This window comes from Camelus dromedarius, chromosome 14 (genome assembly GCF_036321535.1).
Source record: "Camelus dromedarius isolate mCamDro1 chromosome 14, mCamDro1.pat, whole genome shotgun sequence".
Taxonomy (NCBI): Eukaryota; Metazoa; Chordata; class Mammalia; order Artiodactyla; family Camelidae; genus Camelus; species Camelus dromedarius.
This window is the reverse complement of record NC_087449.1, coordinates 3595452-3713424: the sequence shown is the minus strand read 5'-3', so window position 1 is coordinate 3713424 and position 117973 is coordinate 3595452. Positions and strand designations below refer to the sequence as shown.

At 38.5% G+C, this 117973-nt stretch overlaps 1 protein-coding gene across 11 annotated transcripts; it reads left to right on the top strand.

Annotated features, from left to right (window-relative positions):
* Positions 1 to 4651: 4651 nt before the first annotated feature.
* LOC105105215 (ankyrin repeat domain-containing protein 26) lies at positions 4652 to 79952 on the top strand. 11 transcript variants are annotated; one of them, XM_064493356.1, is made up of 36 exons: positions 4654 to 4798; positions 19416 to 19505; positions 21054 to 21149; positions 22350 to 22486; positions 26921 to 27207; positions 27873 to 27987; positions 28150 to 28323; positions 34523 to 34629; positions 35932 to 36069; positions 37516 to 37598; positions 39673 to 39825; positions 40448 to 40499; positions 40872 to 40941; positions 43599 to 43659; positions 43747 to 43934; positions 45216 to 45345; positions 45749 to 45810; positions 48332 to 48425; positions 50852 to 50880; positions 51066 to 51138; positions 52900 to 53154; positions 54751 to 54824; positions 55967 to 56698; positions 58774 to 58928; positions 59421 to 59585; positions 61945 to 61978; positions 62255 to 62396; positions 64547 to 64757; positions 65933 to 66116; positions 66953 to 67090; positions 68540 to 69052; positions 70485 to 70664; positions 76972 to 77261; positions 77843 to 78046; positions 78474 to 78519; positions 79669 to 79952. In XM_064493356.1, exons 5-33 carry the CDS (start codon positions 26993 to 26995, stop codon positions 77065 to 77067), a joined length of 4623 nt encoding a protein of 1540 aa, XP_064349426.1. In that variant the 5' UTR covers positions 4654 to 4798; positions 19416 to 19505; positions 21054 to 21149; positions 22350 to 22486; positions 26921 to 26992; the 3' UTR covers positions 77068 to 77261; positions 77843 to 78046; positions 78474 to 78519; positions 79669 to 79952. The 11 variants fall into 11 exon arrangements, with proteins under 11 accessions (XP_064349431.1, XP_064349432.1, XP_064349426.1 ...); XM_064493355.1 differs by having other exon boundaries at positions 4656 to 4798; positions 54754 to 54824; positions 59418 to 59585; XM_064493354.1 differs by having other exon boundaries at positions 4656 to 4798; positions 59418 to 59585; positions 76972 to 77206.
* The last annotated feature ends 38021 nt before the right edge of the window (positions 79953 to 117973 follow it).

Genomic DNA, 117973 nt, shown 5'->3' with positions numbered 1-117973 from the left:
ATAGATATATGTATGCCACATTTTCTTTATCCATTTGCTTATCAATGGACATTTAGGTTGGTTCCATATTTGGCTAATGTGAGTAATGCTGCAGTGAACCTGAGAGTGCAGATATCTGTTAGGGATTCAGATTTGAGTTCCTTTGCCCATATACCCAGAAGTGGGATTGCCAGATTATACAATAGTTCTACTTTTAATTTTTTGAGGAATCTCCGTATTGTTTTCCGTAATAGATATAAACAGTTTACATTCCCACCAACAGTGTTCAAGGGTTCCATTTCCTCCACATCCTTACAAACGGTAGTATCTTGTTCTGTTTCTTCATTTTGTTTGTTTGTTTGCTTGTTTGCTTATAATAGCCATCCTTATAAATATGAGGTGATAGCACATTGGGTTTTTTCCACATTGTGATTTGATTTGCATTTCCTTATTGACGAAGGATGTTGAGCACCTTTTCATATACCCATTGGCCAGTTGTTTGTCTTTTTTGGAGAAATGTCTATTCAGTTCCTTTTCTCATTTTTTGAAATCAGATTGGTGCTTTGCTATTGAGTTTTAGGAGTTTTATATGTATTTTGGTTATTAACACACTATCAGGTATATGGTTTGCAAATATGCTTCTTTCCATTCCAGAGGTTGTTGGCCTTTCACTTTGATGATCATTTGCTTTGCTGTGCAAAGACCTTTTAGTTCAATGGAATCAAATTTATCTATTTTTGCTTTTTTGCCTGTGCTTTCGGTGTCATAGTAGGGAACGCATGACAAGTTTTTTTTCTGTTTTTTTTTTTGGTCAAGGAATTTTATCCTATGTTTTCTTCTATGAGTTCTATGGTTTCTGGTCTTACATTTAAGTTTTTAATCTATTTTGAGTTAAATTTTTGTATATAGTGTAAGATAAGAGTCTACTTTCGTTCTTTTGTATGTGGATATCTGGTTTTCCCCAAACTATTAAAGAGACTATTGTTTCCCCATTTGTGTATTTTTGGTGTTCCTGTCAAAGGTTAGTTGGCCTCATATGTGTAGATTTATTTTGAGCTCTCTATTCTGTTCTACTGGTCCATGTATTGGTTTTTATGCCAATTCCATACTGTTTTGATTAATATAGCTTTATGATATAGGTTAAGATTAGGAAGTGTGATACCTTAGGCTTTGTTCTCTTTCAAGAGCGTATTTGGGATGTTTGTGGTTCCATTTGGATTTTAGAATTGTTTTTCCATATCTGAAAAAGGCCACTGGAAGTTTAAAAGAGATATCATTGACTCTATAGATCACTTTAGATAGTACACACATTTCAACAGTATTGTACCAATCTATAAACATGAATGTCTTTCCATTTATTTATGTCTGTTTAATTTTTGTCATCAGTGATTTACAGTTTTCAGTGTAAAAGTATTTTGCCTTCTTGGTTAAGTTTTCTCTAAATATTTTATTCTTTTTGATGCTGTAATAAATTAGGTTGTTTCTGTAATTTCATTTTTGCATAGTTTGGTGTATAGAAACTCAACTGATTTATAAATACGGATTTTGTATCATGGAATTTTACTGAATTTGTTTATTAGTCCCAATAGGTTTTTGTGTGTTGGTGTGTGTGTGTGTGTAGTCATTAGAGTCTTCTACATATAAGGTCTTGTCATTTGCAAACAGAGGTAATTTTACTTATTTTCTAACTTAGAGGCCTTTTATTTTTTTCTTGCCTAATTGTTCTGGCTGTGACTTCCAGTACTATGTTGGATAGTAAAAATGGACATCCTTGCCTTCTTCCAGCTCTTGGAGGCAAACCTTTCAGTTTTTCAACATTGAGCATAATGTTAGCTGTTAACTTGTCATATACAACTTTTATTTTGTTGAGGTACTTTTCTTCTATACCTAATTTGTTGAGAGTTATCATCAAAGGGTTTTACATTTTGTTAAACACTTTTTCTGCATCTATTGAGATTATTGTATAGTTTTTAGCCTTCATTTTTTTAATATGGCACATCACATTGATTGATTTGCATATGTTGAACTATCCTTGAAACCCAGGGACAGATTTTACTTGATTATGGTACACTATCTTTTTAATATGCCATTGAATTTTGTTTGCTAGTATTTTGCTTATATAAATATATTATTAAAAGGTATTATTTAATGGTATAATATAAATCATGAATAATCATACATAAACTTAATGTAAATTATATCTGAATTCATCCCCAAAGTGTAGAAGATCAGAAAGGGGGTGGAGTAGGAAAATAAATGTACAAAACATCATTGACCACGTATTTACTGAAAATACAGAGTAATGACATATAAAATACACAAAGGAAAAATCAGGAAGATATTGCCAAAAAAAGAAGATACCCTTATTCATGTCCCAGAAACAGAGGAGAAATCATGAGCGAGGCTAAGGACACTGGCCAGCAGCGTTCCAGGGTTGTGAGCAGACATCACTCTCCACATGTGGGAAAGGTGACTTGGAGGACTATCCTGAAGAAAAGAAGTTAGAACCAACCTCATTCTGTGAGCCAGAGCAAGAGAAGGCTAAAACTGTTAAGACTAATGGCCAATTACAGCTATGGCCCAGAAAAATAAGAAGACACAATCTTACCCTTGCAACCAGGAGGCTATATCCCTGGAGTAGGAAAAGTATAAAAATGGACCAGTCTTGACTGGATCAGAAGATCTGTCTGCCGTTATCTTCCTGACAAAAGAAAATTAAATCCTCTGTGGAGCAGTATGATGTTTTCCAGTTCCTCTGCATGTATTTTTAAAAGCAGTATCCAACATTAAATAAGAAATTATCAGGCATGCCTGGAGCCAGGCCAAAATATTAGGAAATTATGAAAAAAAAGACAATAGAAACAGATCCAAATATGTCTTATATGTTGGAGTTATCAGTCACTGACTTCAAGTGAAATATGATTACAATGCTTCATGTACAAAATTGTTAAATTAGAAATTTGTAAAAATACAATAAGTAAAACTACAGACAATGCATAAAAGAGAATTAGTGATCTGAAAGATAAACCAATATAAAATAATTATTGAAACAAAGAAAAATGGAAAATATATAAGAACATAAACGGAACATAAGTAACACATAAGCATGCAATGAAGTCACTAACGTATATGTATACTATTGAAGTAACATGCAAAGAGAGAGTGAGAGATAGATAAGAAGGAGAAGGGGAGAGGTGGAGGAGAAGCAGGAGGGAGGAAGAGTGAGAGAAAAGTGGGATAGAGATAGAGCTAATATTTGAAGAAACAATATCTGAGAGTTTTCTTACCTCAGAGAAGTGGTCAAGCAAAACATTCAGAATCTCTATAAATCTCAAGGACAAAAAATAAAAGAAAAAAACATAAATGCATCATAGACAAGATGCTAAAATCAAAATCAAGGAGAAATTTTTAATAGTACCCAGAGGAGGAGAAAACACATCATTTTCAAGTGAACAATCATAAAACTCAAGGGAAAGATTTAATCTATTTTATATACAGTAGTTACTATTTGCACATCTCACACTTCTGTTCTTTAAGCCACCCAGTTTGCAGTGCTTTTTCTGGCAGCCCTAACAAAGTTGTAGAGACACTGAAAACTGTCTTGCGCTGTTTGAAGTGAACTAGGCCTTGGTGCTGCAGAAATAGCTCCACTTACATGAACTAATAAGTATGTGGGAAGAGGAGGCTGACAAGATCCAAAATCTAGGTGTAGAGCCTCAGCTGAGAGAGGCAGTCCAGACACGTTCTTTCAGGCTCATCCAGCTTCTCCATTTCTCATTCACTCACCTTCTCAGCCTCAGGACTCATCTTCGTTCTGCTTGCTTTCTTGTTTGCTTGCTCGCTTTCTCTCTCTCTCTCTTCCTTCCTTCTCTTCTTCTTCTCTCTCTTCCTTCCTTCTTCTTCTTCTTCTTCTTTTTTTTTCTCATTAAGCCATGGAACACACCCGCCTCCCCGGACAGTTCAGGTGAGGTTTTCCATGGCCTTTCCCGGTTTTGGCCCCTCTATAACCTCATCTGCCATTTCCCCCTCCCCCATTTGCTATCTCTTGGAGTGCATCCATGGTTGTCTTTCCATTCTGTACACCTGCAATTCTCTGTCCCTTACACCCCACACTTGGCTGGTTCCTTCTGACCCTTCAGATCTGGGCTTAAATGTCTCCACCTCAGAGAGTCCTCCTCTGATCATGCTACAGAGAGTTGTGAACTGCTTGCCTCCTTCTCCTCCACTTGCACTGGGCTATGACATCAGGAAAGAAGGAAGGGGCAGGCAGGAGATGATGTTGAGAGCGAAGGAAGAAAAAAGGGTGGGAAGAAAGAGGTTTCTCTGTAGCACAGGGAACTATATTCAATATTCTGTAATGGACCCACTCTTTCTCAAATCTCAGGGGACACTAGTTTACACACACGTGTCTCCTCCCTTAGCACGCAGACCCGCCCCCGGGGCCACGGGAGCCAATCCGCGCGCACTCTGCGGCTCCGGCCCCGCCCCAGCGCCCTCCTCAGCGGCGCCCCTCCCTCCGCCCGCCCAACGGGCAGTTCGTCAGGCAGGCAGGCAGGCGGAGGTTGGTCGAGCTGACGGCGGCTCGTCAGGTCTCTCGAGCGCTGCTGGTCCTGCTCCCTTCCACAGCGGCGGCGGCTGCAGCGGCGGCGGCGCGGTGTCTCCGGGAAGCGCGGCGCTGGCCGAGCGGCGGCCGCGGAGCTCAGTGCCCGGCGCGGCGGCGGCGGGCGCGCGCCCCGAGGCGGTCCGCGGGCAGGTGTGCGACGGGGGGCCGCGCTCCAGCAACCTGCTACCTCGGCGAGGGCTCCCACGGCGTCGTGTGGTGAGTGTCTGCGCCCCGGGTGCCGGCCGCACCCGCCCGCGCGGGCCCCCGCCCGGCCTCGGCGGGCGCAGCTGCGGCGTCGGCCCCGGCCGCGCGACCCCAACCCCAACCCCGAGCCCGGCCCCGACCCCGGAGGGGCTGCCCCGCCTTCCGCGCGCCGGGGGTGTCGGGCGGGGCCGGGCCGCTCGGACTGGGGCGTTGCTCGCGGCGCTTCGCGGGAGGGCCTGTCCTGGGCGGCCGTCGCTGGGCGCGGGGAGTGGGGGAGGGGCCCGTGCGGGGAGGGTGGAGGCCGGGAACCCGGCACTCAGGGACCCCTAGGACGGGAACGGGCTCTCCTCACCTCCTTGTGCTGGCCGAGCGACCTTCCCTTGACGTCGAATTGTGTGAAGCCGCGAATTCCTTAAGATGCTCATGGCGGCGGCTCTGTTCTGGAAAGCGTTTCACAGCGGCATGTGTGCCCATCCCCTAAATCATCATCTTGTTTGCCCCCCTCGTGTGCGTTTACCGCAAACAGCTTTGGTTCAGCACCTTCCCTGCTGCCAGGGGTGCTCTCCTGCACAGGCTTTCTAAACCGCATGAAGCGGCACCAGTGTTGGTGTGTAATGTTTCAATCTTGAAGTTTTTAAATGGATTTTGGGGTGGTACTGTTGGCATTTCAGGAAAGGTAAGTCAGCATTACTGTGTTGATTTCTTAAGGAGTCGTTTGGGGTTGGGCCTAATTTGACTTTCCCCCCTTTTACCCCGCATGAGCTCCAGTACTAGCATAAAGGCAGTCATGCATTTTCGCACAATGGCTGTGGACTGTCCCTGTTACTGCTTTAGTGCTCAGTGTGTATGCAGCCCTGATGGAGTTCTTGCAGAACCACGTGCGGGCTCCCTTGTCTGGCTCCAGATCCCTTAGAAGCGCTCGTGGAATGGGGGTGACGGTGTTGTTGTTTTATTAGAACAAACTACACGTCGTATTTAGTGCTGGCAGAGTTGTGGAAGTGTAGGCTCCCTTACACCTAAACTTCTCCATGTGAGTGTGTCCTTTGTGTTAAATGAAGGAAGCAAACTATTTCTGAACACTTCGTGTCAGGTACTGTGCTAGGTACTGTTACCTCATGTTACCTGAACAGCCACCTTTCAGGGAGGGAAGGGCAGTGCTCTCTCTCTTTCAGAAGAGAAAGTGTTTCCAGGTGAAGCCAGTTCCTAAGGTCTCACAACTAAAGAGTCAGACTTGAGACTATAGACTGAGATCTGGTTTCTGAGGCTGGAGCCCTTTTCATTACTTCCTATTTTCCTTAATTAGTGTTATCAGTAAATTTGGAATTTTAGCGTATTTTACTCTTCCAAGCAAATTTATATCAGTAACGTCATTATTTCAGAAGTAGTCATAAGTTTAGAAATGTATGGAGGGAATGTTTTACCAAGTATGCTGGCTAGGTACACAGTATAGTTAAAATTCATTAAAAAAATAAAAGACTTGAATGTTTTCATTCTCTTAAGGAACAGAGGGCCTCACAGTATACAGTTGTGTAAATTCACTTTAACTCAGAGGCTTAGGAGCCATAGGAGATATTAAATTAGGTCAGACCTAAAGGAAATAAGGTCCTAGAAGGTAACGGAGAGATGTTACTGCCCACAGCATCTCGTCTCTGCCATAGCTCAGATTCCTGTTCACGTGTTGGTAAGTGTGCAAGTCACCAGGTCTCATGGTGAGAGGCTGGGTATTGCCCATCCCGTCCTTGGGCCATTTGACGAATGAACACTTTTGAGAAGAGGCAGGCACATGAATAGTTTTGAAATTCTGGGAGAATCTAGATCACAGATGCTCTCAGTGACCGGAGAAAACTGAGATGGGGAATCAGGCTACGTGACCTTCTAGAGGTGAAGTGATGTAGTGGCGTGGAAGATGGAGCTGTTAGAGTCAGTAACGGGCTCTTGTCAGAGGAGTGGTGGACTTTTGATCATGGCAGGTATGGGATGAAGCAAAGGATAATGAGGTGTTACAGGGTAAGAGGCTGAAGAGGAATTTGGATTGGGAGAGATTCTGAGCCAGGACCTGGTGATGTGGTATGGGGAAGGTTGTTAATTCCAAGGCTTCTAGCTTAGGTGCATGGTGGTGCCATTATTTGAGGAGGAATACTGTATGCAGAAGAAGTTTGTAAGGAGAAATAATGAGTTCTGGTTTGGACTCATTAAGTTTAGGATGCTGTTGACCCTTTAGGCTATATCCAGAAGGCATCCTGAAAATAAGAGGGACGTAGAATCTGGAGATGAAAATTTGTGTAAGTGGTAGTCTGGTGTGGATGAACAGAGATTCTTATTTGAGATCACTGGTTAGGTGAAATTGCATGCATATATTCTGCGTGTTTATCTTCTTAGTAGAGAATCTGTAGCTTTTAGGACATTTTCAAAGTGTTCATTATCCCAGAGAGATTAAGAAGCAGAGAGACAGAACAAAAGAGCAAAGAAGGAACCTTGGCAAGCAAGTAGTTTTAAGAGGTGGGAAAAGGAAGAGAAAGCTGAGGACTGGTGAGTTGTGTAAGACGGGAAAAAAGGAAAAAATGGTCTGAAAGAGAGAAGTGAAGCTGTATGTTTCATCATCTAATTAAGTATCTATGTTGGATAAATTCAGCTTGAAACATGTTCTGAATGTGATTGAGAGGTTGTGAGGTCATCTCCATAGTGATCCTAACTGAAGCCTTGAGAGGGGACAAGATGAGAAAAAAATGTGTGAGCTGAGCTGAAGGAATGCTTGACTTTAGGTGTCCATAGCAGGCAAGCTAGAGGAGGAGTAGGTGTGGTCGGAGACCAGAGACCTGGGAGTCCACATTGTCAGCGGAGCCGGGGGTCATAGTGGTCACTGGGGATTGGTACTGAGGACTGTAGAGAGCACAGCGCAGCGAGAGGGCAAGCTGTTGGGTTTGTTGACGTTCAGCTCTCCTAAAAACATTGTTTTAACCAAAATTCCGTTGTGCTCACATTCCTGATGGTACTGTATCTGATCCTGTTAAGATGTCTGTGATGACGGCAGGCCAGTCAGAATGACTGTTTAGTCAGCGCTTTCCGTCACTTTTTTTTTTTAAACAGATATCAATTAGTCCTCTTACCCACACTGCAGGGGTGTTTCCTTTCAGTAAGTGGAAATTTGAGACACAGCGAGGTTACTTAATTTGCCCACAGATACGCAGCGAAGAAGTGGTAGAGCATCTCTGCCTGGTTCCTAAGTGATGCTCAACCAAAAATCAGTTGAGAAAATACATGCTTTCAATAGTAGAATATATCTATTGTCTGCTTTCTGTGTGATTTGCTTTGTTAGCCTTTTACAGAAACCTTTCATGCCAGGTCATTTACTTAGAATTCATTGAGCTCCAATTCCCTGCGAGGACTCAAGGGGCACCTAGCCCTTCAGTAGTTCCTGCTGCAGACAGCAGGGTGCAGTTGGGCGGGAGCATGGAAGGGCGGGGTGGCGTGGGGCCACCTGTGTCTGGCTTCACAAAACTTGGCACTGGGTGTGGAAGTATGACTGGGAGTTTGCCTTGAGACGTGCTGTCCAGGTAGAGCAGAATGCACATGCCAGGGCACAGAGGTCTAAGCGCGGCACATCCGGTCAGGGAAACCAGGAGTTGTCTGGGAAGTGGGGGTGTGGGTGGGCGCCTTGGGGAGAGGGCTGGAGGGGAGGCAGCTGGGATGGGCGGGATCAAGTTCTGAAGGTCTTTGTTTTCTAAGGACCTGGGACTTGAGTTGGTAGGTGAAAGCCACTGAAGGATGCCCTTTTTCTGCTGGCTCCTCATCAAATTTTGTTTCCCTCATTGTCTCTCTTTGACTTCCTACCCTCTGTGCTTGTTCTCTCTTCTTTCTGGTTACGTAAGGGTACTCAGTGGGTGTGATTTTCCCCCCGTCTCCAGGGGCATTTTGACATGTATGTGGATTTTGGTTTGCTTTTTGTTGTTACATTGATTAGAGGTGTTAATGGCCTTCGGAGTGTATGTGGTGGAGGTGGACGTGCCCAATGACCCGCACGCAGTGCGCACACGGCAGTCAGCCCCTGCACTGGAGGAGCATCCTGTTCAAATGCCAGTGGTGTTTCCCTCCAGCCCATCTCCAAGAACAGCTGGGCCCTGGGCAGGTCCTGCCTCCCTCCGAGATTCATCTCCTCCATGACCTTGTCCTTAATACCCTCCATTCCTCCCTGGAATTTTGCTGGGTGTTGGTACCACCTATTTGAAAGAGAGGACCAGCAGTACTATAAATCATCTACAGATGCTCCAGACCAGATTCCTAGTTGTGCTGGTTTAACTGTTAATGTAACTTTAATAAAGAAGTCTCTTGTATGGTTTTTGGAGCTCAAAGATGTGAGGAGACCATCTCACATGAGCAACGGAACATCCAGAGTTTCTGAACAGTTTTGAGTGCAAGTAAAATGCAAACAGAAGTCATTTTGATATTAGTAACATCGCTAATAATGTGCTTCTGGTGGTTGGCTATAATTGATAAGCCATTCTGCTCAATTTAATTTGTATGTTCTCAGTTCTCAGGCATTAATACAAAGGTTGTTTTGAAAAACATCGAAGTTGAGTTTTCCGGGAACTCTGTATAGTTTATTCCTCACCTTGCTTGCGGTAATGTACCTGCTAAGTAGAAAACAACCAAATTCCTCAACAGACGTCTCGAGGTACCCGACCCCAAGTCCAGCCTGCTCTGCCCGCCCCCCTGACTGACCCTGAGATGCTCTTTCTTCCTTTTTGCTTCTCTTTTCTCTTTCACTTCTTAGGGTTCCCATAGATTGAAAAGCCAACAGCATAGATGTTCTCCAAGTTCTCTCTCAGGTGCACAGTCTTAGGGCAGGCTCTGGGCTCTGAAGCCGGCCGTGGCTGGTGGGAGCTGGGGGGTGGGGTCTAGGGGTGAGATCTGTGTGGACCTCACTGTGACCAGCTGACTAGCGTTAGCTGCAAGCTTGCCTTAGGTGCTGTGGTTTCAGTCATTTTCATCCTCATCTTTGAGGTATTATTTTTTACTTACAGATAAGGAAACTGGGTCTTAGGTAACTTGTCTAGAGTTGAGAGTCAGTAAATGTACAGCAGAACTGAGATTTGTCTAGACTTAAAACGTGTAATTTTTTGCCCCCGAACTACTGTAGACTTTCCTGTGCTACAGCGAGTTACCTGGAAACGTGCTTCCTGCAGCCTGGGTTCCTGAATGTGTTGGCACCAAAGTATAAAATGATGTTTGTCATGACCAGCTTGGGCCTGTTGTGGCGATGGAGGAGGGAGGAACCAGCAACTTGGAAGGGGTGAGGAAGGTAGGGTCAAAGCAGCTTCATTTTTATCAGAAGGGTGTTCATCATTCTCACTCCTTCTATGTCCTCCACCAGTTTCTTGATTTTGATCCGTTTAGTAACGTTACTGTGTACATGACTTATGTGCTAAGCAATAGGATTGAAGTGGTTTTTACACTTTGGTGTTTACAGTCTAACGGGAAAGCAATCACATTTACGAAATATGGTGAGGTGCAGAGTGCTCCCTTTTATACCCATAAAAAGTGGAGCAAAGTTTTTACGGAGTAGTCCGGGAGGGTTTCCTGGAAGAAGTGCTGTTTAAGCTGGGACCTGGAGAATGACTTGGAGCTAGCTGAGTGAAAGGTGGGGAAGGGTGCTAAAGTATTTCAGGCACAACTTGTAGAAAATGGGCTGTAGAAACTGAGGGGTTTGTGATTAAGATCCAGGGATGTTTCTCATGATGTTGCAGGGACAGGAAGAACAGTTACAGTTTCAGGTGTGGATGTAACCAGGAACTAAAAACGACCAAGGTAGCGACTCCTCTCCCTGTTTACATTTACAAAATCTTGCATCCTGCATCTCTGCACAGCTTTTTTTTTTTTTCTCTCTGTTCACTTTTACCACATCCCCATGCACTTGGCAGAAGAGCGCTGACCCTAGCTGCCCAGAGCACTCTTGACTCCTGGGGTAGAGAATCTGATCCAGCTTGGGCCAGTGTCCAGCACTGGTCTGGGCACCTGAGGCCCAGGTGGAGTCATGTGATAAGGCTGGACCTCTCTAAGGTGGCACAGTGAGGTGGGGGTGGTCATGAGATGTCTCCCGCTGACCTCAGACTTACCCCAGTGCTGCTTCCCCTGCTCTTGTGCTGGGCTGAGGCCTGCTGTTTGGGGCTGGGGGAGGAAGGAGAGGAGGGCAAAGTAGTTTAGGCAGGGGAGGGGCTTTGGGTTGCTTTTAGGGCTCTTCTGCCTTCCTGTGTCTGGCAGTATGGGGGTGGCAGCCAAACTGGGTGGCATTCTTTATAATTTATGTAATATTGGATACACATGTAACATGTGAGTTATGCAGCCTAACAGTAAACACCCAAGAACCCACCACACACTGACTTCAGAACAGATTATCTGGAAATTTTTTGCCGCTGTCCACGTGGGACAGGTCAGGGTGCCCCTGTAAAACCCCCAACAAAACAAAGGTTGTTTCCTCTTCTACAACTTGTTATCTTTATAGGAGTGCAGAAGTGCTAACATCCTTAAAGGTCAGAGCTCCAAGAATAGGCTCTGCTATCTATTTCAGGCTAAAGGCAACATTGTTTTACAAAAGGTGCAGAGCTGGCAAGACTAAGCCTAGAAAACAGGGCACAGGGTTAAAGGAAAAGGAACAGATCTAATATGAAGTCTGGTGTGTTCTTTTCTACTACAGTGCCTTTTGGTGAGAGGTAAGAGGATGTGTGTGGGTGGGTCCTCCTCTGCCCCAGGCTGGGGTTGGGGCAGGAGCCCTGCCAGGTTCACTGTAACTTGGACCTGATCTCCCACAAAGTAACAATTACAGGTGATTAAAATGACCTGTCAAATTCCCTTCAATTGCCTGTAAACTATATGAGGGTGAGGAGGGCAGGGGAAGTCTCATTGGCCAGTCAGCAGTCTCTCAGGATGCAAGGGACCAGTGTCGTAAAAGGTTCCAAGGTGGCCAGGCCAGCACAGCTGCCTGCTTGGCTCTCCAGCTGTGGGCTCCTAACATGGACACTTTTAAATCTCCCGTCCCTCTTCCCTCTGTCCCAGGGTGAATGAACACAGTCCCTGAAGCCACCTGGGCTGAGCCCAGGCCAGGCACACAGCCTCATGCATACAGCCCACTGCCTGCTGTCTATCCCCCGGGCTCAGTTGCACCCCCCACCCCCTGCCACCGCTGCATATCCGTGTGCCCAGTGCTTCCACCCTAGGGGTTCTGATCACCATCTGGGCCATCAACCATCCAAGGCCCACAGGCCAGTGATGGGCAACCAGGGACCACCCTGACCCGCCATCTTAGACAAGCCACAGAGGGCCAGGATCATGGTGCTTGGGAATTGGAACCGCCTTCAGCCAGGCCAGCGGAGCCCTGTAGTGCCTGACACTAGCTGTACCAGATCCCTCACTGGGGGCAGTCCTATAGTGACCTGAGCACGGACTTCCCTGCCCTACCCGGGGGTGAGGGGGGTCAGCTCCAGGTAGGGGTGCACTTGGAGGGGGGGATACCGCCGTGATGGGGGACAGTCTGAGAAGTAGGGGTCTGGTCGGAGTGGAATTGACCAACCTGATGGGGAGACAGTGGCCATTTTGGGATGTTGGGGGTCCTGGTGAGGCATGAGGGGTGAGCTTGGGGTGTGGGGGCCATACCTTAGTATCTACCGGGCTGGGGAGTGGGGACCGGGACCTCAGTGTGAGAAGGAGCTCTGTCTTAGGGGTATGGTGGGAGGCTGGGCCTGGCTGGTGGTGGGGGAGACAGTAACGGGGTGGGAGGGCAGGGCGAGTGGAGCTGGGGGGTGTGGGCTGACCCAGGGCGAGTGGTGGTTCTGGCTGAGTTCCAGGACCTGGTCGATGCCAGAGTGGGGGCTTTGGTGATGGAGACCCGCCCCACCTGGCCCGACTCGCCAGGTCCTATACATCAGGAGCCCCAGCCAGAGGGTGCGGTCTGCCTGCTGGAGGAGGAGGAGCGTGCACGCGCGGATGCGGGAGCCCAGTCACAGCTTGTGGAAGCCAGGTGGGAGCCGAGCACTCCTGGACCAGCTCCCGAGGAGGAAGGCGGCCCGGGGACTGGGCCGCCGCTTGCCGTCGCCTCCGCTGCCACCGCCGGGCAGGTAAAGGGGCGCTGGTGGGGGCGCGCAGGTCCGGGAGCCTGCGGGTGAGGCCTGGGATGCGCAACTGGGGAGGCGCACAGGGAGGCGTGCGTGGGTGAGGCCTGGTCCGCGCGGCCCATTAGGACCCTGAGGTGTGTGCTGGCCGCCGCGTTGGTTCATGGTGCCCCCTCCCCCTGTTAGTAATCTCTGTACCCGCGTCTTCGCCATGGGTTGAACTCGTGTTTGGGAAAGTAGAGCACCTCCGGGAGGTGGGAGGGCGCAGGACGGCCCCGGAGCACCTCCGACTGGCCCTCAATTCGTGGCCTGTTTCCAGGAGGCGGGTGCAGTGCCGTCGTGGGGCCGCGGTGGAGTGTGGGCTGCCCCATGTGAGCCTCTGGATTTGTTCCCTATTCCCCTGCGGCCTGGGGCGGTCTGTGCTTCCCCATGATCGTGGGGTGCTCCTCTCGTGGTCAACCTGTTCCTGGGAGGTGACGGGGTGCTGTCAGGGTGCGGGGGCGGTGGCATCAGCGGCAGGGAGGGAGGTCTGCCTCTTGTATCTTGTTGATATGCTCCCATCTTCCCAGCTTTCTCTCCTGGGGGCGGCCTCTTCCTGAGAGGCAGGTGCAGTGCGGTCAGTGTGCGGGCATGGCGGCAGCGACAGACGTAAATGGGAGCAAATCCCCGCGCTCGCACGAGGCAGCCCAGTGCTGCAGCCTCTGCCTCCGTCCCCCAATCTTCCTGACAGCACAGCGCCCGCCTTCCAGGAGCAGGCCAACCTGTAACCCGAGTCCTGCAAACCCTGGGCAGCAGAGGTGGAGGCCAGGACAGGCCACAGGGGAGTTTGAAGCAAATCCACGGACTCGCATAGACAGACCCCTAAACCCGCCTCTGCCGCTGCTTGCCTGCCCTCCTCGCAGGAGCAGGCTGACCTCAGGACGTACCTGGGGCAGCAGAGGCCGCCCCCACAGGCCCTGCCTCTGGGGAGTTGGGGGCAAATCAACCCACTCTCCATGGGCAGCTCCCCTCTCCCGCCGCTGCCCCAGGTTTGCAGGACACTTGTTTCCAGGACAGTGGGCTCCCGGGAGGCAGGGGCGGTGTGGTTACAGGGCGGCGGCAGGGAGGGGTGCTGTCCTCCCCCAGCAGCTGACTTTCTCCCATCTTTCCCGGGGCCTGTCCTGGGGACGGCCTCTGTGAGCACAGGTTCTCAGGGCGCATGTCTTCATACCAGCTTTCTGGGAGGAGGGCGCAGTGCAGTCAGGAGTCAGGGGGCAGCGTCAGCATTGGGCAAGGACTTTCTGAGGACCCGGCTCTAGCCCAGGATAACTAACTCTACTTTCTTATCTTGCTTCCTCAGTTGGTGGCTGTAGCAGCTTTTCCATTATAGGTTATTTTCAGATACTGAACTTAGGTTTCTCTGCTATACAGAAGAAACTTTCTTTAAAATTGATTTTTATATGTAGTGGCTAACATTTGTAAATCTCAAAATCCCAAATTTATCCCTTCCCACCCCCTTCACATGATAACCATGATTGTTTACTAAGTCTGCAAGCCTGTTTCTGTTTTGTAGATAAGTTCTTATTGTCTTTTTTTTTTTTAGATTGCACATGAGTGATATTATATGGTATTTTTCTTTCTCTTTCTGGCTCACTTCACTTAGAATGATGATCTTTACGTTCATTCATGTTGGTGCAAATGGCGTTATTTTATCCTTTTTATGGCAGAGTAGTATTCCATTGTATAAGTACACCACAAATTCTTCATCCAGTCATCTGTTGCTTTATTGTGTTGGCTATTGTATATAGTGGTGCTATGAACACTGGGGTGCAGGTATTTTTTTCACATTGTAATACCCTTTAGATTTATACCAAGAAGTGGGATTGCTGGATCATAGGGTAAGTCTGTTTTTAGTATTTTGAGGAATTTCCGTAATGGTTACACCAAACTACATTCTGACCAGCAGTGTAAGAGGGTTCCCTTTTCTCCACACCCTCTCCATTTAGTTCATGAACTTTTGAGTGATGGCCATTCTGACTTTGTGAGCTGATACCTCATTGTAGTTTTGATTTGCATTTCTCTCATTAGTGATATTGAGCATTTTTTCATGTACCTATTGGCCGTTTGTAGTCTTCATTGGAGAAATGCTTGTTTAGATCTGCCCATTTTTGGACTGGGTTGTTTTTTGTTATTAAGTTTTATGAGGTGTTTATGTATTCTGGAAATTAAGCCTTCGTCAGTGGAATTATTTACAGATATTTTCTCCCATTCTGTAGGTTGTCATTTTGTTTTGCTGATGGTTTCCTTTGCTGTGCAAAACTTGTAAGTTCAGTTAGGTCCCATGTGTTTAGTTTTGCTTTTACTTCTGTTGCTTGGGTAGACTGCCCTAGGAGAACATTGCTGAGATGTATGTCAGGTAATGTTTTGCCTATGTTATCTTCTAAGGTTTATAGTGTGTTGTCTACATGTTTAAGTCTTAGCCATTTTGAATTTATTTTTGTGTATAGTGTGAAGGAATATTCTAACTTCATTAATTTACATGCAGCTGTCCAGTGTTCCCTACACTATTTTCTGAAGAGACTGTCTTTACTCCGTTGTATTTTCTTGCCTCCTTTGTCAAAGATTAATTGACCAAAAGTTTGTGGGTTTACTTCTGGGCTCTCTATTCTCTTCTGTTGATCGGTTTGTCTGTTTTTGTATCAATACCAGGCTGTTTTGACTGTAGTTCTGTCGTATTGTCTGAAGTCTGGGAGGGTTATTCTGCCATCTTCATTCTTTTTCTTCCGTAATGCTTTGGTAATTCTTGGTCTTTTGTGATTCCATGTAAACTTGAAGATAATTTGTTGTAATTCTGTGAAAAATGTCCTGGGTAATTTGATAAGGGATCACATTAAATCCGTAGATTGGTTTGGGCAGTGTGGCCATTTGAACAGTATTAATTCTTCCAATGCAAGAACATGGGATATCTTTCCATTTCTTTAAGTCCTCTTTAATTTCCTTAGTCAGTGTTTTGTAGGTCTCCGCATATGTCTTTCACTTCCTTGGTCAGATTTATTCCTAAGTATTTTATGTTTTTGGATGTAGTTTTTAAAGGGATTATTACTTTCATGTGAAGGAATGCCACTCATTTCTGCATGTTGATGCTGTGTCCTGCTACCTTGCTGAATTCTTTCATTAGCTCTTACAGTTTTTGTGGGGAACCTTTAGGGTTTTCTGTGTATAGTACCATGTCATCTGCATATAATGACACTTTTACCTCTTCTCTTCCACCTTGGATCAATGACACTTTTACCTCTTCTCTTACACCTTGGATCCCTTTTCTTTCTTTTTGTTGTCTAATTGCTATACTAGGACTTTTGATACTGTATTGAATAGAGCTGGTGAGAGAGGGCATCCTTGTCTTGTTCGAGATTTGAGCAGAAAGGCTTTCAGCTTTTCACTGTAGAGTATTACGCTGGCCATAGGTTTGCTATAAATAGCTTTTACTATGTTGAAATATGTTCCCTCTGTACCCACTTTGGCAGGACCATGGGCTCAGTGCAGTCAGGGGGCTGGGAGGATGGTAGCAGCAGTGGCAGCAGCGGCGGGAGGAGAGGGGCTGCCCCTTTTGAACCAGTCATTTGCTCCCATCTCCCCTGTGCCCTGGCCTGGGGGTGGCCTCTGCTGCCTCAGGTTCGCTGTAGGCATGTCCCCAGGTCAGCAAGCTCCCAGGAGGTGGGCATGGTGCAGTCAGGGAGGAGAGGGCAGCTGAGGGAGGGTGCCTGCCTTGGAGGAGCTGGCCTCTTTGCTCCAGTCTCCCTTGTGGCCTGGCTTGGGGGTGGCCTCTGCTGCCCCAGGTTGCAGGACCACGTGTCCCAGTCTGCCTGCTCCTGGGAGGTGGGCAGGGTGTGGGGGCCACCTGACTGCTACCAGCTGACCACATCTCACCAGCCTCCAGTAAGCAAACTAGGAAATGTGTGTCCCACCACTGGGGGCAGCAAAGGCTGCCCACAAGCCAGGTGTTGGGGGACGGGAGCCTGGGGCAAATCCACCTGCTCAGTAGGGCAGCCCCCCTCCCCCTGCCATTAGCTCTATATTCTTGCTTGATTTAAACATCTTGTCAATCTAGTGTATGTGTAATGATACATTATTTCATTATATTTTAAATTTACATATCCTTAATTACTAATGAGATTGGTGGCCTTGTTATATTTGTTGGCCATTTAAATTTCCTTTCTGTGATGAGCTGATTCAAGTCTCCTGCCCATTTTTCTGGTGGAATGTCTCTTGTCCTCATTGATCTGTAGGAGTTCTTTATGTACCTGGATATTAAGTCTTTCTGTCAGTGATACCTGTTGCAAATATCTTCTCTGTGGCTTTTTTCTATGGTTCTTTTTAATAAAAGCTTTTTTTCCCCCAAGTAGTCAAAATAATTGTTTTGTTTCCATGTCAAAGGAGAAGTCCTCCTTTATTATCTAGAAGTTTTTTTTTTTTTCATCTTTAATTCTTAGATCCATCTGAAAGCAGCTTTTGTATATAGTTTGCGGTGGAGTTCCATCTAATTTTTGGAAATATGGATGCCTGGTTCTCCCAGAAGCAGTTGTGTTGAAAGATTGCCTTTCCCCATGGTCAGCAGTGCGGCCTTACCATGAGTGTATCAAGGGTCTACATGCTCGGTCAGCTTTTCTGGGCCCTGTTATATTTGATTGATCTTCGTCTCTACATTGGTACCACACTGTCCTAAATATTGTTACTTTATTATAAGTCTTGATATCTTTAGGAGAGTATTGGCTATTCTTGACCTTTGATACTTCCAAACACATTTTGGAATCAACTTGTCACGTTCACCCCAAAAACTGTTTTAACCTTACAATTCTGTTAGGGATTGCATTGAATGTGTCATTCAATTTCAATTTAAATTGACATCTTTACATTGTGAGTCTCCTATTCAGTGACCACTTAGCATAACCCTTTATTCAGTTATCTTTCTATAAAGTTTTATAATTTTCTCTGTAAAGATTTTTCATCTCTAGATTGTTAGATTTACTGTCACAACTTTATATTTTTTAGCACAATAGTGCTATTGTTAATATTTAATAAATTTTTATTTCTAATATGTGTGGTATTTACTATAAATTTTATTATGGAAGTCCTCTATTTCTAGTATGCTAACTTTTTCTCAAGAGTAAATTTTATTACCTTTTTCTCACTTATATTTTTGTTTTAAATTTTATGTGTTAAACTCTGGGTAACTGTAACTTGATCTTTTTTTATACATTTTGGATTTTGTTTTTATTTAGGATGTTTGTATCTGTTCACGATTAAGATGGATCTGTAATTTTCCTTTTCTTTCTTACCTTCTGTTGGATTTAGGTATCAGAACTTTGTTAGCCTTATACAGTGAGCTGAAGAAGTTTTTTCTCTTCTATTCTTCGTAAGAGATTTAATGTTGGAAATACTCCTTCCTTACATGATTGCTAGGACTTAACCAGTGAATCTGTTTGGGCCAAGAGTGTTCCATGTGGGAAGATTTTTGACTGTTTATTCAATTTCTTTAGTGGTTAAAAATCAACGCAGGTTTTCCATTTCTTACATCAGTTTAGTAAATTATATTTTTTCTAGGAATTTACCCGTTTTGTTTAAATTTTCAAATTCTGAACACAAATTAATTCATAATAGTTTCTTTTTAATGTCTGAAGATCAGTAGTATCATTTTTTTATTTGTGATATTACCTTCTCTGTTCTGAGGTGTATTGCATAAAAGTGGTGTAAACTACAGTTATTTCTGTCAGCTAATTATTATCCATCTCAGATACTATCACAAAATTACTATTTATGTCAAACATTTTGCTGCCACAGTAACTTATCGTATTCTTATTTGACAATATAATATGTTGATCTGTAGCCAATCTTTGCATTTTAGGAATAGAACATGCAATTGAAAAGGTGCAATAGGGTCACAGAAACCAAGTATGCAGAGAGTTTCAAGAAGAAAAGGAGAGCCAGTGGTATGTAGGAAAGTTCAATGGGAGGGCAGATTGAAAGTCTACGATTAGACAGAAATAGGCCTTACGAAGAGTGGTCAGCCTCTTCGAGTTAGGACCTTTAGTTTCTTAAGACACTTCTGATTTCAAAGTCCACCAGGCATCAGAAGTAAAATTTCAGAATTCTTAGTCAGAGAAATCACAAGTCTATTCTTTCTTTCATTTCTTTGAAGTTACTGCTTTGCTATCAAGGGTGAAATTCCCTGAAGGGGAATTTGGGGAGGTGTGTTTTCCTTTTCATCCTGTAGAAGTCATCGCCTAAATCCTGAATTTTTAGTTCTTTAATTTTCTAAGAATTCTGAATTATGTTTTATATCAAAATCTGATTTTTTTTGAATGGTACTTTTAAAGTTTTGCTTATTTGCAATATGCCTTTCAGTAAAATTGAGGCCCTGTATTGAGGTCTCCTGAAAGGCAGTGTAGAAGCTCATGAAAATTTTGAAGTAGGTGCTCATGTTTCACATCTGTGGAAATTATATTTAAATTTAGCATTAAAGATCATTTTATCTTTGTCTTTCATTCCAGGAACTTGTGTCCCTGAAGCCTGGTAAAGCTGCAGAGCTGGTTTCCACTCACTTTCCTGAACCGATTGAAATAGTCATTAAGGAGCTTCAGGTAAATCTTGCAGAATATATTGGGAAGAAACATCTAGCTGAGAGACAATTATTGAACATCCACTTAAGAACTTTTGATTGTGATCATTTCTTCAGTTGATAGTTCCTTTTAATAGCAATTTCTACACATTGTGTGTGTGTGTGTGTGTGTTTAGATTTGGGAGCAGTTGTGGATCTCTAAGTCTGGACATGAGGGTGCCCGTCTTTGTACATAAGAAGCACTAAGATCACAGAGATATTTCTGGAGCTGTAACCTACACTCACCCTAGACATTATCACCACAGGGGCTCCCCCCGCCTCCCCCCATAACTTCTGCTGTAGTAGATGCAACTGTATTCTCTTTGGGCTTCATGTTATTTGTTCAGACTTCTGTCATCCTCAGAAAGGGTTAATGATGACTAGAGTTTTTCTTGGGAAATCTTCCCTAGAATACAACTATATTAATGTTGAGTAGTGAGATGCTCAGTTGAAAGTACTGTGTCATGTAGCTAGTATTCCACTCGTCACCACCACGGCACTGCTGGGAGAGTGCTTTGCTCACTACCATTATGGCCACAAGTGATAGAGATAGGGAATAGGACAGTGACAGGGACACGTAGCACAACCCAGGATTCCCATGTGGCAGTAATAGTAGTAGGAGACACGTACACAGGATGGAAACCACAGCAGTGAGTGGGAGGCAGCTGGCCTAAGAGACAGAGATACGGAGGTCATTCATTGACACACTTCATTTTCCCACTACTGTGCCCCCCACCCCCCCACCTACCACAGTACGGTAGGCTCTGGGGGGCACAGGTAAGTGTATAATGTTTTCTTTAATTTTCTCATGTGGAGCAAAGAAGCACTTATGTAAGTGCAGTATAGTGTTAAAAGCACTACACCAGACATAGTAAAAAAAAAAGTGCTGCAGGAACAAGAGGAGAGAGAGAGAGACTGAGAGTCAGACAGGAGTTCCCAGGTACATGTGAACTGGGCTTAAATAATTGGTGTCAGTTTTCTAGGCAGGGAATTGGGAAGGGGTTCTAGATGAAGGGTCCTGGGTGTGTAGAGACTTAAAGGCACAAAGCAACATGCATCTTCAGAGGGTGACGTGGTGGGGAGGATAGCAGAAGATTAAGCTATACATGGTGTGTCGGGGGGAGGAGTTAAAAGTATAGAGACTGGAAAATAGGGTTTGGGGGCTTACAGTGAACAATTTAATATGTAAAGCTAAGAAATAATATACTGAATCTTCTGTGTACTGGAGAACTACTAAATTTTTTAAGCAAGGGAACTATACCATTAGACTCATTTTATAGAAAATTAATCCTATAGTGTGAGTATGACTTAGAGGCACCACCACTGAATATTGTTACTGAAGATTGTTTTTCCACATAAAGTGAGAAATACCATGATTTAGAAGATCGCTGATGTTAATTCACAATGTTACCTGGCTAAAAGTTGGTCTTGGTTTTAAGGTAACATACTGTTTACCTGTAGCCTTAATTATAAATGTGATTACATAATGCTGCTTTCTTGTCTTTTTTGTTTCCAATGATGCCGTTCTTAGGAATCTGCAGCCAGATGCCCCAGACACCGTTACAGTGGTTCCCCTTTATCCTGAGGGTGATGGAAGGTGTACACCAGACACTGGAAGAACATGGAAGTTAGAAGGCAGACGAATTTAGCGTCTTCATGATGCATTTTGCTTTTTAGTATAGCGTAAAGTTTAAAGTAGAAAGAAAATTTGGGAGATACATAATGACGGAATAAAAATGTAACAATTACACAGTTTACCTTCCAACCCCCACCAATTTTTAATATTTTAGTGTATGAAATAAAAATGACATTCTTCTGAAGTGATAACTTCAGGATTTCTAAATGTGTTTAGTTATCAGTGTTCTCTGTCACTGACAAAAGTTCATGAGCTTTGCTTTGTGCTCAATAAATTGTACGAAGCAGTGTTTTGTCACTAGCTTTCAGTGTTGGTTGTTGAAATCTGCTGGTTGTGCTACTTGATAGCACATTTCTCTGCTGATGAAGTGCTTTTTGGCATTGGAAATCTCTGTGCTTTCATTTGCTATTAATATGTTAAGAAACCAGTTTATAGTGGTTTTACAATTCTTTGTAGTATTGTTTAAAGGCTTCGGTGCGTACCTCTAAATATTTTTTTTGGCTTAAAAATATACGTGCTGATGGCTCAAAGAAAGCAAGTATGGATGATATCTTTTGGCAAAAGATTAGTGGTCTAGAAAAATGATGTTATTGCTAAAGTGGAGTTTGGAGATAATACATGGATTTAATTTGCATGTTTTTCTAAGTCCCTATTGGGGCAGTTAATTGAGAACTGAGTGTATCTTTGATTTCTCCCTATGTCTGCCTTTTCTTTGAATCACAGAAGACATTCAGTGTCTGTTGAATGAGAAGAAATGAATGATTGAAACCAGCTAATCTAGCTGCCCGGATTAGATGGGCGTCCTCCGTGTTGTCAGTTCTCATTTAGAGTCAGAGATGATAGAATCCTCTTGTGTCTCTCTCCATGACCTGTGCTGGAAAACTGAAGCTGCTTTTCCAGTTTCTCGTTCTTGCCCCTTGTCCCTTGTCCTTTTGTGGCCAACCCAGTATTACTACTTTTACTCCCTTGTTTTTATTGACAACAACTTAGCTTCCATAGAGACCAAGGCCCTAGCTGGCTGAGTTTGACTAAATGTGGATTTGGAGAGTTTTCATATGCTTTTGTGTATAGATAATTCAAAGTTTAAGGAAGTCAGTATTTCTCCTACTACAGAGCAGAAGTTCAGGGTAAGTGATAGCTTGCCATGTGTAAACAGGCGTAAGAAATATGTGTTGCCTTTTCTTTTCTCAGTGGTGAGAGGACTGGCCAGAAATGTCCAAGTGTACAATCCACCGAACAGCGGGGACATTGGCTGGACCATGCCCCTGGCCGGTGCAGCAGCGCCGCGTGTGTGCGCTCCCCTGGCTGACATGAGGCCCCTGGAACCTGTAAGTACTGTTGTCAGCTCAGAGCTGGCAGAAGAATTTCATAGATTTTGCTGGCGCAGGGCAGTAGATGAGTTGGTGTGGCCCTGGGTCACATGCACACTCATTTCCTGATGAACTTAGTCTCATGTTTGTGTCATGCTTGGCAGCCTGTGAGAACGCAGGCCACAAACATGCCTGCGTACAGTGCTTAAGTGATTGCTTTTGATGAATTAAATCGTAAGGGTATCAACTGTAGGGTTAGTAAGCAAAAATGAATTTGGGGAAAATGCAAATTAGCTATATATGAGTTAAAAAACCCCAGTAGTAATGCAAATCATTCATAGACCCTGTCAATATGGGCTTTCATTGTAACAGACACGTCTTTGTTAGGAACCTACCTGAAAGTTTGCTTTCATTGGCTCGTAACAGATTGCCAATCTGTCTTAGTACTATTCCATTTTCTAAGTAGATTAATAATACAGAGAGCAGAAATTACTAATTTGAGTAAGAAGAATATCAACATCTGAGAGAAAGTAAACTTACAAGACTTTACAAAAAGAAGCAGGGGCCATGAACAAAGATAAACACAACTTGAGCCTGTCCGAATGTTGACTTGCATCCTGTGTGTGGCAGGACGTGTTCAGACAACACTGCTCTTATCCACTACCTGGAGTAGCTGTTTTAATAGAGAGATCTCTCCCTGAGAAGTGTATCTTAGGTGTACATGTCTCTAACGTTTGGGAAGATTTGGGGTCACTATCATAAGCCCTGGATGTTGTATGTGAGAACCTTCCCCAGGAACCTAAATGGGAGGTTGTTGAAGTAGCTGAGGGTCAAGTGTGAGCTCACATTTAATGGAGAGGGAATTTATGAGAGTAAATTACATCCAGTGCTGTGGCCTGGGCAGATCTCATGAGGTAGCGCAGAGGTTGACTTCTGCTGTGTCTGGGCTCAGCCCTTTACTATAAACGTTATAATGCTGACTAATAAAAGACTCGGTAAACATTTGGATTGTCATCAGACAGAATTTGTCAGGTCATCCCCTCTAGATTGTGGTGCCAGGAAACACCCACACGGGGCACTTGGAGCAGCTGATTCCAGACACACCCTATTCTGGGGACATCATTGCCCTCCACTCAGATGGAAGGGGAATCCCAGCCCCACCCAGGGCCAAACACATGAGGCTGAAATCCTTTCCACCCAGTTCCCTTGTGACTCAGTGAGGAAGGCTGGACAGGTGGGTGGTGAGGGGGGTGCTGAAAACTGAGTCCACCTTGTGCAGGTGGGGGAAGGGCTCATGCCCACTTCTGCCCGGGTTCTCCACGTTGACATTCAGGCTGAAGGCCCTCTGGGCTGAGTGAGTGTCACTGGGCCGTTTTCCCATCTGGGACCTTTGTTAAGGAGCTTCCTTCCCATCTCCTGCCCTGCAGTGGGTCTTCTCACCAACTGGGCACTTTTGAAATGGGAGGGCTTGGCCTCTCTGTTTCATTCAACAGGAATTGGTCAGAATAGTTGAAATCCCTTTCTCTCCCAGTCTGTACATTTAGGTTCCAACCTAGTCTCTGTCCCTAAAAGATCAGCATGTAACCATAGGTCTGAATGGAGCACTTTTTTTTTTTTTAACATTTTTTTTATTGACTTATAGTCAGTTTACAATGTTGTGTCAATTTCCAGTGTTGAGTACAATTTTTTAGTTATACATGAACATACATATATTCATTGTCACATTTTTTTCTTTGTGAGCTACCATAAGACCTTGTATGCATTTCCCTGTGCTATACAGTATAATCTTGTTTATCTATTCTACATGTGCCTGTCAGTATCTACAAATTTTGAACTCCCAGTCTGTCCTTTCCCACCCCCACCCCCTTGGCAACCACAAGTTTGTATTCTATGTCTATGAGTTACTGTTTTGTATTTATATTTTGGTTTTTTTTTTTTTCAGATTCCATATGTGAGTGATCTCCTATGGTATTTTTCTTTCTCTTTCTGGCTTACTTCCCCAGGAGAGAGAGGGCAAGACCAGGAGAAGGCAGGCCCAGGTGTGGGCAGGCCAGGAGAAGGCAGGCCCAGGTGTGGGCAGGCCAGGAGAGGGCAGGCCCAGGTGAGGGCAGGTCCAGGAGAGGGCAGGCCAGGTGAGTGGACGCCAAGGAGATAGTGGGCAGGACCAGGAGAGGGCTGGCCCAGGTGAGGGCAGGCCCAGAAGAGGGCAGTCCTAGTGGTGGGCAGACAAACCCGAGGGCAGACCCACATGAGAGCAGACTGAAGAGAGGGCAGGCCCAGGAGAGGGAAGCCCCAGGAGATAGTGGGCAGGTCCAGGCAAGGGCAGGCCCAGGACCGTGCAGGCCCAGGTGAGAGCAGGCACAGGAGAGGGCAGTTCAGAGAGGGCAGGACCAGTTGATGGCAGGCAAAGGACAGGGCAGGCCCAGGTGAGGGGAAGCCCAGGAGATAGTGGGAAGGACCAGGAGCGAGCAGGCCAAGGAAAGGGCAGGCCCGGGAGAGGGCAGGACCAGCTTAGGGCAGGAACAGGAGAGGCTAAGCACAGTTGGGGGCAAGCCCAGGAGAAGGCTGGTCCAAGTGAGGGTAGGTCCATGAGAGGGCAGGCCCAGGAGAGGGCAGGAACAGGAGAGGTCAGGCTCAAGTGACAGCATGTCCAGGTAAGGTCAGACCCAGGTCATGGCAGGCCTAGGAGAGGGCAGGTCCAGGAGAGGGTACGATCAGGAAAGGTCAGGCCCAGGAGAGGGCAGGCCCAGGGGAGGGCTGGCCCAGGAGAAGTCCTATTAAACTTCCAAGAGATGACATTGAGAGGCAATGGGTATTTGAGTCTGGAATACAGGAGGGAGGTCTGGATTGGAAATAGCAGTTTGGAAGTTACCAACTTGTAGATAATACATAAAGCCCTAAGGCTGATGTGGGCGGCAGCAGAAAGTAGTAGAGGCCAGAAGACTGAGCCTCAAGGGTGCTGTGTGCCAGCATTCAGGAGCTGGGACTGAAAAGACCAGCCAGGGCCGTGGGAGGCAACCAGAGTAGCCTGAGACCCAGGAAGCCCCGTGAAGAAAGGGCTTCAGGAAGTTGGGGAGAGCAGCGGTGGGAAGTGTGGCTGCTGGGCCATGAGAGGAGAGAACTGAGAGCTGCTCGTGGAGTCAGCACCTGGTGGGTGGTGGGTGACCCTGTCATGAGCAGTTGCAGTGAGTGGACACACTTGGCTTGGATGGAAAATGAGAGGAATCAGAGGCAGCGAATGGGAACAGCTCCTTTGCAGGGGCAGGAGGCATGTGTGCTGGAGAAGAGAGAAATGGGGCCACAGCTGGAGGGTGAATGCATCTTTTTTTAATAAGATGAGGGCAATAACAGTGTATGCTAATAGAAAAGATAGATTAAATGGGGAAGTTTGTAACACCACATTCCCTTAGGTCAGGGGAGTTGCAGGTGGGGGGCACAGAAATGCCCCTGAGAGTCAGCTTCAAAACACTTGCCAGGTCCAGTCCACTCAAGACCAGCTCCCAGGAGTGTCAGCCACTTAGGAACTCTACCGCCCCCTGCAGTTTTGATCGTGGCAGGGCCAGAAGCCATAATTAGCCAGCTGAGGGAGGAAGGATGGAGTTGGGCAGGAAGAAGAGGCCTGCCCTGCCTTCCCCTCCTCCTGCAAGTGCTCAGCCAGCAGCGTGGCCTCGCTGAGTAACTGACGTAGTGTTTTCATAGTTACGTGGTTAAAAAGTTCTCAAATGTTATGCCATGCTCCCACGTAAATCTTGGATTGATTGAAGATTTAATTGGTGGAAATAGAAGCAAAAAATAAAGTGAAGAAAGCATGTAAACACAAGGCTGAGCCACAGAGCAGGGTCAGCAGACATGCGGAAACACATTTTCATTTCATCTGGAGAGCGTGTATTGGTTTCTCAAGTTTGTACTTAATGATACATGTTGCCACAATCTCTGAAACCAGGAAAACAGCTTTCTGCTGTTTGCATCTGCTAAATTCCCTGGAGACTGGCTGGGGCCCAGAGGGATGGGGAAAGGAATAAACTGAGGGATAAGGAGATACAGAGACTTTTGGTGGGGAGCTCTCTGGGGGACTAGGCCTTCAGCATGCTGTGTTTCCACCCCACTCTAACCATAGTCGCACACAAACATGACTTTCTCAGGGGCAAGCCTAACTTCTGGAAATGTCCCAAAACACTCAACCACCTAGCACCAACATTTGAAAGGAATCCAAAATGGCCCACAAGCAATTGCAGAGATTTGAAATGCCTTAGGCTCCCAAGTGCGCACCAGGCACACTGGGCCTCCAGGTCTCTGTGCGCACTCACAGGGACACTGGCTCTGGAGGGACAGTTGAGGGACAGTTGAGGGTCAGTGCTGTTGCTAGGCTACGACTGTTCCGGACCAAACATTCCGAGCCGTTGAGCTTTGCAGCCAAGGTGTGGCAGCGAGACTTCTGTGGCTCTTCTATAGCGCTGGCGCTGAGATCGGGAGGCGGCAAGAGGCCAAGAGGGAAGTGAGCGGTGTCGGAAGGCGATAAGCCAGATGAAGAAGAGACTCACTGAGTTCGCGAGCTGCGTGGGCTTCAGCATCCATCAGAGAGAGCGCAGGAATCGTGAGAACCCCGTGCCTGGGTATCACGTCCGTAAGCGCGAACTAACTCCGTTCCACAAAGCCGCATATTTTGGTCATCTGGACACAGTGGAGGTGTTGCTGTTATGCAACGAAAATGTCGTAGACGGCAGAGACAGGAAGAACAGGTAACAGCGGCGGGACGGGGCGGGGCAGGCCTGGGAGGAGCTGCCAACTATGGTTTTAAGACCTGAATTTTAAATTGCCTTCCCATATCAGAGATGTTGAAGAGTGAGAAAATGAGCATGTTAGAATCATTGAAGTACAGTGTTCTCTCTCATCCTTGCAGCAGCAACTAGATACATTATCACTTTACTTAATTGAAATGTTGTTTTTGTAAAATAGTAATGGTAACAATTATAACATTATCTAACAATTATTGAGCTGTTATTTTGTGCAAGGAACTGCCATACACTTTGCATAGCTTTTCATTTAAGCATCAGAGCGGCGTCTTGTAAGATAACTACTACTTCATGCCCATTTTGTTGATGAGGAAATTGAGGCATAGACAGGCTAAGTGAGAGCTAATAAGGGACAGTGTTAAAGTAGAAGTCAGACCCAAGGTAAGCTGAATCTCAATGGCATGCCCTTTCTATTCAAACAGGTAGTTCTTCCATTAATGTGGTGAGTAATAAGAGCTAATAAATATTCTTTCCCCGTAGAAAGAACTAAGATAAGAAGACTAAATGTTAGTTTTAAAGGGGGTAGGAATAGCATGCTGTTGAATGTGAGTGAGTAATTGTATCTTTTAACTAGTACGCTCTAATTTCCTAAAAAGTCCTCATGTTCGCAGGACTGCCCTACACTTGGCCTGCACCACCGGCCAGTCATCAGTGGTGAGTCTCCTCATACATTGGGATTGTAATCTGAATGCTCGTGACAAGGAAGGCAAGACAGCTCTCATCAAGGTGTGTAGCAGCCAACCATGTCCACGTGAGATGGATTCGATGTAATTACTTAGAATAAAAATGAATTTATCTGTTTTAAATATAACGAACTAATGGAACTTGAGGAATGTTAACTTGGAATGCCTAGCACTTACAGTCTGTTTCTTGGTGTGATACCAACAGGCTGTACAATGCCAGAAAGAAGTATGTGTCACTGTCCTGCTGGAATACAGAGCTGACCCAAATCTTGAGGACAACTGTCAAAACACTGCTCTGCATTATGCCGTCTTGGCTGGAGATACATCAATTGCAGCAAAGCTGCTCCGCTATAATGCAAATATTGAGGCGACAGACAAGGTATAGCTCAACTGACTTTATTTACAAGATATTTGAAATACAGGGTCTTTTCTAGCTACAGGTGTTTTATTTATAGTAATATGTATACTGAATACAATACATCAAGCCCTGTTATCATGGAAACAACTCCAAAGCCAAGGCCAGGGGCTAGAGGTAGTGCCCACGGAAAGGGCAGAGCTCTGTCTCCCAGCCGCACTTCTACCCCAGAAGGAACAACGTCCCATTAGGAAGTGCCTGGGAGTGGGTGGTAGGCTCAGCGCCTAAAGAAGATGAAGGCTTGCGGGGAGTGAAGTGATGACAAGGTCTGGCTGCCTGCCTGGGGGTGGGTGGGAGGAGGAAGGAACCCAGTACCCAGCAGGGGGAGCTGGGTGACTTCACCTGGGCAGGGGAGGCAGTAAGCCACAGGCCCTGAGCACCCCAGGATCCCAGGTTCTAGAATCTGGGCAAGTGAGGTCAGGTCATGTTTGACAGCCAGCCAGCAGGGGCATTCGCTTGTGCTGGTGGCCACATGGCCCTCCACGTACACCTTCATCTTGGGGTCTTCCATGCTCAGCCGGGTGCAGCTCTCCTGCAGGGCTGTGGCTGTAGGTGGGGAGCAAGTGATGGCGCAGCTGGTCCTCCTGCTTTTTCTCCTGGCTCTCCCCTGAAGATTTGGATTGAATAAAGGTACTCAGGTCTAGACACAGTATTTAGAAATACTTCCCTGAGATTCTGATACAACCCTTGGTTAAGGACTATTGAATGGATACATGTAATACATGTAAATTCACAGATCTCAAAAATAAGACATCTCTGGAAGGGCGGGAGTTTGATAGATGCTGCTGCTTTCAGTGCTCTCCTTTCCAGCCGTGTTAGCCTGACTTATCCGTCTCTTCCTCTGTGATTGAGGAGTTTATTGGCAATATTACTGGCAGTATCTATTGCCTTGAAGAATAGCTCCTTTTCCCTTCTAACCACTGATCATTCAGTGGCACTCAGACAGTCTTAGAAACTTGTTTGTGGTGAGTGATTCAGTAAGTAGAGTCGGACCCTTTAAAGATTTTGCACCTTTTGTTCCCGTCCAGGTCATTAGGTCAGTAGGGTTTTGTTTTTTTTTTAACATTTTTTATTGATTTATGATCACTTTACAATGTTGTGTCAAATTCCAGTGTTCAGCACAATTTTTCAGTCATTCATGGACATGTACACACTCACTGTCACATTTTTTTCCCTGTGAGTTATCATAACATTTTGTGTATATTTCCCTGTGCTATACAGTGTAATCTTGTTTATCTATTCTACAATTTTGAAATCCTAGTCTATCCCTTCACACCCTCCACCCCCCTGGCAACCACAAGTCTGTATTCTCTGTCTATGAGTCTATTTCTGTCCTGTATTTATGCTTTATTTTTTGTTTTTGTTTGTTTTTGTTTTTGTTTCTTAGATTCCACATATGAGCGATCTCATATGGTATTTTTCTTTCTCTTTCTGGCTTACTTCACTTAGAATGACATTCTCCAGGAGCATCCAAGTTGCTGTAAATGGCATTATGTTGTCAGTTTTTATGGCTGAGTAGTATTCCATTGTATAAATATACCACATCTTCTTTATCCAGTCACCTGTTGATGGACATTTAGGCTGTTTCCATGTCTTGGCTATTGTAAATAGTGCTGCTATGAACATTGGGGTGCAGGTGTCATCCTGAAGTAGGGTTCTTTCTGGATACAAGCCCAGGAGTGGGATTCCTGGGTCATATGGTAAGTCTATTCCTAGTCTTTTGAGGAATCTCCACACTGTTTTCCATAGTGGCTGCACCAAACTGCATTCCCACCAGCAGTGTAGGAGGGTTCCCCTTTCTCCACAGCCTCTCCAGCATTTGTCATTTGTGGATTTTTGAATGACGGCCATTCTGACTGGTGTGAGGTGATACCTCATTGTAGTTTTGATTGGCATTTCTCTGATAATTAGTGATATTGAGCATTTTTTCATGTGCCTTTTGATCATTTGTATGTCTTCCTTGGAGAATTGCTTGCTTAGGTCTTCTGCCCATTTTTGGATTGGGTTGTTTATTTTTTTCTTATTGAGTTGTATGAGCTGCTTATATATTCTGGAGATCAAGCCTTTGTTGGTTTCATTGGCAAAAATTTTCTCCCATTCCGTAGGTTGTCTTCTTGTTTTACTTCTGGTTTCCTTTGCTGTGCAGAAGCTTGTAAGTTTCATTAGGTCCCATTTGTTTATTCTTGCTTTTATTTCTTCTAGGAGAAAATTTTTGAAATGTATGTCAGATAATGTTTTGCCTATGTTTTCCTCTAGGAGGTTTCTTGTATCTTGTCTTATGTTTAAGTCTTTGATCCATTTTGAGTTGATTTTTGTATATGGTGTAAGGGAGTGTTCTAGCTTCATTGTTTTACATGCTGCTGTCCAGTTTTCCCAACACCATTTGCTGAAGAGACTGTCCTTATTCCATTGTATATTCTTGCCTCCTTTGTCGAAGATTAGTTGACCAAAAGCCTGTGGGTTCATTTCTGGGCTCTCTATTCTGTTCCATTGGTGTATATGTCTGTTTTGGTACCAATACCGTGCTGTCTTGATGACTGTAGCTCTATAGTAGCTCTATAGTATTGTCTGAAGTCTGGAAGAGTTATTTCTCCAGCCTCTTTCTTTCTCTTCAGTAATGCTTTGGCAATTCTAGGTCTTTGATGGTTCCATATAAATTTTCTTATGATTTGTTCTATTCCTGTGAAATATGTCCTGGGTAATTGGATAGGGATTGCATTAAATCTGTAGATTGCCTTGGGCAGTGTGACCATTTTAACAATATTGATTCTTCCAATCCAAGAGCATGGAATATCTTTCCATTTTTTAAAGTCTTCTTTAATTTCCTTCATCAATGGTTTATAGTTTTCTGTGTATAATTCTTTCACCTCCTTGGTTAGATTTATTCCCAGATATTTTATTTGGGTGCTATTTTAAAGGGGATTGTTTCTTTACTTTGTTTTTCTGTTGATTCATCATTAGTGTAAAGAAATGCAACTGATTTTTGAACGTTAATTTTGTAACCTACCTTGCTGAATTCTTCAATCAGCTCTAGTAGCTTCTGTGTGGACCTTTTAGGGTTTTCTATATATAGTAACATGTCGTCAGCATATAGTGACACTTTTACCTCTTCTTTTCCAATTTGGATCCCTTTTATTTCTTTCTCTTGCCTGATTGCTGTGGCTAGGACTTCCAGGACTATGTTGAATAGGAGTGGTGATAGTGGGCATCCTTGTCTTGTCCCAGGTTTTAGTGGGAAGCTTTTGAGTTTTTCACCGTTGAGTACTATGCTGGCTGTAGGTTTGTCATATATAGCTTTTATTATTTTGAGATATGTTCCCTCTATACCCACTTTGGCGAGAATTTTTATCATAAATGTTGAATTTTATCAAATGCTTTTTCTGCATCGATTGAGATGATCATGTGGTTTTTGTCCTTTCTCTTGTTGGTGTGATGTATTACATTGATTGACTTGTGTATGTTGAACCAGCCTTGTGTCCCTGGGATGAGCCCCACTTGGTCATGATGTATAATCTTTTTTATGTGTTGTTGGATTCTATTTGCTAAAATTTTGGTGAGGATTTTGGCGTCTATGTTCATCAGTGATATTGGCCTATAATTCTCTTTTTTTGTAGTGTCTTTGCCTGGTTTTGGTATCAGGGTGATGGTGGCTTCACAGAATGAGTTTGGGAGTATTCCCTCCTTTTCAATCGTCTGGAAGAGTTTGAGAAGGACTGGTATGAGTTCTTCTTTGTATGTTTGGTAGAATTCCCCAGTGAAGCCTTCTGGTCCTGGACTCTTATTTGTAGGGAGGTTTTTAATTGCTATTTCTATTTCCTTTCTAGTGATCGGAATGTTCAAGTGTTCAGATTCTTCTCGATTCAGTCTTGGTGGACAGTATGTTTCCAGAAACTTGTCCATCTCCTTTAGGTTATCCAGTTTGGTTCCATATAGTTTTTCATAATATTCTCGTATGATATTCTGTATTTCTATTTTGTTTGTTGTAATTTCTCCTTTCTTATTTTGCTAATTTGTGCTTTCTCTTTTCTTCTTTGTGAGTTTGGCCAGAGGTTTGTCGATTTTATTTACTTTTTCAAAAAACCAGCTTTTGGTTTAGTTGATTTTTTCTATGGTCTTGTTAATCTCTATTGTATTTAATTCCTCTCTGATCTTTATTCCTTCTGCTGCTTTTTGGGGTTTTTTTTTGTTCTTTTTCTAATTCATTCAGGTGGTGGGTTAAATTGTTTATTTGAGATTGTTCTTTTTTGAGGAAGGCCTGTATCGCTATACAGTAGGGTTTTTCTGATTGCAGTAATAGGAAGTCATGAGCCTTCTTTTGGTTAAAGCTGTGTGACGGACTCTTGCAATATATCTTATCTGTTAGATTCACTGAGCCCTAGCATAATCAAGATGACAGTGTTTTTTTAAATTAAAGTCTAATTGATTTACAGTGTGTGATAGTTTCTGGTGTACAGCAGAGTGATTCAGTTATATATATATATTCTTATTCAGTTATATATATATTCTTATTCATATATATATATATATATATATTCATATTCTTTTCCATTATGGTTTATTACAGGATATTGAGTATAGTTCCCTGTAGTATATACAGTAGGACCTTGTTGTTCATCTATTTTATATACAGTAACTTGTATCTGCTAGTCCAAAACTGCTAATTTATTCCTCTCCCACCCCCTTTCCCCTTTGGTAACGATCAGTTTGTTTTCTATGTCTGTGAGTCTATTTCTGTTTTGTAAATAAGTTCATTTGTATTATATTTTAGAATCCACATATTAAGTGATATCCTATGGGATTTGTCTTTCACTGTCTGACTTACCTCACTCATTATGATAATCTCTAGGTCCTTCCATGTTGCTGCAAATGGCATTATTTCATTCTTTTTTATGGCTGAGTCATATTCCATTATATATAAATATACCATGCAAGATGGCAGTTTTAAACATCAAGACCCATGACATTAGTAACAAATTGGAATTGTTTTAATAATTTAGTTTCGGCCATCTTATGAACTAATAATCCATTTGATTAACAATTGGGGAGAATTAGATACAGGTAGATTGTAGTTTTAGTAGGCATTGGAAAAATTCTTGTGAGTCTTAATCACAATTTTTATTACATGTTCGGGCCAAGTGTTTTTGTGTGTAAGACATATGATTCTAAAGAAAGGCAAGGTTTTACACACAAATACTTGATTTATACCCAACTGTTTGGAAACACAGCAAACATAAAAACACAAGTGGGCTATAGACTAAACATGGCCCTGGATATGTTCAATTTGTCTCCACACATTGAGTCAACATTTAAAATATAGGAGACTTGTGCAGAAATCTACACTTCAGAACTTCTGCTAAAGAATCAAATCTGGTCCCCCTTGAGCCCAGGCTCCTATGTGGTCTGCTCTGCAGAGGTGGCCCCTTCTCAGTGGGGTGTGTGTTCTCCAGTGTGCTGTCCTCACTTGTGACCTTCACTTACTCGGGCCACCTATGTTGCCTCTGTAAGCATTTGAATTTACAATTCCTGTTTGTATATTTTGATAAATATTTCAAGATTTTAAAGACAGTCTATATTAATTTATAGTTTATTTCATATTTTGTAATAATCCCTTAAGAGTGGGATGGAATTTTTCAAATTAGAATGTATAAGTTGATTTAAGAAAAACTTTTTCTTTACATGCAAATAATCATATTCCCATTGGAATGTCTCCAAGCTTTATGAGATTAGTCATAGTTGTAATTGGATAGGTTATGCATGCTGCAGACAGTATGGTATCTTTCTCCTCAGCGTGGCTCCTTAAAAATATAGTTGATTCAGCAGCTAAATGGTTCTCTCTGGAGCAGTGTTTAGAGTGTCAGGAGTAGTAGTTGAGCAGTAAGGTAACTAGAGAATGCCTGACACACGCTGCGATAGAAGCGAAGGTTCTTGGAACCAGCAAATGTCTGAAGTGAGTTTCAGAGAATGACTTCACAGGGAAACTTTCAAGGAGGTCAAGGAGGAACCTTTTAAAGAGAAGGGGCACAGAGGGGCGAGGAGGAAGGGGCTGCTTGTTATTTACTTTATAGTATATGTTTAAGTTCTTTAAGAGACTTAAGTTTTTAAATTCAGTTTTGAAATTTATATGTGATTTTACACATTGTCAACTGTTTTTACTGTTTTACAGTATAACTTCACACCACTTTTACTCGCCATCAGGGAGAACAAAGAAGAAATGGTCAAATTTTTGATAGAGAACGGGGCAAATGTACATGCAGTCGACAAGCTGCAAAGGTACAATAGTTTGTTCTCTCTCTCTCTCTTTTTTTTTGAAATCTTAATGTTGTTGTAGAGCAGTAACAGCCAATCAGAAAGATTATCTTAATAAGAAGAAGATTAACTTAAAATCAACACATCATCAGTTAGGTAGAAAAGCAATTATTCTGCCTGGTGTCACGAAGAACGGTATGCAGCAGGACTCATCTTCCTTTATGGTAGTGACTGCTGTCGTTTGCAACCTGATTTTTTTGGTCATACGATCTTACAATAGTTCAGGGATTTCATTTTAGTTTTATTAGTGTGAACTCTAATTTTAATTTACCTTATAAGACAGTGTTGAATTTCTTCTTTCTTTTATAACTTTTTTTAATCTCTTCTTGGTACTTTTTTTTTCTTAAAAGATGCATATTAAACAAAGAGGAGTTTGTTTTGTCTTTTGGATGACTCTGCTTTAAATTACTTTCTTTGAAGGATACTGATGTTATTAGGTTATCACTAAGTGAGTATCACTAAGAGAGTAACTATTACCAGATACTGTGGGCTCATCAGTTTTTATCCTTTTTCATTTCTAGTACATTTTGTTTTTATTTTTAATTGATAATGGTGGAAGGAAGAAAAATAGCTTTAAATATTGAATAAACATTCCCCTTAAAGAAGGCAAGTCATTGGTGGATGATAAAGAGGAAAGACCTGGGCTTTAGAGTCAGATGAGGTTGAATTCCCAGCTCTCCTGCTGGTCAGGTGTGTTACCTGGGGGACATGACTTACCACCAACCAGTACGTTTCCTGTCACGTAAAGGAGGGTTGTCGTACATCCTTCAAGGGGGGTTGTGCCTAAGAAAGACCATACGTAGACTGTTCGGGTTAGTGCCGGGCACATGCTTCTCAGCGTGTTAACTGCAGCCGTGACTATTTTTGTTGCCGTTTTTACTCATATTACTCTTTTCAACCTGAAAACAGCTTCTCCTTACCTGACCTCTAGCTGATTTTAAAGTATTATATTTCAGACTAGGGAAGAAATGGGGAATCCTTTATTTAAATCTTTACCTACTTCAGATAAGTGACCTCAGCATCCTTTCTTGTCCATCAGAGGACTTTAAATTAGCCACTTCTACTGTGTGCTACCCAAGTAGGACAGGAGGCTTCTTTTTTGTCCCTCCATTTTGGCCTTGGAGGTAATGTGCAAAGATGAGCACTTGAGCATGTAAGTGGTCAGTTCTCCAGGGGTGGGCAGGATATTAACTTGGTAAACTAGACCAAATTAACTGTTTAAGTTAAGCTAAGTTCCTAAGGGTGAAGTTGTCTCTTTTATTTTAGATCAGCGCTCACGCTTGCTGTGTTTCATGACTCACCGGACATAGTCAAGCTGCTTCTTCAGAAGCATGTTAATGCCAGTTCTCGAGATTTACAGGGATGGTGTCCTGAACAATATGCTCGTTTGAACGGTTTTAAACAGTAAGTGTTTCCATTAAAGTGCCAGTTATCTCTAAACTGAGGTTGGAAGTGACCTAACTGTTAACTTGTTATGTGACAGGTAAGAGTTCCTAGTTGGGAGCAGGCACTTTGGGGATGGCAGTGAGACCCTGCACATCATCAGCTGGAAACCAGCAAAAGGCCAGACTAGTGAGATGGAGCAGTGGGCACAGGGTTCTTTATCTCAGGATTTGTAAGACATTTATCCTTAGGGTCCTGCTGTTCTCCATTTCATTCCAGTGTAACCCCCATGCATGGGGTACAAATAATGTCACATAGCTGATTTTTCTAACTAGTTGTTTGGGTCTTGAAATGTTTAGTAGAGCAGAAAATCCTGTATTTTCCTTTGGGGACTTTCTTCTATAATCTTCCTCTTGAATTTTCCAGGAACCTAAGGGATTCCCTAAGATCACAGTGACAGTCCTCTCCCACAAGGCATTGGGGCAGGGCGAGGGCACTCTAATCGTTTTCTTGTCTCCTTTGATTCTGTTGCTGCAGCGTTGGTACTAAAACTAGTTTTAACAGGATCTCCTTGGCAGCTGAGTCTGGAGTCTGGATGTTGCTCTCTAAAGACCTTTAATAAAACTTTGAAAGAAGAAAAGGAAAAAGAAACTGGTCCTGCAGTCGGGTCATTGACCTCTGCTCCCGGGATGCCTGTGCTGATCCAGTTTCCGTGGTCTTCATGGTGATCGACACGTAAACTTCAGCGTGACAGCTTGTTTAGTTCTCATACATATGCTTGTATGAGGTCATATATTTATAAATAAATGTAGCTACAAATTATATAGTAGCTGAGGTGCCCTGAACTATAAACCATGAAGAACACCTAATCACCGTAATTTGTAACATTTTCTGAAAACTGCCACATTTAAATGTTACACCTAGGAAAGAAAACACACATTGGGTTTTATTTGGGATTCTCAAATAGTTCCAGCATTTAAGTTCAGGAAGAAATTATTCCATTCTTCCACTATTTCTCTGAGCATCTGGGGGATACATTATCTCATTAAATCTTCGTAATACTCTTGTGAGTATTAATAACTAACTGCCTGACAGTAAGATCCCAGTTTTATAAAGGAAGACTTTGAGCTGATGAGAAGCAACTTTTCCAGGAACAAATAGCTGTTGGTTATAGAGCTGGGACTTCTGAGTTCGAGATACCTTCCATATGTCAGGCTTGCTCTAGTTAACTTGCTGAGCTGTACTGCCCTCAGCTCATGACAACTTCACCTTTTTTTTCTTTTTTAGTTGTACATGCTAAATTTAAAAGTTTGTAGATTGTACAAATTTGAAGTATATGGGACAATTGAAGGTTTGCTATTACCTCTGATATTGTCTGAAATAAGCTAAGAATTTAATATATTTGGTAATTGTTTTTATATTAGTATTCAAGTAGTAATATTTATTCATCGCTGTTTTTATACGTAGCATTTACCAACTGATTGTCGACTACAGAGACGGAAAGATACCAACTACTCCCCCTCAAAACAGCGACCTAGGACAGAGTTCTGGTAATAAGTTACTCTTGTTGGGCCTACCATAGATACGGAAGTAAGAGTGAGGAACTTTGGATAATGAAAGTGCAGTGAAAAAAGCCAGTGTGTAAATTTCATGTATGTTTTTATTTTTTTAATTAATTTTTTCTTCATGGCCTAGTATTCAGAATTACTTAAGAAGTTAATTGTAGGTAATTTAAAATCTGAGACAATATTGCCTGAAAAGAAATTCATTTATTTAATCATGGCCCCTGAAATCCCATATTATATCTTTGTGTAAATAAGAAAAACAGGTTTTTAACTTTGTTGTACATTTCCCCTAACATTATAACAAGTTGGCCTTGTTATGGAACTGAATCTTTAGTTTTTACAGCAAATGGATTACATTGGGTAAATGAATGCTAGTTATTGCACAGTGATTAGCCTCACTAAAAAGTGATTGTCTTTAAAACTGGGAGCTCAGCAATACCTTCCTGGTGCTATAAACAAATGGCCAACAATTAGAACTGCACAGCTGGGCCAGTGTGCAGCATACTAACAAGAGATTGTTTTTTAAAGATATCTAGTGATAATGCAGAAGTCAGGAAAGCAGTGCCCTGTTGAGAAGCACTGGTTACTTTTCGCATCATTATACCAACAAGGTCTCACTCTCACCGATTGCATTCCTCAGAAGTGCAAACAGAATGCGACATGTTGCCTTCGTGAGAGTTAGATGTTTTCTTCTCTTTTTTGGGATACTTGTCATGAAACTATAATTTTGTTAGAACAAGATTTTCTGTTGCCATTAGTTAAAGGATTGTCATAATAATTACTCAAATAGCACAACTCAGGACTTAACAAATTGTAATAAAAGCACAGAAGTACTTCACGTAAAAAAAAAAAAAAAGACTGTGTTGCCTAGGTGTGACCCCTAGCGTGCTGTTCAGTATGAACTGTATGAGGGCACCTTTAACTTGGTAGGCCTGGATCAAGCAAAGAACTGTTGTAGGAAATACAAAGATGGAATAGACAGAGTTTTGGTCTTCAAGGTGCTCATAACACAACAGAGTTGTCCCTGGTTAATGTCTGTATTTTTTTTAAACAGGACTTCCAAAGAAAACATTCTTATCTGTTAATTGATCCACTTAACAGATGACTATCGAGTGTCTTTTAGGTACTAAGCACCACTCTGATGTTACAGCATGCAAACAGGTCAAAAGCACAGTTCCTGGCCTCCGGGAGCTTGTTACTGTCATCCTCATTTTTATGATTTGCTTTACTTTATTCTGTGCTTACTGTGTCCCAGAGCCCACGAGGACTTTGTAACTGTCTTTATGTATTTTTTATTGGTATTTAATATGTGCCAAATACTTTAAGTCCATGGTGAGGAAAGAAGTTTTTGAAAAGTGGGTAGGATGTCAGGTAAGCCATGCAGAGCGAGTAGAAATTTGCCAGGGAAGGAGGCAGAAGGGCAGTGTTTGGTGGGTGGAACATCTTTGAAGATTACATTTGGCAGAAAGGACAGCGGTGCAAAGGCTAAAATGTGCCAGTGAACTTTGCAGGATCTATGAGTTTCATGTTGTTGGTGCAGAAAGGATGCTGTAGGAATGGTTGGGAACGAGGTGACTACCTAGCTCAGGCACACTTCTGAAAGCCTTTCTAGTACTGTAGAGAGGAGGAGGTCTGCTGTAGACCTTGGGAAATTGTCAGAATGCTTTCAGCTGCAAATAATAATAAGAGACCTAAGTAACAGTGTCTACAGCAACAGGAGTCAGGATTGTTTAGAAGGTTCGGTGATGTCATCAGGATCCCAGACGCTGTCCCTCCTTCAGCTGTGAGGCTGCTGGTGTTTGACGTCGCCTTTCCTGGTCTGCTGATTAGTGGCAGCTCCAAGCATCATATTCTCGCATGGCAGTATCCGCAGGCGAGGAGGGCTGCTTCTCTCTGCATGTTTTCTGTTAACTAGGAAGAAAACAGAGAAGCTTCCGGTAGACTTCCCCTAGCATCTTATTGGCTGGGTTACATCACGTGCTCATTTTCTAAACCAGCCACTGGAGAAGGAGATGTAGTTACTGTGATGACTGTAGAACAATCATTTCTCTTTTTGCAGCTAAGGAGAGTTTACCTTCTTCGCATACTGGAGCAGAGAATATCCAAGAAACATTGCAATTGTCCGGCAAGGATGACGAAAGAGAAATGGTTGTCGAGTTGGGAACCAGCAATGGCAGCTGCACGGATTCACCGAAGAAAGTTGAGCAGAAGAGTAAGAAGATTCGATTTGAGTCTTGGGGTTTCCTGTTATGACATAAAGCAGGGATGCACAAGCTTTTTCTATAAAGGGCCAGAGAGTCAATATTTTAGGCCATGTGGTGTCTGTCACATCTACTCATGTCTGCCACATCTACTCATGTCTGCCATTGCAGTGTGAAAGCAGCCCTAGATCATATGTGAGCAAATAGGGATGAATGTGCCCAGATAACATGAGGCTGACAAAGCCAAATGGCGGGGTGGGTTAGTCCCATGGGTGTCATCCAGAAACACCACGCTGTGTGAGCTTGATGTCAGTTTATGATGCTGATTCTACTAACGATTACCGTTTTTTGTGAGTCTCATAAAGTTTGGTTGGGATTTTGGTCCTTGTAAACAGTTCACTTTAAGATATCAAATTTGGATAAACACCCTTTTTTTTGATAAATATGAAGGAGGGGAAGTGGTTTTTATGCATTAATTACCTACCAGGAGTATACTCAATATTCACTGAAGTGTGTAGTCTCCAGGTGTGGTCCCAAAGGAATGCTTTTTAACAAAACATTGGTCTTACACTTTTAATATTCTGTATTTTTCTATTGCTGATATAGAATCTGTTTTACTTTTTTCTTTAATAGCCAATTTAGTGGTTGAGTTTTCACCGAGGTTTGAAGACATCTCTGTCATCAGGTAGGATTTTATGGATTTTTCAAAATGTTGACTAGGGGAACACAGAGAAAAGAAACAAGGCTTGTTGAGTGTCCTACTCTGGGTTAGACACCGTGCTGTGTACTTGACATTTGTTACCTTGTACAGTCACCACAACAGCTTTGCAGAGTAGCTATGCTGTTACAGCTTACTATTAGTTAGGCAGCTGTGGCTTAAGGAGGTTGACTAGTTGACCCATGATTCCATGGTTAACAAGTAGTTGAACTGTGACTTAACCATCAGGCAGCCTGGCTCCCAAATCTGCTTTCTTATCCCTCAGCATAGACCTTTGTCACTTTTGTTTGTTTAAAGAAATGAACTCACTCATTTTTGATGTGTATTTTTGCTCCAAAGTATTTCACCCAAATATGATGTTGATGATTCAAGGCCTCCATCAGATGGTGACTTAGATCTTGCTCCCAAGGTAAAGTGTTTTCTTGTGAAATTAATTTTTCTGCTCTGAATTTAGTTTTGTATAGTATTTACTCTTAAAATTTAGCAGTAGTCTGCCTATCATTGTTTTACATTTGTATTAGAAAGTTGGTCAGAGTAAACCATTTTATAAAAATATGACAGGTTGAATTTTTTTCTTTTTTTTACTTTGGTAAATACTGAAGATGAGGCTGAAGCAAAATGGACTAGAAAATAGATTGTGACAGGAAAACTGTACTGTGAAAAGTTTTCCCACAACAGAGGAAGTGTGAAGCTTGGCCAAGGATAAGGATTCTTTGACTTTTAATCCACAGTGACGGGACTTGTATAATACTTGTGCCTCAGGGACATCTTCAATGCACACAGCTACTTACTGTGATCATCATGGCCTCTTCCTGGGGCCTTACAGTTCCAAAACTACGTAGCATGTATCTTTTTTTTTTTCCCCTTGGACACTTTTTATTTTGGTATCAGACAGTTGTGAGGAAAGAGGTTTTTTTTTTTTTTCCTTTATTTCTATCTCTGGTTCTGCATTAAGACTAATAGTTGAAATTATAGAAATTTAGAAATTAAAATTCTGTTTCTCAAAATCCACGTTATAAAGAGATTTCTCTGTGTTTTCTAAATTATCTCATTACGAGTATATTCAAAACTCTTCATCTAATTGAAGAGTACGTTTTCCCTAAAATAACAGCCAGCTCTCAAAGTAGACTCCTAATAACAACAATATGATAAAACCTACTTCAGAATTCTTTTGTATTATAGTTTTAAAAAGTAGGTGCAGTCCTCGTGTCCCATTCTAAAACTTCAAGTTTCAGGTATTTTGTAGTATAGTTATTTACATACTCATTTTATAGCCCCTGCATCAGCATACACCGCTAGAGATTAGGGAACGTAATTGTGCATTTCCTGGAGCACCGAGAATAAGGTCTTAAATGTAAGAAGCATTTTATTATTTTTGAATGTGAATGCATGAAGAGACATGGAATTCTGCATCATGCTGCAGGTACTATAACATGCACACTCTGTCATGATGAAATCTATTTGATGGTACAGGTAATATAATATGCGTACTATGTCATAGTGAAATCTATTCAAATTCTAAAAATATGACTTAAATTTCTATTCCCTTTGTTTAGGCTGTAAAAGTTCAGTTGTTATGAGAGGAGGTATGTCATAAATGCCAAGGAAATAGATAAGAAGTATATGAGAAATAGGAAAAGGTTACAGTCTGTTTTTCAGTGTCCACCAACTGTGAGCTTAGAATTTGAGATGAAAACTTTTTAACCTTCTTTTAGCCCTCTCTCATGTTCCATTCAATATATCTTTTCAAGCTATATAATATCCTTAGAATCCTGACCACCAGTTCTTTCTCTAGGTGGAAAGCTGATGTGTTAGGAACTTTTAAAATCTATTTTTCTCTCTCTCTAGTAATAATTTGCAGCGTTCAGGTAGGGAGAGATGACCATGTTCAACTGAGTGACTTAGAGTGACAAAATTTAACTCTTACTTATAGTGGTATTTACAAACAAACAGTTGTAGAGTAACACAGGTCAGCAATATTGGGGATATACTATGAACAAAGGCCTTTGTTTTATATGTATGTTTTATATATCATGTATTTTGATATTTTTATAAAACTTGCTGAAGAATAATATATATACTTTCATATGTAATTTATATATTTTTACATACATAATAAAAAGGTAAAACAGAGGCTTTCACTCATAGTATATATATCCCTAACAATACTGATACAGCCCTTATCTATTATATATGAATGCTGAAATATATATATTTCTCCACATGCCTTGTTATACTTACATTTTCCTTTTTTTCTTGCCTGAAGCTTGTACTTGACTAGTCATGTCTCATTTTTTCTTTTCTTCCTCCTCCCCACTTTTTTTTTAATGATTTGCCCCAAACCTAATATTTCTTTGCAGAAAACACTTCTTCAGTGTCTGTTCTTTCAGTCCATCTCATTGTGCCTCTGTGAACATGTTTAGTTACAGCTTTCTGTTCACTATGTGTGGCTTTCACTCATGAGTCATTGCCCTTCAGAATTACTTTTGTTTTTATTCCTCTTTCTTAGAAGTAGCTGAATTTGAACAATCATTTGTCTTTAGCTTTTTGGCGAATGGAATAGAAGTAGCTTATACTGTTTGCTGTTCTAACTCATCCAAATAAGATACTGCTAAAAAGTAAACTCTCGTATTTCCCCCATGAGAGAGAATGCACACATATATAAATCATGCAAGCACATTTCAAAATATAACAATTACTTTAAATTTCTTAATGTTAGTTTTTTCAATAGGACTCTAAACAATAGGACTCCAAACTATCAGGGATAAGTTTTTGTTCTAGATCATTTTGGTCAAGAAAGTCATCTAATGGATACCATAATGTTTGTATAATAATCAGTGAAGGGTAAAGAAAGTAACATTTTAGGACCCCTGAGGTCATCTCTCATAATCCTCACCCCATGAGAAGATGTAGGTTGGTAAATGACAGACCCAGAACTTGAATCCATATGTGAATGACTCCAAAGCCAGCGCTCTTTGTGTTAGATCATCTAGGAATGGGGAATGTTATAATTACTTTATTCAATTTCATATTTGTTGTTCTTAAAGCTGTTATTTTCTTCTCTAGAAAGTCCAGCATCCAAGATTTGCAAAGCCAGTTCAGGCCTGGCAAGAACCCATGATAAACAGTAAGTTATTTGAAGACTGTCTTTTTGCGTTTTCACTGATGAGAAATTATAGATAATTTCATCTACCATACCTTGTTTTCACTACAGCAGAGGCAAAAGATGGTGTTTTGAAACCAGGAACTAGCACCTTCTTTGAGGACAATAATTCTAATAATGAAAATGAAGATGCGGTTACAACCTTTTCCCAACCATCAACCAAAGTTCCAGGCTTTTCTCATCCTGCCTTCCCAGCACCGGAACCTCTCACGTCTTCAGCAGTCCTTGGTGTTACAGAGGTAAGTCGTTTTGTTTTTAACTTTTCCTTCCTGTGCTTTTTCACTTACCATCCCCCTGATTCTCATGGGGATGAAAAGGATCCTACACAGAAATGGAAGTCCTCAAGATCACAATAGAAAACAGTGTGATAACAAGAGAGGTACACGTGCAGGACTGAGATTTGTAAAGGTTGGTGGCAGTAAACAGTTCTCAAATATGCCATTAAGAAAAGAAAGAATAAGAAAGCAACTGGAAAGAACAGCTGGATGAATATGAAGATGGGCAAGGGTACAAAGGGGAAGGATTCATCTAATAAGGACAAGATGAATATAAAGATAAACGAGTGTCAAAATGAGAGAGATGATTATACAAACACAGCAGAAATAGTGGGGTTAAGTGAGAGCAGGAACTCTATAGCACACATTGTGATAGAAATCATCTCAAATTCAAATTAAGAGAAGGAAAAACCAGGTCATGGAAAAAAGTGCTCAGACTCTTCTGAAGGACATATAGCTGATTTTACGAACAACAGAAAGAAAATTTGATCCTCACCTTTTATCTTTTTGATTACAGAAGTTTGTTTTTTTTTTTTTAATTCAGATGTAATTGATGTACAGTATTATATGAGTTACAGGTGTGCAGTAAAGTGATTTGGTTATACATATATATGTACATATCTAATTCTTTTTCTTTCTTTTCCATTATAGTTTTTTATGAGATATTGAATATAGTTCCCTATGGAAGTTAGTTTTAACTTGAAGTTAATTCTTTTTTTAGCACATTTAAATTAATGAAGTGATGTCTTACATTTAATCTAGCAAATTTTGTCTCTCCATTCCGTTCCCCAGTAACTGAGTTCTAGTTTTCCATGTGACTTCTCATGCTGTTTCACACCTCGACCTTCGGCTCCGGCTGCCCTTTTTAGAATCCCCTTCGCGTCTGCTCTTTGCACCGGGTCTGTCTCTTAAGACACAGTCTGGTCTTCCCAGCGTTCCATGAGCTATTGACACGCAGCAAGTCTCTTCTCTCCGTTGTGCCCTTACTGTATCTGTTCACTTCAGGTGTAGAGCTGTTGAATGATACTTGTCTGTGTTGATTCATTTTCTTGTGTGTCTGCCTCCCCTAGAATATAGAGCAGAATCTGTCTTTTATATATATTGCCAGCTTCTCCCAGGATAATGCCTATGATCTGATGGATACAGTAAATATATGTTGTCTTCCTGACTGATTGAATGACCAAGTGTGGGAATATGATGTCTTCTGAAGTTGGGTTTTTGTTACATTTTGTTTTGTTTTTATAGGAAGAAGCAAGAAAGCCGAAAACTGGGGGAAAAGAGAACGGCACTCGGACTATTAACAGTGTTCTAAAGGAGCGAGCAGATCATACCAAATTGATTTCTGTTGATGGAGCACACAAAAGTGACAAAGGTGGTAAGTCAGTGAGCATCTATGGATTTTCTTCTCTGCTTAAAAGCTAGTATGGTTGGAGGGGGGAGGGTACAGCTCAGTGGGAGAGCGCATGCCTAGCACGCACGAGGTCCTGGGTTCAATTCCCGGTACCTCCATTAAAAAAAAAAAAGCTAGTATAAAAAACCTGAAGTGTGTAGATCCAAATATGACATCCATTTCTTAAGTGTTTTTCTTTTGCCATCTTCCTTCATAAATATCCCAACTACGACCATGTTTTCTTCCAGAAAATGCTTCAACCCTCTGAAATTCTTTTCTTCCACTTTAACTTATTGACATATTCATGAATCAAGATAGACTTATATATGTATTTAAACTGCCCAGTGGTATGTGTTCTCATTAATGTATCTGTGACTGCATTTTGTAGACTCAACATCAGCATTAAGATTCGAAGAAAAGGAAGATGTCAAATCACCCTGGGATTCTGAGGTGCTGCCTTCTATTTTCATTTTCAAATATAAGCATTGTGTGATGTTAAAACATAAATGGAGGGATGTTTTGACTTTGCTTTCTCACTTTTACATTTGCCCAGCAAAATTATTTCCTCATTTTAACCTACGCTTAGTAAAATCATTCTGTGCTACATGTCATACCACTGCAGAGTGCACTTCTGTTAATTTTCCAGACTCGCCTAATGGAACTGGTGTATGTAGTGCAAAAACCAAGGCTTAGAAGTCATAGGGAATCGGTTTGGGTTCTGAAGTTACGTTTTCTAAAAACTAAAGAAAATAATTCTTGGTCAGCCTGTGACCAGATGTTTGTTTCTTTGTTATAAACGAATGTGTAAAACCCTTAGTGAGATTTAGAGAGAAACAGGTTGTACTAAAAAAAACACACACACACACACACAAGAAAACTGTGTTTTTGTTTAACCACTTTGACCTTGAAAAGACAGTACTTGTGACTTGAAAGTATTATTATATTTGGATTGTCAATTAGATCTGCAACGAACATTTCGGGAGAAGCGAAATCATGGGGAATAGTAATAAGTATGTGGGGTTAAAATACCAGCAGTTTGGTTTAGTGATGTTTTAATGAGGACAGCCCATTTTGGGTAGGGAAAATAGCGTGCACTGAGTACCTTTATGGCGACCGAACTTGAAGGAAGCTAAGTACAGGGTAGTGATGACCTATTCCAAGGTGATAGCCGTGGAAAGAGGTCAGAAGAGCCTGAACTCTTGGATCCCAGCAGCTCCTGCCTAGTGGCACAGCACTGTACTTGAAGTCAGGAGATGTGGTAGCATCCTGGTTCTGACCCACTGTGGGATCTTGGAAACACTTGTCTGACTTGTTTGAATGTCAGTGACCTCGTTCAAAAACATGATACTGATACCTACCTCTCAGGTTATGTGTCATGAACAAAAATGTGGTAACAAGTGTGAAAACACATTGTCAACTGTAAAGGGTGCTATAGAAATGTAAGACAGAATGATCACAGTGGCCACTAGTGACCTACTGAAATGTTGAGGACACTTTTTTAAAATCTGAAGGATAATAAAATGGGAAAGTTAGAGCGGGCATGGGGAGTTCTCATTTGGGGTATGTTAAGTGTCAGTAAACTATTACCAGACATCTCCGATAGGTATGTAGTGCTTTGGTATTTGACGCCTCCTGGGGACTTTAGATGTTTTGACCTTAAATAAATTCCTGTTGCTGAACACCGACTAGCACCAGGCAGTTAGACACTGAATGTAGCAGTTGAGGGGTTAGGCTGTAGTGGCAGGAACAGAAGAACAAGTAAACAGGAACCCTTTATCAGGGACAGTAAGTCCTTCATATAAGGGACGTGGAGAGCGTTAGGTTAGACAACAGTGGGGGAGTTTGTAGTTAGGACAGGGGTGGAGTAAGGGTGGAATTTAGGTAGTCAGAAAGGAGCTGAGTGTGACCAAAGCTGCCAGGTGACGGACAGGAAGGAGCCAGTCACACGAAGGTCCAGGGGAGGGATGTTCCGGACAGAGAGAACAGCGGGTCCCATCTGCTCATCACGGTGCTCCGGCATCTTGGAGTGGCCAGGAAGCAGCAAGTGGGTAACCATCCTTAGAATCACTTTTACTATTGTGTGTAGAGAAGAGAATGTGTAGAGAAGAGAATGTGCATGATAAGGGCCTGGCACATGCGGATGGTCACTAAACAGTGTTCTTATTCTTCCCTAAGTAAAGTAAAGCTTACGGTACTTTTTTGAAGAGCTGCATAACTACATTTAAAATTTTTCTGCTGTTAATTTAAACATAAATGTTTTTCTTTCTACTTTGGTACTTTATTCAACTATTTTTCCTATCAATAAAAGTTTTACCAAATAATCGTTAGATTCTCCTAAGCCTTTGTTTACTGAAATGTAGCAGTTTCCACAGTGTTCTGTTAATACTCAACATGACAGACTCCAAGGCTTCTTTTCATGCCAAGTATGTTATTTTAATATTAAAAACAGTATCTGTCCTAAGAAACATTTTAAATTTATAGCACGTATACTTATTGAAGGATATGTTTAAATATGTATATTTTTATTTTTTATTGAAGTGTAGTCAGTTTATAATGTTAGTTTCAAGTGTACTGCAAAGCAATTCAGTTATACATATAAAAATATGTATTTTTTTAAATGTCCTCTTCTTTTGTCGAGGAATGCAAAATGGAATTAGGTGTTTTGAAGTTAATTCTTTGTTGAAATCTGCACGTAGGTCAGTATTTTGTCTATAAAAATATTTGCTCTGGCTTTCCATGCTCAGTTTACAGAGTCAAAAGCCAACTGAAGATAAAAGATAGACTTGATCTAGAGAGTGTATATGAAATTTTCTATTTAAATGTTTGGGTTTCCAGGATATGCTTATTTTGTTTTTAAGTCTAATTGCTTTTAAAGTAGGAAATTAAAAAGTAATAATGTAGGAAACACAGGTATTTTCTTAGAAAGGGATCAGGAAATCTTGCAACTCATTATTAATATTAATTTTAACAGAGTACCTCCAAGATTCAACTACCGAACCATGTTGATCATTTATCTGGAGCTGCAGGTCTAAGAGAAAAAAATACATTAAATGGACAAATAGAAAGTAAGCACTGTATTTTATTAAAAAGTCATTTGACAGAATGTTGATTTAAAACAAGGATTTGGATCTGTTCTCTCAACCAAAGAAAATCACCTGTTGAACGTATAGTGAGAAAAAAGAGGAAAGGAAGTAAATCGTATATCTTATCGGGTGTCAGCAAGAGATTAAACTAGAATGCTGTTTAAGGAGCTCAGTTGTTAGCTTTCTTTCAAGATGTTCTGTGACCTGAGGACAGTCAGGAAATCAGGAGGAGGGAAGGAGGGAGCGAAGAATGAGAGAGGCAGGGAGGAGGGGAGTAAATGAAGGAAAAGGAGGGGGGTCCCTGGCAGGAGGTGGTAATGAATGTAGAATAGTTCTTTAGAAGAAGGAAGAGGAGTGTTTGAAATGAGGTGGGTATGAAGTGAGCTTCTTCCAGCACCAAAGCTTGTCCGGGAAGCACAGCAGAATGTTCCACTCCCCCGTCCCCTGACCGTTAGGAAGGCAGTGAGGACTTGCGGTACCTGATCATACAGAGCTGGGTGTGCCTGCCGTGGGTGAGCACAGGCATGTGTGGTCAGCTGTCAGTGTCTGGACCTTCGTGTCATGCAGCGTGCTGCTGCCTTATAGGATGGTGTCTCATAGGCCAACAGAAGAGAGTGGGAAAGAGGAAGAGGGCAGGTGCATTCCGGGGAGGTCAGGGGCGCTGGAGCCTGGTAAAGAGTCCACTGGAAAGTCTGCAACTCCTGATGCAGCTTTTGGGGAAGTGTTACAGTGAGACGCGTGCGGCTGGATTTCAGAAGGATCAGTTAAGTCCGAGTGCTGTAGAAGCAGACTCGGTATAGACCAGAGTTTCTCACATTTTACTCAGTCACCTGGGGACCCAGTGAAAAGTGCACATTCTGAGAAGTGGGTCTGCATTTCTAACAAGCTCTCAGGTGATGCCCTTGTTGCTGGTCTTCAGATCACGCTCAAAGGGTAGACTTGTGTTTAGGGGAATCTAGAAGAAGAGCCGCTGGGGAGTTAAAGACATAACAGCATCAAGGAAAAGCACGATTTTGTTTTTCTTTCTGAGCACGTTCATAGCCAGAGCGAGGCAAAGAGTTGAAGTAGAAATTAGAGATGTAAGATACTGCTGCTAAGCAGAGAGGGAAAAGTGGTGGGCATCATCCGTCCAAAGAATAGAGAAGGGGAAGAATTAAGACCACAGATCTAGAGGTACCTTTGAAGAGGAAAGTGAAAGGACGGAAGGAGGGAAAAAAGGCCGCAGGTAGGTGATTTTGGAATTGAGGGGAAACTTGCGAGAACTCCTTTTCGATGGCGTCAGTATATTTACACAGAAGCAAGGTTAGATCGTTGCCACTCCAGAGAATACTGGAATCAGGAGGTGGCCTAGAATTGGGGTAAACCACAGCTACTCCTCCTATCAGGCTTCAAAGATATATGTTGTATTGGTATTTGTTATTGAAGTGAGATTAATTTGAATATGAAGCATTGGCTGTGGTTTTTTTTTTGTTTGTTTGTTTTTTTACTGATACCTAATTTTTTGATAAGATAGTTATTTCACAGAAATGCTTTTAAACATTAGCCTGATTTACCAAACCAATTTTGGAAATAAAAGAAATTAATAGAATTCATTCCATAAATGCTAAAGTTGTTATTTTCAGTGAATACTACACAGGTTTTGAAATATAAAAGACTTTTAATGTCTAATAATTCTGTGGCAATGAATTTTTTTTTGATCACCAGGTTTCAGTATTGAAAACTCAGTATACATTCTTTCTTGCATGAGTGGATCAAGAAACTTTGATGGCTAGAGGGTCCAAGAAATGTAGGCATACCAACAGCCCATGTGGGTATGGGAAAAAATGCTTATGAATGATTATTCTACAAGTGTGTATCCAAGCTGATCAATTCATAACACTTTCTCTGACGAGAAGTGAATTGCACATTCAAATGAACTGCCATCACAACTGTGGACTTCCTAAATCACAGGACGAATTGAAGAGCATGATAAATACTTGTAGTCTAATGGTGTCAGTCGCATGAAAGATGTGCTGTTGCATTTTACCGTCAGCTTTCACATTTGTCTTCTTGGAGCCGTGACTTGTTCCTCTGATTAAAGATCGCTTTTCTCCTCCTCAGGCAGCATGTTCACATTTGTATATGTGCACATTTCTAGTTTATAAAGTCATTTGAAGCATAATCGTACTTTTGAAATCTTAACTGCATGTTTTGTTAAACCTATATTCCTGCTCTTTATTCAGTATCTATAGTGGATTTCTATTTCTGCCTTGTTGCTGTCCTAACTGCCCCTGAAAAACAAAACACCGAAACCTAACGTGTTCATTTCCAAAGCAAGCATGAGGATTGCGCTCAGTACTAACTGCATGACTGGATAGTTGGCTTTCATATTTACTTATAATTGATTATGTGTCCCTTTTGGCTTTTAGATTCTACTGAAAAATATCCTCACCTGAAGGTAAAAACTTTTATATTTTTATCTTGAATTTTTTTTTTTAATGAGGGTACTGGGAATTTAGCCTAGGACCTCATGCACTGCTAAGCAGGCACTCTGCCACTGACCTAGACCCTCCCCCCTTGAATTATTGCTACAGATCGTATCAAATGTACATTATTAATCAGTTTGTTTCAAAAACCATTCAGCCTGCAGTTGGAGTGAAAGATTCTGTTCCTAATAAAACAGGAGAAATGAAGAATTTACAAAGATTGAAATCAGGTAAATTTTGCAATACAAATTTAACTCTGAAATGAAGTACAGTGTTCTTATTTCTAATTCCTTTTATTTTTTCAAATTTAATTGAAAGATGACATAAGTAAGGCAGATGTTATTATTGGTATCCATGTTTGAAAATATATATATAAGCATAAGAAATAGATTTTTAAAATGGTAGCTTTGACTTGGATGTTTCTATTGATGTTGGGAGACACTAAAGTGCTCAGTTTGGAGTCCCTGTACTTCTCAGGGATTCTGAGAGATTGATTATTAGGTTCTAAGATTTTTCCAGAGTTTTAAAATGCTTAATTGAATTCTGGCCTTTACGTAGGGTAAAGCTTCACTTGCTAACATGTCAGTCATATTTCACTTTAATTATTTCATCTAATGCTATCACATTGATGATATTTATTTCTATATTTATTTATTAATGGAAGTCCTAGGGATTGAACCCAGAACCTTGTACATGCTAAGCATGTGCTCTACCACTGAGCTATTTCCCTAGCCCAAAGATCTTAAGCCAACTGAATGTTTTGATTAGGAGTGTGTGTGTGTGTGTGTGTGTGTGTGTGTGTGTGTTGTCTTTGATTATTAAAAATGATGGAAGTTATTAGTCCTACCTTAGTATTTGGTAGATATGATCTTTTAAAACAATAATCCTAAAAGTTCTGGGGCTTAGGATTTTTTTTATAGTATTAAAAATTATTGAGAATTCTGAAGAACTTTTAAGTGGGTTGTATCTATTGATGTTTAGTATATTAGAAAATAAAACTGAAAGATTTAAAAAACAAGCACACACAAACATTCCATTAGCCATTAGAGCTATGATGTTATCACATGTCATGTATCTGGAAGCCTCCGCTGCACACTTAATGGAGAATGAGAATGAAAATAGCGTTCAGTATTATTATGAAATTAGTTTTGACCTCCTGGACTCCCTAGATGGAGGGAACTTGGGACTTCAGGGCTTGTCAGATGACACTTGAGAACTGCTGTTTTAAACAGGGTTCATGGATGTGAAATGATAAAGGGGCCCTTGTGATGAAGTGGGCTTTAAAGTTCACTTCTACATTTCTTGCCTTTTTTTCTTTAACTTGTCTCTAAAAGTTTACATCTAACAACTTAATTCTTTTAAGAAAAGGAAAACATTTTTGTTATATATTCCCTGCCTCGTGGCACTCTGTACTCTTTGGATCTAGTTTGTACCTAGACTTATCCTATCTTTATATGGAGAAAATTAGTCACTCAAGGCTATCCTTTCTTATATAAATTTATGATGTTTATCCAAGGCTTCAGGTAAGAATTCTGAAGATATTGGTACATTGAGGAAAGACTGTCTCATTGTAATTTAAGTAGTACCATTCAGTAAATTTTTCTTAAAGCCCATGTGTCTAGGACACAATACTGTCATGCATATTTAAACGTCTAGTAAATGGCTGGTTAGACATACATTTTGTTAGTGAAAAAATTCATATGTTGAAGAATCATAATTATTCATAAAGCTCTTATGGAATATAGACTGTTTTATAGAGAGTGATGAGTGAATCCAAATAAGCAATACTAGGAAATTAAAAGTAGAAAAAAGGGAGACAGTGGTTCCCTATGTGAACAGCAATGACATGTAAAGTACAACCAGCTGGGAAGGAGCAGTGTGTATAGGGGGAGAGGAGGACGTGGGGCTGCTGCTCTGGAAAGAGAATTTGTACAAGTTAGTCAAGTTTGTATTGTTATTCACATTCTAATAAGTGGAAACTTTGTTTTCAGATCCTTCAGACTGGGATTCTACTAGTTTGAGCCTCAATAATGAGGCTGGTCAAAGAGCTGAGCATTTGAAAGTTGATAAATGTCCTTTGGTATCACAATCAGTGACCACAAACCAGTCAGCACCCACAGAACTGAGGCAGACTGCCATAGTAGATAAAGACCGGATGAATATTGAAGCCATGTCTCTGTCAGAAAATTCAGCGCTCCATGGCCTGTGTGAACCACAGCTGCCAGAGAACAGAAGCAGCCAAGAAGGTAATAGAGCAGCATAGAGAACTAGCCATAGTCTACCTGTGCGTGGCTTCACCGTACTCTGACTTTGCAGAAATCACTTTGTGGCAGGATCGCCTTTGTGTTTACTCCTTTTATGCAACCTACAACCAGACAGTACCTTTTGGCATGACATTTACATTCATCCTCTGACCAAAGCAACATATTAAATAGCAAAGAGAATTAGGAGAAAGTAAGTTCGTTCAGACTAGTATTTAGCACGCTCCTGAGAGCGGGTAGGAGGATGATGTCCAGAGCTTTGTGACTAGTTGGGAAACCTAGGTGGACATCCAGATATACCCTTCTGAAAATATGGTTTCTTAGCTTTATTTTTATCTAGCTCTGAATTTATAAATGTTTCTTATAGCTATATTCAGTGTAACTGAAAAAGCACCTCTGCAACTAAATATCAAAATATTTCTAGTGTATCCTCTGCCTTTCTGTATTTTAGAAGTGGCTTTCCCAGCGGTAGTGGCAGTCATTGGGAATTTGCTACACAGGACCTCCTTCTTAACTGTGTCCACGTAGTATATCCGCTTGTTTTATTATTTTTAATGGATTGACAGGGCGAAAAGGATATTGGTTCTTAAGGAGTGCTTTATCACTTAAAAATAATATATGGAATATCAATTCTAATTCTTCTAGGATAGCCAGTCTGTTGATTAACCACATCTAATATGTGTTCTACTTTATATACCAATTAATTTAGTGCCTTAATGAGTGATATAATCAGAGCTGTAGTAGTAAGTCATACAATATTTTTCTGCTCCTATAGTTTTTTCTTTTCTTTCCTTACCTGTAGAATTAATGTCATATTTACAAAAGATTCTCAGTTATCTCCTACAGTAGTGACTACAAGCTATAAACTCAAAATTTTTCTAACAAATACTGTTTATACAAAGATACTTTTAAGAGTTTGTCCTCGGCAGCAGAGGAGCAAAGAGGATAGACATGTAAAGAAATAGTTTACAATTCAGCTGGTGAAGACACACTAGAAAAGTCTGTGAAGTACCAAGGTAGCTCCAAGGAAAGAGATCCCTGTGTCTCTGCAGAAAGACAGCTGCAATCAAGGAGGACTTCACAGAGCAGGCTGAGTCTTCAAAGAGGAAAAGGAACTTGTCAGAACAATAGAGGGAAACGTTTCAGATTAAGGAAAGATAAAAGCATAAAAAGTAACAGTAATTTTGGAAACCATGAATAACATTGCTCTTGAAGCTTGGTATGTTGTTAAAAAGGTACTGTTAGGAGAATAGAGTCTATTGTGACTTTGTATATTTCTACTGTATTTTTAAATTTGGTTTTATTTCTCTTTGTTTTGTTCATGTCTGGTGAATCAATTTGTGAGTGAAACTTTGAGTTGTTTGTATGCCTTTAATCTGGTAACATCTAGTATTTCCCATATAGTTTGTTGAAGTTTTAGATAATTAGAAGTATTTCTTAAAGAAGTAAATATCCAGCTAAAGATTAAGCTTAATTTAAACTGTCAATTGATGAAATGTGTTTTATGTTTTTATAAAGATGATGCCTTTTATCTAGCTGTTCTAAGTAGGGAATTTTAACTAAGCGTATTCATTTTTTCAGCAGACCTACACTTAGAAAGGACATCTGAGGAAGAGCAAGAAAGACTTGATGGAAGTGAAAATAACCACTCACAGGTATGTACAAATGTAAATTTAAATTTCTTGTTTAATACTGTTTTCTGTGCTTTAATAACACAGTTCAAGAGAAATTGCCTTTCAAACTAGACTTTTAAAGTCAATAAATAATTATTTAATATTTAGTTTTTAATAGCATTTTATCTAATTACAAAACTTAAAGTATTCTTAGGATCTATAATAATTTATAGTTAAACTTTATCCTTGGAATTGAGGCAAAAAACCTTCCTGAATATTGTTTACTTCTTCCATTTTTATAACTTCCTCACATGATAAAGAGGGTGATATCAAATATTAAATCATGTGATTAAGCAGTTGAAATTGTAAATAATATAGCAGTGATGGCCACCAAGTTAGTTTCATGTAAGGAACAGTCATTCCCAGTGGTCCAAAATTTGCAGTTTCAAATTGCAAGTCATTAATGCCAAGATGAAAGATTTCTTCTGTCTTGTGATCTCTATGTAATCGATTTCAGAATCTACAATCAGGGAGAGAATAGGGGTCATAGAGTCAACCCAACTGCCTAGTAAGAGAATCAAACCTTCCAGGATTGGACCTTTGCTGTTAGGGAACAAACAAAAACTTTCTAACTTATTTCATTTCAGGGTAGGAAATCAGTAAGTATTATTAAAAATTCTTTTATTCACTCTCACTAGTGAATGTTAGAGTATAATATAACTCGGTGGATGCAGAGAATACATATTGAGATAAATCACTATCATAGTATATTGTTTGCATTAAAATTCAGGAATTTGTTCCTCTTTCTGATTGATGTTAATTGATTTTGGCACCTAATAATTCACAGTTTGCTTATTCTCCAGTTATTAGTCCTTTAAAAAAAATCTTTACATGCACTGGAGGGGCTCACTATTTAAGGTATGAGAGGTGAAATATTTTTTAGTGAGGAAATCTTTGTATTGTTAAAAATCTAATCTCTAATTCTTGGTAGATTTAACATGTGTGAATTGTTTAGTTCAAACAAACAGTGACAAAGTTAGGTTTCTGAGTTCCTGTTTTTCTCCTATTTCAAGGCTAAGGCAAGTTATGTTTTACTTCTTAGTTTGTGAGTAGCCAAACATAGATTGGTTTGTTAAATTTTAATTATTTTCTAATTTTTCTTTATCCATACTTGACTACTTAAGGATAAATGTGTTTTACAAGCATGTACTGTGAAAGAAAAGAAATCTGAAGATCAAATCAAGCAGAGTAATCTTTCACTTGTGCATCTGCAAAAAATGCCTAGAGAACCAGAAATGAATATGGAACGTGACAGAAAGGACGTACGTGTGTCTTCAAAACATTCTTGTGTGGAGAAGCATGAGGACATGTGGGTCAAAAAAGGCAAATTGGACTGGAAAAATACTTCCGAATTTATCACAAAGAAGGCAAATCAGAAAATCAGTAAAATCCTTGAAAAATGCAAAATTATTTTTCATCGTAAGGGAGGGTCACTACGTGACAACTCTGAACTACATGGTGATTTAAAGGAACTACCTTCCAATGTGACAGATAATATATTTGACAGTGAGGAAAAAGATGCACCTGGAGCCTCTGACTCTGTAGGATCCCAGGCATTCTCTGAACACAAAGAGCCCAGTCTTGAAAAAGTTTTTCCATCCAAGTCTGAGTCAACAGAGTATGGTTGCCAGCCATCTTCAAAACTTTATTTAAATGAAAAGAAGTTAGATGAAAGTGATAAGCCGGACAATGAACACGTTTTTAACAAAAATGAGAGTTTTTATAATGATAGAGAAAATGAAGTAAGGAACCGAGTTCCATTTAAAGTGAAAGAAGACCAAGAATTTGATACAAAAAGAAAACAAAAAAGGAACCAAAATACTCACTGGAAATCAGACATTGGCCGTGCACCTCAGGTAAGTGATCCTGAAAGCCTTTTTGGTTTGTGGCTTGCCCGCTCCAGTGAGATGAAACACACGATTCAAATAAAAAGTCATGATATGTCTGCTGTTTCAAGTACAAGAAAACCAAACCAATACAAGACCAGCTCCAGAAGCCATTGCTTGCAGATAACTGCGGTGCTAATAACTAAAATCATGGACCCTGAATTAGGAAATGTGAGTTCTTCTCCATCAAATGGTAACAGAACATCCAAAGTATATCTAAAAGATTTACACCAAGATAGGCAAAGGTTTCAGAATGAGGTAGGCATGTTACAAGTAGAATTCCTGGCTTTGGAAAAAGAAAATTCAGCTTCAGAAAGAGGTAGAGGTTCCTCTGCTGCTACTCTGTTTTTTCTCTTTATCAATAATCTCTTCCATTCTGATCCATATTTGATCTGATTTTCCACTTATGAAAATAGCCTATGTATAAAACGGGGTCATCTAAATATGTAATCGTGTAGAAACAGACTATTTCTGCCATCTAAATAACAGGAACTCAGGGAAGTATTTTCCTGGGTTTTGTTCTTTAATCAACCTAAGTCTGTGCCAGTCTTTCGTATGAAGTGGGAAAGTAATTCGGCTGTGTGCCACGTGACCTGAGCCAGAATAAACGTGAGTGAAATGGCTTAGGAAATATAATAAGCTCAAGGGTTTTGTTTTTTTTTTTTTTGTTTTAATCTATTGGCTTAAATGTAAGTTGCACTTCCATAGAATGGGAAGGAAGCAGTGACTGAGAGAAGGGATACAAGCACACACTCCCACTAAAGTGATCTGTGTATTGTGCTTTAGTGAGTGCGGGCTTATCTGTCTTACTGATCACTGAACACTCAGAATTCCATCATGGCCACTTTGAGATCTTCTTAAGAACAAATACATGTGCTCCCACATATTCTTGAATCACCACTTTCGGGTGTTTCTGTTGAGTCAGACACTTACATTGTATTATGTAATAAAATGTAGTAAGTTTTGACATGTATGATTTTATCATATAGGTAGTATGAACCCTCAGCCAAAAAAATTCAGTATTTATCTCCAAAGGAGAAAACTTGAGTTTTGAGATGCACTGAATGATTTTTTTTTACTTCTAGTAATAGATTTTTAAAATGTGTGTGTTCTTTTGTGTGAGGTGCGAAGAGTGTTAAAGATAGAAATCTGAAGGTGTTCTCCTTTAATAGAAAAAGGAGATGAGCCCTGCCCCCAACTTTGCCAAAGTCACACTTTTAACTTATCTGATCAATTTGATGAATTTATTTGGTAGCTTATTAGATTCAGTGTTACAGAATTGTATCATCTCTTTTGACACTGTAAAATGCTGGGGAATACTGCTTTAGGGAGTTTGGACAAATCACTTAACCTTTCTTGGTTGTGTTCCCGTTTTCAGTAAACAGTGGGGCTAAAGTAGATCATTCATTACTCCTATGCCATCGAGCTATAAAATGGTCATGGTTATTGAATGTGAAATTGGGAAGCAGCATTCCTTTTGCAGAATTCCACACTTAACTGGCAATTCATCAGTTTCACTCTGCTCCTTTCAGTAAACTTGGGTTTATATATTTTATTAAACACCACTTTTTTGATACCCCAGGATCCAAATGAAACAAGAATTATAAAAAGTAGTGGGGAAAGGATAGCTTTAGCACAGAAAGAAGAATGTTTCCTTTCTGTTACTGAAGCACCAAGGTGTGACATCTTCTAAATCTGGCTGTTTAATACAAAATCTAGGTGGTAAAGACAGGAGAGGACAAATTTTATGCCTTTGTCTTTTTATTTCTTTGTCTCTGCCATTCACCTGGGGAAGAGTGGATGTAAGAGCACAACACTCAGAAAGTCCTTTTTGAAATTTTAGAAATTCTGTTTCTTTTCCTCAAAGAGAAAGAAGCAGAATTTACAAACATTTCAATGACTTGAAATGATAAAATTAAAATAAGCACAAAAATATTTTGATCATTGAAATCAGAGCAAACTGAGTCAAGTGATAAAATGAATGAAAAAAAGTCTTTATAATGAATGAAGTAATAATTACCCTTTGTATCAAACTTTCACTAAAGGTTGAAGTAGAAGAGAACAGGAACAAAAGTAGTGAACTGAAAGGATCAGAAACCATGTGTGATGGCAGTTATTACAAAGGATTAACTCAGCAGAGGAAGAGGGGAAAAACTGATGACCAGCAGTTTCCTGCTCTGCAGAAAGGAAATTCTGATAGGTAAGCCTAAATCAGTATTCAACAGTAGGTAAGTATTATTTTCCTAGATACTGTTCACAATTTCTTCCCAGACTCATCTCTCTACTTGCTTCCATGTATTTTGTACTCTTCCTTCCAGGTTCCCAGGACACACCTAAATGCCATGTGCCTAATCTTTGTGCTTACGTTCTAATCTCTTAAGTAGAATAATTTCCTCCTGTCTCTTCTGCTCATGACCTCCTGTTTATTTTCCCTCTTCTTAAAAGCCTTCCTTATGCTCACTTTAGCTGCTACATGTCAGCTCTTGCGTATCACATTGTATCATAATTGTGTATCTGTCTTTGAAGCAAGAATTTGTGTTTCCTTGCATATGGTTGGCACTTGATAACCATTTTGTGAATTAATAAATGATTGAAGATAGGTAAGAGTTGGAATTTTACAAAAATTGTTTTTTAATTTATCAGTAGAATTATTTTTTAAAAATTGGCTTTTTTATGGATTGTTTTACAGTAGCTGTCCTGGCTTGTGTATGACGGAAGTAAAGAATAAAAGTGGAAAACGGACATTAAAAGCATCTGTGACTTCACGTGTATTTGCGAAGACTGCCTCGCTGGCTGGTGGTCTCCTACACGTGAATGACAACAGCAGTTTAAGTGAAGGAGATCAAGATTGTGGCAGGTAAAATCTACAAATTCTTTATTTCTAGGTGAAGACGTATTAGCAGTGATTACCTTCTCTGGAAATAGAACAGCAGCATATAGTGCAAAGGCCAAGGCAAGAGGATTCTCCACTGTGTCGGAGGAACTCTGCCGAAAGGCTAAGATGAGGACAAGTGCCTTTGACTGAAAGTAGTTTCAATAATACGTCCCCATGGAAGCCGGGCTGCAGTGAGTCAGTGTGAACAGCCCCTCAGAGGACATTTCCTGGGAAGGCAGGAGAGGACTAGGCGATAACTGAAGGGGGAACATGGGGCTCGTGGGGGTTCCCTTTCTTTTTTTAATGATGACATGGTAGTTTGTAGACCATGTCTGTATGCTGTTGGATGTGATTCCATAGAAGACATGTTTTTCAATTTCATCTTGTTTGCATTTCTGGTATTAGAAAGTGTATTGATTGTACTGTGTTATCTTTAAAATACTGTAGTAAGCTTCTATTCATGTATAGTTTTGTTGTAAGGTCTTATTCATTAGTTCTGAAGCATAATCTTACACAATTGAATATTCAGATAATGACTTTAAAGTTACACCATTGTCCATCGATTTTTAAAAATTGTATACTCATAATAACTATACAAACACTTAGGCCATACTGAATAGGGTTTAATCATTCCTTGATGATTCTAGATTTTATAGTGTCCTTGACAGTATCATCATGAGTGGCTGTGGTTTTGTATGCTATTGTAAAATACCAGATTCTATTAACTTAATATTTGTTTAGATTCTAGGAAGAACGGGAAGGTTTTGTTTATATACAATAGAATAATAAACTGTTAACAATCTATCACAGATGATTACTTTTGGATTACTAAGTTCTAAATTAAAAAAGCCATCATGCTCCATAAGGACATGTCAAATGCATGAACAAACAGCTGAATGGATAATGAATGCCTGCTGATTAATGTCTTTAGCAAAAGCAAATCTTTATTAAAAGTAGATTTCCAGTATTGCCTAGTTCTAAAGTCTTTTTATTTTTAAAAAATAGGTGTTAAGATTCAGAAATTATTATTTTAACATTTTTTTATTGAGTCATAGTCGTTTTGCAATGTTGTGTCAAATTCCAGTGTAGAGCACAATTTTTCAGTTATACATGAACATACATATATTCATGGTCACATTTTTTTTGCTGTGAGCTACCATAAGATCTTATATATATTTCCCTGTGCTATACAGTATAATCTTGTTTATGTATTCTACATTTTGAAATCCCAGTCTGTCCCTTCCCACCCTCTGCCCCCTTGGCAACCACAAGTTTGTATACTATGTCTGTAAGTCTGTTTCTGTTTTGTATTTGTTTTGTTTTGTTTTTGTTTTTAGATTCCACATATGAGTGATCTCATATGTTTTTTTTTCTTTCTCTTTCTGGTTTACTTCACTTAGAATGACATTCTCCAAGAGCATCCATGTTGCTACAAACGGCGTTATGTTGTCGGTTTTTATGGCTGAATAGTATTCCATTGCATAAATATACCACATCTTCTTTATCCAGTCCTCTGTTGATGAACATTTAGGCTGTCTCCATGTCTTGGCTATTGTAAATAGTGCTGCTATGAACATTGGGGTGCAGGTGTCATTTTGAAGTAGGGTTCCCTCTGGACATATGCCCCAGAAATTATTATTTATAATTATACCTAGATACAGGATAATAATAGAGATTCATTTACTCCATTAGTTAAAAATACTTAAATATTACTTTCTTCGCATACTGTGAAGTGCAAGTATTGAAGCCAGATTGCCTGGGTTGGAATTCTGGGCAGACATAGGGGCTTCGACAAATGACTTAGCCTTTCTGTGCCTCATTTTCTTCCTGGGTAAAGTACCTAATGTATTACCTACCTCCCAGGATTGTTGTGAGGATAAAAATGTCTTTAAGACATGTAAAGTGCTGATAATAATGCACAGCAGTTGCACACTAAGTCCTCAAAAAAGCTAATACCATGATTGTTAGAAAAGGGTTTCTTTCATATAAGGACTTAAGTAATACTTTCCAAATGGGTTTTATTGTCATAAAAGCCAGTTTTTATTGAAAAAGACAACAACAATAAAATCCTGGTACATTTTTTCCTATCAAATAATACAGGTAATGTTATGTTCTTTCTTTTCCTTTGCTTGTCCTCTTGATCTAAATTTAATACTTTGTCAATAATATAATTGATATACTTTCTTTGTCCTTTAATGTTACTGTTTCATTTAATCCCTTTTATTGAAAATTAATTATCAATGCAAAGATTTTTATATAAAAAATAATGGGTGTACATATTTCTTGTATTTTCAATATTTAGTATTTGGCTTAAATGAATTTTGCTTTTTTCTTTTTTCAGGTCTTCAAAGAAAACGTCTACTAAAAAGGACCAGGTATAGTAAAATATTAATTATAAAAGTATTTTCCTGTAGTAAAATAATTTATAAAAGAGTGGAAAAACAGAAAATCCTCCTTTGTTGTAGAGACATTTACTTAAAAATAATTTAGAAACGCTATAGATTAAGTTAGCCTTTTGACAAAAATCAGTTCTTTCGAGAAGTGTCTGTGTGTTTGCTCTCATAAAAAGATGGATATCTATCACCTCTGTACACTGAGCATATTTTATAACTATGTTGGAGACACTGTGAAATAGCATTATTTATTTGTAGGTCAAAGAGCAGATGAATTCTGTGGATGGCCTCGATGACTTAACTCTGTCACCAGAAACAGCTTCCAAGGATTGCGAGTCGCTTTTCCCTAATTATAAGAATACCCTGAGGCTAATCGAACAACTTGGTCCGGAGAGTAAAGGTAGGACCCCCGTATGACTACACAGCCTTTTTAAGTATCTCGTGGTAACGTGTGCACACCTAGTACTGCCCAGGGAGCACGGCTCCGTTACAGTCCGCTGCGTCTCAGAAACCTGCTTTGTGTCAAAGCAGAAGCAGACGTGTTGTGCGCTGCCAGCCAGGGGCTGTGACCGTTCCCACTCCCTGTGCTTTCTGTTGACTCTGCTACTCCTACGCCTTCACCCAAGGTCAGGGTATCACTACTTCCCTCCTAGAACGCTGAAATCACCTCAGGACTTTCTTCTCCGCCATTCCGCCTCCTGGAACCTTGGTCTACACCGCAACCATGATTACTAGATAGTTTTTAAAATTCAGATCTTTGTTACCCCCTTATTTAAAATCCAGCTACTGCTTCTCACAGCTCCATGGTTAAAGGCCACAGTCCTCTGGCTTCATCTTGTTTCCTTTTGTTCCCCTTCTTTCCACATGAATTTTAGAATTGGCTTGTCAGTGTAAAAAAAAAAAAAGTCTGCTAGTGTCCTGGAAATGAGATGTAGATTATGTTGAATCTGTAGATTAATTTGGGGAGAATTGACTTCTTAACAATATGGAATTTTTAACCCCGAACAAAGTTTATTTCTCCGTTTACATAGGTCTTCCTTGATTTTCTCACTAATATTTTAGAGTTTTTAGTGTCTGGGTCTTTCCGTCTTTTATGAGTTTACCTGTATTTCTTATTCTTCAGTGTGGTTATAAGTAGTATATTTTTATTTATTTGTTTGTTTTAAAATAATGTATTTTAAGTTTTAGTTTCTGATGATAGAAATACAGTTGATTTCTGTATACTGACTCTGTGCCCTCCAACCTGACTGAACACATTTGTTAATTCTAGTAGCCTTTTTATGGATTCTCTCAGATTTTCTATGTAACCAAAGGTGGTCAAGATTTTTCTTCTTTAAACTACTGTCTTACTAAAGATAGTTCACATTTAAGACTTGCAGCCAGTAAATACATTCTCTGTTACAGCTAGTCAGCTCTGTCACCGTTGCAACAAGAGTAGCCATAGACAATACACAAGTTAATGGATGTGGCTGTTATTTCAGTAAAACTTTATTTACCAAAGCAAGCAACAGCCCACAGGTTGGAGTTAGCTGGCTCGTACCATGTAATCATATTCTCCGCTGATTAGCAGACAGTTTTACCTCTTCATTTCCCATCTAGATGTCTTTTGCTTCTTTATTTTGCCTGATTGCACTGGCTCCAGTATAGTGCTGAATAGAAGGAGTAAGAGAAGCCATTCCTGTCCGGTTCCTCACCTTCTGGGAAAAGCGTTCCGTTTTTCACCATTGCGTATGGTGCCAGCTGTAGGCTTAGCACAGATCTTTGTCATAGTGAAGACGTTCCCTTGGTTCCTAGTTTGCTGGAAGTTTTTATCAGGAATAGATGTTGAGGTTTGGCAAGTGCCTCTTTTTATCCACTGACATGATCATATGGTTTCATTTTTAGTTTGTTAATATGATGAATAACATTGATTTTTACATGTTAAAACAGCCCTGCATTCTTGGGATACACCCCACTTGGTCACGATGAATTATCCTGTATTGTTGGATTTAATTTGCAAATGTTTTGTTTAGAATTTTTACCTCCATTTTCATGACATTAGTTTTCTTTCTTGTAATATCTTTGTCTGGTTTTGGATTCAGGGTAATGTCAGTTTTATAGAATGAGGACATATTTCTTCCTCTTCATTTTTTGAGGATTTGTGTAGAATTGGTATTAAATTTTCCTAAAGTATTTGGTAGAATTCACCAGTGTAACCATTGGGACTGGAATTTTCTTTGTCGTAAGGTTTTTAAATAGGACTTTTGTTTTGGTTTTTAAGATATAGGGCTTTTTAGCTTATTTGTTCTTTCTTAATTGAGCTTTTGTAATTTCTCTCTTTCAAGGAATTTTACCCACTTCATCTGAATTGTCAAATTTATTTGCATAGTGTTCATAATATTACTTTGTCATTTTAACATCTGCAGAGCTTAGAAGAATATCTTCCACGTTATAGATGCTCAATATCCATTTGTTCAATGTATGGGTGAATGAATGTGAAAATGCACAGTCTTTTATACACAAAAATTATTCATGTATTTTGTTTCTATTTTTGTTTTCTTCCTAATGCAGATTCTGATAGGTTATTGAAAATTCAGGATCCAGTTGATTCATTCAGATCAACAGAACATAAAGAATCTGACTGTGCACTACTTAGAGGGAAAATTAAAGAAATGGAAAATAAGGTGAACTGGCTACACACAGAGCTGCTGAAAACAAGAGAAGCAAAATCACAGTTAAAACTTCAAAATGTGGAGTGGGAACGAGAGCTCTGCCGCATGAGGTACTGAATTTCTTGGTTTTAAAGAAATATTTGAACTCTTTATATTTACTTTAATGCTGTAGGTATGTAGGAGAAGTCTTATAATTGTTAACTTACCTTTTGGGATTTTACAGGGGAGAAAACTTCATTAATACTGTGGAATATGAGACTCTTGGAAATAACAAGGCAATATATGTATATGTATCTCCTCATTCTATATTTCTTTAAAAAAAAAGTCTTTGATCCTTATTTCTCAGTTGTCCTCCAGAAAGTTTATAGTACTTTACATTCCCACTTGCAGAATTATGAAATGACCATTTTTCTCAAGGCAGAAACTTTAAAAAAAATTTATGCAGTTTGATTCTTAACATATGAATGGATGGACTAAAAAGTAAAGTGGAAAGTGATTACTGGTTAGTTTATTCAGCATCTCTCTCATACAGAGATAAGATTAGTTCAAAGGTCTATGCTGAAAGCATGGATTACTCTTTATTTTTTAATTACTTACTACGGATCCTGCCTTGTACCAAAAGGGATTTAAAAATGATTTACTAAATAAATAATATTCAACAAGGTAAGTTCAAAGTGTTGCAAAAGAAGAAACAAAGTGTAGGGCATCAGGGAGTAGGCTCCCCAGCCTCGCCTTGGATTATGCTAATTAGCGGGTTTGTGCCCTGGGAAAGACGCCTGTGGATGTCACCTTCTGCTGGAGGCCATGTAGGAGTCCCTGTAATACTTCAGGAAGTTGAAATTTTCTCTCTCATGAACTTGCAAACTTGTTTCTAAATAGCAGCTTCTCTTTTAACTAGTAAATCAATTCTCTGTCCCAATGAAGGAGTAATTTATGACTATGTGGGGAAAAAAGGGTAATTTTCAATTCAAACCCTACTGAATAATTGCAAAATTTCTTTCCTACACTATTGACAGAGTTACTCTTGACTGAAACTCAGTAGCATTGTCTTTTCATTGCTACTTTTCAAATTGTGTGTGTGTGTGTGTGTGTGTGTGTGTATAGATCTATCTTTATGAAGAGATTGAAGTGAGGAATTTAAAATGTGAGACTTAGAAATGAAAAAAAAATTGAGACCATAGAAACTCCATTAGGGTAATAAATCAGCATGTGAAGAACCGTATCATAAAATGAACTTTTTATTTTCTAACAAAATAAATTTTAAGGTAAGCATATTTCACTGCAGACTGACATTAGAACAAGAAACAAAGAAGAAGAAAAATGCTTATATATTATATGAAAAATCTAAGGATGACTTAAAAAGAAAAGAGAAACAATACAATGAGCAAGTTTCCATGAACCAACAACTTGAAATCACTGCCCGAGCACTAGAATGCAAACTGAAGAGCATAAGGAATAAACCAAATCAGGTAAATTAGTCTTAATGTGAAAATTTCATATCTAACACTGTTTCATCAGTATTATTTATAATATTCTTTTGAATTAATCTATATTTTCATTTAAAACAAATAAAAGTTATCTCATCCTAAATATGAACTATGACATTTAGAGCTTAATTTACTAATTTCTTGGTGTTCTCAGCATCTAATAGATGCTCTGTGTCTTTTCTGAATGAAGGAATGGAAGTTAAATTGAGCTTAATCATCAACATAAGGATTGATGGTTTTGGTCCATTCAACAAAGTAACAAGTCTAATTCTTAATTTTGGCTTTTTGAAGTTAAAATCCAGGCTAAATTGCCTTGAGACTATGATGGAACTGGTTAAATGCCTTATAAAGAAATTTTCTCTCACTGGGATTTCAAAATTTGTAGATACTGACAGGCATATGCAGAATAGATAAACAAGATTATACTGTATAGCACAGGGAAATATGTAGAAGATCTTGTGGTAGCTCACAACAAAAAAAGTTACAATGAATTTATATATGTTCATGTAAAACTGAAAAATTGTGCTCTACACTGGAATTTGACACAACATTGTAAAATGACTATAACTCAATTTAAAAAGTGTTAAAAAACTTTTTCTTTCACAATACTACATCCCTTGTGTTTTTGCTCTGTGATGAATTTAGCTGTCACGTATATTAGAATTTGAGTTATTTCTGTGCATTAGAGATCCCTGTGCTTAAAAAGACTACTTCTTTTTAACAGGTTTAAAATTTTTTTTTAAAGATTCCCCTCCTAAGCTTTTTTTTGACTTTTTTTCATAGTATAAAACCCAAAACCTAATGAAATATGTCTCCAGGTTTTAGAAGAGCGAAATGATGCTCAGAGACAACTTTCTCGAGAGCAGAATGCCAGAGTAATACAAGATGAAATCCTGGCCCATCATCTTTCCCAACAAAAGGAGGCAGAAAAGGCTAATAAGAAAATGAATGCTGAGGTATTTTCTTTAGTCATCTTCAAACATGTGTGTGTATGAATTTGTATACTTACATAGTTTAAAAACCAATACTGTAGGTACAGAAAGTATAGAGGGTTTTAAAAGCCTATATATGTAAATATATTTTCTGGAGGTTTCATTTCTGGTTCATTGGATAAAGCAATATTTTGAATTCAAATCCATTTGCCGGCAACAGTGACGTAGTAACATTCACAATGGCCTCATCCAAGGAGGGGCTGTTAATATTGTCCATAGGAATCGATGAACTTTCCATTATTTCAAAACTGTTGCTACTAACAGCAGGCATTCTAGTTTCTGGCAGTGATCTCACTCCTTTGATAGATAAATGATTGGAGAGGTTACTTTATCATTTCCACTGATGGTAAGGAGGGGAAAGTATAGCCAGTTCAGAAACCGTAGTTTGGGTGTCATTCTCCTACGTGTGATAAAAGTAACGCTCTGCTCCATGTGGTATCCGATTTCAGTACAAGGAGCTTTTGAATATAGTGATAGATATGCCGTAATCTGTACTTAGTGATAATTTATTGATCAGTATTTTATTTTTAATAAAACACTCCACTGTATTTCCCTGCTATTTCACATCCGTTACTGTTATAAACACCATGAAGAAGAAAAAAAATTATTGCAGAAGCAAATAGTCTCCTGATTTTCTAAGAAGAGCTCTGTAAATTTGATCTTCTTTACCTTTAGTGTATTCACCATTAGGGAAATAGAAGGTTTCTCTTGTGTTTATGTATTTATCCTAGAGAAGTAGCTTTGGTTTGGTGTAAGAGTCAGAGAGTCAGAAGCCCTGGGGGAAACCCTGCAGCTTGCTTGTGTTTTTAACCCTTTATTCCGGAATTGTCACAGCTAACTGAGTTAACTGATGTTTGTAGACGTGCTCGATACAGTGCTTAGATTTATCACTTATCCGTAGATGTAATTCTTATAACTCACTCTAAAGATGTTAGAAAGGGAGAATATTTATGGAATATTCTCAGGAAAAAAATTTTTAGGAAATTTAACCTGTCCCAATATATACAGAGCTAAGGCACTTACTTTGGGGGTAGCTGTAAAGGCTAGATGTCAGATACAATTTTTAAGTGTAGTCAGATTTATTCATTTTTTATTTTAAGCCTTTTGGGTTTGTTGTATTTCAGAGAAAGAAAGGCCTTTCCAGTTCTGAGCTTCTTAAACATCGTTTTGTGGTTTCTTTTTTACTTTCATGGATTCACTATCTTTAATTAAATTTTTGAACTTTTGGGGATTTCTGCTTGTTTAAAGTTTGAGATTTGTATCTACCTTAAGTTTTTCCAGTTGGATACCCAGTTATTGCAAACTTTTTGTTGTGTAAACTTAGAGACTAGTCTTTCACTTCAAAGGAAATTATGATATGTCAGTTTATTGCGTACAGTTCAAAGAGTAAGAGATGAGGGGTTTCACTTACAGGACACAAAGGATTTTGAGCTGTCTGACCCAGGAGATAACAGCGAGGTGCTTCCTCAGCAACTTCCTGAAGCTGGAAGTCAGTTCCGTGGCCAAGAAATGGAGCTCCATCCCAAGAGAGATGCTCTTAGACCAATGACATTGGTATTACAATGTGTGCATAGAGACCGAGGCCAAGCCCAGCGTTCAAACAAGGGAACTGAACCCTTGTCTCAGAGCAAACAAGGGGAAGTCAACAAATACATTGGAAAGCAGGCATTCTTGGAAAAGAGAGTATATGAACTACAAAGTGAAAACATGTTGCTTCGACAGCAACTGGAAGTTGCTCAAAATGAAGCCAGAAATAAAAAGACAATACTTAATATCCCAGAGCCGTTTCCTGATCACATGGGAAAACTTGAAGCCATGAGCAAACGAGTTCTGATGCTGGAGGAAGGAAACAAGGAATTAATCAGTGAATACAAATGTTTAAAAGACAGACTGTATCAGTATGAAACTGACAGAGCAGAAATGAAAGTAAGTACCCAGAAGGAGAACTAATTTTCAGACTTCCTCAAAGAAAATTCAAAGTAGTATCTGATGAAAGCTAAACGTTGAAACTAGTTGAATATAAAAAAATGTGTGGGCTATAAATATATACACTAAAGCAGCCTAAAAGCATATCTTGTATCCAGCAAACAAAAATTAGACCTGAGAGGTGCTTTGCTTTGAGTAAAGATGCCGTGTCACCTGAAATTCTAAGAGATTAAGCTGTAAGTTGTTGACGGATACAGGCAGGTTTTAGTAATTTACTCTTAAAGTGCCCAAATCATTTTAATGTCACCACATTTTAGTATCGTGATGAAGCAGGTAAATGCTCAGACCTAAAATGAGTATTTTGAAATTAAGATTCAGTTGTGTGAATAAAAAAAAAGTAAAAGAAAAAAGAGAGAGAAAAGATTCAATTGTGTGGATTATCTTGACAGTCAAATCCAGATTTCCCAGATGAACTGATGTGTAAATGCTGTATCTTGCAGTACTTTTCGTTTAGTAGCTTTTCATATACTTTTAATTTAGTTGATATAATTTTACTTTTATTCATGTCAATTGAAATTTAGAAATATTTCCATCTCAAATCATGTGTTGTTATGACCTCTCCACTCCTTAAAGGCATCTACTTTTCATTCAGTCATAATTTGGGGCAAATGTAAATTTTAGCAAAACTGTGTTTGACTATTTATAATTTACTTTGAATATTTTTTCAAATAATTTGCTCACAATTCTCATTTCAAGGCTCAGTTACTGTCATTTGGATCTAAGTTTGTCCAGTACAGAGGAACTGGAGCGCTCTGTGATGTACGAGTTTGGCAGTGGGGTCCCATTTTCAGACTGAGGAGGAAGCAGCCAGAGTCCTGGGTGGCAGGAAGGGAGTGAGTGGGAGGGGTGGGGGGAGCTGTAGGAGCTGCAGTCCAGGAGGCAGGGGAGACCAGGTTGTCTTGGGTCCCCAAAGGCCACTGGAATAACCTCGTTTTTACTGTGAGATAGGAGTCTATTGGAAGGATTTAAACACCAGATTGAATATGTGAAGAACTCTGAACTTAAGCCTCTAATGAGAAAGAGGGAGAATGTTCCACAGTGTGGAACTTACCACCACTCATCCCACCCACACACTCGTTTCTGTTTGAGACTTCAGTGGGGGTAAAGCTCGGCCACTTCCTGGGAGGGGCAGGGAATGGCTGGAGGGGCTGCATCCATTGTCTAAGTTAACTTACTGTCGGTAAGGCAGGAGGGTCACGCCTTCTGTGTCTTTAATGGAATTCAGTAAACAGGAATGTGTGCCTATGAGGAAAAGAAGGCGAATTGATGTCTGTGGGGATATTTCTCAAAGTCCATATATTGGAGTTACATATTATTATTGTAACTTTATGATAAGGTGACTTAAAAATCAGTAACAGAGTTATCTTTTTAGGCCCGTATGAGACAGCTTCAAGAAGAACTGACTGACACCCGAAAGAAAGTGTCCATGTTGGAAGCATCCCTGGAGGTGACGGCACATCATCAGACTGATGTAGAAGCTGAGACACAGGAGTCAGAGAGGAAATCACATCAAACTGCGAACCCAGTACGTGTGAAATTCAGCATGTCGGCCGTGAGTGTGCAGCGCAGAATGTTGCAGGACACTAGCTTTTCAGGGACAGCTTTCTTTTGCATCTTCATTATAATTACACTTTTATTGTCTTTATGATGCACTTGTTTCTTAAACTTTGACTTTCATCCTGCCATTTCTTTGTATATTTTTTCTTACAATATTTACCCTTAGAGAAGTTGAAAACTATACATCTTTCCTCACAGAAGTTAACTTTTTTTTCCTATTAAACAGTATTTTTTAGTGATCTCTCACCACAATGAGGCAAGCTAGATAAAATCAGAGGATAATGTTTCATGGCATGTTCCAGAAAATTGTCATGTCTCGTCTTCACTTTTGTGAATGGATATAGAATCTGTGTGTATTTATTTCGTGGATTTCAGAGTAACTTGTGCAGAAAGGTCATTATACAAACCAGTTGAAGTTAGGCATTGCCTTCATTTTCTCTTCATTTTAGACATGTCAAAGCATGGAGAAGTGCAGATCATGTCTGTACACTCAAAATAGAGAATTAAGAAACTTTTCTAGATCCTGCCTTTGGATTTTTTTTTTTTTACTTTATTGAGATACAATTCACATATTATAGGGGGGATTGCATAACTCAAGTGGTAGAGTGCATGCTTAGCATACACAAGGTCCTGGGTTCAATCCCCTGTACCTCCTCTAAAAATAAATACTTAAAACCTAATTACTTCCCTCCACCAAAAAAAAAAAAAAAATTCACGTGTCATATAAGTCACCCATTTAGGATGCATAGTTAGTATCTCCTAGAATATTCAGAGATGTGCAGCTGTCACCACAGTCAATTTTAGAACATTCCCATCACCCTGAAAAGAAAGCCTGCATCCCTTGGCCATCACCCCCAGCCCCCCATCTCCCTCAGCCCCAGGCAACCACCAGTCTGACTTCTGTCTCTACAGATGTGCCTGTTCTGGGTGTTCCCCATGAATGAAATCACATGCTGTGTGGTCCTTCATGATTAGCTTTTTTCATTTGACAAAACGTCTTCAAGTTTCATCCATGTTACAGCACTTGTCAGTATTTTCATTTCTGTTTATTGTCAAACGTTACTCAGTTGTGGGGCTAAACCATTTATCCATCCATCAGTTGATGGACCTTTGGGCTGCCTCTGCTTTTTGGCTATTGCTAACAATGCTGCTGTGAACATTTCTGTCCAAGTTTTGGTGTAAACATGTTTCCATTTCTTTGGGGAACATAAGAATGGAAATGCTGTCGTATGGGTCATATGGTAACTCTGTTTAACCTTTTGAGGAACTGCCATACTGTTTTCCAGAGTGGCTGCACCATTTAACATTTTTATCCAAAGTGTGTAATTCTCTCAATTTCTATGCATTCCTGTCACGAGACTGGTCATCAGCTCTCCTGGTAGGTGTGAACTGGCATCTCATTGTGGTTTTGATTTGCATTTTTCTGATGACTAAGAATGTTGGGGGTCTTTTCATGTGCTTATCTATTTGTGTATCTTCTTTGAAGACCTGTCTGTTCAGGTTTTTGCCCATTTTGAAATTGGATTATCTTTTGATGATGGAATTGTAAGAGTTCTTTTTGGATCCTGGGTGCAAGTCTTTGATCAGATGTAGGATTTTCAAGTATTTCCTCCTGTTCAGGAGCTTGCCTTCTTACCTCCTTGATGGTGTCTTTTGAAGAGTAGAAGTTTTAAATATTGATGAGGTTCAGTTAATCTATTTCTGACTTTTATTGTCCTATCTAAGAAACAAGTGCCAGATCCAGTCATGAAGACACACGCCTGTGTTTTCTTCTAAGAATTGTGCAGTTTTAGCTCTTTCATTGAGTTAATTTTATATATATTGTATGAGGTAGAGGTCGAATTTTGTTCTTTTGCATGTGGATGTCCAGTTGTCCCAGTACCACTTGTTAAAGACTATTACTGTCTCATTCAGTTATTTGACACTCATATTGAAAATCAATTGACCGTAAATGTGAGGGTTTGTTTTAGATTCTCATTGGTGATGCATTGATCTATGTCTGTCCTATGCCAGTACCAATTCAGATGTTATGAGAACTCTTTCCGAGTCATCTTGCATATTACCAGTTGTTTTACATAATAATAAAAAGTCAGTGTCGCGGAATGTCTGTAACTCTACTTCTGTGGAGATCTGCTGCTTCCTGAAGGGGCCTGTGGCCAGCTTACGCCTTGCTGACTCTGTGACATGACAGAAAGTAGGCTTGCAAAGATAAAAGTCCATTCCTTCCCCCCCTCATTCAGACCTTTAGTTTCTCGCCCAGTGCCTCCCACTTCACTCCAGTTTCCATGAAATCATGGTCACGGGATCTGCTGACTCAGTCTGCAATATACTTCATTATGTTGCACTCATTATAATTCATAGACTCACCCATAGATTTCTAGAGGCAAAAGATTAAGCCTGGAAAAGATTAATTCAACCTTCCTCTTTGGAAGCCTCTCTAATCCATCATCTTGTGGTTCACGAAGAAGTCCTCTTTTGGCTTGGTTCTTGTGTGTAACACTGGTGCTGATCTTGTTCTTGGTGTAGATCCTGCATTCTCAGCTCCCTGTGTCTACCTCCTTTTACTCAAAAAGAGAGATGCCTAGCTGTATTCTATAGCTTAATGCATAATTAATGAAATAAATATTTCATCCCATCCAAGGAAAATTATTCAAGTACAGCTGTTAAAAATTAAATAATATTCAATCAGTTTATCAGAAACAGGTAACAGATTTGTAATTTGAATTTCAAAAGTTCAAAGCCAATCTGTGTGATATGGAGAAGCATTGTACTACAACATGAAGCTGAGACAGTCTTACCTTCCCTTACAAACAAGCTTTTAAGGTAAAGGAAAAATTGTATTTAAATACTGCCAAAGGACACTATATTTATGGTTCCATAATATTTTATTTTCTCTCTGAGGAAAGGAAAATGAAGAGTGAGTGCTAGATTAGTAAGTTCTCAAAGCTGCCTGTCTCTTGGAATTTCAGTTAATTGAAATGAGGTAAAAAGGCTGGTTTTGATAAACTGACTATTTCTAGTTTTTCAATTATTAGACTTCAAATCCTATGTCTCCTTGCTTACCAGTCTTCCTTATCCTCAAAGTTGAGGGGAAATTGTGAAATACATGCCTATTTGTAAGAAATTGTAATTGGAGGGAACTCTAAAGTATCTTCCTTCTCGCTAGTTCTTAGGTCTTTCAGTTATCTGCTTCTTCTCATCAGCATTTTGTCATTAGTAAGTTAATCTCAACATTTGTTACATTCCAGTTTATAGGAGACCAGTTTCTACTATATTCAAGTTACATTTCTTACTATCTTTTTTCATCCACTTTCCTGTTTATCTGTTTTTGCCTAACAAACTCCCCAAAGTTCAGTGGCTTAAATAAGCATTTATTTTGTTCACAACCTACACTTAGGAAAAGTGTGGCCAAGACAGCCGGCCTCTATTCCTCTCAGCTTCAGGTGGGCAGCTCAAAGGCGAGGGGCTGGAATCACTTGAAGATTCATCCATTGATGTCTGATGGTTGATGGTGGGCTGTGGCTTTGGTGGGGCAGGCAGGTGGACCACCTCCCCTGGAACACCTAAGCTGTCTCTGTGGCCTGAGCTTGCCCACCTGAGACTAGGTTCCAGGGTTAAGAGCGAGGCAGAAGCTGAATTGCCTTTTCAAACCCGCCCTGCAGTTCACTGGGTGCCACTTCACTGTTTCTGTTCATTAGGAGCAGGGCACTTAAGGTTGGCCCATATTCTACCTTTTTTATGGAATTAATTTTGAAAACTTATGGAGACATTCAAAAACCAGCATAATCTACTCACTAGCCACAATGTTTTCTTACTGCTTCCATACAAGAAATCCACTTATCCCTACTCAGTTCCAGAGCAGGTCTCTGTCGCTGTGGTGTTAGGCTCAGGCTCCAGCCCAAGGTCTTACTTTCCCATCTTCACCAGGTCCAGGTGGGGCTGAGGTTCCTGGGTGTGGTTTCTGGAGTACAGCCCCTTGGGTACACTCCTCTCAGTGCTGAGGCTTGAGGATAAGAAGACACGGGTTATTTGCCACCACAAACCCAACATTCTGCTAAATCCTAAGGACTCCCTCACTCACAGATGGAAGATGGGAGGCACACTGGTCCATAGCAGTTCTGAAATGCAGCCTGATGCTGCCGGCTCTTTGATTAGGACTTAGTCCTAACCCTGGGGGGGGGGTTCTCCTTCACTGCCCTCTCTGAGCTCTTTGTTCTGTCCCTTTCATGAGCAGTGACCTGTGTTTGCAGCTGAATAGTTCTCTCAAGCCAGCTTCCTCCTTGTAGACCTTCTAAGAAAAACCCAAAGGCCTCTTCCCATTTTGCACTGTCTCTGTCTCTTTCAGTCCAAACTAGCAAGCAGTATTTTTGCTACCACAGTTCTCTTTAAAGCTTTGAGTTTCCTGTGAATTTTATTGGTGTTCATGCCATTGGAAAAGCTACTCTCACATCTTTTTGAGATAAACTCTTCACCTTGGACTTCCTGTGAAGCTGTTGTGGGACCATGCCTTTAAAATTCTTATGCTTTTAAGATCTTTAAAGGAATTTGAGGCAGCACCTTAAATCTTTCCAAGGTCTTAACAAAGTCTTGGCTTCATCTTTAGACTGTTTTCCTGGCAGCACCCCTACATTTGATCTTAGCCTGGAAGTCATTTCTCTGCTTACCAATTATGTGACAATTGGGCATGTGGAGATGCTTTAAATGGGATACAGATACTTGAACCCAGTGAGTCCTGGTTCCTTTATATTTAATAATCTTTTTGTTTGTTTTAGCTTATCTCTCTCATCAATTTTACTTTCAGCTGTTCGGTAGCAAGAGTCCCGTTTCCTCTGGTTTCAGCGTCATTTTCTTCCCTGGCCTAGAAGCCTTCACTCAGCCCTTCAAGGGCCCTCAGGCTTCCACTAGCAGTCTCGTGGACACTTTGGGTTTTCACTCTTACTCTTGTCTACATCTGTTCAGGTTTCACCTACCTCCAGGTGCAAAGGCATCCCCACATTTTGAGTTCGTTTTTAATGGCTGTGTCCCATTTTTAATATCAATATGTGTGCCAGTTATTTATTGCTAGTAATTTATATAATAAACTGCCTCAAAACCTGGTGACTCAAAACAGCATTTGCTTGGTTCCCAAATCTGTGTTTATATATGACTCAGTGGAGCCAGCTCATTTCTTCTCCACTTGGCATCAAGCAGGCACTAGAATAATCTAAAGGCTTGTTCATGCACATGTCTGGAAGTTGGAGCTGGCTTTGGTTAAGGACATTCCCTGGGGTCATCAGCTGGGACAGCTGCGTGTACAGAGTCTCAGTAGGTGGCCTGGGCTTCACAACGTGGTGGCTGGGTTCTAAGGGTGAGCATCCCTATGGAGTGAAAGTCAGAAGCCATTTAGCCTTAGAAATCACACAGCAGTGCCCCCACATTCTGTCCCCTAGAAACCAGTTGACTGAGGCCAGCACATATTTCAGGGGAGGGAATTTCACAGGGGAAATGTCAAGGAATTTGTAGAGATGTTTTACAACCACCACCTCCACCTGCCTTGTCTCACCAAATGATCCTTCTGTCTGAAGGCAAGCAGTTCTTCCCAAGTCAGTGTCACTGAAATTCCAGCAAGTTTTTTTGTTTTTGTTGAGTATGTTCTCTTGTTTTGTGGAGAGCCACAAAGGATTACAAGAATTAAGGCTTTTTTGTTTGTTTGTTTAGAAAAATGTATGGGTCATCTTACTAAACCACTACACTAGGAGATGGATTTCTCCTTAACTCTGTGAATCATTCATTGCTCCTCGGAATGCAATTCAAACTAGCATAAAATATTTGTAGTTCAGAGAAAGGCTTATGGCATTAGAATCCATATTTGTAAGATGTATTAATTGCAGTCTGTTTTTCAAAGTCTTGTTTTGGGAGGCATTTATTAATGCAGCCCTAAGTAACTCAATATGGTCTCCCTAAAACTTTAAAAATCATGGAGTTAAGGCTTGGGGGAGGAAGGGGTAAGAGACTTTCTGCTAACAGGTGCCTTATAGGCATTTTATGTAGGAAAGACATGAAACAATTACAGGAAAATAAGAGTGTAAAATCAAGTACAAGTGTATAACAAAGATGATGACAATAAACAGTATATTTTTGTGACTCTTGGTGGTTTGAACTTTTTTCTTGATTTTCTGAGTAATTTGAGTTTCTCCATTCCGCAAGGTAGATATACCATTTTATTGTAACTGAATTTATTTCAACCTTTGATGCTGGGTTAGAGTTAGGCTGTTCTCAGTCTGCTAACCTCATTACCAAACAATTTTATCTTTTTCTTGCAGAATGCTGATCTTCCAGCAAAAGTGGAATCTGCATCTTCAGTACTTCTCCATCTGAGTGCAGAAACTCAACTTCTTCTAAAGGAGTTATATCTATGAAAGAGATGCAAAAGAAATGTGAAACACTAGGGGAGGAGAAGAAGAAATTGGAGGAAGAAGCAGTAAACCTGAGACGTCACCTCGAAATGAACACAGTGGAACGCAGTCAAGTGGAGCAGTACAAACGGGAGACTAAAAAGTGAGAAAGACGGGATGTAGTAGAAACACTGAAAGAACTCAGCCAGTTTTTAAAGGTGAAGCATTGATCTGTAACGTGCTCTAACTCACTTCGCTGAGAACTACAGTTCGGATATGTACATTTTATGTGTTTCCTCTACTTCCCATATAGCAGTTTGTTTTGTAGATTTCTGGAAGGAAGGCCACATTTGTTACTCCCTCTAAATAATTCAGTTTCCATCATTACTATCACTAAATTGACCTTTCAGAACAGTTCTCACTAGAGAATCATTTTTAAGAGCAATTGGTGTAACTCAAGACTACTAGGAGGAAAAGAATATATTGTGATTTAAATATTGTACCACACTCTGGGATTACTCTTAGGTTGTATTGTTCAATTTTTTAAATTTTAAATTGATCCTATTATTTTTTGAACTATCACATTATATGAGTACTAATAAAAGAGTGATTCAACTTTAATTTCTTAATTCAGATTTAATTCACTTGACATTGATGATAAGTATTTTAATGTTCGGCTTTTTTTCCCACACTTAAAATTGCTCTCTCAATCATTGACTCAAAACTAAAGGGAACAAATATACTGTAATTACTCAGGTTATAATTATTTTTAAAATTGTATCCTTTTAATTTGCTTTAGGTACAAGCAGCATCTCAAGAAAACTTGTTAAGAGAGTATAAACGTGCTTCAGTAAGTCAAATGGAACACAGTTAAAGATCTGGAACCTGAACTGAAAAGTAAAACTTTTCAGTTTGATTCTAATGAAAAAAAATTGGAAAAATACAAACGACTGTACCTGGAAGAGCTAGAAAACAGAATGTCATTGGCAAGTCAACTCACCTCGTAAGTCAAAACATAGAATTATAGAAAATAATTTAGGTCATTAATTTGCCTCTAAGGCATGATTTTTATTGAACCAGGTTCGTGAGGTGAGTAGCAAGTGAGAGCTGACCAGATAGTGTAATTTTGGGACATGGTGTTAGTAAATGAACTCTCCTTTAAAATGTCAGTCCAGAGCAGTTTGCATCTCCCTGCCTTCTGTTGCTTTTACATGACTTTATTTTTTATATTTGCATATATTTAACCTGATCTAGTCTTTAAGCTAGGGGTTTTGCTTATAATTATTTTTTTCTATTTAAGCAATCTCCAAGTTAGGTCAAGTCTCTAAAAGTATTTACTTAAAGGCCACATTTCATAAGCTAGTTGTCATTCCTATGACAGTGTTTCTTGTTTAACTTAAACATTAAAAATAATATTTGACTTATTTCAGATGCAGAAGAAGTTGGAGAATAATATAGATAGAGAATTAAAAGAAGGTATGTTGCCAACATTTCTGAATTAAATCTAGACATTGATTTCCGAAATACACTGTAAACAGTAAATGGCACCTCTTTCTATTGTTTGAATAACAGATAGTATGTTAAATTTTTTTCTTACACATATCTAATGAAAAATGTGAAAGCATAATTTCATTCATAATGATAAGTGTACTTATTCCTCATTTATTCATCATGATCCATAGCTTTAAAAAAAATCTCAAGAAGTCTGTGTTCTCTATTTCTTGCTGTGCCCTTCCTCTTCTGCTGTCCCCGTGGGCCTGTCATCTGCACACGGCACGGACCTGTTCTCACAAAGCATGGAGGTTATCAGCTTCTCGAGTTTGGTAGTGACTGAGGCCAAAAACCCAGACTCAAGCAATCACAGTTCATGTAGCTGTGCCCTGGTGGATGACAATTAATTTCCTGTCATTCACTTTGTCAGTGGTTAACCTTTTGCCCTCAGGAAAAATTCCAAATTCCTTAGCTTGGAAGAAAAACATCCACATCGATTTGGCTCTTGCCAAAGTCTTCAGCCGTATCTCTTTCCTCCCCTGCTCTGCCCCTGTGCTCCAGCGGCTGGGCAGACTGCGTCCAGCTCCGCGGGCGCCCTTCCTGCCTCCGCTCTTTGTGTTTGCTTCTTGCCTCTCCCTCCCACACTTTCTCCTCCTCTTTCATGTATCTGCTTACACATCACGGCCACCAGAGAGGGGACAGTGTTGACACAAAGCTGGACGTCCCTTCTGAGTGTTCCAACTGTGCCCTCTTTTATGCCTGTCATGGCATTTATGTCTCTGTACCGAAACTGCCTGTTCATCTATTTTGCCAGTTTACGGTACATGATCTTTCAGGGTGGACTCTGTCATCTTCATCTTGTGGTTCCAGTGCTTGTCACAGTGCCTTAGCACGTGGTTGCTGAGTAAATGAATGAAAAGTGAGAAAACCAGGCGCTCTGATCCTTAGCCACAAGAGCAGTTAATTCAATGTGCAGCCCTGGGCAAAGTCTAGAGTAGCAATCTTGTGTTTTGTGTTGTAATCATTCTTCTTAAAACTTAGAAGAGTCTCAGCTTTTCTTAAAAAATAAACTGACATTTAGTTACCTATGAAGTATTTTAAGTAAAGAACCTAATTCTTTCATTTTCTTTCCAGCTATTACTGAACTTGAATCTAAGTCCTACAGACTCTCTTGTAGGCTCAATGGACGAGTCAAGTCTAAGTCCAGATCTGGTTTCAAAAGCACGTGAAGAATATGTGGAGATTTTGAAGAAAAAGTATATGATCTGCAAGATAAATAGTAAACATTTAGCTGCTGGGCTGTTTGCCTAACATTTTATTTACTTCTTGTTATGTAAGATACTGACACTGTTTATTAAGGGAAAATACTCTTGCATTCTATGGGCATGATTAAAATTGATGTAGTGTTTTAAACCACATTTCTCTGCAACTCATTGACTTTTAAGCAGATTTTGGGAGTAAAACCCAGCACTTTGGAGTATTACATACTCAAACTGAGCCCGGATGCCAGCTGTTTAAACAGCACCCAACCACCCACCAAACTTGTCGTTGATACTGAGCCGTGTTGATAGCTTTTTTGAGTTTTCCAGCGTTAATCACTGTCTATAGACCTAAAGATTTTAGACGGACAGCGTTTGGATCTGCTGTGCTGTTTCAGTGTTCTGATGGATCACAACAATCGTTACAGTGCCATCAAGCTTTCTATATGTTACCTTAAACACTGATTCACAGATGTTTCCTCATGGAGAAACGAAATCTGCCTCAGGTTTTTCATTTTATTTATTTACTTTTTGGAAACACTCTTAAAATTAGAGACAAGTTCCGAGCACCAGACTCAAACGGACATTGTCCCAAACCTGCCATCTCTCCCATACATTCTCCTAAGGCGTTAATCTATCTCCCTAAATGTCACTTGTTCTACCATAAGTGCCCTTTCTCTCTCCTCTCACCAAGAAGTCATTTGTTTTTCAGAAAAATGCCTTTCTCCTTTTCCTATCATTTATTAATTTGTATATAAGCCCCCACTTCTAGCCACCCCTTCAAATCCCATTGCTTTGTGAACTCTTGCAGGTATTCATATGTAATTTTTTTCTCACAGTAATCTGCTTTAGTCAATTTAATTTGCAGGTTCCCAATCACTGAATGTAAGAAGGTAAAGGAAATACTCTCCTCAACAATTTCCAGGAGCTAAATTTTTTATAACTCCTACTTAGATCCTTTATTCCCTTTTCGGTCTTTTCAGTGTGCTTACTTGGCAAAACTCCCCAACTGCACAACAGACTGATTATCACTTTTCCCCCTTACATCCCCCCAGGCATCTAAGTGCTGCTGAAGAAAGTCACGCACTGCCCAGCGATCCTGCTACTTTTATTTAGTTAATTTGCACCTTCTTCCTTCGCAGTGATGATTTCAAATTTCCCTCTCTGTGAACACCTCCCTCTGTTTCTTCCCTCTCACATGAACCAGACAGTCTTACTTCTGACGAGAAACTTCCTGAAGGATTTGCATGCTTCCCCACCAGCAGTCTGTCCCCACCCACTCTGGTGTGTGTTCCCTTCCTCCATTCCCACGCAGCGAGTCACTGATGACTCCCACGTCTAAACCAAAGTGACACCTTTCCGGCCCTTGTCTAACTGAGCTTCTCATTCCTCTGGGCATTCCATGTAACTGGTCTCTGTAACTGACCGCTGCCTGCAGCTTCCTCTTCAGTCTTTAGCTGAAGAGGATGTTGAAGGTGAGGGCTTCAGCATTCTTGGTGAGTTCACTCAGTTTACCCTGGCTGTCTCCCATGGATATACACAGGAAGTATACGTGTTATTCAGTTTTTATTTTTCTCCTGTTAGTCTGCCTCATGTCACGCTAATCTTAGACCAGCCAGATGAGCCTAGAAGGGTGGAGGACCGCTCCCCGCCCCCACCCCAGCTCAAGCCTGAGCACAGGTAGCTGTGCTCATTCTCAGCTGGCGTGGGCGCTGCCGCGCCTGCAGGGAAGAGATCGATGGCAAACGCTGCTCTTCCTCCAGCACTAGCCAGTGAGCTGAAGCTCACCTGAATGTCCTCCAGGCTGAGCTGGGGTCACTGCTCCCGGCAGCAGAAGACTGCCTTTGTGAAAGAATAAAAATGGAGTCTGCATTGCTCGAGAGGGCTCACGAAGGAGGTGTGACTTACGCACATCTCAGCCCACAGAGAATCTGGCCCTGTGAGCATTTATTGCCCTAATGAAGTCATCCCGGAACACCTGCCGGAAACTTCAGCTACTTACTAAGCCCCCACCCTGAAGTGAGCTGTGATTCCTTAAGGACACATGTTTCCTGACTGGCTCACGTCAGTGTCAGTCACAATTCTCATCAGGCAACTTTTGACAGCCTCTTGGCTTTTTGTCTTTATAAGCCCCTGACTCCCGTCCTTGAAACACTCAGTTTTACCCAAATCTGTGTCTCCCAAGTCGCAATTTATTTCTTCCAGTTTTACTGAGAGATAATTGACATGCAGCACTGTATTATAAGTTGAAGGCACACAGCACCAATTTCACACCGCCCTTGGCCGAGACCCCCAGCTTACCAACACAGGTGAGGCAGAGCACCGCACAGGCCAGGGGCAGGGGCTCAGGGCTGGAGTGGCAGAAAATCTGAACTTGTAGAGATAGGCCCAGGGTCAAGCTGGTTGAAGCCAGGAGCCCTGCCCCCGAACAGGTCTTGGGGGATCTGGCAGGGAGGGGAGGGGGTCTCGGGAAGCTCTGTGTGCTAAAGTTGGGTTTACCACCCTGACTCTTCCTTTAGCCTTCTCTGTGCCATTTATTTTTCCACGCCTCAATTGCCCCATCTGTAAAATGGAAACTACATGTGAGGGACTCCATGGAGACCTGCGTCCCGTTGCTGCCGACCACTGTGGGGCCTGGGCGAGCCTCTGCTCCCCTTTGGGGCTCCATTTCACCAGCCATAAGATGAGGGGTTTGGACGGGGCAGGCTTTAGGGATTCTGTCTTCACGGTGGGATTCAGATAAGCCTCAACTTGAGCCCAGGAAATGTGGGTTTTGTGACCTTGGCCAAGGCCCTTCACCTTTCTGAGCTGCCTCAGTTTCCTCACCTGCAAAATGGGGACCACACAGGTCCCCACCTCAGAGGATGGGCGTGCAGCTCTGAAACAATCCATATAGAAGACTGATCCCACAGGAGCTGCCCAAGGACTCCCAGTTCCTGTTAGTAGAGGGAGTCAGTACAGAGCTCAGGAGTCAGCCTGCGCTGGGATTCAGAACCCACCAGGTGAGGACATGCCTGGAATTCAGTTGCTGTTCTCACTGGGCCTCAGTTTCCTCAGCTATAGAGTGGGGATGATAACATTTCCAAAGGGTTGATTTCAGGCTATGAGGATGAAAGAACCACGTGACATGCCTGTCATGGTGCCTGGCCCACAGCAGGCACCCAGTACCTGCCAGAGGTGAGGCTGAAGATGTGGATGATGAGAAAGCAATTCCAGGCAGATGCAGCAAAGCCCCTTTGTCCCCCGGCTGTCCACACGGACATTCCCTCCTGCTGTGGCTCCCTCAGCTCTCTGGCTCTGATGTCCTCATCTCAGCCAGAAGGTTCAGGATCTTGTAGGGGCCACACACCCCTCAGTCCTGGGAGCCCCAAAATCCTGTGGTTATTAGACCCCATGTGCCAAGCCCCAGCAGTGATGTTCGCCACAGGCAATTGCTTGGATCTTGGCCAAATGTGGGTGGAGGAACTGAGGACCCCTCTGACCACCCTCTTCAGGCCCTGTGATCCTTAGGGCCAAGGAACGTAGAGCACTCGGGGAGGAGGCCGGATTTGGTGCTGGAATAGGAAAACTTGGATCTGCTGCAGACTGGTGGAGTGCCTCCAGGGGCCTCAGCAGCCTCACCTCTGAAGTGAGGAGATGCTGCCCTCTAGCTTGAATGGTCAGGGAGTTCTGGGAAAGGGCTCGGCTCACAGTAGGCGCTTCAGTCACGTTGGCATTCTCCACTCCCCTAGAGGGGGAGAAAGGGGAGTCAGCTCATGTCCAGAGCTCTGCCCTGGTGTGTGTGCCCGGTGGCACTGGGGATGTTGGGGAGGACCAGCTGCCGGTCTGAGGTAGGTTTGAAAGAACATCACGGTGTATCAGGAGCTGAAACTCTGGCCCTGAGCTCTGCCTTCAGAGCCGCTCATGTGGGTCAGAATCCCTGCAGGGTAGCTGAGCAGTGATACTGAAAATCCAGGAACACAAGCCACCCCATCGCCCCCTCACCTTGCAGGCAGTGCACGTGCTGCTCCGTTATCTTGGTCATCACAGTGCAGATTGTCCCTGTCACAGCTCACCAACAGGATGGCTCCACACCCACCAAGCCCCCAGACCCACTTCAGCTGCCAATGGCAAAGCAGAGCTGGTGGTGGGGTCCCAGACCAACCAGCACCCCTCCCCAGTGTCCCCCTGGCCATCCTCTGAACCCCATCTGTTCATCTTCACCCCACCCTCTGAGGATAGGTCCGCTCCTGCTCAAGAAATGGAAATGGCTCCCTAGTGCCCACACTGTCAAGTCTAACTACACGGCTGTCTTTCATGTGTGTCCGTGCTATGTCTCCAGCCAGCATGTCTCCTCCCGCCTCACACACGACTGTACTGCGCGGGACGCAGCTGTCTCCTGCCACCTCACGCCCAACTCCGTGCTGCGCGGGACAGAAGCAGGGGCGCCAGACCTGCCGCTGCCGCCGTCATTTGAAGAGGCCTCTGCTACTGCTCCTGCCGCTGAGCCAGTGAGTCTCGCCATGCGCAGGAAGCTCTTCACTCCACCTTTTAGCAGGTTTGCTTTTTGCGGTTATTTACTGTTGATCCCATCTTGTATGTTGTGTGTGTTGAGGTGGGGTTGAGGGGGAGTAGATAACTTATCTCTATAGTTCGTGGTGTCCAGAACTATGGGAATGATTTTTACTCAAGGAACTATATATGAGTAATGTCATCTTCAAGAGCAATTGATTTAAATGCCAAGATTGCAGGCATCCCATCTGAGACTAACAATATAATAATGGAGACTTCTGTGGAGTCATTAGAGAGTGAGTGCATTTTGATTGTCGGAGCAGATTGGGGCCAGATTGTAGACTGAGATGATCTTAAACACAACAACAAATTACTTGATATTCCTCTGAATAAGAAGTCAAGTCTGTGTCCCCCACACTTAAATCTGGGCAGACTTGCTACTGCCTTGTAAACAATAGAATGAGAGAGAAACAATGCTGCATGATTTGAGGCTAGGACTAAAAAAGCAATGTAGCTTCCAGTTTGTTGATGGACCATTTGTGCTTGGAATACCTGGCTGTCATATTAGAGATCTTGAGATTCCTCTCTACCCTGGGGAGGAAGAAATAGAGATTCCTCTCTACCCTGAGACTACCATGTTGGAGAAGGCATGTATAGGTATTCGCCCAGCTGAGATCACATTTGACAGCTAGCATCAGCTCTCAGCCATATATATAAGAGAGACTATAAGCTCTCAGCCATATATAAGAGAGACATCTTGGACTTAAGAAAAAATGGTAATTTTTTTACACAGCAGTAGAAACTGGAACAAGACTTAAGGACTGGAAAGGAAGAAGTAAAACACTAATTATTCACAGAAAATCTAACTTAAAGATGTCTAAGTTGTCTGTTCAAAAAACTATACAGTGTCAATAAGAGAAATTTTAAAAGACTTATTTAATGGTGGGTTATACCATATTCTTGAATTGGAAAACTCAGTTCTATTAAAAAAAAAAAGTTATCCTAAATTGATTTACCTATTTAGTGAACTGCTAATCAAAATTTCACTTGGCAATCTTTTGGAGGGTAGGGGAGCTGACTATGAAATGTTTAAGGGAATATAGTTAACAAATATAAATTCCCTCTTTTAGCAAGAGAGAAAGAGTAGAGGACTAATAAATGTCAAGTTGTTAGTTGACTTAATGATGGAAATTTGAGGATGTTCCTATCTAGAGATATTTTATTTTCTGTGCCTGGGGAAGTGTTAGATTTGGGAATCAGAATGTGATGAAAGTAGAGACTTTTTGAAAAAGCCAATATTTGTAAGCCCAACTGTGAATGATGACTAGAATATTTCATATTTAATGTGAACTTCAGATTAAATCATCTTCTAAATTTACTTTAGTCACTGGAATAATATTCAGTCCTAATTCACCCAGTCATTCTGATAGCTTAAACATTCCATTGTGAGTAAGAAATGGAGGTTTGGAATAAAGCTGACTAGCTTTGGGAGTATGAAAGCAGTATTTATATGCCAGATAAATCTTCTTTGTTAAAAAAGTGACATTCTGCAATTAGAGGGAATGCTTTAATAATGTGCAGTAAGTATTTGTATAAGTATCTTATAAGCCATAAATTTCAAATATACCACCTTTAAAGAAGTGAAAGTTCTTTTATTATTACTGTATTACTATTATTATTATGAAGAAAAGGTTGTAGAAAGGATGAAAAACGTATGTAACCTTGAAATGGATAAAAGCCAAGTCTGGTTGTAGTGTGGATTTTCTATGAGTTTCTGCATCAGTGATTAATATAGTTTTACATCAAGACAAAAGCCATTACTTTTCTCTTACCTCCTAGTTAAATGTAAAATTATATGTCAAATAACTGTATTATAGATGAAATCCCTACATTCAAATATGTTTGTCAAATGTAACCTATTGAAACATGAACAGATGTTCTAATGAGATATTCTTTTAAATAGTACCTTCATTTCAAAATTATTCTTCCAAGAAACAATGATTATGTGTGAATTACAAAACAGAGAAGCTTTGTAGTAAGATCAAATTTGTATCATTTCTTTCTGATTGGTTTTTGCCTCTTTTTTTCTTTTCTGTTTGGTTTCAAGCAAATTAATCTCTTCAAGTTTGTTTCTTCACCTGGAAATTGTGGATAATAAAACATATCAAAAGGGATTGTTGAGGGGAACAAATCAGATAATATATATGGTGGAATCATTTTCAGCATAGTGCCTGTATTGTTTTGCTTTTTTCTCCTTTTATTTCTTCTTTTTTTTTTTTCTTTCTGTCATTCAAGTAGTTTGTATTCTTTTTAAAGCTTCTAGGAAGGATGACCAAAATAGTAGCAGAAAATATTCTCAAATGCTGATAATGACAAGAAGAAAAACTATCCAGACTATCCCCATCCTCTGAAAAATCGGGAAAATGTCAGTAAAGAAACTAAGTTTTTGCCCCATCAGTGGCAGCAGTGGCAAAACAAGTCATATTCCTTTCACAACTGAGCTTGTGGAATGAGCTCTATGCCTAATACATACATAAGATCCCTAGCAGTGGGCCTCTGAAGAGATAAGAGCAAATGATAAGAGCTGATCTATTTCATTACAAATATCTTCTCACAACCTTAATTTGTAGAATCTTAAATAAGAAAAGCAATAATTTTACACTAGATTTTATATCTAATATATTGTCCTGATGAGTTGTCCAAATGCTATTTGTAAATGCCATGTATTTGGAAGCCTAAATCTTTGCTAAAAAAGAGTAGCTCAAGTACAAAAGGGTAAGTTGCAAAATGGGAGTCAGAAGGTACAGTTTCATAAAGGAAAACACTTAAAGGTCTCTCAATAAAAGAGGTTGCCCCTAGATGTCACTTCAAAAAGGAAAATAAAATTCGGGTGGGAGGATTCTATCTTGTCCTCTGACACACATCACTGACTTTTTCAGAAAAGCATCCATGCTGACACCAGAAAAGTGTGACTTTGTTTTTTTGGAATTTGGTTTTGGTTTTGGTTTTTCTGATAGGTCCCAATGTCCACTGAATACTAGTAAGCAAGATAACTGTTTATGTGAAAAATAACTAAACATATATATACAACTTTAGATAGGTAAAATATGCATTATACGAAAAATATTACTACCATTATATTTTTAAACAAAAGTAGTTTAAACTTTTCCACAAGGTTGAATAACTACATTATGAATTTAAAATGAAAAAAAAATTTAAATTTAATACAAAAACAATTATGAAAACTAAATGCTTAATGCCAATATATTAAAAAGCTGTGTGTTACTTGTATCAAAAGAAAGTCAAAATACTACAGTTAGCCTTGTTTAGGGACATGTAAAATATTAGTATACTAGAGTTCTCTTTATTTGTTTCTCTAAAGATTATCAGATATCAGTCATTCCAGAGCTTAAGTAGTCATTTAATGCTTTCAGTTTACTGCAATCTAACATATCGGCTATGTATTATTTCTGTGACTTGGATTGTAGCATCCGGCTACTCACAATAAGCGACTGAATTGTCTCTGGACAGTGGCCAGAATGGCTGACGCACTGTCAGAATTCCTGCTTAACTCTTCCAAAGATAATGTCATGTTAAAGTTTAGTTTAAATATATTGAAAAGTCTTATTACTGAAGAAGAAAGAGGAGTAGAGGAGAAGAAGAAGGAAGAGGAGGAGGAGAGAAGAAGGGAAGGGAAAGCAAGATGGGGAGGAAGAGGAGGAATAAAATTAAAAAAAAGGAGAAAGAAGTTGCTGTCAACAAGAGGATAGTTACTGAGACAAAAGCAAAAATCTTCAGAGCTATGCGTACCTTGCCTTCTCTAAGGCATATTTTGAGGGAAGAAAATTGAAAGAAAGAAAAGACCTGGGAAACATTCTCCAAAAAGGGGAGCTATTCAACATTTAGCTCATAAGCAAAATAATTGAGCAAGACTTTGTGAAGTAATCAAAGGCAGTGTGACCTACTCCACTAGAGAAAACATCTTATGAACAATTAGGAGAAAAAAATATTTTGTTCCAGTACCAAAATCTTTCATAAATGGCTACACACCTGTGCATATGTGCACACAAGCATGCATAAAACATACATGCCCCAAACAATCAAAGAAGCAAGGGTATAAGGGGGCGATACTCAAAGATAAGAGATAAGAATGGAAAGAGAGGGGCAGGGAAGATGGAAGTGTAGGAAGATCCTGAACTCACCTCCTCCCATAGACACAAGTATACAGCTACATATGAACAATTCACTCTGAAAGGAATCTAAAAGCTAGCTGAACAGCTCCTCCACGACAGAGGATAAAAAGGGCCACAATGACATAGGTAGGAGGCAGTCTTGTTGAAGACCCCACTACAGCAACCCACAAGAAGGAGAGTTCTCACAAATACAGAGCTTCTTCCTGAGGAGTGAGGGTTTGTCCCCACATCAGCCACCCCAATCTTTTAGAGAGGAACTCCCAAAACATCTGATTTTAAAGACCAACAGGCATATGTCCAGGAGAACCATAGGGCTGTAGGAAATGGAAATTCCACTCTTAAAGGGCTCACATGCAGACTCATTCACCCCGGGATCCAGCATAACAGCAGCAGTTTGAAAAGCACTATTGCATCTGTGAAGGGCACTCAGTGCTAATCTTCAAGTGTGCATTGGAGGAGCAGGAACCTGTTGGGACTCTCTCCAGGGATGGAGGCTCTGGCAGGCACCATTTTGTACTTTCCCTCTAACTTGCTCATGTCAATGGGTGTGCTCTGCCCACATTCTACTCCTGTGACCCCACCAAAGCCCACGGGCACATGCAGCCCACACCAGGGACACACTTAAGTGATCGGCTCTGGTGGCTAGAAGAGTTTGTGTTTCTGGGATCCAGGGGTCTAAAACAACAGGAGAGACAGTTTTTGGCATCATTAACAACCACAACCTATCAAGAAAGTTACATGCAGATTTTTGATTTACTGTGCTGTGGTTGGCGCCGCTCACCCCAGCGTTGTTCAAGGGGCAACTATAGTACCTAAGGAAGGACATAAAAGGCAACAAAATCCTACAAATAATCATTACCTTCAAGTGATTTACATGAATTTTTAAAAGATAGAAGGAAAATTTTTAAAAGCTTTAAAAAGATTTTTCAAATCTTGTTAAAGTCAGTTAAGGCAGTATTAAGTAAAACTTTGTTACATGTGTAAATGCCATTAAAGGCAGGGTACTTCACTAAACACATCTTTGACCATTAGAAAAGATGATCATCTTTGCTTCAGACAGCGTACTTTGTGTCTTTGATTATCTTTCCATAACATCTTTTGAGTGGCAATTAACCTTTTACCTTGATTTTCAGATTTAACAGTTTTTCCATGAGGTAGGATTATTAGTTCTTGTCACCAAAGTTAACACGTAAAATTAACCATCATAGTAAGATGACATTAATTTGCATTTGACTCTCTTGGAAACTGAGAGAATCCCTTGCCAGAATATCAGTTAATTATACTTCAACTTAACATGTGTACATACTTACATACTTACATACATATATACAATTTCTTCATTTCTATTTTCTTTTAAACATGGATTCCTGTAAGGCCAGGAGAAGTTGCTGAAACCTACTAAAAAGAGTATCTATACCTTCTGTGAATATTGCAAGTTGGAGAGCAAGGATATAACGTCCTAGGATTTAATAATCTAGTGAGCATATGCATTAATACAGGTGTAAGCTCCTGGCCTGATCTTATTCACTATTGTCATCATCATCCCCATTCTCTCTGATGTGGAGCTTGAAGGAAATTTGCTGATAGTCTTCAAAGCCAGAAATTTTTCACCTAAACTCTGAAAAGCTTTGACATCTCCCAAGTGCATATATCCATTACTGATACTAAAATATAAGTTAATGACTTTAGAGAGGAACTGTGAGGTATTAGTACAAAGAGTTAAACTGACATCTTCTCTTACCAACAGATGACTTATTAACAACAAAACAACACCATGTGCCACAGTAAAGTATTATCTTTTAAGTAGCTGATTCATTTTGCATAGCTTTTCTTCAGGGAACATGTGTTGGTTCTGAGCGTTAAGTTATAAACCAGGTGCACTATTGACTTCAAGACAGACTAGAATAACCATCCAAGCATTAAATATAATTGCGCCCTCTGAATATAAAGACCAACTTTTCAGTCCTTACTCAGGAAAAACTATCTTTAGACTCAGTGGGAGTTCTTACTAAGTTAGGAATGAATTGGATTTAATAAACCCACAGCTGTGTCCATTTCAGCATTGCTTTCTCTCTAGGATTCATCGTATTTTTTTTAAAAAAAATTAACGAATGAAAAACTTTTGTATTACAAATACGATGAATAATTAAACAACCAGAGGCTAATTTTGACCGCTCTATTTCTGAAAGTTTTCTTGAAAAGATATCACTAGAGTAACAAAGGACACCCCCCCAAAAAGCAAGGGTTTCATGCAAAATCTAATATTTTAAATTATATTTACTTTCTGCTCCTATGGTATCATCTTATGGATGTCTTCTGGATGCAAATAAAAAGAGCCTTAATTCTACAAAATATTTCAAATAAATAAAGGGAAAGGGGGGAAAGGGAAACTACATATAGAAAATCTGTCAAAAGAACCAGGTTCAGGTTTAGAATATTCCCATTCTCCCCTCTTCTTTTCAGAGGACATAGAAAGGGAAAATGCCATAATAAAACATGATTGCTTCCTATGATTATGAAATTCTAAAGGGAAAGCAATTTTTGCATTAGTATTGTGAAACATTCTCCTGAACTACCCAGTTAAAACAGCTGTTTTAAATTCATCTGTAGCAACTGTAAAAGCAAATACTTCTATTGAAATTGTGATGATAAAAGGTTCATCTCACCAATCAAGCCATATTTCCCCTCTGCAAACATTTGTGTGTGGTTGAAATTAGATAGCTTTCCCATCCCTGAACGATAGGAAGAACCACACCGGCTCCCACACAGAGATGTAAACAGAGTAGTTACAGCTGCAGTTGATGCTTCATGCAGGATTAAGTAATGCCTTGTGATCTATTCACAGGTAGTTTAGTTCCAGGCAAAATGGACTGGAAAAACTCAACCACCAAAACGATTCCAAAGCCGACTTAATGCAATAATTACATAGATTTGAAATATTAACAACTACTCCTTTCAATGTTACTTTAGAAAATTTCTTAATTAAAAATGTGTCCTGTAGAATTTCTAAAATGAATCTAATATATTTCTTCCAAAATTTAAAAGCATGGGTTTAAGACATGTGCTCTATATTTTAAAAATCTACATTTGTATTTGCTTATATCATATTAATAATAAAAAATGAAGGCTCAGTGTCTGTAAATAGTTTATTTATAATAAATAAAGTACATAATATGATATAAAATAATGTGTTACCATTACCATGGCTTAATATGTAGCAATAATGACAAATTTAGATATACTTTAAAACCAAGGTCATCTTCAAAATTGATAAATAAGGAAGGAAACTATCTATATAAGATCTAGTATAAAGTGAATACATTTTTTTCTTTTTTTATTAGAGAGAGTATAGAATAATCATGATTAAGAGAGGTTTGAAGCTCAGCATTAGTGAGAGGGTTATTTGAATGATATCATGCATTTTAAATGAATTGTGTTGAATTATGTCCCTGATTAATATAACAGCTTGCAGATATCTCCTTACAACCACGGTCATCACCTGATAAATCTCAAGGATAAGAGGTGGTGTCAGGAACTGTACATGATAAAACCATCAAACTTCAAAATAAGGGGGAAAGTAGGTTCCAGAATTATAAGAAAAAAAGTGTTTGACATGTAACAGAAGTATGAATCTAGAATAGACCTATTAATTCTAGTCTGAAGATATTCATTATACATCTATCATTTTAAAGAATTGTGTCTAATTCTGACACTTAGATTAACCTAACCATAAAATGTACCTTCTTGTTATACTCAGTATCATAGGCAGACAGACATGTGATAAGGGTTTGTGGACAAGTGCTGTGAAGCTTAAAGAGGTAACACTAACTTTATCTAGGGAAGTGACAGTAGACTTTATATAGGGTGTAATTTTTAATTTCAATGTTAAGGAGGTAAGTAAGAATATTAAAGAGACATAAGCCATTCAGTGAATTTGAAAAAAAAAAATGTAAAGTGCCAATTACAGTTTACTAAGAACAAACAAAGTAAAGCACAGTATAGTGGACTAAATAATGAACCAAGAGTCAGACAGTGTGGTTTTAGGTCCAATGCTAAGCTACATAAGATCAGTGTGTATATATATTTCCATAGATATATGTTTGTGTACAAACACACACACACACTAAGCTTATGTATATAGAAACTAGGCCCTGAAAAAGGTATATATGAAAAGAAGTATATTTTTTCAGGGCCTAGTATTCTTTATATAAAATAGGGATGATGTAAGTTTTTTTTCTGTTGATCTATTGTAATTTACCGAAAAAGAATTCCACAAAGTGTATTTCTTTATTTAAACAACAAATTTTTAAGTATGATTATTAGGGCAGCAATCAAAGCTGTCCATTATTAAGTGCTTATTTAAGCTATGATATTTTATCACTGATGGTGCATGTATGGCTAATTTGTGGACATATGAACTGGACAGTAATGAATTGCACTTGCTTCAAAAACTGTATATAAATTTTCCATTATTAAGTTTATGGTAACCTGAATAATGGTGTCTAAGAACATACCACAATGCTCCATTTTGGCCTGTAGTGTTGAACACATATAGCTAATTTGTTTACCAAATTAGTAGACTTCAGAAGTTAGAAAAAGTGGCTAATTTAGAATTTAATGAGACATATGTGCTGGAATAATAATGTGGGAATAAAAAGTAAATTTGAAAAGAATACAGATTATCTTTATTTTTATTATTATTATTATTATTATTATTATTATTATTATTATTATTATATCTTCTAATGAAATTAAAAGCTAAATCAACAATGTTTCATGTGAATAGACTAGATGTTATCACAAGAGAATTTGTCTTTAAATCCCTTGAAGGAAAGATGTATCTTTTCTACTGTAGAACCCAGTTCAGGGATTGGGATATAGCGAGTCTTTCATACATAGCTTTGGAGCTGCAATTAACTGAAATTTACATAAGCCAACATGTACAATAACTTTACAACACTGCAGTTAAACCTGCCTCAACTAAATTATAGTGTCTAGGAGGAAGACACATAAAGTCTAGATGTCTTTGCACTGCATAGATCCAATCTGTAGTATCAAGGTAAGATTCAAGGAGATACATTTATGAGATTCATTGACCATGCTTTTAATACTGGACATGTTAAACTTTATCAAAGCTATATCATAAATACTTTATTATAAAATCATATATTTTGTTAATTGTAAAATTTATCATAATTATTCATGTCTGTATCTGTCTCATAGGTGCACTTTGAATTCAGGGTTACTCACAGTAACACTGTGAGTTAGCATGTGGTATGATGACACACAGGGTGTGTACAATGTTTGCCAGTAAAATGGCTATTAAAAAAAAAAAGCTGTGGTTTGTAGTATTTGCCAATTTTAACAAAGTAAATAGTCCCATCAGGGCCAATGTCCTGATACAAATGGACTCTCCACTGAATCAATAAATCTGAGATCCTGAGAAAAATTGGGAATATATTGGTAGCTAGTCTAGAAAAGAAGTAGCATCAGCAATTTGTAAATAGTTACAACATTCTCACATGGATAAGGATTAGATTTATTCTAAGTAGCTCTTTGAAGTACACCTAGAACCAAAGTTTAAAGTTATAAAAGAAAAGATATGTTTTTAAACAATTAACCAGAGCTACTTTGTATAGGGAAATATTTAAAATAGTTAACCAGAGTTACTTTGCAAAAATACTACCAAAAATTTTTTAAAACTTCAAAAATTGTAAACAAATAAGAAATTAACCACCTGTCTTCAGGAATTCTATAGGGACATTCTATATTAGCGAAGAACTGAATCATCTAACTCAGTGGTTTTTAAATTTCAGTATATCTGAATATGAGCAGCAGATTTTTTGGCTAGCTCCTCAACTGATTTTAATGTATAGGAATGAAAAGTCATTAATGAAATTATTCTGTGATTTATTATTACAGTGTTACAATTACAAATAACTAGGCATAAATAAAAAACAATCCACAAACTTGAAATTGTTTTCAGTAGTTGAAGGGTGTAGTAAGACCTTCCTTATGAGCTCAAAAATTAAAGAAATTAAGTTGCTAAAATTCAGTGACAGGAGTTGGTTGACCCAACAGGGTTAGCAGAAGACTAAAACAATAAATAAAAGAATAGATTCAAGAATTTCTTTCAAATAGGCAGTATAGAGGTAATTCTAAACAACGGGAGCTGCATTCTAGAATTTTTACGTAAACAAGGACATTTCTGATCTAAAGAGAAAATAAGATACAGACTAAAATAGAAATGAATTTAAAGGGAGCAAAGAAGCATGTACACAGTTACCATGCCTGCATTTCCACATGATGTAGAGAGAATATTTGCAACTAAATTTCTAATTTTTCTGGGCCCAGAGCCAACAGTGAGTTATTTTGAATAATGTTGCCCAAATGGGACATTTTGTTACATTTTCTAAATTTCTTGGGTTGCTTTCTATTTTTGCTAAATCAAGCCTTGGTTTGCCATGGAGCTTGACTGCAAAGAGAGCTGCACTGTAGTCACCTTCATGAGAGCATACCTTGGTCACTATTGTATATTCATGCCTAGCATAGCTCCTGGCAAATAATAAAAACTCACATATATATATATAAAATAATGAATTATCACAGAGATAGTAGCATTCCATGATCTTCATGACACTCATCATTCTTAGTGTGAATAAATAGATTGGAATTCTTTTGTCAGCCTTAATATTTGATGACATTTAGTCACTCAAAGCACTTGATCTCCTGTGATACTGAAGAAAGAAAATCTCTAGACCTGCAATGGAGGGCCAGATATAGCCTGCCTTATCCCCAGGCAAGCTCACCCAAGTCCTCTAGTTAAAATAACCATAAGCAAATAGGCAAATAGATTTCACTATTTGCTATTTTCTTTGTTTATGCATTCATTATCTTATATCCATTATCATAGATGCTTATATTTTCTCAATATTCTATACATAACAAATAAATTCTCACATACAAATGGATATTGTTGGTTTATTGTTATTTGCTTGATTTTGTGTTTTATTTTGTAATTAATATTATGTATTTAAGATAAATTCTAAGTGCCAGGGCTCCAGTAAATTCTGTTGTATTCCCTTCTCCAATACCCACATCGTAGGCTGATCAGGAAAACTGTGTACGTGTGTCTACATTTTCTCACCATCTACTATCTCCTAAATTCCTTTAGATTGATTTATGCCTCCACCACTCTACTGAGACAGCTCATTACAAGGTTATTTATGAATGACCAAATCCAATAATCCTTTTCAAGTGCTCTTTTTCCTCTAATCTTTAATGTCTTCAGTATTATACATCTTCCCCTCCTGCTTGAATTCCCTTGTATTCCCTTCCAATGAACCCTCATGGCTCTCTTCCAAACTCTATCGATTGTTCTTCTCCATCTTTTTCATTAAATCATCTCTCACTTTCTACTTTTGGAAATGAATGATCTCCAAGGCTCTATTATTGACATTTTACTTCCCTCCCCGCCTTTTTTGCACTCTTCACACTCCCCGTTATTCAGATGTATTAAAAAATAATGGCACACAAGAAGCTTCCCAAATGCAGGATTGCTGTGAGGATTAAGTGAACTGATATGTTTAAAGAGCCTTGAAGCTTATAATATGCATTCAATAGATGGTACTAATTATTATATTTTCTTAAAATCTAAACACACTTTTTTCTGTTGTTTATTGGATATCAATAAAAATGTCTTACTAGCATCTCAAACTCAATCTCTAAAAATCAAGTTCTTTATCCTCCTTTCCCCAGTAAACACCCTCCTCTTCTGATTATCCTAGCTTTGTTATTATTATCACTATCCTTTTAACTTAATTTTCCATATGCAAAACTCTCCCTCCTAAAAGTCTTACTCTTTGGAAAGTACATAGTTTAGTTAAGGTAATAAGGTCAGTATGTAGATATATTCAATCACTATGCAAACATAATAATCTGGTCCCAATTCTTCCTTTTATAGAGAAAGCAAATGAGGTCCAGAGAGTTTAAGTAACAGAGGCTAAGTGATCTGCTGGTGTTCACAGAGCTGGTTCCAGACAGAATTAGATTTGTATTTATTGTCTTATATTTCTTAGAACTTTTTATGGAAAGAAGCATTTTGAATGTATAAAATATAAAAATAAAATGCTGTGAAAGAGAAAGTAAGCCCCTTATCAAATCATCTCTTACAAAAGCGCAGTGATATGTGTAATCATTTTATTATAAGAATTCATGTCAGGAAAAATCATTTTAGTTTATGAGAGATTGCTGATTGTCAAGCATGGAATCTTGCTCTCTGGCTGCCTCTTAACAGTCAATTGATATCTTTTTAAAAAGGCTTCAACCACCCGACACAGAGGCCAAAGTAAACTTAGGAAACTGAAGTTATGATTTGGGTGATATCACCAAACCCTCTTTGTTGTTCATTCTTTTCTGACTTGTGCCCCAGATCAAATAACTGGATCTTCTTTTTTAAAACTGAAACACCTCATTAGTAAAGAAAATTTTATATTTCTTGAACTCAATGGATAGAAAATAGATATCATTACATTTATCAATTCTGGGTTATGATGGGATTCTTTTTAAAGCTGCATACTTCAGTAAGTAGCTTGGTTTGTGAGATTGAATCAGCTGAGCTAGCTTTTCTCAAAATTAGGACTCAATGCTTCTTAAATACATAAAGGCCTAAAACTAATTATTCATCCCCTGTGTATACAGACTTTGTAACACTCTAGACCAAAAGAAACACTAGCCCTATATTTCCAAAGTACCATAATAACTTAATATGACAAATGATACTGAGTTGTTGAACTAATCCTTCATTGGCAACACATACATGGTGCTGACAGCTTCAGAGTAAGATCCTTTCAGTGTATTAGTGCCAGTTTTAGGATGGAAAAATCTTTCTCTTAAAATTCTAACAACTGCAAAAATTTTTTTTTTAATCTGTAGCATAATAGTTATGACTATGGACTTTAGAAGCTAAAATGTACAGGCTGAAATCCTATTTCTACCATTTATTAGCTGTAGATCCGGGCAAGTTACTTAGTCTTTCTGTGTCCCAGCTTTCTTATTTATAAAATGGAGTGATAATACATATGTCACAGTTTTGCTGTTGTGATTAAATAAGCTTATAGAAGGAAACTGTGTAGAGTGTTTGATGTTATTATTGCTATTATACATGAGAGGAGGCACCTTTTGGCACAAGAAGTTTTTTTTTTATTAAATCTATGACAGTTTTTATAAATGAGATGATTTTATTTCTCAGAAGTTCTTATGCTTGCAATTTTGCCTTGTCTCCACTAGACAGAACTATTAATAGTAGACTTAAGAGAGTCAAGGACCTGAGAAAGCTAAGGTAATTGAATTTTTCTGAGAACAGTAACTCATAAGCAAATTTCCTTTTTATAAAATGAAATAAGTTCTTTACTTGAAAATTTGTTAATCTGTGGTTGATCTGGACTTTCCTGCTATTTTATAAATTGAAACATTCAAGCTCAAGGTGAAACCGGTTAATAATGAAAGATCATATGTCAACTTGCATAATTAAACACATGTGCTGGGGGGAGATCATTCTTTCTAATAGAAATCACTGCTTTCCTATCTGTATCTTTTTCATGTAATTCCACTTAAAACTACAGTATAAAAATGTTTCATAGTAATGTGTCTATCTCCTTAAACATCCCATCTTCCTTCCTTGTATTGATGTACTGTGTTACCAAACATTTTTGCCTGACATGAATAACTGTATTTAATCCTCACCCCAACCTAGGAGAAAACTTTATAGATAAGAAAATGAAAGCATAGAAGTATTAATTATCTTGCAAATCAGGGAATCTGAAGTAAGGCATACATGCTAGCCAGTTTGTCTCTCACATCATCACCCACTTGGGGACCAGGGTAGTCACAAATGGAAGTGAAGAAACAGCAACACCTTTTGGATTACATAAATTACAGAACATGATAAATTAACTACCTGTGTATAAATTATCACCATCTACCTTGATGTTACATTTATTCAATTACTATCAAATTTTGATTTAATTACAAAATGGATTTTTGTTTGGCTTTAGATTTACAAATTGTGTCCTAAATGTACTGAAATAGCTTTCCCTTGCCTAGCAAGATCGGCAACTTAAAGATACAATTTCATATATTGGTTTGTAAAGACATATAATCCCTTTTCAACGGATACTATGTCTTCTTTAAATAAATTCTAAACAGATAATATTTTTATTAGATCCTATTTTTAAGTTATTTCATTCAAATAGACTCACTGACATAGAAAACAAACTTATTGTTACCAAAGAGAAAAGAATGAGGGAATAAGGAATTTGGGATTAACAGATACACACTATTATATATAAAATAGAAAAACAAGGACCCACTGTATGGCATAGGGAACTATATTCAATATCTTGTAATAACCTATAATGCAAAAGAATCTCAAAAATAATATATATATGTATAACTGAATTACTTTGCCGTACACCTAAAGCACTATAAATCAACTATACATCAATAAATTTTTTTTTAAAAATATGTTTAAAAATTAAAATATAAAATTTTAGCATACATTAAAAATAAAATTATTTCATTTAACATTATACCTCAGAAATTGACAGCATTCTATACAAATTGTTTTTAAAAACACACAGGTTTTAAAATTTACGCTGATAGAAAATCTTCCATTATTTTATTCTTACTATTGCAAATTGTTCTCATCTGCAGCATAAAAGAAGTCTAGATATTTAAAATCCATAGTTGCACAATTAAGCTTCACTGTGCATGTGCTCTGTTCTAGGTCTGATGGGAACTCTTGTTAATAGAAAATTAGCACGGTTCCTATGCTTCCAAAACTCAGAGCCTTGTGAAATGGCAAATATTTAAAATACCAGAATTTAAAGAATACTATAAAAAAGTAGAAAATGAGGGGGAAGTTATAGCTCAGTCGTAAAGTGCAAGCTTAGGGTCCTGGATTCAATCCCCAGTACCTCCATTAAAATAAGGACGTAAGTTAAGAAATAAATAAATCTAATTACCTCCCCCAAACAAGCAAACAAAAAACAAACAAATTTTAAAAAGCAGAAAATTATATGGAGCATAGTTATTTAGTCCCCAACAGGTGGCATATACCATGTTTGAAGAAAACATAACTTGCTCTGCATCTTCAATAGTGACAATGAATTAGAAGTTGAGAACATTTTTTTCCCATTGAAAAGTTAATAGGTCGAAACAGTAAAAACATATGATATTCTTAATGAAGCAACGGAGATTCTTTATTCATTTACGCATTCTTTTCAAGAGTTTTAATTTATCATCTTCTATGAATATTGATGAAAATGCTAAGGTGGCAAGTGGGGCTATATCTCAAAGGGGTTTGAATGTCTTCAGAAGGCTATTGGGAGCTTTGAATGGTTTGTAAATGAAAAGAGTATGAAAGGAATATTTGCCTTTTAAAGCTCTTACTGTGACAGTCATGTGGTTGACAATAGAGGGTAGGGCACCAGATAGAAAACACTAGCAACAGTCTTACGGACAGAATTAAGATATTGGCATTGAAGATGAAAGTAAGGGCGTTGCTTGGGAAAATCTTTAGAATGGTTGGAAAACTCACAGAATGAACTAGAGCTGTGCTGTCCAATATGGTAACCATTTGCCGCGTGTACATACTGAGCATGTGAAATGTAGCTGGTGTGACAGAAGAATTGAATTTTTAATTCTACCTAATTTTGATTAATTTGTTTAAAATTTTTAAACGGAAGTGTAAAAAGCTTTTTTTTTTTTCCTGTTAAATATAGCTTTATTATTTTGGTGGGACTTCCTTTTACTTTGCTTCATCATATAAAAAGCTATTGTTATATCATAGTCCATTTTTCCAGGGTGTGCATCATGTCTAGTATTAGGGATAATTTATCAGTGATCTGGTCGGTATCAAGGGATGGACACAGTTTGTATTATTTTTTTTCTATGCACCCTTACAACATTTTAAGGTGTTTATTTTAGGCAGAAAGCACAAGGTACAGTGAAGTCTGTGAAAACTGTTATTTGGTAATTAAATTAAAATACTTATTTAAACATAATATAATTTAATTATTTCTCTATATGACAAATAACTAGTAACAATTTTTTCAACTTGAACCAACAAAAACTGCTATTCACAAAAAATCAACTATGATGAAGGAGTCAGTACTACCTTGGAAACAGTTGAAAAGAAAGCCTGGAAGTGCCATGTTACAGTTTGAATTATGAAGGGCAGTTGTAATTTGCTGCCTCAGAGAAAAATGAAAAAGCTGTTTGTAAAATAAAAAGAAAAAAATGATAATAAGATGTATGATATCAAGATGTTTTCAGCAAGTGTATAAATTTGATAAGCAGTTTCTTCTTAATAATAGAAAAGGAATTGAACAACTTAGTCACTTGAAATAAGAATTAAATGCTCAACAAAAATTTTTTTAAAGTGTTTAAGAGGATCTGAACTCTTAAATTTCGCCAGAAATAAATTGGCTCTGATACTTGCTCATAGACACACGTACACTCCCACAACCAATTTTAGGTGTAGCGATGGTGAAATAAATTATTAATTTAGTATTTTAGTTATGGCAATTTTGATACAAAATAATGAGGGAAAAACCTAAACCACTAATTTACAAAAAGTAAATTATCTTCCATTAAAGAAACAAACAATTGCATGTAGTGAACAAGAATTTCTAATATCAAATTTCAGTTGATATTAAATTGGAAAAATTGCAAATACTCTTCTTTACATTTACATAAGCCATGTTATACGAGAAAACTGCCCAAATTAATATTGTGGTATGTTTTGCTCAAAGGACTTCCAAATTCATGCGGAAATGTCAGTTAAAAACCTGAAGAATCAAACTCATGACATATATATTTTAAGAAAATTTATATCTGTTAAATAAATATTTCAGCTAGATATGATTTAATTAGTGTCTAACATGATAGATGGGTTGTTCCATATATTGTAGGTCAAGTATAAGGATTTATTTGAACTTAAAAACAAGAGACCATGTATCATTTCAAAGTTTCTTGGATATAGTTGTTAAAAATCATTCAGTTGTTAAAAATCATACACGCACTAACCGTGAATCATCACGTTTGTGAAACTGTTGAAAGAAACGAGAAACAATGAATTCAAAGACCTATTTTTATTGCCAACGCTTCTCAGTTGAGTTCTGAACGATTTTTATAAATATTTACCATCCTGTTACTTTCAATTCAAGATCCTCTTGAAATGAAAGGAATTCTTGCCAAATATTCAATAATCAAAGAGCAAAATCGGCAGTGTGCTTTATGCTTCCTCGCTGAAACCGTAGCAGATATGCAAGAGCTAAATTTTAAACTTCAGCAGAAGGAAAAGCTAACTTGTTAGAGGGATATGATTATTTATATTGAAAATAAGCATTTTATAATACAATGCGATGATAATTATTTCACATATTTTAACATGGATCAACATGCATAATATTTCTGTTACTAGTTAGCAGTGGTAAGTAAGTTGGCTGCAAATGCTGTAAGAAAAATTTGAATAGTATTGTTGATATAAATAAATTTAGAGTTCAGTATACACAATGCCTCTTTCAAATTGATGTTAATAAAACTAAGATGACATAAAAGTGAATTTACTTCGCTTGGACAGAATTAGTTGTGAAACTTACATGCATTTGTTTTTAATGTCAGATCAAATCTTTCAAGGTTGAACAATTTTGTCAACAGAAATGAATATTTTAAAAAACATTTTTCATAACCTATTCAGTTCTTGTAATTTGTATTATCTTTGGGTCAACTTGCTTATATAAATTTAGTATTTCAATTGTAAATTTTATGATATCTAGATACACATCAAGTATCTGTTTATGAAAGTTTAGCATCTGGATTTTTATATGCTGAAGCTGCAAAATACACACTGGATCATAAATACTTTGTAGGGATAAAAAGAATGTAAAGTATCTCATTACTTCATTGATTACATGTTAAAATGCAACAGTTTTTGATTTATTGGATTAAGTAAAATATTTATTACAATAATTTACTGTGTTATATTTTTACTATTTCAAATGGATATTAGAAAATTTTATATTTCATAGGTAGCTCTCATTATATTTCTATTGGACAACAGAGAAAGAGAGAGAGAGATTGATAATCTCCATTTTCTGGGTCTAGGTAGGTGGAAATCATGTTACTTTTTATACTAAATGAGTTTCAGATATCTTAATAACAGTACATTGAACAGTAAATTATATGTGTATGGAGCTGAAATAAAATATCTTAAGTGAAGATAAAAATTTGATCCTTTCCAGTGAATAATGATTGTATGGCTGATAGAAGAGAAAAGAGCTAGAATGCAACTCAGGACAATCTATAATATTTAAAGAGAAGTCCTAAAAAAAGAGGTTATGATGAATACCAAAAATAGTCAAGATCAACTTAAGAAGAAAACAAAAGCAGGTTTCTTTCTGGCAGGTAAAACCTTCCAAGACTATGAACAGAGTAATTTTTTAGAATTAGGATTTCAAATGCTGTGCAAATAAATCCAAACTACAATGAAGTGTCACCTAATACTGGTCAGAATGGCCTTCATTAAAAAGTTTACAAACAACAAATGCTCGAGAGAGTGTGGAAAAAAAAGGACCCTCCTACACTGTTGGTCAGAATGTAAATTGGTACAGCCACTATGGAATACAGTATGGAGGTTCCTTAAAAAACTAAAAATAGAGTTGCTATATGATCCAGCAGTCCCACTCCTGGGCATGTATCTGGAGGAAACTCTAATACAAAAAGATACATGCATCCCGATGTTCAGAGTAGCACTACTTACAATAGCCAAGACATGGAAATAACCTAAATGTTCACTGACAGATGACTGGATAAAGAAGATTACACACACACACACACACACACACGCATCAGAGTTAGTTATATTTTATGTTTTATTTGAAGCAACACAATGGAATATTACTCAGCCATAAAAAAGATGAAATAATGCCATTTGCAGCAACAGGGTGGACCTAGAGATTATCGTACCAAGTGAAGAGAGTCAGAAAGAGAAAGACAAATACCATATGATATTACTCACATGTGGAATATAAAGTATGATACAAATGAACTTATTTACAAAGCAGAAACAGACTCATAGACAAAACAAATTTATGGTTACCAAAGGGGAAAAGGGGTGGGGGAAGGATAAATTAGGAGTTTGGGATTTAACAGATATAAACTACTACATATAAAATAAACAACGAAGTCCTACAGTATAGCACAGGGAACTATATTCAATATCCTGTAATAAACCATAGTGGAAAATAATATGAAAAAAAAATATATATATACACACACACATATGTATGTGTATATAACTAAATCACTTTGCTGTATACCAGAAACTAACACAACATTGTAAATCAACAATAATTCAAGAAAATTTTTTGTTTTAGAGTTGTCATTGCTTTTTATGAACAAAATTTTCTCCATAATTTTAATACATGATATTGAATAGGTAGTGAAAATACTAGTAAGATAATAGTAAACTTCTCTTTAAGCTGTCAAATAACAATCAAAATCACTTTTCAATACAAAAACAAAGTATAAATGACCTATTAATGTTTATATCAACTGCTAAATTCTGTAGATTCTTCATGTTCCCCAGTATTTCCATGCATCCTAGAATAGCAGGTATAATTTTCTATCACATTTCACAGGATGCAAAAAATAAATACATAAATAAATATATAGGATATGTTCAAATAATTAATTTTTCTATTATTTTTCTCATTACTGTAGTTTTTGTTATACTGAAACATTGTGATATATAAATTAAATCATCAGAATATTTCACTTTTCCCGATCTGAATAAATCTTGCCCCAATTAATTTTTAGTAGATGAAGAAAAGCAATCACATTTCTTAAAAACTCCAGTGCAAACCCTACTATTTCAAAATATTCTCTTCTAGATTCTGTCATTAGTGCCAGTTGTGCTACAGAGAAATAAAGAATTTGCTACCTATATGTCATATTTTTTACAGCTATTTTATTCTGCTTGCCAGTAACTTTGCCATATAACAGCAGTTTTCACTACGTAGTCCTATGCAATCCATTAAATTTTTAAAGTTGAAAACTTGGCATTGGAAATTATGTCACCTTTAAAACAAAATGTCAGGTTCATTCATGCTGTGGAAAACTATTATAATTCAATTTCTGTAAACTATGTCAGCCTTGCAAATAGTCACTCACCTGTTACATCCTTCCAAGCACTGAAGACTGGTTTTAGAACCTTAAAATTCCCTGTGCTTCTGAAGCAGCAGGAGTAGAATAAATTTGCTGGGCTACACCATTTCCATCACTTTCTGCTTCCTTCCAACTTAACCAAGAAGTTAGTTAAAACAGGACAAGTGAAGAGCAAAACCTCTAACTGAGTATCTAAGCACTTTCCCACTTTGTGATTGGCCAAACCATTTACTTGGTAGTGGCCCTATTATTTTTGCTAAAAATATATTTTACAGCAAAATGAGTCAGGTTAAAAATATCTGACTTAACAATATGCTGTCTGTGTGGATTTTCTTTTTATTACACTTCAGATCCAGAGGCAAGCCAACAGTCACGAACCGGCATAAAATATCAACTCGGCAGAATTGATGCTTCCTGTACACCTGTCAGGAAGGCAATATTTTTTTAAATGATTGGTCCTTTAGAAATATAACATCATCATGCTAATATAAAAACACACCATAGGACAATAAGCATCTTTGATAATTATAGTAACATGATTGCTGCCTCGAGACAAAAAGAAAATAAAAAGAAATAATAGTGAAGCAACTTGAAGCAGATAACACAGCAGGTAACAGGCAATGGTGTCTCTCAGAGCAAAGCATGTCATACTACTTTCATTCTTCAAAAAAATTCTCATGCTCAATTGAACTATTGGAACAAGAAATAGAAAAACCATGTTCAAATGTTTAAATCTGAGGAAAATAATTTGTGGAGTAAAAATTGCAACAACAAAAGAAAGGAACAATTTTGATGAGTCAAACAATAACATAGCTTTCAAATTGCATAGAATTTTAAGTATCTGCTTCAACTTCCACAATTTAAATATAATAAAATGGAGACACAGGAGGAAGTAAAACCTGTGAGAAAAATCATGGTTGGAAAAAAATGTTTGTTTTTAATTATCTGAAAGATAATTCAATAGAGGTAGTAGGAAGTTAGAGAGTTTTTGGAGGCAACTTGAAACATGTCTTGAACACTATTATTGTTTCATATGTCCAAGAAAAATATAAGTTCATGAAGATAGGGGTTAATGAATGAATTGTGATAACACACCTTGAAGCAGTGGAAATACGTAAGAGTAATAGATATAACAGAATTGCATGCTATAGTCTGTCTTAATGTTTCTTTTTGATAAAAGTAAGAAAACTGAAATGGTGTGTCCCTAAATTTTCAGAAATAATAAGTAATGCTTTAAGAGACATGTCAAATTGTAAAACAGATAAAAAGATAAGCAAAAGAAAATTAAAGCATTAATGAAGTGCAGGTTAAGTGGCATAATATTAAATCAAATGGCAAATTAAAGAACATCATAGGAAAACTAAAAATTAAAACAAAAGATTAGAGGAGGAAGAGAAAAAAATATGAATGCATTGATTAATTAATAAAAATTATATACAAAATAATATTTTAAATGTCAGAAAATGATAAGTCAGTTAATATTATGTTGCATTTTAGTATAATTTAAAGCAACCAGTATTTATTAAGTCTCTACCTCTAGAGCATTGTGCAGATTCCTTGGAGATATAAGATTGCTAAGTACTCAGCTGTTAACCTCTCATATTTCTCTGTAACATGAGGAAGCTATAATATGCATAAATTACTGGATACAAGGCAGATTGTGCTAAGAATTATAATTCTGATACGAATGAAATTTAAGGTTGATGTCAGATAGGAAGAGTTTAATTTCAACTAGAGAGCGTCCAGAGAAATGTGTCTGAGGAGGATAGAATTTCAACAAGGTGAAGATGTTTGGTGCATATTTTAAAGTAGGGAATGGGTTTGTTTTGTTTAAAAAAAATTATAATTCACTCCAGGAATAGCATAAATAGAATAAGAAAGCAAAATAAATATCCACACACAAAAACTCTCATGACAAACATATATATGGTAGACGAAGAATACTAAATTCTGTTACACTGAAGTATAAATTGATTAAATTCTATTCTATTAAGAACCACTGGTTCCTCCATAGGATTCACAGGCTTCTGAACCACTAAGAAGTCTATGATCATATATGGAAGCAGTTTCCTCTGGAAACAATGATCAGCCTCAACAGGTTATTATCAGATTTAGACTTGTTTTAACAACAATGTCAGGAAGTCAAACAGAAGACAGAAATCATCAATGGTCAAAGAAGTATGGTGATCATTTTAATTAGAATTTCCAGATTAGTATATTTGGAAATGTCCAATAGAGGACAAGTGTACTTGGAGAAATTTGGCCAGCAGCAACCAACTGAAGAATTACAGAAAATAACATTAGCACCAGAGCTACTGTGTGTGCTGGATATTTGGGGCCGGCTTGATAAAGATTGGGTTGGTTAGGGGAGTAAAACAGAATTTCCCTGTATTAAAAAGTAATTAATGGTCTAAAGTCTGTTATACATGTAAAATCACAAAAACATAAAGTCTTATCATGTAGTCAGATTTAAATATATTTCACAGTGAAAGCCAAAGAAATGCATTTTTTAAAGTTTACTTTATGGAGGCAAAAGATATGTTTACTAGCAACGTCATTTGGCGATTTGTTGGGTGGACTGCTTTGCACACAAAGCTCTGCTTGGTGATGGGGGCTGATTAAGGGAGAGGAAGATAAACAGATGGTGCCTTCTTGGGTCTGGAGTGCCACCCTTTCCCATGGCCCCCATTTTCAAAACACCAGCACAGGGCTCAAATCATGAATCTGCTATGAAACTTTCCTTTTCTTTCTCAAGCTAGCTCATCAGTCTGTCCTGTGACTCCCAGTGCTTTGATCTCCCTTTATAATAGTGTTTATTAAAGTATATTAAAATTATTTGTTCATTTCTTTCCTAGTAGAATGAATTATGAATTCTTTGATGGCATAGAGAGACCATTATTCAACTCTTTCTGATTTTCAAACCCACCATTCTAAACTTAGAGTTAAATAGACTTAGAAAACAGGAGCTCAGCAAAAGCTTACTGAAGTGAAAATGTCCCCCCCCAAAAAAATGCCCACAAGGCTTAAAACTTACATTTTCATATTTCAGATAACATCCTAAAAATACTTTCAAAACCAATAAAAAGTAGGAATTAAAAATAGTAGAAATTGGAGATTTCCAATAATATTATAATATTTAAGATAGAAAAATTAATAACATCCTAAATAAGAATTACTCAACCAATGAGACTGTATTAAAATTGATCTTACTCAGCTTTACCTAAATTTTCAAAAATGTTTATATACTGAGTGACATAGATATACATAATAAATGAAAAAGCATATCAAGCAATGCAATATGTTTTGAGATTACAAATAACAAAAAGTATGTAAGTATAAAATAAATTCTCATGTGTACTGGCTAAATGAGGGAGGAGATTCAGAACCAAAAATTAAAATATTAGAAAATAATCTTTTGACGTAGTGAGGTTAATCATACTTTCTCAATGGAGTATTTGGAAAAAATGTTTTACACGCCATAGTAAGACGTAAAGAAAAGTTGAAACAGTGAAATGTCTCTTCCTAAAAGTTCAGAAAACAGAAAATCAAATAAAAATGGAAGTAGTAAAACTAAAAGTATAATAAAATTGGGGAAAAACATACTATTTATATTCACATTTCATTCCTAGAAAAATAACAGAATACTTAAACTATGGGTTCAACCCAAAATAAAAGAAAATGGTTTAAAAAATAAAATCAGGAATATAAATAATAAAATGAAGATGACTTATGTGAACATTATCAAATCATTTGGAGAAATATAACAGAAATGAAAAAAAAACTGTAATACCAAAACTGAGGCAAAATATGATTAGAAAAAAAACAGAGTATGCAAGAAAATAATTTAAAGAAATAGCTTTTCATACTCCAAATTTCTAAGAACAAAAAGGTGTTTATTAATGAATCCAGAGATAAAATGAACCAAATACTGGCAAATAGAAGACAATCACAGATAAATGGAAGTCCCGACTAAGGTTAAGCAAGGTTTAACCCAAGATTGCAAGTCTGGTCACCATCCAAGGGAAATGATTAATATACCTCATCATTTTAACAGAGAAAACTAGTAATTATATAATTTTTATATAATTAGATACATAAATTCCAGAAAATAATCCATAAAGTTTAATATCTATTCTTTAATTAAAACTTTTAAAAGGTACAATGACCATATTTAAACTTTTTCATAGCAAAGAATATACATTTAAGCAATTCCAATATAGCATTGATTTACAAAACCAATTATTTGGATTTAGGGTGTGATTACTTACTTTATCAAGGAGCCTGCTGATTTACAGAAAAGAGCATCTACTCCCTGGCTTATCTTAAATAGCTTATCTTAAACAGTAATATATAACAAAAGGTAATTTAAAACCTGAATTATCTCATTAAATGTTTAAGAAATGCATCTTCTTTTATGTTAATATGTTATTGAATAAATTGAATTAAATATGCTTTGGCATTTTCAAGTCAATAATACAGTAGTCATTGTTGTAATAGTCATTATTTGTGGCAATGTTTACTTCATAAAGCAGTTTCTCATGCGGATCTATTTGGAATCATGATAATGTTAAATTTATAGAGAATATAAAAGAGAGGAGGAATCTGAGCCTAAAGGAAAGATGGCACTTAAGGTCATCTGGCCAGTATGTAGCTAGTATTAGAATCCATGTTCTATCAGATTAGAGATTGAGAATAATCGTAATAAATGTTCCAAAATTAATTGACTCTCTGATGTACTGAATATTATTTGAAAATACATGCTGAAGGGGCCTCACAATGAAAAATTATTTCTGGTAGCAGTGGTAATTTTATCAGGGCTCAGTCATTCTTTGGGTTCTTATTGTGATGCTAATGGAAGTAGTGATATTTTGAGCTAAGGGACTTGAGTACAGACCATTCAAGGAAAAGCAGTTGGGTTATAAATTCAAAATGAAAGTAACAAAGGTGACTCATATTTTTATGCACTGAATACAGATATAGTATTTTAATATATTCTCTTATTTCCTAGAAAACATTGGGTATCCAAATAAGCATGGCCACCATTAACGGAGTTAGAAACATTTGAAGTGTTTAACAACTGAAAGATTAGGGCAGTAGAGATTGATTTTTCTGAGTACAGGTTGGACCTAAACTACATTAATGAATTCAATTAACCATAATCCAATTCAAGTCTCCAAATATGTATTGAGCGCCTATTCTGTTTATAAGGTACTTATGAAAGCATGGAGATCCCGTGCTGGGGATTTAAGATTTTTGACATATTCCATTTTACTTGGTAAGAGTCATGAGTTAAGGAAACATGTTTCATTTCTTTTATACTTCTAAGAAATTAATTCACAGAAAGATTTCCAGGAAGTCTGGGCTACTGAAACTAAAGAATATAAGTAGATATGAAATGAGACTTTATACACACACTATTTTACTGTGTGTAAAAAATACAGGAAAAAAAATACAGTTTCAGGCAGCAGTAAATATAATTCCTAATAATAGCATCATAGCACCTAAGCTTTCCCCACGGAATATATATATGTATATGTATTTTTTTTTATTCTAACAGCAAACTATAACTTAATGAAGGATTCAACAAAGCATGTCCAAACACTAACATGAGGCCTGTCCCTCTGACAACATAACGAGTCTGACCTTTCTGAATTGTTACCCCTGACTTCCTCTGTTTCCATTGCCTTCCCTTCATCTTGCAGCATGCAAAATAAATTGCTCTGTTCAGAAATACTCACTCCAGAAAAGAAATAACCTTACATATTAGAAAGAATTCAAACTTCATCTCAATCTCTGGAATTTTTGGTCTCCCCTCAAAGTCAATGAAATCCCATTTGGTGTGAAGGAAAGAACAAGGGTTTTGAGTTGTGCAGGCATGGTTTGAACTCAGTTTTCTCCACTTGCTAGCTACTTTCCTCTTTCTAAGTTGCTTCCTCAGATTTAAAAAGGAGCTAAGTCTGTCACTCAAGGTTGAGGTGCTTGCATGAGAGACACTCACAGTCTACAGCAGACAATGAAAAGATGTCTTTTCCTGTCCTGAAGATGAGAAAAGAAGTGAGGAATCAGAAGTAGAAATGCTTAATAACTTATCTGACTGAGGGAAGTGTACTTTAGAGAAGAAAAGAACTATTATAAAAATTGAAATAACAATATAGGAGGCAAAATTCATAAATTATGAATATTTGTGCTTAAATATATAATTCATAAGAATGCATATACTTCTTATTTAAAATTGTGTTTATTCACTATCAACAAACTTTTGTTGACTGCTTTTAATATGGGGTTTAAGAAATACTTGAAATATTTGTAACACAATTGCTTCTTTTATCAAAACACCCTTCTCAGAACTTGCTGAATAGGCAAAGATCACTTGTTTCAAACCCTGACCCAGTCTAATTTTATCCATTTTCATAGTTTTCGTGAAATCTGGCTGTACATCTTCTAGGTGGTTTCTCTGAGATTCTCTCGTATACTAACAATAATCAAGCCAGCCTGAGAGCCTATCCACTGCATTTTACACAAGGAGTCTGTGTTATATGACCCTATCCTTATATGTAAATTCTCAGTAATAATCTGAAAGAAAAAAAGAGTTGGAACTTGAGAATTAAAAACCAAATGAATGGAAAGGCCGTGCAGGTTTGTTTGTTTGCATAATATAGTTTTGAGAAATGTAAAGTGAACCCATTCTTCTTTGTTAAAATGAAGAAAGGAAGGGTATTAGACATGGGTTTTGAGATGTTGATGGAACCTTGTCAACACATCCTGCAAATTATCTCTCATGTATTAGTTTGGGATTTCAATAAATGGCGCAAATGGAGAATGTATTGTGGAGAGTGGTGAAAATTCACCATGATGTACATAGAAATACCTTCCTTCAGTTGTACCAAATTGAGTAAAACAACTCATGTTACACAAAGCTCTTTTATCTCAAGCTTCTAAATTTTTTTTGCTGAAGTAATCAGAACAGAGAAGAAAGCAGTTTACATAAACAATGGAAACATTTGGTTTTGATCTTGAAGCTTAGAAATAGGAAAAAAACATTAATATTTGTGTATTCATATAAATATTAAATCTGATTCATACACATTAAATCATTAGATCACAAAGAAATCAGCTTTATGGAATGTGGAAAGGGACAGGGTGATGGCCATTTGAAGTAGGATGTTGGTTCAAATGTTAAAATAACATGAATTATCAAAGTAATTAATGTGAGGGGAATGAGGAAAATGTAAAATACAAGATAAAAATTTGATGAGTGTCTTAATCTTGTAAAGATACATCATTTTACTTCCCTCCTGTGTAGCAAAATTGGCATTAATCCAATGCCAGCATTTCATCAAATATTCAGCATTTCAGTATAATCATTCATAGATCCTTCTATTGCTCTTTTAATCACATATTAAAAAACAATACAAAAGAAAACATAATCTACTTACTGAAACACTGTTTCCCTAACACACATCTCCAAAAAAGACAAAGATATGAAGTTAAAAACTATGACAAAATCTGTTATATTTATATTTAGTTATTTCTTTTACTCTTTGCATGTGTTGACCTTGATAAGTTAGCTCAAGGTTTATTTCATGTGAATCACTAAATGAAGGAGCAGAGATTTCAATTTAAATTTGAAAGTATTTAACAAGCCAGTGAGGAGTTCTGAGGCAGGAACTAACATGAAAAAAAGAATGGGTAAGGAGCACAATTTGCTGATTATAAACTATTATGTAACTGTACAAACACTGTTATAGAAGTACATGTGGGATCTTCATTAATACTGGATAAACTACTTTATATCAGTTGGCTGTAGACATGGGAGTCAATAAATATTTTAATTGAAAATTAAGGGCAAATTACATGAGATTAGATCACAAAATGATGCATTTCATTGGAAAGTTTCAAACAATATCTGTAGGACGTTAATACTTACCTATGATAGGATAAAGATTTAATATAGAGAATCTGTAAATAAACTAAATTGATATTTCATGATAAAAGAATCACATTGAGAGAGCTAAACAATTGCATGCTTTTCTTTGGTTTTATGTTCACAGAAATCCTCCTTCAAAATGAAGTCTATCTTCTCTTACAGTAGTGACTAGATATTCGTCTTTATATTTTCAAAGTTTAGGTAAGGGCATGACACACACTTTCCCTCAAATAAATGATTGATGGCTGAAGGAATGTGTGGATGACTCTCAGAACTGAAATGTAAGCCACTGTTTTTTTCTTCTGTGGAAACGAAATCTACCGACCACTGTATGTTTCATAACTCCTAACCTAAACTTGTCAATCTCATAGTAGTCAATTCAAAATAATACTGTTCTAATAAAAGGCGTAATAAACCAAACTTAACAAAGAGAAAATGATAGAAACAATTAAATATTTACATGAAATAGCACAAGATGTAACCTAATATGTCTAACATCTTTCTATTTATTTTGAGGCCTTTGAGAATTTTGCTTTTGAAAGAACTTTTTAATTAGAATGTAGTCTTTCTAAGATGGTGAGATTGCAATAATCTATGCAATGAAGTGAGCTTCAAAATATTGAAAAATGGCTGATTGCTAAGGACTTAAACACTGATAATATTTAAAAATTAGGTTCAAAATGTCATTTCTGATTTTCATCTATTAATATATTAATGAACACTGCCAAGCTAACACAGATATTAAAGATTTCCTAGCACTTTGCTAGAAAATTGATTTTAAGGGTTTCTCTTTGACCTCCTTTAAAAAGATTTAACAGATAAAAGGGCACTCAAGTACTAGTAAAATTTATAGATGAAAGATTTTTTTTTTAAAGCCATGAAAAGAGCATTGAATATGAATTCATTACAGGTAATCATGGGCCTGTCAGCATTTCCATTGCAAACTTCATTTAGTAGAGTTTATGATCTCCATCATCTTCTAAACTATTAAGCTAGAAGTTGGCACACAAATTAACAGCCTGGATGCAAATTTGTTTACACAAAATATTTGAATCAGTTCAGCTGTTTTGATTTAGGCATCAGCCAAAAAACCTTAACTCAGAGTTTCTCCATATATGTGAACACTGAGTAAATATTTTTTCTAGACTACATAGTTTAGTCAGTTAGAGCACAGAGCCAAGAAATTCAGGGTACTGCATTTCATCTCCAGGAGATTCAGTTATATTTATTCTGCCTGTTCTCCTAACTTTGATCCGTTATCTCACAAATGCAGCTTTTAGCAATGCAGAGCTCAATATTAGAACATACAGATAGATCAGCATAAATTCATTATCAACATTTGAGGGAAATTCAAACTACAAACCTCCAATAACAGGTTCAGAAGAGTCATATCTGCATATAAAAATACAGTTTCAACATTGAAAACAAAACCATTCCTAAAAATTACAAATTACCTGAAGTTAAAGTCTTTTCACAGTATGTTATTTTGCTTTCATAGACTAATAACAAAGTAGACTTATTTTCACTTCTCTATATTAAAATTCTCATAACTAAATACAGTTTAAAATTGTATTTTATTGACTCAGTTGATCAGCCCCAGATATTATAAAAGAAAAGGAAATTAAAAACATTTTTTCTTCATGTTTTTCACATCAGACAACCCTCATTGTGTAAACAAACAAGGAAAGAAAAAAATATGTCCCCGTAGAAAACTAAAATAGACATTTGAGAAATTAGAATAACATCAAACAATAAAACACAGCTGATAATTTTATTAAGTAGCTGTGAATAAATAAACAAGTGGCTAATGGGAATGTGAACAAGCACAACAAAAAAGGCATTTTAATTATCAGTCCTTTTCCCTTTTCCCTCACCAAGATTATGAAAATAAAACATCAAGTCAACTTGTGATTTAAAATTTCAATAAACTAAAATAAATCAGTACAATTATAGGATCAATTTTAAAATGGAGAACTTGGCTAACATTTAGTCAGTTTTCAACACTAAATGAAACTGTGGAATGTATAATTGTAGGAAATGGACTTTGAGATGTATTAGAGGCATACATTTATCCCTGACTTTTGGCAACCTTGGAGAGATCTACATCTAGCTGTTATAGGAGGCAAGACTATTTAAAATAAGCCATCCCATAACAAAATGTCCAATGTAATAAGCATATTCTATAACTAATACATACGGTCATTATTAGAATATTTGAGCTTTAACATTGAAAATAAGAGTTAAGATAGCTCTAAAAATATACCCACAAAAAAGTTTTAATAATGCAAATAGAAAAGGCAGGTTCATTTTTGGGAATCTGAAGTTCAGAAAAGATGAAAGTACGATAGTACTTCTGGTTGCATATGAAAATACATTTTATCATATTAAAAAGAAAATGAAATGCTAATTTTGAGGACTTAAATATAATTTAATGCATCTTTTTTTTTCTTTTGTAGACAATGATATATGGGGACAATGCCCCCATTTAATTTTTAGTTAATCTTTAGATTGCATGGTAAGTTTCTTATTTACCAATATTACTACACTCATGCATCTATGTCTTCAGAAAGTATTGTTTTGAGTCTGGTCAGGATTTGTGGATAAGGACCGTTGTCTCTATTCTCAAGGAGCTTTACTCCCATAAACCAGTTAGGATTAAATAGAGGCTCATAACGCAGTACCCAAGAGAAACATGCACTGAGCAGAGAATTGAAAGACTATTTTGCACTCTCTTACTTGGCAAGTCTCTTCATCTCTCTGAACCACCTCTTCTTTATGTGAAGATGCACAGCTACATCTGTACTTTTAACTAAGGTGGAAAGAAGTATGGGAGGGAGTAGACCAAGTGGATGAAGCTGAAATATGAATGCTTTTTAAAAGGCACCTTCCCTTGCCCCCACAAATAAATCTAATGTACATTCTCTGACTAATAGACACTAGACAAATATGTTACAAGGGCTTTCCTATTCTTAAAATTCTGTAGAAGCAAATGGAAGATTAAAGTACCAAACATAACAAATTTATTTGCCAAGGTTTATAATACAACTGGTAAATGATTTTTATACCAGCGTGTTATTTCATATGTGAAGTTCATAAATTCATCTGCAGTCATACACTTTAAATTTTCCTCAGGAGCAGTGGTTTAGAATCTAAGGGTTATAAGTTTTGATTCTGTTGTTTTGCCCTTATTGCACTAAATAGTTTTATATCTTATAGAGACATATTTAACTTATGTATTACTGTGCATTTACTTCACTTACTATTGCTCATATAACTGGAAAATATTGTTCATATCTATCTTACAGAATCATTAAGAGAATGAAGTTCGGCAAGTTAAGTAAAAGATGTTGAAAATTTTAAAGCTGAGAAGTTATGTATTATTGTAGCCATAAGGTTATCTATATACACACACATATATACTGCACAAGAATATTAATTTTAGGATCTCTTTTAAATACATTCTCAAGATCTCAGTTTTTCTCTTAAAAATGAAGAGTTTTAATTAGTAGCTTAGTCATTTATAGTTTTAGCTTTTGATGAGTCTATGAACTAATGAATCTATTATCATTTCAGATTTCACCCAAATACTAGCTAACCATATGATCCTGGAAAGTCACTGCACCTCTCTGGCCCCAGGAAATGTGGATAATTTATAAATGGAGATAAGAATCTGTACATAAGAGATAACAGCTATCTTACAAGATGCTTGTTAGAATTCAAAGCAAGAAAATGAGAGAGAGAACCATTGTCTGAGATAACACACTCTGTACAGAACTCCCCACTGCTCATATTTTATACAGTAAATGCGCATGCCTATTTTGGTACCACTTCCCCAAATGTAATAATGTCTTACATCCTGTCTATATATGAAGCACCTCTGAGCAGCCTGGAGTCAGCCTTGCATAATGCACTTGTATAATGGAAAACTATAGCATAACTGTTGCTTTTTCAATGTTATTTAGGATTTTAAAAATTCACTTTGCAGAGTCTATTTCCATTTATAAATTTCCTTTTAAAGTGCTATCCAACCGTATTTTTTAAATTGTCATAGTTAAAAAGAAAACCTCACTATTACTTTAAACTATATAATCATAAATATTCCTCTAAAATTTGCTAACATAAAGCAAAGGAAGGAAGGACTTTATAATCTTGAACATTACAAACTCAGCTTTGAAGAGAATCATTCATTACATTTTATGTATTTCAATCACTTTCTAAACTTTTAAACACTTCAAGTTTAGCGGCATTCATTATTTTGGAAATTTTACTGCCACCTTGGGGTGAGTGAATGGAACCAATGAACGTTGCTGGCAGCATTCCCGCCTCATGGACACCGAGAGCCTTTCCAGTAGTAATTAACCGCGGGAGAGGGTGCGAGCTCCGCTCTTCCAGAAGAGCTCTGTGGCAAGAGTAATACCCAGAGCACAAGGAAAAGTAGATCCTTCTCGAAGTCCGGGGTTCTACGAGAAGCCCTGAAAGCAGCTCTGGCACAGGGTGGGAGCGGCTGCCCACAGGCTCCCTCCAGCTGTGCCCCGAGGTCGGTGCCTTCTGTACCTTCCCTGCACGATTTGTGCACTCCCCCGGGAGCTCCGGAGAAGCAGCGTGGGAAAGCACCCCGCGGGTGTCTGTTTACGTGGGCGGGACATTTAAGCACGACTTGGAGATTCACAGTTTCTATCTGATTGAAACCTAAAACAGACGCTGCAGCTGCAGGCTGCGTTTCAGAAACCTCAGCTTGCTTCTGTGTGTGTGCGTGTGTGTGTTTCAGCCTGAAATAGGTATGCGTCAAGTCTAAGCATCCCCTGCCCTGCCTCTCCCCACCCCCCAATTTACTGCCCTCTATGGCCTTTTATTTCAGATGGTGACAGTGGAGATAAAATGCCCAGATAGGGCTGCGTCTCTTTTCAACCCCACTGGAGTTGTTCAGGCCTACTACTGAAAGCCACTTTGGCTTCTACTCTGAGGCGTTTCCTCCCATTGAGCCTTTTTGTCATTGCTGTCGCAGGCAGAGGTGAAACGGTGGAGGGATGAAAAATGCGGACAGAAGGTGGAATTCTTGGGCAGGAGCTGTTCACCTGGAAAAGCGCGTACCTCCAACTTCCTGAACCCCAGCACTAGTCTGGATTAGGACCTGCAGAGCCCTTAGAAGGACTCCCCATCCTGAGCTTCCCCGTGGGCCTGAAAGACCGGAACAAAAACAGTGTGGAAGACAAAAGAGTTCATAGACGTCGGGGGAAGCAATATTGGAGCCATTGCAGCAATTTCAGTTTTAGGAAAAGTCTTGAGACTCAGGTGAAATTAAAACAAATTAGAGAGAAAGGGAAAGAGAAGAAGAAACA

Coding starts and splice junctions, on each gene's coding strand:
- LOC105105215 (XM_064493353.1), top strand. CDS start 26,993: ATGAAGAAGAGACTCACTGAGTTCGCGAGCTGCGTGGGCTTCAGCATC. Junction 48,426..50,851: donor ATTAAATGGACAAATAGAAA/GTAAGCACTGTA, acceptor TTTGGCTTTTAG/ATTCTACTGAAAAATATCCT. Junction 56,699..58,773: donor ACATTGGCCGTGCACCTCAG/GTAAGTGATCCT, acceptor CTTTCACTAAAG/GTTGAAGTAGAAGAGAACAG.